General features: G+C 41.5%; 11 protein-coding genes across 18 annotated transcripts in view; 7 read left to right on the plus strand and 4 right to left on the minus strand.

Moving 5' to 3' along the window:
- Window positions 1–1775: 1775 nt before the first annotated feature.
- Window positions 1776–25383, plus strand: tinagl1 (tubulointerstitial nephritis antigen-like 1). The gene is made up of 12 exons (XM_069696258.1): window positions 1776–1908; window positions 4380–4690; window positions 6745–6811; window positions 12165–12257; window positions 12359–12473; window positions 16237–16363; window positions 16781–16931; window positions 17045–17231; window positions 18315–18360; window positions 19166–19289; window positions 22172–22217; window positions 22511–25383. Exons 2-12 carry the CDS (start codon window positions 4387–4389, stop codon window positions 22673–22675), a joined length of 1425 nt encoding a protein of 474 aa, XP_069552359.1. The 5' UTR covers window positions 1776–1908; window positions 4380–4386; the 3' UTR covers window positions 22676–25383.
- A 3061-nt stretch (window positions 25384–28444) lies between these two features.
- On the minus strand, window positions 28445–30718 carry LOC138621862 (lens fiber membrane intrinsic protein-like). The gene is made up of 5 exons (XM_069700189.1): window positions 30675–30718; window positions 29651–29859; window positions 29045–29194; window positions 28815–28949; window positions 28445–28506 (listed from the first exon to the last, which is right to left on the minus strand). The coding sequence occupies exons 2-5, from the start codon at window positions 29823–29825 to the stop codon at window positions 28445–28447; spliced, it is 522 nt and encodes a 173-aa protein (XP_069556290.1). The 5' UTR covers window positions 29826–29859; window positions 30675–30718.
- A 2357-nt stretch (window positions 30719–33075) lies between these two features.
- Window positions 33076–40933, plus strand: ubqln4 (ubiquilin 4). The gene is made up of 11 exons (XM_069696282.1): window positions 33076–33268; window positions 35819–35970; window positions 36167–36315; window positions 36416–36678; window positions 36829–36987; window positions 37157–37379; window positions 37509–37648; window positions 38116–38199; window positions 38418–38533; window positions 38628–38808; window positions 38908–40933. Exons 1-11 carry the CDS (start codon window positions 33125–33127, stop codon window positions 39058–39060), a joined length of 1764 nt encoding a protein of 587 aa, XP_069552383.1. The 5' UTR covers window positions 33076–33124; the 3' UTR covers window positions 39061–40933.
- A 515-nt stretch (window positions 40934–41448) lies between these two features.
- On the plus strand, window positions 41449–44763 carry LOC138619639 (ras-related protein Rab-25-like). Its single transcript, XM_069696269.1, has 5 exons — window positions 41449–42022; window positions 42532–42727; window positions 43130–43323; window positions 43534–43614; window positions 43738–44763. Exons 1-5 carry the CDS (start codon window positions 41707–41709, stop codon window positions 43863–43865), a joined length of 915 nt encoding a protein of 304 aa, XP_069552370.1. The 5' UTR covers window positions 41449–41706; the 3' UTR covers window positions 43866–44763.
- Window positions 44764–49216: 4453 nt separating this feature from the next.
- On the plus strand, window positions 49217–62469 carry LOC138619656 (zinc finger protein 385D-like). Its single transcript, XM_069696292.1, has 8 exons — window positions 49217–49381; window positions 51075–51190; window positions 56302–56409; window positions 57013–57181; window positions 58459–58704; window positions 58790–58971; window positions 60345–60446; window positions 60825–62469. Exons 1-8 carry the CDS (start codon window positions 49234–49236, stop codon window positions 61065–61067), a joined length of 1314 nt encoding a protein of 437 aa, XP_069552393.1. The 5' UTR covers window positions 49217–49233; the 3' UTR covers window positions 61068–62469.
- A 4324-nt stretch (window positions 62470–66793) lies between these two features.
- Window positions 66794–73135, plus strand: sgo1 (shugoshin 1). Its single transcript, XM_069696319.1, has 10 exons — window positions 66794–66829; window positions 67033–67189; window positions 67387–67598; window positions 67760–67812; window positions 69921–69985; window positions 70383–71249; window positions 71365–71496; window positions 71728–71886; window positions 72152–72341; window positions 72434–73135. The coding sequence occupies exons 2-10, from the start codon at window positions 67045–67047 to the stop codon at window positions 72579–72581; spliced, it is 1971 nt and encodes a 656-aa protein (XP_069552420.1). The 5' UTR covers window positions 66794–66829; window positions 67033–67044; the 3' UTR covers window positions 72582–73135.
- A 189-nt stretch (window positions 73136–73324) lies between these two features.
- Window positions 73325–83283, minus strand: kat2b (K(lysine) acetyltransferase 2B). Its single transcript, XM_069696304.1, has 18 exons — window positions 82933–83283; window positions 81946–82072; window positions 81693–81838; window positions 81511–81597; window positions 81241–81422; window positions 80956–81147; window positions 80660–80763; window positions 80384–80509; window positions 79771–79904; window positions 78861–79069; window positions 78641–78767; window positions 78430–78540; window positions 77177–77320; window positions 76965–77079; window positions 76805–76835; window positions 76472–76535; window positions 76292–76376; window positions 73325–74808 (listed from the first exon to the last, which is right to left on the minus strand). The coding sequence occupies exons 1-18, from the start codon at window positions 83131–83133 to the stop codon at window positions 74615–74617; spliced, it is 2379 nt and encodes a 792-aa protein (XP_069552405.1). The 5' UTR covers window positions 83134–83283; the 3' UTR covers window positions 73325–74614.
- Window positions 83284–83785: 502 nt separating this feature from the next.
- rab5aa (RAB5A, member RAS oncogene family, a) lies at window positions 83786–91356 on the minus strand. Of its 5 annotated transcripts, none has more exons than XM_069696366.1 (6): window positions 91143–91356; window positions 87629–87847; window positions 87336–87487; window positions 87073–87195; window positions 86747–86840; window positions 83786–86495 (listed from the first exon to the last, which is right to left on the minus strand). In XM_069696366.1, exons 2-6 carry the CDS (start codon window positions 87792–87794, stop codon window positions 86380–86382), a joined length of 651 nt encoding a protein of 216 aa, XP_069552467.1. In that variant the 5' UTR covers window positions 87795–87847; window positions 91143–91356; the 3' UTR covers window positions 83786–86379. The 5 variants fall into 5 exon arrangements, with proteins under 5 accessions (XP_069552467.1, XP_069552452.1, XP_069552460.1 ...); XM_069696351.1 differs by having other exon boundaries at window positions 87629–87850; XM_069696359.1 differs by having other exon boundaries at window positions 91104–91356.
- A 2938-nt stretch (window positions 91357–94294) lies between these two features.
- otud6b (OTU deubiquitinase 6B) lies at window positions 94295–98309 on the plus strand. The gene is made up of 8 exons (XM_069696388.1): window positions 94295–94548; window positions 95303–95451; window positions 95810–95908; window positions 96109–96309; window positions 96532–96652; window positions 96816–96877; window positions 97177–97283; window positions 97684–98309. The coding sequence occupies exons 1-8, from the start codon at window positions 94479–94481 to the stop codon at window positions 97766–97768; spliced, it is 894 nt and encodes a 297-aa protein (XP_069552489.1). The 5' UTR covers window positions 94295–94478; the 3' UTR covers window positions 97769–98309.
- Window positions 98310–99586: 1277 nt separating this feature from the next.
- Window positions 99587–107437, plus strand: lrrc69 (leucine rich repeat containing 69). Its single transcript, XM_069699724.1, has 8 exons — window positions 99587–99781; window positions 99911–100037; window positions 100114–100186; window positions 100381–100576; window positions 100921–100992; window positions 101096–101197; window positions 101333–101512; window positions 102248–107437. The coding sequence occupies exons 1-8, from the start codon at window positions 99587–99589 to the stop codon at window positions 102353–102355; spliced, it is 1053 nt and encodes a 350-aa protein (XP_069555825.1). The 3' UTR covers window positions 102356–107437.
- A 16379-nt stretch (window positions 107438–123816) lies between these two features.
- Window positions 123817–141435, minus strand: part of runx1t1 (RUNX1 partner transcriptional co-repressor 1) — a 61890-nt gene continuing 44271 nt past the window's right edge. The window contains exons 5-11 of one of the 4 annotated variants that reach the window (XM_069696572.1): window positions 138708–138889; window positions 134523–134785; window positions 133824–133912; window positions 132872–133067; window positions 132036–132104; window positions 129253–129443; window positions 123817–128236 (exon numbers count right to left, since the gene is read on the minus strand). In XM_069696572.1, the coding sequence (XP_069552673.1) occupies window positions 127901–128236; window positions 129253–129443; window positions 132036–132104; window positions 132872–133067; window positions 133824–133912; window positions 134523–134785; window positions 138708–138889 (1326 nt within the window). In that variant the 3' untranslated portion in view covers window positions 123817–127900. Of the gene's footprint in view, window positions 128237–129252; window positions 129486–132035; window positions 132105–132871; window positions 133068–133814; window positions 133913–134522; window positions 134786–138707; window positions 138890–141435 lie in introns of all 4 variants that reach the window. The other 3 variants (XM_069696556.1, XM_069696564.1, XM_069696548.1) reach the window with 3 other exon arrangements.

A 141435-nucleotide genomic window follows, 5' to 3' on the forward strand; every position in this document is an offset into this window, starting at 1 on the left:
GTTTTAAATGTGACTCACCAAAAGACTGCAGACAAAAATATCGACAAACATCAGATATTAATATATATTTTTAATATTGTACATGGCCATTTTAATTTAATTTAATTTAATTTAAAATATAGATCTAAATTTCACTGGCACTTCCTGTACTGCCAGAGGCTGACAATGGAAACATATATGACTGACGTGGATCATTTGGAAAGCAGTATTAGATGAGCAATATTACATGAAAAATCCTACCTGAGTAAAACTGCAAAAGCATTAGTGGCAAAATGTTGTTAAACTATTAAAGTAAGGGTAATGGTTTGGATCCTCTGACCCACGCATTAATATATGACATCATTAGATTATTGATAGCGAAGCATCAGTGTGTATGTTACGGTTGTAGCTTTTGGAGGTGGAGCTACTTAGAACTAGCCTGGTGTTTCCAGACCTAAAATCACTGTATGGGGTCTGGGTACGCTGCATTGGGAATTGTTTGCGGTTGTTGTATGCAGCTTGGCGTACACCGCGGGTTCATTTTGAAACTACTGGGGCAGCTTTAACCAATCGGCACTGAAACTGGATGAAACTCTACCACCGCTGCAACTACTTTCAGAAGAAAACCTTCAAGGTCATCGGACTTCACCATCGAAATTGGTCGCTGATTGGTTCTCCCTTCAGAGTGGCTGAGCGAACGTGAATGTGCGCAGGGTGTTCAGGCTATAATCACAGTGGAGAACTGTGATGCCAAAGTCTGCTGGGGTCTGCCTATGTTTTGAACTACTTCATCCAGTTTTATACACAGGGACATCAGATAAAGTTTAAAAAAAATGTTGTCAGATATTTGGATCATTTGAACATTTAGTGAAATGAAACAATGTGAGAAATTAAGAGGCAAAAATCACTTATTGGTGCAGCTACTAACAACTCAGACATATGAAATGTGACCCGGACTACACACTGATTTTAGTAAGACGTGAGAAGACAAACCACTGGTTTCATCTTTGACTTTATGTTGTAACTTAAAAAAAAAAAATGTTTTATCCATTATTTGAAATATTTATCTGAAAAGTTTAGGTCGGGTAGAAAGTACGATATTTACCTGTTGTAAAGTAGAAGTATAAAGTGGCATCAAATGGGAATACTCATGTATACCTCAAATTTCCAGAGTAAATGAACTTAGTTACTTTCCACCCCTGACAGCAAGAAAACAATGTTAAATTTTATACATTGAACGAATTTGGCCTCCCTGAAACTCCCTCAAAACTTCAGCTCCTGAAAGCTGTCTTTAAATTTCTAGAAGCTGCCAGGTCTGCCATAAGCTATTTCCTAGCTCACTAAGCTCACGTTATGCAACCTGTAACCAACCACTAGATGGTGGGCAGGCAGTTATTCGTACTCACCACTGTGGCCACTTCAAGCAGATTTGACCCTGAGTGGGAAAAGACAAAGATAGAGGAGGCGAAATGAAAATCATGGCAGTTAGTGAAAGTGACACCGGAAAGAAAGTAGAGGAGAATCAGCAGAGTGAATATAGATGTGTCTGAGTGCAAACCATTTCACTTAGGAGGGGCCTGTCTGATAAGGAAAGGAAAAGCAGCACGAAGAGATAGCCAACCTGTGGCTGTCACAGAACGAAGTATGTGTGAAGAGAGAGAGAGAGGGAGCAGGAGGCAGTGAAGCAGGGGACAGGGAGAGTGAAGGGAGGTCGGGGGAGTGGTTAGGCTTCCTGACTGCCTGTATATAGAGAAGACAAGAGTCTGACCGAGCAGATCCTGTGAGAGAAGTGAGGAACAGACAGGAAGGAGACACTGACCTTTTTACCCAAACTCTCTCTACCTGTGAATAACTTCCAGAGCAGCACATCAACAAAGCTCCACAGTTTTCTGTTGGATTACAAAACCAGGATATCTCTCTCAGCTCAAGGTAAAAATTAAATTCTGGTTTTATGGCAAATTCCAGGCAGGTGCAGTTTGAATGTCACAGCATAGTTTACACTATTCTCAAGTTACGTCACACATCTCTCTGAATTACAGGAAACTTTTAAGCTCTCTTTTTTTTTTTTCAAGTGTTTGCTGATCATCACTTTTCTTATATTCTCTTTCTCTGTATTGTCTGTCTTGCAGTGTAAAAGCATCTGCTGTGGGTGTGGGATTGTAGTGCACAATATTAAAGATGTTATTAATACGATCAAAAATATGAGTGGGAGACTGGGGAGATTTTTTTTCAGAGGTTATTGGGTCCAGTGAGTGTGTGGCGGCTCCTCTTCTGTAATTCACAATGACAATACACAGAGACCAGTAATCCCTTCACTCACCTGATGATGTGCGAGCCTCATGAGACACCTGCACGGTATTATAAATGTTCTGTATTGCCTTGATGTGTGTTGCAAATAGAGCCAAACAGCAGAAGATAGTCAAGCACTCTGACTTAGAGAGGAAGTGGAGCTGGAAGATCTTTTATACAGAGCCAAGAATGAATTATCTGGTGGGTGGTGAGGCAGCGATATCTCAAAGCTGAGCAGTGTGAAGAAAAAGTGCAAGAAGTGTAAACATTCCCTGTTTACACTTCTTGCACTTTTTCTTCACACTGATTTTTTTTTTTTAAACTAAAGTTTGTCAGTTAGTTGTGTCTAGCTGTGTAGATTGTTTTGTTCCTTCGGTTTCAAGGGTTGCGAGATTGCTGCTTTCACCCAAATACAATGGATGAGAATGAGTTTTATTATCTGGCATTGAAACATGACATTAAAAACATGAATATGCTGTTAAAAGCTTTCATTTACATCATGTTCTCGATACTGAGGTCTGTTTCTTAGAATAGGTGCCTGTTACATCTCGGAGGTAAACATCTTAAATCCTGGAAATACAGACAAAAATAAATGTCTGGTTGGTTACCACTGAATGGAGCTCAGTTTACTACAGTGGTCCTGAAGCTGTGATAAAAGTGACAAGAACTGTGCATGATGTGTGTATGTACATCTATGACTGTGTATGTGTGTTAGAGAGGGTTTATCTGTCCCGTGGCTGCTGTGTGGGATCAGTATCTTGGCTACAGCTGGCTGATTCACTGATGGGCCATATGGCAGCTTCTGTGACACTCTGTAAGAGCCAGCTCATATAAGATCATATGCAAGCCTTTTTTTTTTTCTTCTTCTTCTTCTTCTTGTTATCTTTGAAATATTGATCTTCATAGCATATTTGGCTTAACATTTGGACAAAAATTATGAATATTGTCTCACTTCACCTGAGAGCTATGCCAAACACAACCAAATACTCTCATATTTAAGCTAGCTGCAGAATGACACTGATTTGTGGTGACTTTACAAGAAGCTGCTCCATATCTGAAGCTAAAGATGAGACTGTGAGCAAGGCAGCATTATGGTCATCACTTGTCTTTTTTTTTTTTTTTTTTTAATCGACAGCTTGACCAGAAGGCTTCAGCAGCTCTGTGAGCAGACTGGCGGGTGTTTTATTGCACTGCTGCTCAGTCTGTCACAACAAAACACTTGTGTAAAGGAGGAGACCTGCCCATCCCATGCTGCCATATGCTTGTGTGTGTGTGTGTGTGTGTGTGTGTGTGTGTGTGTGTGTGTGTGTGTGTGTGTGTGTGTGTGTGTGTGTGTGTGTGTGTGTGTGTGTGTGTGTGTGTGTGTGCGCGCGCGCGGACGTGCATTTTAACTAAAGGCGCAGTCATGCAGAAAACAGCGCAGCGCTGATCTTTTCCGGAGCTCCGCTTTATGTCCAGACTGTCCATTGTGCCCAGAGATCTGATTGGATAATTAATGATGCTACATATGTAAGCAGCAGGCCAGCTCCTCCTCCTGGTCAAATAAACAGCAATGCATATGGATGATTGTTTAACCTTTGTTAAGCCTTAGAGTGAGAGTGGGGGCACACACACACACACACACACTATGCATATACAATATGATGAAGAACTATAGGAACTGGCCCTGGGACCTGAAACCTGAAACGACGCCTTCGTACACCTCTCAGTACGTTTAAAGCCCTCTGTGTTTCTGTGTTGAGTTGTTGTTTTCCATCACTTTCTTGCTGAGCGTATATTTAGCCGCTGTTTGTCTTGGCTGTTCGAAGGGAAAGTTGAGAAAATAAGTCTGATCTCGAAGGATCACATGGGTTTTCTATTTGGACCCTTGGCTGTTTTACCAAGCGTATGCACCAGTGTGTACTTGAACCACACAACAGGCGGTGGATCTTGTCTGTTGGCAGCAGTTATACCCCAATTAAGCTACTCCTACTGTAACCTCTGACCCTCTCTTGCTCTGAAATGTGAGGTATTCAGAGTGTGCCTTCTTTTGAAAAGCAAGGCCAAGAATAAGTCTTAAACCAAAGCACAGCTTGGATAAAATCTTCATCTGATCTCTCTTCCTTTCACAGATTCATCATGAGGCTCCTCCTTTCGACTGTGGCGGTGCTGCTCCTGGTGGCGGGAGAGAGCACTGCAGACAGAATCCTGTCTCGAAGGACCAAGAGGGAGCTCGCCAGTCCACTCCACGTTGGTGGCATCAAGGACCCATTTGGCTCGTACTGCCAGAGGAGAGGAGGCTGCTGCCCTGGCCGAGATGACCTGTGCACAGTGCCGTACCTGGACACAATCTGCTACTGTGACCTGTTCTGCAACCGCACTGTGTCTGACTGCTGCCCCGACTTCTGGAGCCGTTGTCTCGGCGTGGATCCGCCTTTCATCAGTAAGTAAGGTTACGAATGTGTTTGTGTGTGCATCAGTAACTTCTGCAGAAGTGTGTGTGTGTGTGTGGTGGAGAGGGGTGTTGTCGTAGTTAATTAAACTCAGTCAGAGAGCAACAGGGAACCCTGCTGAGAACCTCTGTGCCGGACCACAATGCAAAGCAGCAGGACACCTGGAAATGAATTATAATTACATACCTGCCTTTTTTTTTTTTGAGTCAGGGACTGTATGAAAATTACTGTAGAGGGGAGGGGGCCCTGCCCTCAATATCTCAAAATTAAATATTCATGGGAAACATCACAAATAACTTTTGGTCACACTTCGTAGCTCCACATGTATTGTGCTTCTCAAAACTGATATATCGATCCTACAAACTTGTTGTATCATTGGACAAAAAATTATATTAATGACAGAAAAACATACAGATACAGCACGCTTTTATGGACAGTGGTGTACACGAATATCCTCTTTAAGACATCTATTTGATCTCTTCTGTACATGATACATCTCAAAAGGGAAGACTAAAAAAGGATATGTGGTGAAATGTTGATAAAGGACCCTCCTGTCTTTCTTTCAGCATAGATAAAAACTGCATTTGTCTTCTGATCCTCTGTCCCCTCAGTAATCTCCACACAGTCTCTAAGTAGGTAAGATTGAACACATTTGTGCCCATCTTTGTTCGGTTAATTACGTTTGGACTCCCCTCCCGGTTCTAACACCAGTCTCTCAGTGCAGAGGTGTAAAATGTGCCAGCGAGAGCAAAGACCTATCTGAGAGCAGTGAACAGTAGGCTTCTTATTAACCCAGACTGAGTGAAGGAGGTGTGGATAGAGGGATGAATGGAGGTCAAGAGAAAGAATTTGGGCTATGTGGAGGGCTGGAGAGACAGACAATGGGTACAGGACAGGAGGTAGAAGGGGTTGGTGCAGGTATGTGTTCCCTGGCCGACAAGGTAGGGGACTCAGGTAGGTGGATACACACAAAGCGTGTGCACACATGCATAACTGACCACACGGTCAGCCTGGAGGAAAGTTGTGTCACTTCAAATAATACCTCTTTTCTGCCTTGTGGCAGATTGTTGCTGGCTTTCACTCAATATATTGTGTCATCGTGCTATAAAAAGGGTCACAGAAACATTTACATGACATTGCTTACTGTCAGCTCAAGGAGAGTTTACATTCCTTTTGCATTAATGTGTAATTTGTCAGACGCTGACGCACTGCAGTGCCTGAGTTATGACAGACTGGGTGAGACAGCTGTGAGGGGGAAGATGGGTGTCGTAGGGCCTCGATCGTAGATCGTAAATCACGCTATCAGCTCAGGGCCTCACACCAGAGGCCAGGAAACCTGGTCCCGCTGTAAATTCTCCGCCCGCTCATGCCTTAAATTCCACATGAAATTGACACTGACAGCACCTTCCACTGTAAATCAGGGTGGTGATAAACCTCACTGCAAGTCTGTCCCCAAGTCACCTTACACAATCTGTAAGTAAGCAGGGTTCAAACTTCAAGTGTAGGAGGTCTAATTAATTCAGAAGAAATGCTAAAGATGGATCATTTTTGTGCTTTTTGACAATGCTGAGTGGATTTTTACATCAGCATTGCAGCTCACAAATGTTTGTTTTCTTTTATGTTTAATTATTTATGTAATGGGGAGGGGCAAAGGGGGGGCTTTCCCTCTACCTCACTGGAGGTGGTGAAGTGGAGTGTAAGCTGTTTAAAGCATGACGGGAGCCCAGGAAGCCTGGGAAGGCAGGAAAGAACACATTCCTACACTGGATTACTGGAGCTCAGAGCTCCTTAGACCTCACGTATTCTGTGTGTGCATCTGCGTAAACACATGCACACGCACTCACACTAGCTACTGTTAACCTTTGTTATTGTGTTTGCAAGTGAAAGAATACGTCCTGTGTGTTTCTATAATATTAAGTGTGAGAACAGTGCATGCAAGTCTGTGTCTGTTTAAGGCTGTCCCGGAGATTAGTGGTTGGATCTTTTGTTGTTTAGCCCCATCAAACCCATGTATATTAAACTGCCCTTCTTTGTCTCTTCTCAGGCATCTGTGAAAGAAATGGCAACAGGTTCTTAACAGGGCAAACATATAAAGAGAACTGCAATTTATGGTATGTAGACCTCTCTCTCTCTTTCAACCTCTTTAATCTCTGGCTTTCCCTTCAAATGTCCCCTTTAAGAGCTTTAAGTTTGAATATTTTCCCTCACCATTCTCTTTTTTTTTTTGTCCATGTCCAATATATATATTTTTTTATATGCAGTGGAGGGAAAGCTATACAAATCGAATGGAGCTCATTACAACAGATGAAGAAATTGGAGATGTCTTGTGTATCACATTTCTCTGAATTCCTCACTGACATGCTGTACTTGGTATTATTAAAACCTGTGGGATTTGCACAATTTAGAATTAGATTGTTTGGGTTGCAAAATGTGTTTACAGCATGTGTTTCTCATCATAAAGACAGGGTTTTGATGTTGTAATATCCACTTTATATGTCCATGTTTTGACTAAAACATTTTCTATAGTCACTGAGACAGTGCAATGGAGGTGTTTTTTGCAGAAAAACTCTCTGGATGGCAATTTCTGTCATTAGTCAATTACTCAGTCAGCAGGTCCACCTCTTCGGACAGATTATGACCTGTATTCAAAATGTATGTTGTCTCCAGCTCTGAAAAGTGAAGCCAACGCAAAAGGGCCTTAAATTGCAATACCACTGAGGCCCACTACGTGCTGCCTCCAGAAAACCCTCTCCAATACGCTCTCATTCAAAAAGCATTAACTTCTATAATTAAATACAATGTCGATAAATGTTTCCCACAAGTTACTATGGCGTCATGAGCTAAGTTCTGATCTGATCAATGTTCTGGTGGTTGTTCTGGTGATAATAACATAATTAATCAGATATTTGGCCTCAAAGACATGTATGTTTGGGGGGGGGGGTGTCTGGTTTGATTGACAGGCCTGGGGTGCAGTCAGGTTTCCAGTGTAAATGGGCAGATACTGCTTCCTCAGGTTCTCAGTCAGATCTCCCTCCCTCCCCAGCTCATCAAAATGTGATCACTTCTGGCTTCAAAACATCACTTCACAAACCAATGTATGACGTAACGTTCGGTTGCCACTTGGTCCAAACTGAAATATCTAAAGAATTACAGGATGATTTGCCATGAAAGTTCCCACAGTAATATTAATATATCACTTAAGATTTCCTGTCATAACTGCAGTGATCCTCTGACCTTCCATTTAGCGCCATAATCAGGTCAAAATTTGCATGTTATTTTAGTTTATAACAATATAGCTGCAAGACGAATGACGCTCCCATCAGCCTCAGCTGTGCTTTGTGTTGAAGAGCGTGATTCCAAACGTACTTCTGTCTGCCTTAAACAGCTATAACTGTTAAAGTAATTTATTGTTTATACTGAAACGTTTTATGTAATGGTCAAATAAAGAGCAGTTTGTAGCCTGTCTCTGAAGCAGGAGAAACGTACGTGTATAATAGAGAATAAATCAAAACAGGACAATGATGTTTCTTCCCATATCTTCAAAAGTCTCTTTCATGTCTCCTACTCAGTGACCTGGCAAATTTAATCATAATCAAAGCAGTTTTCCTGTTGAGCTTCAGAGTCTACTTTGATGGATAAATCCACTTTCGCTCTGCGCACAAATGAGGCCAGATATTGCAAAACAAAGCTGCAGTGTTATTGTTTTGACTGCTGAAGTAAATCTCTTAGACAGTGTTTCACTATTTTTCTAGTTTAGTTCATGGACAGATTTTTAAGACCCTGACACGAAGTTAAGAGTTTCTAAAAACAGTATTTGTGACAGTCAAGTGTCTTTTATCTGAATGTCCATTTGCGCCCTGAGGGCAACGTAGTCCATGTGGCTAGTATCATTTTTCTGTTCGATATGGACAGCAGTCAAAGAGATATACAGCAGCTCTGTAGAGACTGGAGGGGGGAGCGAGGGATTGAGGAAGTGAAGTGAGAGATGGCAGAAAGAGGAGAAATTAAATTCCTCACTTGTCCGCCACCCTGGTTTCTCACGTGTCATTATGTTCCTCAAAAGTCTTAGTTTGTGTGTGTGTACAGTACGCGTGTAAACATGCACACTTGCAGACAAATATTCATTCATCACCCATTTGAATGTCTGCACCATATTTATTTTAATATAACAAGAACGCACCTGTGGCTGTTTGTCAAAACAGGTCTAATACAAACCACACTGACCCCACTCACTTACTCATCACCGGCTGATTAGCAGTAGCTGCACTGTGTCAATCTGAACAGCCTGAAGTATGCCTCTTATCAAGGCAGCTCAATTAGGATGAACTACAGGATCTTGTGGGTGCACAGGTAGGTAAACATGGAAGCTGATAAGTGTCATGGCGACCATTCCTCCTTGAGGAAACACTAGTGGAGGCCGAGCAAACACACTGCGTGGTAAAAATAGCCTCTCGTGTTACAGCTCACCAGAAAACAGCATTTATGTGCGAACTCCCCCTTTCACCTCCAAACAAAAGAGTCTTATGTACATACGCTCTCACACGTGCCTGTTAAGGCAATACACATGGGTGTTTGAAAAATTGCACCACAATCTTTGGCACAGAGGGACATGCACTCCCTTTTCCTCCTCCCACTCTCTCCACTTACTAATTTCCCAAATGTGTGTCCTCCCGGCTCTCTGAGAAAAGGGCTGCAGGCTGGAGAACTGGGCTTCTGCTTTGAGTCGACCTGGCAGCTCTCCCCCGTTTTCCCTCCAAAGTCTTTGATTAGCAGCGGACGAATACTCTTATCTGTACTTCCTCCTCACTTTATTAGTTACAAACCAAATATAACAACACTTTGACATCAGGGTCACAATCAATATAAACAATATCTATTCGGGGTGGGCTATATGGTCCTAATATAATATCACAATATTTCAGGGTATTGCAACAAAATAAAGTGTTAAAAGATTTATATGCCAGCATAAGCTGAACAATTTTCCCTTAAATATTTAGTAAAAACTGACATATTATGGTTTATTAAAGTTCTGATGTTTTGTAACCAAACTGACAAACTTCCACTTTACTGAAGTGGCTCCTCGTGTTGGAACTAACTCCTCCGTCGTGGAGATGCTTTCAGATGCTTTTAACTTAACAGTTACACAGTGTTGCCATATCACGTCATTACATCATCAAGTCAAAATATTGCCATTATCACAATTTGAATTGTTGTTTAATCATATTTTTCATGATTTTTTTAAATAATATTTTTACTGCTATTTTATTGCTTTTTGTTATTCTATTATTATCTTATTGCTTCCTGTATGCTGCTGTAGCGAAAAAATTTTCCCCTTGGGGATTAATAAAGTAACTACCTACCTACCTATTAAAAATTGTAAACATTTGGCACATTTCCCCCATCAAAACAGTACAGTTATAGCCTGACATAACTCCAGGGCAGACTGCTTCAGCACTAGACACAGCACGACCTGACTGAGCACGAAGTATTGGAGCAGTGCTTATCTTTATTGTCACGTGCCTGTGAAGGTATGCAGTAATGTGTGGCCACCTTTTGTTGTGGTGATGTGATTTCCAGCTGGGGCCTTTTCCTCCCTGATCTCGCAGCATCCTGATAACTCTCTATCTGCCTCAAATGATCTGAGACATTTGCTCACACCAGCAACCCTGACAGCCTGAAGGAGCGACTATCTCCGCTTCGATTTGGCAGCAGCTCAGCTCTGTCTGCTTGTGCTGTATACGTTGGATTGGACTAAAGCCAGTACCAGCTTGGACTGTTTGTTATAGTTTATACAGTTTCATAGTTTACTCCCACTGATTTGGCAGGATCAGTAATCGGACATGGTGACACACTCCACCTCACGCCATCCAGTTGTGTTCGCTAAGGTGAAGAGGTTGTCTGTGACGGGAAGTGTTAAATATGGCCTCCCACTGTCCTCAAAGACCCTCTTATTCTATTTTCAGTCACACTTTCCCCTCATCTCCATAAATCTGTCATTACATCTATCCCTGTGTGTCCACTACCTCTACTCTGTGAGTGCGCTGATGTTTGTGACTTACCTGCATGGTGCTGCATGCCTGCACTCCTGCTGGAGGGAGGCATGAGGCATCGACGCTTTGCTCTTATCCCTGCTGGATACTAAGCAGAGATAAACTTTGTATGATGTGTCTACCGAGCAGGAAAGAGCGCAGTTTGAGAGGTGATGCAGTCTGTAGGCTTCTGTGTGACCAAAGGGGAATCTTGCCTCTTCATCATTGTGTCTGTTTAACTGTGTAGATGTTTTTATGTGGCTGTGTGGGAAACTCTCCTCATTATTTTATAACTTTCAGACTTTTGCGATTCAAAACAACAAATTGTGCAAAAAAATGTATTCATATGAAGAGTACAAATAAAATTGGGCCTATTGTGGGAATGCTAGTGAGGGGAAGGCTATCCCAGCTCACTCGCAAAGGCACGGTACACCCCGGACAGGTTGCCTGTCCATCACAGGGCCAACACATAGAGACAGACGGAAACAAAGACCATTCATGCGCTCATTCACACCGAAGGGGAATTTGTAGAATCACCAATTAACCTGACATGCATGTCTTTGGATGGCGGGAGGAAGCCGGAGTACCTGAAGAGAACCAACGCAGGCACAGGGAGAACATGGAAACACCACACAGAAAGGCCCCAGAACACACTCGCTGTGAGGTGACAGTGCCAACCACTCAAAATGAAGTATCAAGTTTTAAAAAAAAAAATGTATTACATTTATTTGAAGACATTGGTCACATGCTGATTTTGTGGTTCACATACAAATTATAATACATTTTTCAAAATGTTGCAATATCCAAAAACTATGTAGTAAGGTGGCCCTGAAAGGGACCACTCTGCATAATGAGTACTAAAACCTTTGATGCTAAGGTATGTTTTGCTGAAAATACTTATTTAGAATATAATTTATAATTCTATTTTTATATGTTTGCTTATGAAAGACATCACGTTTTGGAACCAATTCAAACTAAAAAATTCTTAAGACTTTTTCCATGACTTGTCTGACCACATGTATACAGACACGCACAGGCAGACACACTATTCTTCAGTGACTCATCACAAAATAAAATTTTTAACGTCCCCAAAGTAAACATCTGTGTCATCAGTAATATCCTGCTCTCTTATCTTGATTTCTTGGGACTAAAAATGGATGTGCATTCTACAGCCTTAAAAGGCTGAATGTTCCCTTTAACCTTTTCTTCTTTTTCCTCACTGCCTTGTTTGTTTTTTTCTTATTTCAGTCTTCTCCAGTTATTTCCTTTGAATCCCACTGAGCCTCTGCATACTCATCTATGTCTACCACTGTCTTCCTATTTCAGCTGTTGACTTCGATGGCTTGAGCATAAATATGGAAATGGGATCTATTTTCATGCAGTTCCATCTGCTGACAGCTTTTAATGTCCCCTACTCTGTTTCTGTCTCTTTCAGTACATGTGGGACTTCAGGACGGTGGGAATGTGAGCAGAACGCCTGTCTGATGGAGCCTGACATTATCCACGCCGTCAACAGAGGAAAATATGGGTAAAAAAAAACCAACCCAAAAAAACATGTGGGTGGACTTTAGTGAGGGGTTTTCAATAAGATAGCCGTGGTAACAAACATGTTTTTTGTATGTCTTTCAGGTGGAAAGCAGCTAACTACAGTCAGCTCTACGGCATGACTTTGGATGAAGGCATCCGCTACCGCCTGGGCACGCAAAGACCCTCAAGAACTGTCATGAACATGAATGAGATTCAGGTAGAGCACTAACTTTATCCTTAAAGGTCATTTTCTGGGTTGGAAGGATCCCAGCTGGCTAAAGATATCAGTCAAATGAGAAGTACGTGGGATGTCATCTCCCTAAAGACTCGGGTACAAACTTCAGTGTTGATACTTACAGTGGGTACGGAAAGTATTCAGACCCCTTTAAATTTTTCACTCTTTGTTTCATTGCAGCCATTTGCTAAAATCAAAAAAGTTCATTTTATTTCTCATTAATGTACACTCAGCACCCCATCTTGACAGAAAAAAACAGAAATGTAGAAATTTGTACAAATTTATTAAAAAAGAAAAACTGAAATATCACATGGTCATAAGTATTCAGACCCTTTGCTCAGTATTGAGTAGAAGCACCCTTTTGAGCTAGTACAGCCATGAGTCTTCTTGGGAATGATGCAACAAGCTTTTCACACCTGGATTTGGGGATCCTCTGCCATTCTTCCTTGCAGATCCTCTCCAGTTCTGTCAGGTTGGATGGTAAACATTGGTGGACAGCCATTTTCAGGTCTCTCCAGAGATGCTCAATTGGGTTTCGGTCAAGGCTCTGGCTGGGCCAGTCAAGAATGGTCACAGAGTTGTTCCGAAGCCACTCCTTTGTTATTTTAGCTGTGTGCTTAGGGTCATTGTCTTGTTGGAAGGTGAACCTTCGGCCCAGTCTGAGGTCCAGAGCACTCTGGAAGAGGTTTTCTTCCAGGATATCTCTGTACTTGGCCGCATTCATCTTTCCTTCAATTGCAACCAGTCGTCCTGTCCCTGCAGCTGAAAAAAACAAACATAGCATGATGCTGTCACCACCATGTTTCACTGTTGGGATTGTATTGGGCAGGTGATGAGCAGTGCCTGGTTTTCTCCACACATACCGCTTAGAATTAACGCCAAAAAGTTCAATCTTGGTCTCATCAGACCAGAGAATCTTATTTCTCATAGTCGGGGAGTCCTTCATGTGTTTTTTGGCAAACTCTATGCGGGCTTTCATATGTCTTGCACTGAGGAGAGGCTTCCGTCGGGCCACTCTGCCATAAAGCCCCGACTGGTGGAGGGCTGCAGTGATAGTTGACTTTGTGGAACTTTCTCCCATCTCCCTACTGCATCTCTGGAGCTCAGCCACAGTGATCTTTGGGTTCTTCTTTACCTCTCTCACCAAGGCTCTTCTCCCACGATTGCTCAGTTTGGCTGGACGGCCAGGTCTAGGAAGAGTTCTGGTCGTCCCAAACTTCTTCCATTTAAGGATTATGGAGGCCACTGTGCTCTTAGGAACCTTGAGTGCTGCAGAAATTATTTTGTAACCTTGGCCAGATCTGTGCCTTGCCACAATTCTGTTTCTGAGCTCCTGGGACAGTTCCTTCGACCTCATGATTCTCATTTGCTCTGACAAATAAATAAATTTGCACAAATTTCTACATTTCTGTTTTTTTCTATCAATATGGGGTGCTGAGTGTACATTAATGAGAAATAAAATGAACTTTTTTGATTTTAGCAAATGGCTGCAATGAAACAAAGAGTGAAAAATTTAAAGGGTTCTGAATACTTTCCGTACCCACTGTATATGCTTAGCTAAAGTACCCTTGAGCAAGTCATGAAACAATTGCAATTCCCGGTGCTACTTTTTAGGAGCTGACCTTTGACCTTCTTGAAAAGCTGTGAAAGTTGGCAAGAATATCCAGCCAAAAGCTTTAAGACTATCACATTACTTGTTGCTCATGGGTGTATCCTCCGAGACTCTGGGTTTCCCCTTAAAATACTTCTTAATTTAGAACGAAAACCCAGACTGAAAACACATGATATGATCACATTGTCAAATACATGAGCTTTTACGTATCGGCTTTTCCTACTGTGGCTGTTTGATGCTTCTAAATCAAGATGTATTATACAGCTGCACTACTATAGCAAGAATATTTTCTGTAGATTTATGTTGATGAATAAGGTGTCTGTAAATGATTTCAACGCAAATAGAAGAGAAAGTTTAGTATGTTTTACAATCACACAAAAGTACATTTTTGATGCACTTATATTTGAGTGAAGCTGAAAACAAAACCAAAAGTTTTACTTTTTAATTTCCTACAATAATATCTCTTCACTCTTATTTGTCTATGAAAAGACAGCAGCTGTTTGATAAAGCTTCCTGCCAGCCAAAATTTCCAAAATGAAATATGCTGAATTACAATAGTTAATTTAAGTAGTTTGTCTTTTAGTTGAAGTGGACGGAGTAGAAATCCATCGGTTTCTATTTGTGTAAGTGTGACACAGGCAGGGCAGCAACATGGCTGTGAGCAGGAGAGTGTGGGCTGTTTAGTGGAGCACAATGTTTTAGCAACAGGTGAGAATGTAGAAAAAAAGATACATTATTTCAGTTTTATTATGACTTTTCAATTCTTCACAAGCTCCTGCATGCTTCCTGGGAATTCGTGATATGCCTGTTTGTAACCCGGTACAACAAGCGAGCGCTGATGAAAACCTATTTTTCCACTTAATTATGGTGGCTCGTTGGTATGTGATGGCGTCTCCGTCTGGAACCTCGAGGTACTCTGATCCACTCAGTCTCTGTTTACATTATGCCCAGACAGATTACATAAGACGGAACCAAAACATTAGACAGAGAAGATGGTGGCTGTGCGGAGAATAAAGAGCAGTCTCCTCTTCAGTCTACACCTCCCCACCTCCATCGCTCCATCCAGACCTCCCCTCCTTCCGCTGTCAGCATGTCCCTACCTGTGCTATGAACCATTCATAAATCTTTCCCCCTCTCTCCTTTCCTGTCGTTCTGTAGACTCCTATTCATTTATCACACACACTAAACTCGCAGCGTTTCGACTCTTTCCTCGTGCCTTGAGGTCAGGTGCTTCAGATGTCTGAGTTTTTTGGACTCTAACCTGCCACAGCTACAAATCTCTGACCAGCATTCCTTAGTTCTGTATCAGGTGGCCATCCATGCTCTGAATACCTCATTATTAATCAGTGGAATGCAGCGGAGGCAGCCAGGGTCTTAAAAAAGAGAGAGGGGAGGTCAGTCGTACAGAAGTGTGTGCTCTGTTATCACACATTACCAGGAGATTAGGAGAGCATCCAACCTTAAGTGGAGATTATAATAGGTGGAGTATGTTCGGCATCTGAGAGCTACCTGCAAGTGAACGTCGGGAAAACATCTGCACTCTATTCCAGATTTATCATGAGAGTTTAGATTTATGCCCCCGGTGATATTAATATTTTGAATAGAGATTAAATGCCTTTCCGAGTGCTGTGAGTCGAGGCCTCGTGTTTCACAGAGAGGATTGGGATCAAAGGTTCTTGTCTGTTCTTCAGCATCAGAGATTGACACTGGGCCAAATGGCCTGTAAAGAAGCCCCGTCCGACTGCGGGGATGATTAGCAGGCTTATGTAATCTGCCCATTATTCAAACTTGTCACAGAAAACCGTACACAAGTCACTTAATTGCAGCCTTTAGTTTGTGTTGTGTTGTGGCCAAACAAATTACACTGCGCTGCCCGACACCACTTTCAAACAAGTTGCATCACTGCAGCTTTATGTTGTTGTCTCCGACTACTGTTTCCTCTGTTTTACTCTCACTCACTTTTGACATCTTGTGCAGTTGTAATAATGGCTGTTTTTACTAAGAAATACAAATACAAATACAATAACAAAGCTGTTCTCCTCTGAGAGTTAATTAGCTTTATGGAAATAAACTGAACTTAAATACACTGAAGAAGTAATCAACGAACTGTCTCTCTCTTCCTCGTTATGTCAGATGAACATGGATCCTCAGAGTGACCGTCTGCCGCCCAACTTCAACTCAGCAGAGAAGTGGCCAGGAAAGATCCATGAACCACTGGATCAGGGCAACTGTGCTGCTTCCTGGGCTTTTTCTACTGCAGGTGGGTCCAAAAGAGGATTCACTGGGCTGAAACAATGCAGGGAAATATCCTGAAAATATATAGGATATTATTATGAGACGTGAAGGAACAATGCAATCACTGCTGTCTTGTTCTCAGGTCTTTTGTTCGGCATTGGCATTTCAGCCTCGAAAGTTCTTCTTCAGGCTTGAGGTAGATGCCGAGTAAAAATAAGAATTGGGATTGAGACAGCAGAGTACAGGGGATTTCTGTGAATTTACAGACGCGTGTTTCCTCCTGAGAACTAATTCCCATTATGCAGCTCGCAGAAGACTTTTGGTAACAAATATTTTAGAGGATTTGATCTGCTAAATAATAATAATAAACTGAGTAATGTCTTTCGAGTGTCTCTTGAGCTCTCTGGCATCTGTTCTCAATGTTGTCTCTTGCGTTCACCAGCTGTGGCATCAGACAGAATCTCCATCCAGTCAATGGGTCACATGACTCCTCAGCTGTCCCCCCAAAATCTTATTTCCTGTGACACGCGCAACCAGGGGGGCTGCGCTGGAGGTCACATAGATGGAGCCTGGTGGTATCTCCGGCGTAGAGGGTGAGCACTTCCCTTGTTACAGGCAAAATTAGCATTATTGTGTGCAAATAAGTTGCATTGATTACTTCGTGGCAGCATTCTTAGGATTTCCATCTGTCCATCCCCCCTGACAGTGTCGTGACAGAAGAGTGTTATCCATACCGACCTCCGCAGCAGTCACCGGCAGAGGTGGCTCGCTGCATGATGCAGAGTCGCTCGGTTGGTCGGGGGAAGAGACAAGCCACGCAGCGCTGCCCCAACACACACAACTACCAGAACGACATCTACCAGTCCACACCGCCCTACAGGCTCTCATCCAACGTAAGCACTGCACATCTGTAGGAAACACACCTCTCATACATTAGTTTAACATTCAACCAGCATAACTTGTTATTCAAACGTCCAGTTTACGTAAACGTTAAACCGTTTGCATCATTTCCTCGTGCTGCAACAGCCATAATCTATCTCTCGTGCTTCATGTGTTTTTGCACACTTTCCTCATATCATGCTTGACTCGCCTGTGAAAAAACATGGGAATGTTTGACAGGATTACGTGCGGAACAGAAAGAGGATGTCTTTTTTACCTGCATGTTTCCCTTCAGGAAATAGGTTTCAGGATTGACTATTTTTGCTTCAACTATAATACAAAATTATAAAATGATCTATTATGATGAGTTTGAATAGTTTACATACAGAGGATAAAGATTGCAGTGAGTGAATTATGCTAATATACAGACTGCACTTTGGTTGTCATCGTCCATAATCATTATCTGCCTTCATTTCAAGACTTAGAAGCGTATGTGGAATTAGATTTGTGTGTTTATGCTTTATCAAATGACTCCACTGTTTCCACATGTCATCTGTTCCTGCGCAGCCACAACGGTGGGTTTATTAAGCCAGTATCAGTCAGCTGACACGACAGTGAGAGTTTATCAGATAATAAAAGATGAGCAGTTATTCCCAGTGAATCAGAAGATTTACTCTCTCTAGTTGTTTTTCAAAGTTGCTTCCGTCCAGTCCAGTCGATGGACGAAGTGCCTCTGCCCTTTCTTCATACCACAAAGTATCACGTAATTTCAGCTAAATCTGCTTCCAGAAGTTGTCTCTGTGTGCATCTCCTCCAATTCAAAGTCAACCGACTGCAGCCAACATCCATCAGTGCTAAATGACAGCTTCTGCCTCTCGAAATAATTATGGCCCGTTGTTTCTGTCTCTGGATAGCCTGTGAAGTCAATAAGCCAGGCATTAAGAGCAGGGGGCCCCGCTGAACTCAATCTTGTTATCTGACTTTTAACATCCAGGGGGCCTGTTTTCATCCTCTCCATTTCACTGACATGTAATGTCTTTCTGTGTGTCTCTCTCTCTCTTTTGCCAATAAATCGTTCGCTCTGTCTTCTCTTTTAGGATAAGGAGATTATGAAGGAGATCATGGATAATGGCCCTGTGCAAGGTAAGCTGATGCCTTTGTGTGTGTGTTCTCTCTCATAAATATAATTTTTATGTCAACAGTGTGACTTTAAAAAACAAAACAAAAAAACAACACCCCTGCACTCCCGAGGGATGCACAAATGGAAACACATGCACCTTGAAGGTGCATGTTGGGTATCTGACCTGGGATGATGTAATGTTTGACCTTGTCATCATAATCGTTGTGTCCTGGGTTTCAACTCTGACCTCAGTCACCTGGTCAGAAATGATGGGCCTTCGTGTCAGTGGGGCTGAACTGACTTTCCTTCAACAGCCTGCCTCACTGTCTGGTACCCATCTGGACTATTGTCAAGTTCCCTTGAATAGAAGAGTGACACGTGTGTGTGTGTGTGTGTGTGTGTGTGTGTGTGTGTGTGTGTGTGTGTGTGTGTGTGTGTGTGTGTGTGTGTGTGTGTGTGTGTGTGTGTGTGTGTGTGTGTGTGTGTGTGCGTGCGTGCGTGTGTGTGCGTGTGTGTGTGTCATGGCAGAAAGACTTACTGGTTTCAAATGAAATTTTCTTTTTCCCTTTGAATATCTCTTTCTGATGTTTGGGTTTTTGTGACTCGGGGAAAATTGGAATTTGTTTGGTCAAATTACTTAATTACCTTCAGATTAATAAATGTTTGAATAAGATTTAGATCTCTCTCTTCCATAATAGATTAAGGAAAGGAAATTTGTATGGTTGTATGTGTGTGTGTGTGTGTGTGTGTGTGTGTGTGCGTGCGTGCGTGTGCGCGCGCGCAGGTTATATCCGCCCACTAATTCTCCCTGACTATTTGTTCTTACAGCTATTATGGAGGTTCACGAGGACTTCTTTGTCTATAAGAGTGGGATCTACAAACACACTGACGTCAGCTTCACCAAACCGTCACAATACCGCAAACATGGCACACACTCAGTCAGGATAACTGGGTAAGTTACAGTCTACAGTATCAAGCCTTTTTTGCCCTGTTCAGTGAACCAGCAGCCTCTAGTGTGACTTTAAGTAGAGGGTTGTACAAACCTGATTCAACTCAACATAAACAAACAGGGTTTTGGGTTTGGATTTTCTGTCTTTGTGTTTAACGATAAAATCTGTTGCAGTTATGAGCAGGAAAACAATGTGCCACGTTAAACAAACTGGTTGATGTCTGGACAAAAACATTCACCTTCTCCTTAACCAAAGTTTCATGTGTCTGGTTTCACTGTTGCTACATGTTTAATAGTGACCATATCGGCAGAAAAGGATGAATCAGGTTTTAAGTGAGTCACTGGTGGTATTGCGTTTGATTCAAAGCTTTATTTGCACGCGTGTTTGCACACAGCTGAGAGTATACATGTGAACAAAACACACCTTGGCTCCATCTGCCCCAGACAGCGTCCCCCTCCCCCACTAGCGACCACAAATATGCAGGCAGGTAGACGGCTGACACACCTGGATCGCCTGCCCCCACCCTCTGTCTCGTTATTCCCGTCTTCCCTGCTTTCCTGCCCCATGTCCTCTCTCTCTGTTGTGTCTCCATCATCACTCTTCATCTGGTCGTCTGATTGGCCGACTGTCCCGCGTCCTCTCTTTTCACTCGTCCTCACATCCAAGCCAAAATACTCTCGTTATCATCTAGACATCGAGACTATCGGACAAGTAGCTGTTTGATGCCGTTCTTGTGTTTTGTTTTTGAGGGCAGTAAGAGGCGGGAGAGACTCTGACCTGTAAAATGTCATAAACAACCGTTTCGCTTGTAAATGTTTGACAGGGCTCTCATCCGTGGTCCATCCAGCTGGTTTTGACGTGTCTCTGTCGTGGCAATGATACCTTGCTGCTCACGAGTCTCACTTTACCAATTATAAAAATGAGCAGCAAGCTCGCAATGGGTTTATTATGAAGGCTAAGGAACGTGTATTTGTGAACATTTGACTGGAGTACAATACCCTGATCCAGACCTGAACAACAGTTACAAAAAAACACTCCAGACAGACAAGCTCGGCGCTACGATAGAAGCAGCTTCTTTTATCTGATCAGCCATCGACGAAGACAAAACACAACGTACACTCAGGCAGCTTTCGCTCTTTTTTCGTGTGCATGTCTTGCATGTCTGTTTCATGGCATTTTATGACATCCTGTGTAGTCATGTGTATGATAAACACTCCAGCCTGTACGTAGCTGCTTTAAATCACACACTTAAAGAACACACTGTTCTGAATTGTCCTCTTAAAGAACTGTGGGTTCACGTCTCTTCAATGTGCTCATGGTAAGACCTTTGGGGTGTAGTTTCATCTCCGGTGGCTCAACATGTCAATAAAACGTGGAGGTATGCAGAGCGTTAGATGATGATGCTGTGGACGAGGACTCCCAGCTTTCCTGAAAGCCTCCTTCTACTGTGCTTCCTTACAGCTCTGCAGGGGCACAGGTTCAGGGATGGAGGGAGAGCGAGGGGGGGTGGGGGGGGGGGCTGGGGAGGGCACAGTGTTTGGAGCTCCAACCTGCCAGCCACAGGCATCAGTGTGTTTACATAGGCCAAATCCCATAGCTGTGCGTTCCTTTAAGCCCAGGGCCTGGGAAAGTTTGTGGAAAGAGCATTGAGGTCCACTGTGGTGGAAAGGGCATTGTCTGGGCCGCTGATCCTGACTTCACAGGACAGAGAGACGGGGATCAGTCCCCCGGAGAAGAGGTCAGGGGTGGGATGAGGGGCGTTGGGCAAGGGCGGGGTACATGGGCACAGCGGTATGCCCATCATTGTCCCCATGTGAGCAAGAGAGCTGATTGGAGGCCTTGATAAGAGATCAGCAGTGGTCCGATTCTGTCTGGCTCTGTCTATACCAATGAACATGCAGGAAGGCATGCATATGGGACGACACAAACATAAACAGGTGCGTATGTGCACCTACTCACAAACAGGAATCCTTTTTCTTTGGTCTATTTTGGATCCTTGTTGTTTACACAACTGTTTCTGTGTCTGCTCTTGGTTTAATGTGACGTTTGAGTCCGATCGGGGAAACACCCGGCTAATGCGGTCACTCGCTGATAGATGGTTGGCACTGTGTGCCAGAGTTGTGGTGGCAGGCTAGTGAGTTGGCAGTGTGCGAGACCATCCACTGTATTTCCCAGCATTCCTTTCCCCTATAAAAGATAACAAGCAAACGGGCACCGGGAGTGCAAAAACAGGATGGGAATTGGCTTTGGGAGACTGTTTTGATCACGATGAGGAAAAACGGCAGGACTGGCAGCAGCTAAGCTAAGACCAAAGTGCATGGCATGATGGGAATTCATGGGCTTGCCAAGGTTTCCTGAGAACAAAGCTGCTGGCAAGGGAGAAGGTTCAGACTGACACATGTGTGTTTGTGTGTTTAGAAATGTTTTGTCCCGTCCTGGTGTCTGCTGTTTGTGCATTGACAGGACTGAGGAGGTGTTCACTTACTCGTAACCTATCATCTCCTTCCTGTTACATGTCAGGAGGGCGGAAATGTCAGAGGAAGAGGGGAATTCCGTGTTCTTTGGTTTGGAATGATGTAGCAGCGCAACAAGGCGGCATCCAGCCATAAATACTCTGTATTCAGGATGTTATTAACAAGATGAAAGCTTCTTTTTTTTTTTAACACTTGAACTTATAACCCTCACTGCTTTTCTCTGTCGATAACACCAGGCCTACCTGAGGTAAACACATTCCTGATAGGTGTTTACATAAGACATGTTTCTTGGAAATAAATCGTACTTTAAAAATAGCTGTGCGACTCTGATACAACCAATTTGATGCTTATACTTGACAACATTGTGGCTGTTCACCTCCTTATACGAATGTATCTGCTTTGTGCACCAGGTGGGGTGAAGAGAGAAACTTTGATGGGACGTCAAGAAAATATTGGGTATGTTTTTTCTCACTATACAAAACACACATATGTCCTTCTTATCCAGCTACTGAGTTAAAATGAAAACCTGCGATGTTGATTTCTGCCTTGGTAGGACTCGCAAGTGAAATATTTGGAGCCCAAATTGGTTCTTAATTGGTGGTCAAATTTTGCATTGTGTTATAAAATGTAATTTTATTCTGAAGAGCATGAATATGGCCAGGTTTATGTGTTTGCAAATTAAAACCAGTATTGGCAATAGCTACTCTGACTGTATTTTACAATCTGTGTAATAACTTTTAAACTTCCAGATCGCTGCCAACTCCTGGGGAAAGAACTGGGGAGAGAACGGCTACTTCCGTATCGCTCGTGGGGACAATGAGTGTGAGATTGAAGCATTTGTGATTGGCGTGTGGGGAAGGATCACAATGGAGGACATGCACAACCATCATCACCATCGTCGCCGACACATTTGAAGACACTGCACACGTTAAGGCCCCACTGAGACCTTTGTTGTTGTTTTTTAAACAAAACTTAAAAGAAGAGAACCACAGCTACAGTCTCTGAATTTAATCACATCCATTTACCCACCAAGCTGGATGGGACAGCCACAAAAACCAACCCCCAAAAGCCTTCTCTTTTTATGCCTTATTTTATTCTGGGTATGAATACAACTTCTCTTCAGCCCTCGCCACTTCCCCTGTAACTCAAAGTTTATGGCACCAAAAAAAAAAAAGCAAAGAAAAAAACGGAGCAAAAGTTCTTTAACTTTTGCCTTTCAATCAGGCACCTCAGGTACCTACTGCTCCAAAGACCACACATTCCAGAATCCTCATAACACCTGGTGAAGCATGTTCATGTCAAAGATGGGTGTTGAGAGAAGGAAAAGCTCAATCTCGATCCTTTTATTCTTTTCTTTGTGTCAACCGGGACCTTTAGTCTTTTGTAGTTTTAAATCTATAATCCAGACGGACCCTATATCAGAGGTCACAGCTTGGAAAGGAGGAAATATGAGAGCCAGATAATCAGACATGAGACCCTCTCAGAAAGACACACCTTGCTGAACTGCGTAACATGAAAAAAAAAAAAAAAAATCATACAGGACCTTTTTGATATTCACCTGTCAGCTATACAGAGGCACAGTTTGACTCATTCTCTCTGTTTTAGAGAGGACACTTATAAAGACTTAGTCGCTGCAAGTCGTAGATTTTCTCTCACTCAAGTAAAGTAACAATGTAGAGTCAGAAAACTAGAAACACCGTCACATCTTGGAGAGCATCACAATTTAATAATAAAAAAAAACGTGGCCCTTCTTCTTCATGTTTGTACTATAACAAACAGATGTGATGATAATAATAAATGAAGATGTCTTATTTGTTTGGGCTGCAGGTGAACAAATAGCTGTGCTACATAAAGAAGTGAGCAATAATAAAGATCTAAATAAAAGCCATGCTGCCATTCCTAAAACCACCATTAAACAATGAAATACTGATTTAATTTTAAGAGGTTGAGAAGATTGTACTGCCTTAAAGAAACAGTTGTTTTGACCACTGCAAAAGAAAGTAAACGGTCTGTATATTAGTCTTAATTTACTCTGTTCTGTCTACACTGTTTCAAGCTAAAGATGCTATTTTTGTTTTGTTGCAGTTATATTTCAAAGTTTTATTTTGCTATTTGTTTTAAGATGTACTGTATGTAGTGCCTTTCATAACACACTCATCACTCTGTTGCTTTCTTGCTTAGTTGTAACTGTTTGAACACAGCGAGGAGGATGAAGGTGGGATATTGCTGCTAAAGTCCAGTCTGTGCTACACTATTTGTCTTTAGTTTTTTAGGCTTTTGATATGTAATAAACACTTGAAGCCACTTCTAACTAACACTGAAACACAGGTTCATGTCACAGTAGGCCAGTGAGCCGTAAAGCTTGTTTATGGTCACATTTTATTTTTTTTTTTTCTTGTTCTGCTGGGAATGTTCCTCAAACCCTGTGTTGATCTTTGCTCCAGTGTCATGGTGCTTTGAGATTCTTCATTTTTTTTTTTTTTTTTTTTAATTTTTGCATAGACATGAAAAGTAAAGCATATTGTATTATTACCACGTACCTTAAATTACATCCTGGTTGGTTTCAGTTATACCTTCTAAAGCATTTCTATATCACTATGTCTTTCATCTCTTTCAGGCATGAAAAGGCAGATGGATATAAAATCAAAAAAGGAAAAATGTCTGGATGGACAAGCAATGTGCGATGTGGCGGAGGGGCTACAGATTAGTAGCTGTTGCATGTTTCTCATGCAATGTACTGAATCGTTGCTTTTGTTTTAAAGTTAGCGAAGGCAGAGAAGGATCAAGAGCAGCCCGTGATCATAAGATGCACAAAAGGTTTACAATAGATAAGAATACACCAGCAACAAACTGAGCTTTTTTTTATCGTGAAGAGAAAGTGAATGTGTGAATCTTCTTGTAACAGAGAGATGAGATTCTTCACATTTTAATTTTCACCTGTGGACAATTTGGTATAAATCCTTTGCCAGAAAGAAAATGTTGCAGTCAGCACTACCAGTGCTACCAGTCTGTAACAGGTTGCCATGTATGAACTGGTGTGTATTCGTGTTCTAAGAAAAGCAGAAGGAAGCAGATTTGGCCAAAGCTGAGATTTGTTTTCTGTTGATCAGAGACCGCTGATTTTCAAAGCTCACGTTTTCCTGCAGTAGGTTGAATTAGCTTTGACCAAAATGCAATAGACACCAAGTATATAGCATCAGAGCTCTTGTTGCATTCTCAAAGAGATGTTCAAGGACAACACTTGCCACGTTACTTATAATTTTATTTACCTTAAGGTTCAGATGGGACCAATTAAACCTGGATTACTAAAGATTTGTCAAATCTGTTTAACAGAAACTGACTCACTTGCAACCAAAAACTTCACTCCGACTACACAACCTCTCCTCCAGAAACCTCTCGGGAGCTGCAACACACATCCACTCAGATGTTGCGTATTTAGTGTAAAATGAACCACATATTCACTGATGTGTAGACTTTATTTATGACGAGATGTTTAAATTATATACTTTTATTCTTTTTCGTTTTTTCTGTGCAATGTTTTCTTATCTCTCTGTCTCTTGTATTGTGTGCACTTAATGCAATAGAGTGTTCACTTACACAATAAAGTCTCTCCAAAACCACACTCAAGTCACCTGCACCTGAAATATTCCAGTTTGTAATGTAAAATCAATGCACCTAGAGAAATGAGGAAGAGGAAACTGCTGGCTGTGGTGTGCTGGTGTGTGAGCTGGTGGTGAAAGTATGTGGGTTTTTGGGAGCATTTGGGATCAGTGAGCAGTGGTGGGAGGGACGGGGTGCCGGGTTTTCAGGATGAGGATCCAACAGAATATGGCCGAGTGGGATGAGGACAGTTTTCATAAGGTCCTGCTGTGTCAGCGTACTCTTCCATCACTGAGAGCAATAACCTTGGCCATCAGTCAGTGGAAGACCAGGGCGAAGAGTTCTCTGGCCTTTAAGGTTGGCATATACAAAATAAAAAATATACAAAAGTTTGCTGGAACTGAATAATATGAGCTCAGTGGAAAATAATTACATTTTCATTTTGATCTAATTGTGTAATTTTTTTCATAATATGGATCAAGAAAATATTTCATCAAAAATATTTTCTGTGTGCAACACCTGGAATTCTTTTGAATGTAAATGAATGGATGAGAAGATCAGTCTGCACTCTAATTTGTCCATTATTACTCCCATTATTATATGGTAAAAACATTTATCAGTGAATTTGAAGTTTGATTATTGGATTGTGAAAGTTGTCAGAGTTACGATAATTTCAATTTAATTCACACATTCATAGGTAGAAATCAACAGAAAATCACAGACACAAACATAGGACAAGTTTTTAAGTAAAAAATAATTATGTTTCTGTTCAGCCAGACTTTTAAAACATGAGGAAATTAATGATTCTTTGATTATCAGTCACTAATTATATCTCTCTTTAAAAGAAGATTTTTATGTCCACTGTTCAGACAGTACTGTGAAAACTACAGAGTTCTGCTTCTGGCTGCTTGTTATGCACGTCTGTGCCACCACTTAAACTCTTGGCTGTCTCAGAGTTAATGCATTTCCCAGCACACATTTGTACTGGTCAGCCTCTGTTCAAAAAGGTTTAAATACGTGAGCAGATTTAAAAGAAATAGTATTTTAAGTTAGTTTTACAACTTTAAATATAAAGTAAAGCTTTCAAATTTAGATTTTCTTTCAGCTATCAAACTGCTGCTGAGATGGGGTCATTATACTTTTCAATGCAAACGAACCTGTTTCACTAAACACACTCAAACACTCTTGGTTTTGGTCCTGTAAATACAGTTTACTAAAAGGACGTGTGCACAGATGGATGAATGAAAATGTCAGTTAGTCTTTCTCAGTTCTTCAACCTATGCTATAAAACTCTGCAGTGAATAAATTCGAATCATTTTGTTGATTAGAGCTGAAATAAAACATGAGCATTTGCCAACTCCTGCCACAGGTTATTAGGCCTGACCTCAGTGAAAGCTTTAGAGCGGGTTATGAAAGAATCTGGACAATATTACAGAGCTTATCTCTTTACAGCAGCCACAGGGACCAAGTATGGAAACTTGGATCAAGAGATCTGTTGGTGACTGTTTACATTTCTTTCATTGTTTCTCCGTCACTGAGCAGCCAAAGCATTTTTTTAGCTCAGCAGCTACTGCTCCTTTCCTCCCAGCTGATGAGGAGAAATGGGCAAGTACCAAGAAAAAGGAGGAAGCACTTATTAAAGACAGAGGCAGGGGAACAATCAGTGGCTGGAGACCCCACCCTGGTCCCCCCCGGTCCAGGAACATGAGCCTTTTCTCAGGTTCAGCTCTGCTGTTTGTAGTGGTTGAATGTAACTAAGTACATGTATTCAAGTACTGCGCTGAAACACAAATTCAAAGTACTTGTACTTTACTTGAGTATTTCCATCTTATGAAACTTTATACTTTTACTTCAATGTATCTCGGAGGTAAATGTTGTACTTTATATTATATTGTATTTTTTTTCTCCTCCACATGTCTGACAGCTGTAGTTACCAGTTACTTTTAAGATTACCTTTCATGTCCAGTAAAAACCACGTATCTCCAAATTTTGTGACTTTGAATTAGAATTTTTCTGATAAGCTGAAGGATTAGATGTTTCTTTATGGGTTGAGAAAATTCTTCTCTTCTTAAGTTAAATGAACTCTTGGGTTGGCCTGCAAATGCATTGTTGCAAAGCTTAAAATGCGACTTTTACTTAAAGGATTTGAATACTTCTTCCACCACTTTGTAGCCTGTTCACACACATTAAACCTCTTTCTCTTTTCCATGAGCTGCTCTATCCTTGTACATACTCAGGGGATGTCAATACAAATGTTATAAAATCATACAGCCTGAGGGAAGCCCATATCCTATAAGCAACAAGACAATAAAGAAAAAACATTTTATGAATAGTTTTAGGAGATCCTAATCAGAAATACTGAAGCAGAGCGAAATCATATAGCTTCAGGGAAAATCCTGAGACGAACATACTGTATAGCTTTGATGTATCGTTCTGTGCTTTGTAGACTAATGTTTCCATATTACACGCCACACTGCAATATAATTTGTCTGCATCTGTAAAGTATTTCCTGAAATATGGTTTCATTTGTCTCTGATGCTGGATCTGCTCCAGTATAAAGAGGATATAAAGGATTATAGTTGTAGATAAATGACAAACAACCTCAAACCTTATTAGGTATTCGATCCCTGATTCGATGTGTATGGCAATGTCCACTTAAATCTTCTAAAGAGCTCTACTTTAGTACTATTGTGAAGATGTTTTAGTGCTGCCATCTTCTGGTGCACAAACAATCCACTCACACTGAGGACCAACTTCACTAAATATTTCAAATTTGAAAAAATTTAAATAGTCTGATAAAGAAATTGAAATGATACCAGCATTGCCTTGCCATTATTAGACACATGATTCCTTTTATTATTCCTCTGTTATTACCGCAACTCTTCCTACAAAAAAAAAAAAAAATCCATATTCCAGTGACTTTAAAAACAAATGTTAAGCAGACCAAAGACCTTCAGTATCGGCATCAGACCTCATCTCTTTAATAGATCAGTCAAGGCTGCCTTGATCCATTCTGCTCGACTTTATTTAAAGGGGCACTGTCCTCTTTTTTTGTTATTATGAAACAAGCTGTCTGTCTCCATCTAGCGTGGGCCTGGTCCTCTCCTGCAGTCACACATTCTGTAGGCACATATGTAGAAAATACCTGCAACAGACAGACACAAGTTTGGTTATATTAAGAAAAATACACAGAATAGTCGAACAATCTCGCTTTGAAAACTATTTAATTTGGCAATGTGGTTCTTAATATGAAAGTTTAGTTTAGTTTTTCAGCGTTAACACAAATGTATTTCATATTAATTATATGGTATGAAGAGAGCTCAAAATATCTTGCAAATATTGTCTCAAATATTTTTTTGGAACAGTTACTACCTATTCTGCATCCTCTGCAATGTTTGCACAGATTACATCTGCAAGAAGATGTCCTCCCCTCTGACCTTTGTCCTTTCTTACCTGCAAAGAAGGTCATGAGCATGGCCACCCAGCCCAGTATGTAGGACCAGGAGAATCGCCAGTCACCGTAGCGCCTTCCCAGGAAGTTGACCGTCACTCCAGTGTAGATGGCCATACCCAGCAGAACAAAGAAAGCTGAGACGGAGATGGGGAGGTACAGTATGTGTCAGTAATAATCATGAACGTGTGTCTGTTTGAGTGTTTGTCAAGTCAGGCGAAAGACAACTCACTGGAGACAAAAAACATGATTCCCGCAGCAAAGGAACGGTTGAACCTTTCAAAGGACGAGAAGTGCGCAAAAGACATGATGCCAGCTACGATGCCTGCAAAGCACGACATCCCTGACAGGATCATGAAGGCCCTGGTGGCGTTCCAGTAAGCTGCAAGAAAACAGGTAGATATCAACAAATATGGCATCATTACAAATATTGTTACAAACATACAATTTGACAGGATGGTTTTCATTGTTTACCAAAAGCACTCAAATTAATTGAGTGATTTTCACTTGCCAAGCTGTCCATTTATTTATCCATTTTCTACTTGTATTAGCGGATTTAATCGTATTTATGTGTTTATTGTATCGTATGTGTTTCACTGCACAAGCAAATAAACTGCTTATCCCTTTAAATATACTGTAACTAAGTGAGTACACTAAGGGAAATCATAAGCACAATTTTTCAGGTTTTGCTCCCAACAACATCCTTGACAGTCCTGAGCCTCTGCACTCACACAACAGCACAAATATCATAAAACTGAGACAGAGACACAAGTGTGCATGCTTCTATGATCTGCTACAACCACCTTGGCTGTCCCACAGAGCACCCTGGATGTCTTACCTATGCTGTCAGTCTGCATGTAGCACTTGTTGGACATGCAGTACCTCCAGAGGCCCTGGTGGGCATAGTTTCCAGAGAGGCGATACTGCATCCAGTAGTCGGTTGCAGTGGAGACCACTAACAGGATGTTACCCACGATAGCACAGAACAGACCCCCTCCCATGAAGCTGTACATCTTGAGCTGAGATAATGGGGCAGCTGCAGAGCGACTGTAAAAACAGTGGAAGATAGACATGCTACAAATATTGTAAAACAATGGTGATAGTTTCTTTGGCTATTTTCACTCAGTCCCAATGTATCAGGTCAAATTTAACACATTTGATACTACATTTTATTTCATGAATTGCAGTGAGGAGGTTAAATATTTAACAGCTTTATCAAACACATTCTATTTAATTCTTCCTTTTGATGTGTACAATAGCAGAACAAGAGCAGCTTTAAAAATGTATTTGTACTCAATATGTTCATACAAATTCTACGAGTACAACACGAAGGAGCTGGGTTGAGGTTGAGGTTTACATGCGACAGCAAGTTAATCGTAGCCCTGTTTGAAAACCACATATGATGCCGACCAATCACAGAGCCAATCCACAGCAAGGAAACTGGAGAAATATGAAGCAAACATCTAAACTGAAGCTATTAGTCCATACATGAACCTGTGAGATGCACATTTATAGCTGCTTCAGTATGTAAAATGCACATTTGATTAGTCTTTTACATAATCAAAAATTTAGGAAAGAAGAATTATGGATTTCCACACATTTTTCATAAAACATATTTACCTCTTATTTTGTGGAAACATCACTGTAGTTAAACAAATGTAAATCAAAACCTGAGCAAAAGCTATTTTTTTTAATGGTGATGGAGTTTGTTGTAGTTCCTCTTCTAAATCCTCCTGTCACATCGGTGCTCGTTCAGCAATAATCTTATTTTGCCAGCCCCGATCCAATCACAGGCATCGTGAGTGTAAATGTATCGCTGCAGGCTATACACTCAAAAACGTCAGTGAAATTTGGTCCCTTACCTTGTTTCTGGAAATGCACCCTCTCTACTGCCCACCTTCCAGAGGTAAAGATCGAAACGGGTGGAGGGGGAAAGAGAGAGAGGGCTGTTGCTCACCTGTGGAGGGGAAAGAGAGAGAGAGAGAGAGTCACGGACGATGCTACAACCAAAAAGGTATCCCCTCACTTTTTTGGCTGATGAAAGCAAAATCCTTTGCAGCCATCAGTCTCCCTGTGTGGGGATGCACTTGAATGTCACAACACAGGGGCAGCAGTGCATGTGACCCTGTACATTTGTGTGTGTGTGTGTGTGTGTGTGTGTGTGTGTGTGTGTGTGTGTGTGTGTGTGTGTGTGTGTGTGTGTGTGTGTGTGTGTGTGTGTGTGTGTGTGTGTGTGTGTGTGTGTGTGTGTGTGTGTCTGTGTGGGGTTTGTGAGGCCTTAGAGAAGGGGTGGAGGTCCATGTTTCTTTTTTGTTTGTTTGTAAATGGTGTGCTCTGGAACTGGGGATATGCATAGGTATGCAGGACTGTCTGTGTCAATGCAACATGCTGAACTCTACATTTTCTTTCAGCGATGTCCCACTGTAATGGCATGGAGGGACACATATAGAGGTAGCCCTCTGTACAGGCAGCATATATTTATGTCTGCGATAGGACTGTCTTAAATCTATGTTTTTATATCATGAGCTCTACCTTATAGCCCATATGGAAATAAGTATTTAGAAACTGGTGCATTTTCAGGCACAATTGGACAAAAGAAAAAAACAGAACACAGACAGGCATCTTTCTATCTTGGTGAGGACAATCATTGATACAAGACACTCCTCTTACCCTCATCTTCACCATCTACATACCTAACCCAGATCCTTATCTTAAACCTAATGATGACCTAATATTAACCCTCTAACTCTTTGTTGTTGTAGGAACCAGCCATAATGTCCTTACAACACAGAAAGTCCTTTAAAATGATGCTTGAAAATGTACATTTGTCCACATAAAGATAGAAATCCCAATTAACTCTCATTGTCTCTTGTGTAAGTGTTTTTTTTAATTTTTTTTAAATACTTACATATATCTGTATACCCAACTATTAATTTTAATACTCGGTCGGTAAGTATTGGTTTAATATAATTCACAGCACAAAGTGTCAGTCGTGTGCCAGTCAGAAGTGAGCATTGACATTTCAGGGCATCTCTTTACCTGATAAGATCCGTTATGTCATCATAAAGGCAGCAGCAGCTGATGGTCATGCAAATGACTGATGGTTTTAATTACAATGAATACGACATCTGAATAACGTGATGGCATGTGCCTTCCTGGGAAAAGCCCTACCACGTGGGACCTAAACGGTCTATAAGGCAGAGCTCAACAGTTTTACTTCAGATGCTCTCATTAGATCCCTCGATTTATTTAAACCTTTGATTTTCAATAAATCCACATTGCATCAGACTCCGAACACTCAATGTTTGATTTGTTATACTACGAGTGGTGTAAAGGTCACTCAGGCCCCGGTGAAGAATTTCCACGACACTCTCTTTCCAGAAGACAATGAATGATTTTATTGATCAAATCACTTGCATAGTGTCTAAATTTGTTGTATTTGTGGAAAAAAAAATAAATTACAAAGTAGAAGTTTAAAGGGTCATAAAATGATCTAAAAAGCAGCTTCAATCACAAACTTATATCTAGCAGACATTTTAGCATCAGAGGAGAAATGTAACTAAGTACAGTTCCTCAAGTACTGAGCTTAAGTGCAATTTTAAAATATTTGTTCCTTACTTTCCATTTTATGCAACTTTATACTTTTACTCCAATAAACCTCAGAGGCAAATATTGTACATTTTACAACACCACATTTGTCCGACAGCTTTAGTTACCTTTAGGATTACAGTTTTTCAAAACCCCTTAAACGATATATCTCCAAATTTGGTGATATTGAATTTGAATGTTTCTGTTAAACTGAAGGATGAAATGTTCCTCAATGGATTGAGAAAATACAAATATATGATGATTTTATGGAATATTTTTTAAACTAATGGCACAAGAACAGGACAAACACAAATAAAAAAGCACAACCTTAAACAACTACAGCACAAGAATACTCAGTATGTTAATCAGAAAACATCACATACAAAAGCAAAAAAACAAAACAGTGACAGTGAGTATTTGCCGCATAAAGTTGTACTTCAACCTTTGACAGCCTACTTGAAGCACATTTTTGCTGACAATGCAATATTTTTAAATGCAGGCCTTTTTTTTTACTTGCAGCGGAGTATTTTCCCAGCGTGGTATCAGTACTTTTACTTGAATACCTCCCACCACTGTGCAGTAGAGAAAAAACCCATCTCGCCGGCTCCGCTAATGAGCAACCAGACAGGAACTCCTGAGACTCGTTCTGGAAAGGAGGTTTGACCTGCTGTGACCCGGAAGCTGAACGCCAGAGACCAGAGCTCGTTCCATCGGCGGAGTAAAGATGGCTGACCAAGGCGCCGCAGATCCTGGTAATAACAACAATAATAAACCCGAAGCCTCGGAGGGAACTATTATCAAGGTCACAGTGAAAACGCCTAAGGACAAAGAAGAAATCGCCATCGCAGAAGATGCCTCCGTCACCCAGGTTTGTTGCTCCGGGGCGCGGGGAGCCCGGCGGAGTAACGTCATGCCCCCCCTTGCCCACCAACTTCAAGCGAGGGAAGCTAACTCGTTAGCCACCTTTTAGCATTTGTCGTCACTCTCACCGGCTTCCCGAGAGTGTGTGAAATTACGAAGGGCCGCGCGTCGGGGGAGCGTCCCTGCTCGGGGTTAACGATTGTTCGGCTGCGTTGAACGTCGCCGAGGTCCCGCGGAGAGACACGACCGCGCTTACGTTTGAAGTTGCTAACCGGCTAGCCGGGCTAACGGTTAACAGTTAGCTTCCTCGGCTCGCGAGCTTGAGCCCCAAACAAGTGTCAGCTGACGCTGCGCCTTTTTTTTTTCTTTTTTTTTTTTTTTTTTTGCAACACGAAATAACGAGCTGTAAGAGCCATTGAACCGATTTGACTTGTATCGCGTTTGTTCCCCCCCCCCCCCTCTCATTTCAGCCCAGCAGCTGTAAAAAAAAAAAAAAAAAAAAGCTTTAGCTTTAGCTTTCAGTCTCGAACCTTCTGCCACTGAGTCATTCAGCTTTCTTGGGAATACAACAGTATCCTCCGGTGCTGCTGTTACACAGAGGGACCATGAAACCGCAGTTTCTTAAAGCTTCTTATTTTACGCGTCTTAGTTAATTCACACAAATCGCAAAATACGGTGAGAAAGCTGTCTTTATCTCGTGTCGTGGACCCTCACGACAACTTGGGGAGATTTAAAAAAAAAAAAACAGGCCTGTTTAAACTTAAACCCACTACCAACCCCGAGGTGGGGGAGATTACTGATATCAATTTATGGCTGCAGATATCTCTACATATAGTAATGTGGACTGAACTTGACCGTGCACGTCCCTTTTTATGGTATCAGTCTCAAGACAGCCAAACACAAGATGAACGTAGTAACCTGTTTATAACGCAATCAAAAACTTAATTCCAAATGCAGACGTAAAGTTATTATTACAAGTCTGTATCCGTTTTTGTTAAATGTGAAAACAGTGACACAGTATAGGGACGGGCATCTTCTTGTGGGCCATAGAAAATCCCAAATGGGACTGTGTCAGGCCTGAGCATAAATAGCCCCAATTTAAATCATATAAGGTGGAAAATAGGAAGAAAAAGAAAAGCTGGCGTTACCGCTGTTTTTTCAGTAGATATTTTTTGATCAGTTGTGTCATGGCTCGGTATTTGCGTGTTTAATGTGTAAACACGGCGTTTTTACATGTCAAGACTTTTCAGCATGTTTTGTCTTTTTTTTTTTAGGACCATGTGGCTGTAATTTGATATGTATAATGAAAATGTTTTGCGTTCATATCGATTAAGGTTTAAAACGAACATGAATGACAAGAGTTCTTTGTTCTTATTCTTTATTTTGTTCCTCAGGTAGCTATTACAAAGTGGTACACACAACACAAAACAAGAATGATAAACTTCTATTAAAAATACTGCTTGGGGTTGTGATCAAAATCTAATAATCTGACCAAATACGCCAATAATGATATTGCAACAATATTGTAGGGACGCCTATTGTTACTTTCAAAAATATTCACACAGTGTGATTTTTGATCAATAGTCATCAGTAATGTGGATATATTGATTAAGTGGGGAAAAAGGTAATAACAGAAGAGCTAAAACAGTCTGGTTAAACTCAGAAAATTACATAATTTTACTGTAATGCAGCCTTTAAAACCAGTAAAAAAAAAAAAAAAAAAACACGTCTGACCTACCATGACATTTGGATATCCAAAATTGGAGACAACATCTGGTCTCATATCACGATATGATATATTAACGATATATTGCCCAGCCCTAATTCAAAATCACATGATATGGTTAGGACAATTAGGGCAGAACAAATCAAATGCTAACATCCAATAATAATTGAAAGAATGTGAAGATGAGTTTTTATAACAGCAACTGACTCAAACTCTGCTTTTGATCTGCCTTGTGTTGGCATGTTCCAGCCCAAAAACCTCCTTACTGTCCGTTCTTATGCAGCTTATTTGTTGTTGTGGGCGCAACAGATGATCTGTCAATAACACAAATAAGTTTGCATGACAGGCATCATTCCTGGTGCTCTGTCTCTTTTGTAATCTGTTATGAAAATGAACATGTTAAAAATTCTAATTGTATAATATGTCCTGACCCCAAGTGTCCATACCAACCCTACAAAATGTCTCTTGAAGCACAGTGTCTAGAAAAGTTAAACGTCTTATCTACAGTGAAAATGAAAGATGTAATCAGGATGAAAAAAAACAACTTTTTGAACAATTTTTCACAAATTAGTCAAAGGGTAATGGTAAATTGGCAGTTTTAGACTGGAGGATCATCGTTAATAGGATAAGTAAGGGGACTTTCATGGAAATGGGATCTTTAGGGTCTTATGGTTAGAACAAAACAATCAGATTAGAGCAGCACTACTGAGATGTAACCATCTCGCTCTTAATATTATCGTTTCTATTTCCAGTTTGGGCCTCCATTCGTTATCTTTTTCCTATTTTCGGTCTCATTTCTTGTTTTCATTATTATTTTTTTCTGTCTTATAGTTCAAAGAAGAGATCTCGAGGCGGTTCAAAGCCAAACAGGACCAGTTGGTTCTGATTTTTGCAGGGAAGATCTTGAAGGACGGCGACAGCCTCAGCCAACATGGCATCAAAGATGGCCTGACAGTTCATCTAGTCATAAAGACAGCCCACAAGTAAGACTACACTGTTATACAAAGCATGTTGGTTCATAAGAACTTTTTCTTTCAGTCCTTTAAGAAGGATTACTTAGTTTTACTGTATAATCTTGGTGTGCAGTGCACTGAGTTGCATTTACTGCCACGTTTATGTTTTAACCTCACACTGACAGTTTTACTAAGTTTCCCTTATGCCCACAAATCATCTCTGTAGGGCAGGAGATGGCGGTAGCACCTCAGCCTCAAGCTCAACCTCCACTCAAGCAGGCAGTACCTCCACCTCTAGTCCAAGCACCAACCCCTCCACCACAGCAGGATCTACTGGCACTGCCCCACCACCCACACAGACGCCTAACATACTGAGTGAGTCCACCTGTGTCTTAACTGTTCACATTCAAACACCTTTCACTGGTTGAGGAGTACAGTGTGTTTCAACCACCACGTATCCACCTGTCCTCCTCAGCTGGCTTTGGGGACCTGGCTGGTCTGGCTGGAATGGGCATGGGCTCGGCCAACTTCATGGAACTGCAGCAGCAGATGCAGAGGCAGCTCATGTCCAACCCAGAGATGCTGTCTCAGATTATGGAGAACCCGCTGGTGCAGAACATGATGTCCAACCCAGACCTGATGAGACAGATGATCATGGCGAATCCTCAAATGCAACAGCTGATGGAACGCAACCCTGAAATCTCTCACATGCTCAACAACCCGGAGCTCATGAGACAGGTGAAGGATTTTGAGTGGGACTAAATGGCTCGTAGTTAGCTAGCACAGGCACGATTACAACAGCTTCCTAGAGTCAGGTTATTCACGATTTGCATTTAAAATAAACCTTAACTAACATGACTCCTCTCCTCTTTTTATCATACCTCTCAGACCATGGAGTTAGCCAGGAACCCAGCCATGATGCAGGAAATGATGCGTAACCAGGATCGGGCTCTGAGCAACTTGGAGAGCATCCCAGGAGGTTATAATGCCTTGCGGAGGATGTACACAGACATCCAGGAACCCATGTTCAGTGCTGCCAGGGAACAGGTATCTACGAGGAATGTTTGCTCATCAAATCTTTGTTTGTTTGCAATGTTCGTTCGGATTTGCTCTCACTCTGTCACCTTTTTTCAAGCTTTATTTGTCAGTGTTGCATCGCTAATTATATTTTGACTGATTTTGTGTTTCCAAATGTGTCTAAACTCTTTCCCTGTAGTTTGGTAGCAACCCGTTCTCAGCTCTAGGTGGCAGCTCTGAGTCTGGTGCTCAGCCATCACGGACAGAGAACCGGGAGCCTCTTCCCAATCCATGGGGGCCACCAAACTCTACAAACCCCTCTGAGAGTGGAGGCAGCACCACAGGAAATACTAGCACCACTGGGGGAACCAACCCCAGCGTCTCCAACCCCCTGAACATCAATCCTGGCAGTCTGGGAAATGGTAAGATAGAGCTGGCGTTGATTCCTAATAGTCTAATACTATATGCGCATCCATTTGTTGTGTATTTGCAAGTTGTTCAGTCACAGTCTTAACTTGTACGCACATTTTCTTTGTGTCTTCGTGTTGTAGGCATGTTCAACAGCCCGGGCATGCAGAGTCTACTGCAGCAGATCTCAGAAAACCCTCAGCTGATGCAGAACATGCTGTCGGCTCCCTACATGCGCAGCATGATGCAGTCACTGGCTCAGAATCCAGAGTTGGCCTCCCAGGTAAGGAGCGGAGAGACGTAGGCGCAAACACACATTTACACGTGAATACACACCATCATAGAGAAAGCATTGAAACTCCTGTCCTGGGATGTGTAGTTCAGTTTGTGCGCCACACAGATAGAATATATTGAACTCTTCAGTTTATAATGTCTTGTCAAAGGCGGTGTGTCATTAGGCCTTGGCATTTGTAAGAAAGAGCAAACAACAACAGGTTTCTGACTTACTGCTTTAAAAAAACAAGGTTGACTTAATGCCAAACCAAATCAAGTTTACATTAAGGAACCGCTAAATGCCACAAAAGACGTGGATTCTTCAGATCATTTATTTCTGTTATTTAACATCGGCTTGAAATCTTTGATAAGAGGCTAAATCATATATAATTTAGATCTCCACTCTTGTGATTAAGCAGCGAAGCCTGCTGTGGATTGACAAATTACCTTGACTGTGTTTCTTTCTCTCTCTACCAGGTTTTGATGAATAACCCCTTGTTTGCTGGAAACCCACAGCTGCAGGATCAGTTCAGAGCTCAGCTTCCCATCTTCCTGCAGCAGGTACAGCACAAGCTTTAGTCCAATAACTTAGTTCTTGATTTGTATATTTTCTCTAAAAAGGCACAAAGACAGACTGTAACAAAGAATGGTGCCGATTGCCTTCCGTTGAACCGTGGTTGGCTTTTTCTATTTCACTTTTGGAAAAATCAGTGCACATGACATGGACTGCTGATTGTTTTACTAGTTAGGTCATTGTTACCTTTTCTGTTGGGCTGTAGATGCAGAACCCAGATGCCCTCTCAGTGATGACCAATCCCCGGGCCATGCAAGCTCTAATGCAGATCCAACAGGGCCTACAGACACTGCAGACAGAAGCACCAGGCCTCATGCCCAGGTATTTTTACACAGAATTACACACATTGCATTGTTTTTTTTTTTTAAATGAAAGACATTATTTCAACTCTTTTGCTTTTTTTTTCTTCGTCTAGTTTGATGACAGGTGGAATTCCAGGCATACCCACAGGAGGGGGCATTCCCGCAGAGAACCCGGCCTCCTCACCAAGCAGCGCTGGAACAAACACCGCCCAGCAGCAGCTGATGCAACAGATGCTTCAGATGTTTGCTGGAGGAGGCGGAGGAGGAGGCGGAGGAGGAGGAGGAGGAGGAGGAGTGCAACGGTACACACATATACTCGTATGCACAGAAATGACATCTTTCAAACTTGTATGATGCTTTTTTTTTTTAAGGTCCGTTAATTCTTTCCTCCAGACCCAAACCCCAGAGGTTCGGTTCCAGTCCCAGCTGGACCAGCTGAACGCCATGGGCTTCATCAACCGTGAGGCCAACCTGCAGGCCCTCATCGCTACTGGAGGAGACATCAACGCCGCTATCGAGAGACTGCTGGGCTCACAGCCCTCGTAAAGACATACAGTACATACTGACACACAGACACGCTCATTCACACATACCTAACTCACAAACACACCCAGCATCTGCAGAGAACCAAGAGAAATTAAAGTATATTGTCCCAAACTTTACAGAAGAAACTTGGGCAGGATCTGTAAGACCCTCATTCTACATCTGTTCTCAGATCATTCCCTTGTCCCCAAACGTTCACTTTTCGGCATCATCCAACCACATCTCCCAGAGTGCTGCTGTAGAGTCGGACCGAACCGCTCTCACCTCAAAGGGTGTTCTGGTGCAGAGAGAAGGAGCGAAAAACCTCTCCTGAAAAGGGATTCCCAACTATTCTCTTCATTCGTTGTTGTTTTTTTTTTTTCCACATAAAACTGGAGTCGAGTGTTGCAGGTAGACATTTACATGATATAGATTAAACCCATGTGATGTGATTGACAGTTGGCTCTGTTCCATACTCAGCCACTGTGAGGCCGTCTGTTCTTATTTAACAAGCAAATTAATACCGAGAAGTCCTCCAACCCATACGACCGTGTAGGTCGTTTGTTCCCACCCTCAGGAGTGTTTCCCAAATCAGGTCAGGTTTAGGCACAAACTCCACTTGGTTTGGGCTAAGGTGATCACTTATTGTGCTTTAAAGCTACTCCTTCCTTAAAGTTATGCAACCTTCGTTGTCATGACAACGTGGTTCTAAAAGACCGTCAGGACCTGTGGTGGGAAATGGGACGGGAATACCGGTCTCCTGCATCCAAGTCCACTGTTGTATCAAAATATCCACCCAACCTGTCTCCTCCTAACAAGGAAAAAGTCTCATTACATAAACGTCACCTGAACTGCGTCACTTCCCCGAGACACCAGATTGTCGTTATTTGTACGACCGCTGGAGGTAGCTTAACTTTAAAAACGCATCTGTGGGTCGTAATAAGTTTCTTGGACAAAAGACCTGTGGGGTCATTTTGTGGCGGAGGACAGTCTCATTGAAACATGAAGGTTTTCCGGTATACAGGCAGTAATCCTGAACATGAACAGGAAGGTATCTTGTCAAGAGTCTCATTCCCTTTTTTCTTTACCCGACCTTGAGATTCTACATAAACAGCTGTTTTTGCCCGACAGCTTTGACTATTTATTGCAATTGCTTAAGAAAGTGACGCCCTCCACACTTCCCTAAAGTTGTAATTTGTCATTCCAGATAAAAGTGCCCACCCGCAGGTGCACAGTGTCTTTTCCTTTGAAGGCACCATTGCTGTGCCTGCTGTTGTCCACTGCCCTTTAAAGAGCATTGTCAGCAAATGATAGCCTCACTCATTGGGTTAATGAGAAACCCTGCTCAATAAATTTCACACAAAGTCATCCAGAACTTAAACAATAGTCAAATATCAAATTGCAGCAGCTCTGAAGCAGAGGGTGCTGTTAGAATGAATATGAATGATAAACAAGCTTTCCTTTCATTTTAATCTGATTCTTTATTTTATTTTTTCTGTTTTGTTTTTGTTTTTGTTTTTGTTTTTTTTGAGGTGCAGTTAGTACCTAGATATAATAATGATTTGTCACACATAAAATAAATGTGGAAATCAAGTGAGTAAAAAAAAATAAAAAATAAAATAATGGAAAGGCTTTACAAACAATTTTGGTATGGTGGCACCATACATTTCTCAAATCAAATCTAGGTTGTCTTATGTTTTTTTTTTTTTTTCCTTTTGAAAATCTCAGCATTGTAGTTGTGGTAACCTTGGCAACTGCTTCTATAGCTTTGCTTTGTCTGTTGACCTCAGCTGAAAAAAAATTAAAAAAAAAAAAAATCCATCTCCCAATTGAACATGTTGGAACTAACTTTTAACAGTACTGTACTAAAAAAATAAATAAAACATGGTCAAAAACAGTCCACACCTGTGTCGGTTGATTACAGCCATGTGGATGGTGTTACATGGGTGCAACATGGCACATTTTGGGACCTTAAAGTTTACATAAAGTCATTAAGTTTCATGTTCTGCTTCTGTTATGGTCATAATTGGGCGTATGTTAAGTACAATTTGATTGGTGCTATTGATTTACAAAGTACAAACTGCTATTTAAACATAAATTATATTATATATATGTAAAAGTGAAGATAATTTGCTTCAATTAATATTTTCCTGACTGACTAATTTCACGACAACAATACCAGTCTGTACAACATTTACTGTGTAATCAGGAAATGAATCCGAAATTTTTAGGTAATTATGCATCTGTAAAATGCATAAAACAAGGATAATAATTACAGGATAGAATGTCAATATAACCATCTGACGGCCTTAAAATCCTTTAATTTTACCGTGTAAGTTTGCTGATTGTATCTGTATTGATAGAGCATCATTTTTTTTAGGATAAAAATGACAAAGTCTCCTATGAACTTCAGACCATTAGGTCACAATGGACTCTCGACTACAACCCTGTCAGCGTCAGACCGGTGCTGAATTGTCGACGTGTACTGGCACACAGCCACCTGTTAGGTGAGGCCTATTGTCATACAAATGATCCGGATCCCTTTGTAAAAAAAGGCGTAGCTGAGGGTGGAGTCTGTCCCTGACGATTACCTGTGAGTGGTTCTACCTGTTCCACCTGCTCTCCTCCTTCCCCCGCCCCCCTCCCCTGCCCTCCTGTGGGTGTCAGCTGATGAGCGTTCAGGACTCCAGCCTGCCTGCCTGCCCGTCTGGCTGTCCACAGATAAAGAAGGAAGCAGCTCAACCCGTTCTCTTTTCCACCCGTTTTCACTTTTACACTCTCTCTCTCTCTCTCTCTCTCTCTCTCTGTGTCCACACTGGAGAGGGAGACAGAAGGTTTCCGGCCGTATTTGCTCTCCGTCCATTTTCTCTACTTCGGGAACTAATATTTGAAAGTGGCTTCAGGGTACTTAACGGAGGGAAACGGGAACCCTTCGCCTCTGAACGCAGAATGGGGTCTGATGAGTCGTACAACTTTGTCTTTAAAGGTGAGTCGTGTTTACGCAAGCTGTGATTGTGTAGAAAGAGATAAATCCTTTCGTGTTTTCTGCGGAGAGGTTGCAGACGTTGAAGCAGTCAGGTGCAGCTCCTGTTTGTAGCTACAAGAGAGGGGAGCAGGGAAAGGAGGAAGTGATTGCTTTCTGCTTGGCTGTAAACAATTTGACCTTTGACCTATTAAGAGGAACATGATCTTACATTTCCTGCTTCCATAAGAGACTGCTATGCCGTGCGTATGCTTATTTTCCTTATTGAAAAGAACACCCAATGATTTTCCATTCTATTCATTCCAAAGTAAAGTCAGCCACGAGGGAGAACTGCCACATTTACATGATGTCATCTGTCTGGTGTCCACTGTGGGTGACAGAAAGTCTACACGTGTTAAAAGGCGTAATAAGAAATCTCATTCATTATATATTTGTCCTTAATGTTTCCCGAAATTGATTTAATCTGAATCTAATTTGGGAATCAAGAGTGTTGATGATTATTTTGTCTCCAGTGGTTTTGATCGGGGAGTCTGGTGTCGGAAAGAGCAACCTCCTGTCTCGCTTCACCAAGAACGAATTCAGCAATGACAGCCGCACCACCATCGGTGTCGAGTTCAGCACGCGGACTGTACAGTTGGACAACTTCACCATCAAAGCTCAAATCTGGGACACAGCGGGGCTGGAGCGCTACAGGGCTATCACCTCAGCGTGGGTACACACATATTACATTCCTAACCCGAAAAACAAGTCTTCGTCCTCAAAAAGGAGACTTTACCTGTGGGGAACTCATTTTTTTGATGTCACATGAGTTAAGAGTGCATTCAGGGTGAAGTCCCCGCCTTGACAAAAAAAACAAAAAAACCAACAAGCTCACTCGCGCACACACACACACACACACACACACACACACACACACAACAACAACTAGACACACAATAAAGAGGTGAGAATGATCTCATGAGTGTTGACTCACGTGCCAGTTGAAGTAAAACAGATTTCAGTGCGTGCAGCTAGCAGTCACGCCTCTTTCATGCACATATTTGATCAACTGCTCACAGTTTGAACAGAAGATCTGCCTGATGTTTGGTCTCTCTCACCTGGTGGATTCAGGTATTACAGGGGAGCAGTTGGCGCAATGTTGGTCTACGACATCAGCAAGCACCTGACCTACGAAAGTGCAGAGCGATGGCTGAAAGAGCTGTACGACCATGCAGACCCTCACATGGTGGTGATGCTGGTGGGAAACAAAAAAGACCTGGAGACCCTCAGGGCCGTCCCAACAGAGGAGGCCAGAGACTTCGCAGGTGGATTAGTAGTATTGTCTTTGTTTTGAAAGTTGTTTTTTTTCTTTTTTTCCCTCGATTTTATGATATTTCCACTTCATATGACAAATTCTGCTACTTTATCTTGCGACTATTCAGTAATTCGTACTTTGTTCCTCGCATACGTCGGTGTTTTCTCGATCGTGACTGACCTTCGCTTTACTTGCTCTCAACCCCTCCGGACCAATCCAGAGAAGAAAGGTCTCATGTTTATGGAGACATCAGCGTTGGACTCCACCAACGTCGAGGCTGCTTTCAATGATGTTCTCACAGGTACGAGTGTTCGGAGAGAGCGACCGAACAAAAATCCTCAGTTTCACTCGTGTTTTTTTTTTTTTTTTTTAATTTTAACTGCCGTACAATTTGCAAACCCTGCTTTGCCTCCGTTCTCTCCAGCGATCCATAAGAAGGTGGCCAGCAGAGAAGTGACCCGTGGCTCCATCAGTGCCGTGACCCTGTCCGGCCTCATCGGACCGACCGGTGAAGCGCAGGAGGAGCGTAGAAGCTGCTGCAAGAGCGCCTAACGCGCTGCTGCACCCCCCCCCCCCTCACCCCCACCCCCGTAACAAATACGCTCTGTCCACGTTCAACCAACAACACGCTTGAATGTCGTTCAGACTTCAGCGAGAGTTCATTCACACACAGTTTGAAGAGTGAGGTACCTTCTCGACACTTGAGCGATGGTTAAACCGGTTTAAGTATAAATGCTATAAAGCACCAAAAATACAACAAAGTGTTGCAAATATTGAGCAAATTCATATTTCATACACAAAACCTTTCGTGGTGGCTGATGGACACGTTCTACTAAAGCAGTGCATTTTTTTTTTTTTAATTCTCTTCATCTTCATCGTTTGAGAGCAACATTGTAAAGTTTTATTGGTTTTATAAAAGAATGCACAAGGACGAACTTGGAATAAATTATTTATGATGTTCTGTTTGCATGTAATTACAACACGGAGACATGAACTTACCGTTATCTGCGCGAGACACAAACTAAAGCAGATGAAGGAACAGGGCAGACGAGGGAGGACCGGTTTGAAATAAAGACAGGTGTAAAACTTTACCCAAGTAAAAGTATCTATGTCCGATTGTATAAGAATCCTGCACAAGAAAAATTCCTGCATTCAGTGTAACATATACTTAATTTTTTGGATTTTTTAATTTTTTTAATTGTAAGTCCTATTTATCACTGCAGCTGGTTTAGACGGGGGGTAAATTTGAGCTCATTTATAGTTCGAGATACTTTTGATGTTCATTTGATGAATAGATGTTGGGAACCACCCGGTCACGAGTTGGAGGTGTCCTGTTTCTCCTCCGCCTGTAGATGGCAGTGCTGCTGTTGTTGTTGTTGTTGTTGTTGTAGTATGTTGAGAACGAAACCTGAGAGCGCCGCAGTGAAATACATTTGTTCCCTCGCTCGCATCCTCATGAACTCTTACTTTCGTCTCGCGCTACTATCACATTCCTCGCTGTTCCATTTGACGATCAACGACGTCAGGCTCGTGTGCGGTGTTTAGTCTCCACGGACAACCTCCGACGCCCTCTTGACGGGCTAATCAGCGATGCCTATGAAGTAGAACATTTAATTGACGCTTTCCCCACAAATAGTAAATTCATTCACCGACTTGATGGTTTTTACGTCTGCGTGCGTGCGTGCGTGTGTGTGTGTGTGTGTGCGCGCGCGCGCGCGTACGTACGATCTCCACACTGGATGTAATTGCACAGGCTCATACGGCACACGTGAGAGAGTATAAATCTACAGCAGCGGTAGTAAATGACATGCTGGACAGATAGCGCTCTATCTCTGGCGCACAGATACGCACGAGGAGGCTTTACTATGGTGCGAGTGTGCGGCGCGTGCCGCGTCTCCCCCCCATCTCCCTCCCCCATCCGGAGATGATTTTTGCCACGGTGAAATGACCGCAAATGCGTTTATTAAGCAGCTCTTATGAAAGTACGATAGGGAAGCGCTGCACTGGGCAGTAAATGTTTAATTATATCCCGTGAATGAGGATATATTTTTTTTATGGGCTGGGGAAGAAAAGGCATCTGGTGTAATAATCCACGCGGGCTGCTGCAGGTTGAAATCTGTAAATCTTCCCCTGGTCCCGGGCCCGGAGCTGAGGGCTAATGTTTGCAAAGAAAAAAAAAAAAGAAAAAAAAAAGGTAATATTCAACACTTACAAGCTCTCTCTTCTTTGTGTCAGAGCAAGAGAATAGAACCAGCGAAGCATTGTTTTTTTTTTTTTTTTTTTTCCTCTCCCACTTTAAAGGTCCTCGCAAATTCCTCCACGTCTGTCCATCTTGTCTTTGACCTCACCTTAAAGGTAAAGCCCTCACAGGGGCTGGGAAGAATTGGATTTAGCACGTGGTGGCTATTAGCCACACGCTACCAGACAGGTGTAGCTGGTAAAACGTGTGTTTAACACCGGCAGCCGTACATGCTAAAGTGAGGAGTTGTTATAGGACCTCTGACCCCAACGTTGATCCTTTTATCTCCCGTCTGCGATTCCTTCCCCCGCGGTGCTTTGTCTCTGTGGGGAACCCTGTCTTCGAAAGAACTTTTCAGCATCACATCCGTTTGGGTTTCGTTTGGATCGGTGTATTCCTTGTGACCTTTGACCCCATGGAGGTTTCTTTTCTCCTCCCTGATTCCTGATTCCAAAATCGTTTTCCGACTCCTGGCTTTACAGAGTTCATTTTCTGTTGCTTATATCTGCTTATTGCATTTGTTTGTTTGTTTGTCTGATTGTTTATATGTGGGATTACCAGCGATATTAGTCCTCAAATCAAACCAAACCCCTATTAACATACACGTATTGTCTTAAAAACAACTGTCTTGCCATCTATCCATCTGTTTCTCAAGTTCTTACAACCAAAGTATTCTTTACACACACACACACACACACACACACACACACACACACACACACACACACACACACACACACACACACACACACACACACACAGGTATTTGCTGTGTTTTTGCATATCATCGGTCAACTTATCTCCTTCTAATGAGTTAAGAAAAACAGCTCTATTTGACCGTATGGTCGAGAAGTGGTTTATTTATCTTGTGTAAAAGGGAATTTTTCAACTCATTAAAGACCAGTTATGAAAAAAAGAGCGGTCAGAGCAGATCCCAAATTGCCTTTCTTGGTAGTTCACAGCCGCTCACAGGAGTGCGTGTGAATAGGTGAATCAGAGGAGGTAAAGTGCTTCGAATGAATGCATTCGATAATAATAACATGTACGTGCACTAAAAGCATGCGTTAAAATACAGAGGTCTTCAACCTGCACCTGCCATCCACAGTTAGACTTGTGTCTAATTGTGTGTGCCTGCGACACACATTCCATCAACACCTGTCAAAGACCACAAATTTGATATTGCTACATCAGCATTTCACATTTACACCGCAAATAGAATCAAAGTCGGTGCGCGCTGATTACCATGGCGGGGTTGTTATGGCGACCAATCAAAGGGAGAGGTGAGCCGAAGGGTGGCTGTGCGTTTCAGACTCCCTCGTCCCCAAAATGCACAGAGGAAAGCAAGTTGAAAAGGAGCTGAGAGGTGGATTATTATTATTACAGTGGTTGCAGAGAACATTTGAAGAGTGTGGTTTTTAAAAAAAATTTTTTATCACTCTTGCTTGAAGACCAGAGCTGTGTCGTCTCAGCTCAGCTTCTTATGAAATGAATATGTGCCGAAAAATCCATTTCCCTAACATTTGTCTGCCACCTTGCATTTTGGCTGTATCACCACCTGGTACACCGAAGTCAATTAAGTCCTTTAAAAGCCTCTACTTTCATAATTAAACAGGTAGCTAACGACAAGCAGAGCCGGAATCGGTCCACTTATCATAATATTACATACCTCGGTCGCCACGACAGCCCCCGTGTTTGTCTGTAAGTCTGTGATGCTAAACGGCTGCAGGTGTGAAGCGATGCGTTGAACTATTATTTGAGGGTGCCGCTATTAGGCGAAACCTGAGCCTAGAAACACAGTGTACTATACGAATGTCATTAGCATATTAACTCCAGTGTAACAGGTGAGCTTTCTGCTCCCTGCCGAGTTTACATTTGTGACATCTGGGGAGTGGGAGGCAGATCATGTTTCAGACAATGAACAATGGGAAAAAAATTAATAAATAAATTTAAAAAAAATGTTCAGTTACATTAGCATAATAAAGTCTCTTAGCTGTAGTTAATGACGTTTGACTTTCGCCTGGTTTTGTTACCACAAATCCATTAACTCAGACATATTTGACAGCCGGCTCCACATTTGACCTATCAGAACAAAGTTTCACACCCACAATTCAACGGTGATTTCTCACCCCTGGCACCACTCCTACACTTGAGGAACGAGGACACTTGGCTGAAACTAGAAAATGAAAGCCTTCCAAATGTGTGAATCTGAGACAAAACCTTCTTCCACGGCAAGAGAAACCTTTCAGCTACGCCTTCCAAAGGAAGAAAAAAAAAAAAAAAAAAAAAAGGCAATAATACCACACAGCCCCTAAAAGTGCTCTGCTCTTTCTCAGAGGAACACAAAATGCCTGGCAATACAGTAAGTGACAAAAGGGGCGTGAAATTGAGTTTATGAGTAGATATTTCCATGTCTGTGTTTTTCTTCTCCTCAGCTTTTGTTCCATGAATAGAGGTACAGTCCAGACAAAATGCCCTGGGCCTGAAGATGCCACGTTTGTTTGTGTAAATGCACGTCACATGCCATTTGGTTCCACTGAAACTCTTATATTGCACGATCACGGGATGACCCTGAGTGAGGTCCAGGTGCACGGCACACTTTTGTATTATTTCCGCTCACCTCATGGTTTCTTTGTGCACAGTCTTGTCACGATGGCTGCCCTTTAAAATCATATTATATATTGTGCATCACCATCTGAAATGTTTGTTGGTGAGAAAGGCCACTGAAGAGAATGTGTGTGTGTGTGTGTGTGTGTGTGTGTGTGTGTGTGTGTGTGTGTGTGTGTGTGTGTGTGTGTGTGTGTGTGTGTGTGTGTGTGTGTGTGTGTGTGTGTGTGTGTGTGTGTGTGTGTGTGTTTTTCAGGGACAGCAGCTGTTGAATTGACAGCCGTCCTGAGATAAACCTCCCTGCAGTTGTAGGTTGTGGGAAAACACATGTTGTTTTCCACTTCCACTTTTGACAAGGAGGGGAAACATGTTTGGGCTTGAGGACGAAGAAAGTTGAGCCGAGGTCACCAAATGATACGCTACATGTTAACCCTCTGGATGTGTGCGTCTCGGTCAGAGAAAGACCGACAGGAGCGCGTTCTCCTTAAAGCTGAGTGATTGCATGCATATCTGTGAATAAAGTATGTGGCAGCCCGTCATGTTTTTGGCTGGACTGTGTGTTACTGTACCGTTTCCTGTGCATGCAGTGAAAGCTCCAGGATGCATCTAAAAAATACAGTGGGCCCGAGAGGAAGAGGAGCGAAGATGGGAAACCAGCTACATCAGCAACACAGAGCTCCTTCCTGAAGACAGACGCCTCGGGGGAAGCCTTAAAAACAAGGTGAAGGACCCCGCTTTCTTTCAATGGTGCAGGTTTATTTTTGATAAAAGCTGCAGTTATGAGTTACTATGATTAAAATGATATGCCATCTCCTACCTACACTGACTTTCTCACTGTATCAAATCCAAAAATACCCATTTGGTCTTGTCTGTGCTGGCATTTGAAACCCAGGGTGGTATTGCACAATCATTAAGGTAATTTCTGCCCGTCTGAATTAAAACCAGATTTCGGGGAGATGTAGATCAGGGCAGATTTGTACAGGACTGGTGAAGAGATGAGGAGGAGGAAGAAGAGGAGGTGGAGGAGGAGGAGGAGGAGGAGGGGTGGCGGGTAGTTAAGAGGAGGAGGGAATCCAGATGGGAAGGAGCAGCATCGGCGCCGCAGGAGAGAGAAAAACCGACAAGAGTGGAGGAGAAGACGCGAAGCCTCCTCTGCCCGGAGATGAGAGACACTTTTATCAGACACTGAACCGTCGGATTTCACTCGGTGCCGCCATGTATTTCGGTACGTAAACGGGGCGCGATGCCTTTCATCTCAGAAGAGTTTCTTTTCACTGATGCATAACGCGGTGGAGTCACTTGTTGCTCTGTTGTAAAGGATGTGAGCTTTGTGAAGTCAAGTCACCTGCACAACAGACGGAGGCAGGTACAATGCCGTTATTTAAACCTATAGATTATGGATGATCTCTTAGTTAATAAGACAAATCAAGAGTATGCAGGTCTTGTTTCTTCAATACCGAGAGTGTTGATGTTGAAATGCAACAGCAGTCACGAGAAAGAAAATGTAGCCTACTTTGCGGTGCTCGTAGCCTGCTGTTGAATAGTCGACCTATTTCTGACGGGATTGACAGGTCATTTAACGCGTGTGTGTCTATTCTACAATTCTCATCTCGTCCACGAGTTTGCAGTATCTCGTAAGTTCTTCAAAGTAATTTATCCTAAAATCAGAGTCCCTGTTCCCTCTCTCTCTCTCTCTCTCTCTCACGCACGCACGCACGCACGCACACACACACACACACAAGACTTCAGCTTGTTGAAGGCAATCAGCGTAATGGCAGAGCGCCGGATGGGTGTGTTGTGATTTCGATTATGATGATTACACATGCGTGCTGGTCCTGAATCAAACTGTAATCAAGCTCAGAGAACATGCAAACTGTGGCGAACAAGGCTCCACAATCAGGCCTCTGCAACACAAACAAGACGCTTAACGCACGGTGCGGCGAGTGACGGCTCTCGCGCACAGGTGTGTGCCAGATTGCGGTGGTTTCGTAGTTCGAGCCTTTTTCGTGTTTCGTGAAATGACTTATTTAAGTAAGTCTTTATAAAGCAAAAATGCCAAAAGCTCGTGGGGAAAATAAAAAAAAAAAAAAAAAAAAATCCACGTTCTTTAAAAATAAAATGCAGTTATCAGTTGTGGGAGAAGTATGCAGAGCCTTAACTTAGTTTAGTTTATGCACAGGAGTGATACAAGTACAGTTTAACACAAATAATTCCTGTATAAGTAGCGTTTCATTATGTAGTGTAACAATGAATCATGTATTTGATCACCATATGTAGCCTACCTAAAATCTTAAACTGCAAACTATATTTTACACTTAAATACACCAGAGGAAGTGAAATACTGTAAACAAGTCACACCTCTGCTGTCATGCAAGTTCCTAATTGGATGTCACTGGATGAGTGGGTGCCTTTGTATGAGATAAAGTTATGTTTGATCTGACAGAACTTATTTCAATAACTTTTAGTATGAATGAGTGACAGAAAACCACTCAGATCAACTTGCGTCTCATTTTTTCCAGGTTTTCTGATGGGCTACAAAATGTTAATTTATGACAGCAAATTTATTTATTTTTAGGGGACAGCGCTCATTATTCAACTTTGCTATTTAACAATATTAATATAGATGTGACTGGGTTTGCTCAACAGCTAATTTGCATCCGTAAAACAAACTGATAAATGGACAAAATGGTCACACGTCAAGGTGCAATGAAGATAAGAGAGGAAAAAAACCCGAAACAATGCAATCAGACAAGATTTTGAGCATAAATACTTGAGCACAAAATGTCTTCATCTTTCTGGTCCACTAACTTTTATCGTCATCATCATCATCATCATGATCTAAAAGGAGCTACCTCATCTCCTCTGAGTCATTACTCCATATGTTTACCTCTGCCTGTCTCCTCCCTGCTGTTTCTCAGGTAACGTCTGTCACAGCGCTCTGCCTCCGCTGGCTCGTGCCACGCTGGGCAGGACTCAGCCCTCCCCCGACCCGAAAACCCTCCTCCCCTTCCACCTGCTGCCTGCATTCACTGACGTGAGTACTGTCTGTCATCGGTGCCGTCACGGCAACCGCGCTGTCAAGAACTGTACTCCTATTTATCAAAACCCAAATTGTTCACTTGCTCCCAGCGGAGGAGTTAATTTCATGGAATAGTATGCCTGCATGGAGTTAAATCTTCAATCTACAGATGTACGAGCACACTGCCTACACCTTTCCAAATATATCACTTCTGATGCAGAGAGCTGTGACATTTTCCCACAACCTGGGGGGTGGAGCTGAATCCTTGGTGTTCCTTACGCAGAGCTTTTCTTAGAGCTGTCTGCCCTGGTGTTTGTGAAGGGTGAAGGGGGTGGGGGGAGAGAGAGAACTGAAGCTGGCCAAGTCCAAGCCCCCGAGGAGAGTTGATGTGTCAGGCCGGGCTGTGGGCTGACGTACGGTTTGCACAGGAATCATGTTATATGTCTTAATATAATCCTGGCTTTATAATGCATGAAATCATTCCTCCGACCTGAATTAGTGCAGGGGAGGTAATGTCTCTAGTGGTAGTGTGTGCATCTGTTTCGAGTCAACAAAACATGATGTGTTTTTGTGTCCTCACACATACAGAAGCTAGACTTGGAATGAAGAAATAGGCCAAAAGCCTCTTATAAGCCCATTGTTGAGTCAGACCAAATACCCACTTTGAAGACAAATTGACAATTTTCCTTTTTGTTTTTACTTTCATCATTTCTAAACTGTGATGTGCTGCTTGATGCTTCGAAGAGAGATGCAGTGAGACAAATTAAGGGTTTGAGTGCTGCGTGTATGTCTGCATTTTGCGGCCTGTCAGCTTGCAGTATACTTTTTTTTTTTTGCATGTGTGTGTGGGCTGTATGTGTGTGTGTGTTTGTGTAAGCCTCCTTCTCTTTTTTGTCAAATAGCCCATCTGCCACCTGAGGAGCAATCAGACCTTGGACTGGGCCTCAGCTCCCTTACCTTCCATTTCACCCCGCTCCCCTCTTCTCTCCTGCTGTCTCACCCACCACTTCCACTTTCTGTGCTACTCTTGCTCCATTGCCCCCTTTCACTTCAGCTCTCTTCATATGTATTTTCCACTTTGTCTCCTACTGTCATCTTTCCCATCCGTCCTTCCTCTCATACCCTTTTTTTTTTTCTTGCTTTCAGAGTTTTCGGCTCCTCTCCACTCCACCACTCTTTCCACCGATCCGCCTTTCTTTCTCTTTTTTATTTACTCGAAATAATCCAACTATTACCACTATCGTCAAGGATTTTTTTTTTAAATCAAAATGTTGGCATGTTTCAGCTTTTCATGGCTTTGTCGTCCTGGATGACCTTAACGTGGACTAAAAAACTCACATCACCCTCTCTCTGCTGAGTCACATCATTTCCCACCTTTCTATAACTGCTGTCTCTCTCCCCTCTTTAATTTTATTCCATCTTCAAAACCTCTCCCACTGTAGCCACTGGATTATTGTCAGACCTGTGAAAAGTCCCTGAACTTTACACTGTTTGGTACTGGGTGGGTGTAATTTTGGAGATTTACAATGAAGCTGAAAAAGGAGCTCCTGATTGCTGACTGCCTGAAACATAACTCAGTAGGCACTTTGAAAACCACCTCTGCCATGTCTCGAGACAATGAGGCTGCAATTGACTGCTGATTTATTGATCTTGATTAATTAATTTTGACTCTTGAGATTTCACTAAATAGTGACGCAGTCCAAACCCCCCAAATATTCAGTTTTCTGCCATAAATGACAAGGAAACGCAGTAGATATAGCCACTGAAATAAAACAATTGTCTGTTAAGTGACTCATCGATTTAAGCAACAATGTTTCAGCTTTATTGTGTTGTGGCATCCCTGAGATCAGATGTTCCTGGGTTACTTTTCAGTTGTTTTTTTTCATCTCAATATCGTTTGGACAGCTTCTGAAAAAAAAAAAAAAAAAAAAAAAGATACAGAAAGAAAAATAAAATGTTGTCTCAAGGATATTTTGTAAGGGAATGTTCTCCCTCCGCTGAATTGGATCTGTGGGTGTGAAGTAAGTGGGCACACAGCTGAACTCTGGCTGCCTCGAACGTGTGTCTTTATGTGTGGGTTTTTGTGTGTGTTTATGTGTGTCTGCCTTCTCTTGTGACTGGAGATACAATGTGCGTTGGCATCCATAAAGTCCTGCACAGGAGTTTGTTTGGTGCCCACATGTGCGTTGTCATGGTTACAGGGTTGCACGTTTGTGTGGATGTTTGTCGTGAGTCAGGGATCCAGCTCGTCAGACTTCACTAATTTGGCTTTTAGTTTGACACAGCTTTTTGTGTTTTCTTTTTTTTAAATGGGAACAAGAATGTGACATTGTTTCCAAGAAAACAATAACTTAAATGACAAAGGACCGAAAGCAGCAGCTCATTCATCATAACTGACTCCTTATAGGCTCCAGACATCAGGTGTTCATTCGCAGCATTCACACTGCAATACAGTAAAAATCCAAGGGCATTCATCGTTATAAATGTTGAAGCTCTTGACTGTGATCCAGGTAAAAGTCTGCTTTTCTTCACTCAACCATATGTTACAGCCATAACTCACCATGTGCAGCTGAGCATGTGTGACAGCTCTGTGCACTTCTAGAGAGAAGGAGCTTTTTATAACTGATGACGTGTCATGTCTTTATTTACTGTATAATCCACTGAATGTGCTGTTTTTATTGATTTTAATGAGGGCAGGGCATAGAGGCAGATTTGTTTCAGCAGGTATCTGTGCGTAGAGACAAAAGAAATCATTAGAAGGGAACGCTGACTTCACCACGGGTGCTCGTTCACCGCAGAGTGCCGAGTGGGAGTGGAGGGTAAAAGTGTGAATCAATGGGGAGGCAGGAAGGTGACTTTGATCAGGCGTGGAGACGGAGGGTGAGGCAGAGAGTTCAAAGGTAAGCAGATGGAGGGTTGAAGTGAGGAATGGAGGGTCAGACGGTGATACGGGAGCCTCGGGGCTGAAGAGGGAGGAGTGAAGGAGGCAAGTTAAATTGTTCCCTCTCATTTAAAGAGGCATAAAAGTCATGTTTTCATAAATGTTTTAACATAATGTCATTATTGAGGTGTTAGATTAAACACTTCCATGGTGTTTTTCTTAAATTCTATACGACTTCATGGTTTGTATTTTTCACTTGATACACAATGGAACCTGTTTTTATATGGGTTTATTTGACTTCCATATACACAAACAGCTGCAGGGAAACAAAGAGATAAGAGACCAGTGACTGCACAGATTCATTCCAGTGCAGCTGCCTCGAGTGATGATCAAAGAAACTGAGAAAACACACACACGCACGCACGCACGCACACACACACACACACACACACACACACACACACACACACACACACACACACACACACACACACACACACACACACACACACACACACACACACACACACACACACGCACATTCATAGATTCTGCGTTTTTGACGTTTGAAGATCGTGGGATTCAGTGTTTGCCCTAAAGAAACATGCAAGTGCTATATGTTCCCATGGGCTTATAGAACTAGCTGGCTGATCCATTACAATGCATACATTTTCACGTTACCGCTAGCTAGATTTCCATAAAGCCTCCTTGCTTTTGGCTGCTTATATGGCCCCCTACATTTCATCTCAGGTAATAGGTTTGTTTTGCTCCACAAAGGGCAGTTGGGTTTTATTACACTGGATATATTTGCTCATTACAGTTTCCAGTCATGTCCAGAGGTGCACAGCCTTGTGTGGTTAGACACACACACACACACACACACACACACACACACACACACACACACACACACACACACACACACACACACACACACACACACACACACACACACACACACACACACACACACACACACACACACACACACACGCATACACACACATCTATGTCAAAGCAATGGGAGAAGTTTACTACCTGTTTCTTACATTCATAAAAAAAAAGCCAGTCTGGGGAAGAAAGGTCTGTAACTTAAAGTCAAAGTCAACTTTTTTGTCAATTCACCACATGTACAAGACATACAGAGATATCGAAATATTGTTTCTCACAGTCCCACGGTGTGCAAAAATAAAATAAAAAGATAAAACAAGAAAAGTATAAATATGTAACAAATATGTAATAATCAATAATCAGTTCATTTTCACAAACTCTACTCAACACATTTTAAACTAACTGTTTTCTAACTGTTTGAATGGAAAGACCATCCGCACGGTCAGTGTCATGGAGTCTTCCTGGAATAGTTGTGGGCAAGGAAACACACCCTTGCAGGTTTTAACAGTGGCTGTAAAAACTTTGTAGTTGGTGTGTTATGGATAACAGAAGCTGTGGTCAATACGACTTCATGGTGGTCCATATGGACTCCAATAATGACATGCAGGAAAAAGTATTAGAGCATCTTTACACGATTTCGAAATGACTTCTGCTGTATGACTTACAACTTCTCTGCAGCCTCAGGCCAGCTGGATAAAAACAGGAGGCTTTAACCAGTGAACAAAGAATAGTTGTGAACTTGACAGACTACTGAGATGGAGGCTTGATATATTTTGTTCACAATATAAGAGTATTTGGAACATATCAAGCACAATGGTGGGCAGAGGAGACGTGGGTATGCTGCAGAGTGGTTTGACAGCTTTTATGTAAACATTTTGATGCTTGTCATTGTGAGAATAAATGAATCTGCTATGAATCTGAGCCATGCTCTCCGTTCTGCATGATCAAACAAACGACATGTTCAGACAGACACTTTCCTGGCGTATGAGTTACGAGGTTTTCGTAGGTGGAGTGTCCCTTTAAATCTATTGGCATTATCAAGGCCTAACCTCTCTGCAGCAGAGAGCATGCCATTTACGCACTTTGTTTGCTATTGTCTTGTCAATAGTGATGTGTGTGTGTGTACAGTGTGTGTTACATGTGATTGAGTACCAAACCACTCCGCCACTCAGCTCTATCTTCTAACTCCCACCGCTAACCTGAGATGTTATACATTTCTGTGTCTCGAAAGGCGCGTGTTCGCTTGCTGACAGCGTGTCATTTACACCTTAGGTGTTCGCTTTCACAACCTAACTCTGCTTTGTCTTTTACTGTCCGAAACCAGTCACGGCATTGCACTTCTGCTTTGTTGCAGATGGATCACATCCATAAAGCTCTGATTGGCCCAAGCTTTGGACTAACCTCACCCCTGAAGAGGAAGCCCAGTTCCTGCGGAGTCTGTCGACTGAGGTTCAACTCTGAGGTGGGTGTTGTCGTGTGGGAAAATCACACTTTGAATTGTTTTTCTTCCACGATGCTTTCGTTTTTCACACACACACCCTTACATGACAGTTGAGCGGCAGAGGAGACCTGCCTTTGTATTTGGCCGTCTTTCTGGTTCTGACAGGGTAGAGTTGTCTAATAACTGGGTGAAATGTAACCACATCTAATATTTATAACATTTTTAATTATAAGTATAAAAGAGTGATTCATAGGACAGCTCCATTATAGCTGGAACTGCCCTGCAGTGCCACCAATTTCTGAATCATTGTCAGAAAAAACACATGCAAAACAGAAAGAACATTTAAATGTAAAATAAAGATTTACATGTGCAACTGATGTAAATAAAGATTTACATGTGCAACTGATGTAAATAAGAATTTATATGTGGATTATAACATACTTTGGTTTACTTTTTGCCTGATGTCTGTATAGTAAATAATCAATGAGAATGATAGCAGCCTCTAAAAATTTGTGCTGGTGCTACATTTTTATTTACATTCAAATCATGAATTCTAGAAAAACAAAAACAGTGTGAGTTTTGCAGAACTTGTTCGTACTTTTTTGTTCGCCGTCGGGCCCACAGGCGCAGGCTTCGTCCCATTATAGTGGCACGAAGCACGCGAAAAGGCTGAAAGCTCTGGATGCCCCCGATTCAAAGATCAGGACCTCTGAACCAGTCGCCAAGGAAACAGCATCTCAAATCCTCTCGTCACCCTGCTCACTGCCCTCCAGCTCTGACACAACATCAGGAGGTGTGTATCTCTGCAGGCACACATGCTTCCCCTGCGCATGCATGTGTGCGTGTGTGTGTGTGTGTGCATGTGTGTGTGTATGTGTGTATGTGTGTGTATATGAGTGTGTGCGTGCGGGTATGGATATGAAATGCATGATAGCCTCAGATATATGTATGTACAGCTCAAACCCTCTTTTTTCCCAGTCATGCCTTTAACTCTTTGATGTGATAAACCCTCCTGCTGCTTTGGGTTGCACAGTGATGAGATTAAAGGAGCATTATCCTCTGCTCCTTCTTCATGTCTACATTTTCTGACCCCATTCAGTGCCCTCCTGAGATCAAAAGCACACTGAAAATGCTTTGAATATGAGCTGTGGGTAGCTGTACAGTGTGTGTGTGTGTGTGTGTGTGTGTGTGTGTGTGTGTGTGTGTGTGTGTGTGTGTGTGTGTGTGTGTGTGTGTGTGTGTGTGTGTGTGTGTGTGTGTGTGTGTGTGTGTGTGTGTGTGTGTGTGTGTGTGTGCGTTTGATGTAGCGCCTACAGCGAATGTGTGTCTGGAGGCATTTCAGCATCAGTGTGGAGGGGTGTCAAAGCACCGACTGCTCTGCAACATGTGTGTACATACAGTATATTTGTGCCAATGCTGATGTGCTACTTTTCCATGCATGTGGGCGTTAGAAATAATAATAATACATTTCTGCACTGCTAACAAAAAAAAAAGAAAAAAAGAATTAAGCTTGATGTCACCGACGTGAGTCAGTAATAGTTTGTGAGAGAGGAAGAGTGAATGATCATTTTGTTTAGAGTTAGTTTCAGGAAAGTGCATGAGACGGCAGGAGGGCTCTCTGAAAATTACTTCAGTGAGAGAGTGGGGAATCAGTGGCAACAAACAGACACCCACTCAGCTTGGCAGAGCCAATCATTGTTATTAGCAAAGAACAAATCCTTAAATCAGCGTTTGCTTTTCCAGGAGCGAGTCAGTCTCACAAAAGATAAGAGCCAAATCATCTCTGTACAAAACTGTCCATTTAAGTGCTGGGAGGCATCTCTCAGGGGAAATCATTGATTATTAGTGCAATTCGAGGGGTTGATAGAACTCATAATCACCTGTAGCGTTCTGAGTTTTTATCTTTCTCTCTGAAAAAAGTCATGAAACTGATGCTTCTGTAGCTGTAACAGTCAGGAATTTCAGAGAAGGGAAAATGTTCACGTTTTTCTCCCTATTATGTGACTTTCTCAGCACCCATGTCTCCTTATTAATGTCATCTCTTTTTACTTCATTCTGCCTTAATTTTAGAACCCTCATTCCCAAACCCTACCTCAGAGACGGCACCATCGACCAGTGGCCCCACTGAAACTGTGAAAGCACCTTCTGACCCCTCCCTGTCACCCGGCCTGACAACAGAGAAAGAGACACAAAAAGATGGAGAGTCAGAAGCTCCAGAGGAGGAGACGGAGGAAGAGAAAGCTATACGGCTTCTTTACTGCTCGCTCTGTAAGGTGGCTGTTAACTCAGCCTCCCAGCTCCAGGCCCACAACAGTGGTGAGGAACAGTCACTGCTGCAGTCACACTTAGATTACATGTACTGTGTTTTATTCTCTGCTAACGTGACTTTATATCTGCTCAGGCACTAAGCACAAGACAATGCTCGAGGCCAGAAGTGGCGATGGAGCCATCAAGTCCTTCCCGAGGTTGGGGGTCAAAGCCAAGATGGCTGCGCCGTCCGAGTTGTCCACCGGACTCCAGAACAAAACTTTCCGCTGTGAGGTCTGCGATGTGCACGTCAACTCCGAGACTCAGCTCAAACAGGTGAGTGGTGGAATATGATCGATAAATTTAAAAAGAAAATTGACGGCTGGTCAACAACACAGACGCATTTCACACTTTGTAACAAAGGCCGATACAGTGCCAATCTCTCAATTCTGTGAGTTTACGCTAAGTTTTGGTATCATGTGATGTCAGATGCAGATCTCCAAATCTGAGACATAAATATGAGTTCTTCTGGCTGACCAGCGACTCACCAGAAAGTTTGTTAAATCTGAAATTCCACATTGACATACGTGGATTAGTGCAGTGACATATTTATGTTTTTTGTGTGACTCAGAACCTAAAACTTTTTTATGTGTCACGAAAGATGTTTTATTGATGTTAAATGTACTATTACCTCTTAAAAGGCAGTTTTAATGGCCTTCTTGAACAGAAAATGCTTTGTTTGTTGCTTGAAGTATAATTGAAGTTCATTTTGAGTGAGATTTCTCATTATATAATTTTGCTTTACAGTAAAATGTCCTTTCTGTTGTCCTTCATTTTAGGAACTTTTATTTGCAGCATATTTTATTTAAAGAATAAATAAAATAAAAACATTTTTTGTTTCTTTGTATTGTTATTATTTTATTCAGAAATGTATCTTCCTGTCTAACAAATATTTCACCACCGCAGTACAGTACTCTTCGAGAATTGTTTTGTGTATTTTTTGGTTAGAGTCAAATTGATGTGTGCACTTGCAGATGCATGACACAGTCAGCAACACCCACTGACACCAACTATAGTTGCCAGATTTGCCATTCACACAGTTCAGCAAGTTAACAGCATCATCACTTCATCCATCATGCATTACAGACAAGAAATTCAGGATCATGCATATTTTATTCCAAATCGCAGTGCGAAAATCTCACACCTGTCGCTGCAGGTGAATTAAAATCACAGATCCCTCCAGTTAATGAGCACAAAGCTACTAAGCCTCTTCTATTTCAGCGAGCTTTTGAATATGATGTTAGCGTCTCTGTTCGTGATATGAATGCATTGCCCTGGTCTCCATATCTGACTGTATAAAAGTTAACTTTGGCCAGGTGCTCATGAATATTGAGCAGTTCGTCGCTGATTGTGTGCCACACTGGCCGAAGCCATCTGTTTGTGCTTGTCAATCAAATCAAAAAGATTTCCAAACCCGCCCCCCATGAATATTTTGAATCTCAAAGTCAAAGCCAACGAAATATAATCGCACTGCCTGAATCGTCAAACTAAGAACTTTGATTAAGCTTCCTTTAATTTCCTCTTCACAGATTATTCAAATTTCTGGGCAAAGAAAGTCGTTGCTTTATATCTTTGTCCATGCTATCTTTATGCTTCTGCCTGGGTTTATTTTCCTTTGTGTTTCTATGTGTGTCTCTCCTCCGCTCCAGCACATCAGCAGCCGGAGACACAAAGACAGAGCGGCAGGTAAACCGGGCAAGCCGAAATTCAGCCCCTACACTCCCCCCCAGCGTCCCCAGAGTTTCCATGCAGTGAGTACTCTGCTGTTGCTTGATTTACTTTCACCCTTCATCATTGCGTTTGTGTACACGAGTTGATTCTCAAGGGCCTTTTCCAGGAAACTTCACTCCCTTCTGCCAGTGAGACAAATTGTCAGTGATACAGGCTGAGGAATATTTTCAGCGTTTTACTCCTAAAATGGTGTGAGGCGGCAAAAAGGCAGATTACGTTAGAAAGAAGAGTGGATCATTAATAAGACTGGCAATAAATGGGACTGCTTGGATCTCTGTTTGCAAGGCACCAACTTCTGTTAACTCATTATTCTCTGGTTTCCTACTTAAACTACTCTGTTTCCTTATAAGAAAATAAAAGCCTTGATAGCCGTTTCTTTGTCTGTGTTTCATCCCCAGATTAGGCTGACTCTACAAAAGAACCAGGAACTGACCAAACCTCTGGCCTCGTGTCTCCTCCAGCGTCAGCTCTCTGTTGCGGCCGCTGCTGCCATGGCATCGTTGCCCCCCTTCTCTCTTCAGCCCACCACAAACTCGAGCCCCGCTCTGTTTCACAGTCAGCCGCTCCACCAAGCGCTGCTTCATCCGGCCCCTGGACCCATCTGCTCAACACACACATCGGTTCTGTTTTCCCCATACTGACGCCGGCGATGTCTCACTCAGCTCTGAAACACGGCTAAATGCAGACCCGAGACCTGAACAAAGATGTGATATAAGACAGTGCTCCTTGTGCTCCACATACCAATAGATAACAGTGTTACAGACCAGGACTGAGGACTGTCTGCTGGGGTTGAACCCATATGACAGGTTAACTGAGGGAAGTACAAAGCAGCAAATGAGCGAAAACAGAGTCATTTCAGATGTGAGAGAGATTGTGTGACTGTGTACGTTTGCATGCACAGATGCAGCCATCATAGAAGTGCAACATTTTGCAGCATTTTGCTTTAAAATTTAAGGCGCTCCTTATCTGTATAACATTCAAGAAAGTCCCTTCTAAAATGGACTTTACAGTTTATTTTAGTTTAAATATAAGAGGCAGAATGGGGACTTCTCTGATGACTATAACTGTGTGTTTGTATGTGCAGTTATGCAGATATGAATGCCACTCAGAGCATGCTTGATTATTATTTTCCAATAAACAATTGCTGTAGATACTCAAACTGATTGCAGAAGGCTGTTATTTATCTTTCTGCAGCTAAATGCATCCTCATGGGGTCATTAACGAAAATGACTTCAAAACCAATTTTATGTTTTAAAATGTGCAGTTTATTAGATACATGAGGGCAATATCTTATCAATGTAATATGTTTTCTTATGTGGTTGTCGGATGGAAATTTGTTCCACATACTTATTTAATCAGAGAATATGCTGGAAGAAAACATTTATCTTTGTCTTTTTCCCTCCTTGTGTACGTGTCCATCTGGGCTGCCAGAAATGTAGACGCATCAAGATGCAATCAGACATTCACCTCCTCCCAAACCCATAAATCTCTGTATTCCGGCTCTGACTTAAACCTTATTTATCCCTCTTTGCTACTTAGCAGCACGTAAAAATAATTGTTCCTTGGTCTGTGTTCAGGTATTTCCTTGAAAAGCTCAAATGGAAAGGACACGTCCATCGCTGGGAGACTTTGAAGGCCCCGTCCCCACGTACCCTCCAGCTTAATTCTCCGAGATAAATCAAAGCAGGAATGTTCTGTCTGATGTTATTGTCTGTCTTTTGATGAGGTTTACTGCTCTGCAGCCCCAAGCAACGTGGTCAATTTGGTGCACTTTTGTTTTAAAGGAAGGTCATTTTAAAGAGCTCAGAGGTATGAAGAAAGTGTGTGCTGCTCCTTTAGTACAAGCACTGACCTGACAAAATGTGTGTGTGTAACTGCTGATGACCGTCCATGCTTATCTAAATGGTGGTTTTCTCAGAGGTCGGAGTCGGTTTAGAGACTGCGTGATTACTGCTTTTTCAACTTTTGATGACCCCTCTGACATGTTTTAATCTTGCGTCAGTCAGCTGACAACAAACTGGATTAAAAAGCTTGATATTTCTACTTCTGTGTCCCGCAGCCACGCCAAAGTAAATAACTCCACTGGCCAATTCAGAGAATTATCAACCAATCAATCACTGCCTCCGAATTCTCCCAGTTGTCACAGCAGTCATTATTATTATCATTATTAATTGTCTAGGGGTCATGATTGTGAACATCTGTGTGTGGGATGCTCAGTTCTCCACAGGCTGTCAGAATTCAGACCTCCAGTGGCCCCTTAACTCCCTCACTCACTCGCTGGCCTGCCTTCACTGCCTTTTCTCCTGCACCTTTTGTCATCTTTCTTTGGTTATCTCACAATACCTTCATGGCTACCTTCTCCACCAGCTTTCTGTCTTTCTCGCACATGCACACATAAACACATGTCAGCAATACAAAAAAGTCTGACTTGGCATCCAGGGAATTTTTTATTCTCTGCTACCTGGAGGGACTACAAAGGTACAACACAGAGCTGCATATGCCATGTGAGGGCAGCTTTGCTCGCTGCTCACAAAGAAAAAGACTATAATTAGCTTTTGGCAGGAGGAGGCACCATTTTGACTTCTGCACATTGCACTTCAAATCACAAAACAAAGGTGGTCATACTGAGACGATATGACTAACAGAAAAGAAGGGTGGAAACAAGAATTTAATGAAAGAAATGGAAAATAATACTTTAAAAAAAACAACAGCAATACTTTCTTTACGAGGTGCTTTTTTTTTATTAAAGTCTGCATTTAAATAAGTGCAGTATTAGGACGAATGAAAATGTGTCCTGAAACCACATCAAGTTAGCTGAAAGGATAAAGGAATGTTTTGGGAAATACACTTTTTTCGATTTACTTTGTCGCTAGTCTGTATGCTAATATGAAACTGGTGTTGATGGCCTTGTTTTACCACCAAGACTGGAAACATGGGGGAAACAAGTAGCTTGGCTCTGTTCAACGATAACCGAAAAATCGGGCCCCTTTCACCTTTAAAGCTTGAAGTGTGAAACTGAAAATTCACTGTTTTGTGAAGGATTATCATGTATATATCTGTTTGTGTTCATTAGTGAACCCTTAATATAGCATGTATTTACAGAGATCTGACCCCAAAAAATAATTTACCTATGTTTCCTTAAAGAAACATTACAACAGATCCACTCGCAGACCTCATTGTATTTGACCAGGTGTTTAACAGCAACCCCTGCCAATTCAACCTGGTCAAAATGTTATACTTCTAAATGTTGGCACTCTTACACCACAAGACCTGTGCAGCTGCTCTATGGGAGCAGACAGTGTTTCTCTTGCTCTAGTGGGCACAAAAAAAGTGAGTAGGCAGAGGGGAGCTGTGGCAGTCAGGGTAAGCGCACTTCCTCTGCAACACAGGGAGCAAAAAGTTGAAAGTTCAGACACAGTCGTCAGTTCCACTTCTTGCCTAAGTAGTATTTGTTGCACTTGCAGCACCAGACAGGATTCTTTAAGTCCTTGTGAGGCTTTCCGGTCCTGCGGAGGCAGTGCAGCGGTATGGCATGGAGCAACAAATCAGTAAACAGAGGGGAGGTTGGCTGTGAAGTAAATGGCTCAGCAGGGTGTTCAAGAGCAGGCTGTAAGCATAATGGCCAAGCAGCAACCCACAGAGAACTGATTGTGTGTCTGGGGCTCAGTGCTGCTGCTATCTGGGTTCAAAGGGATGTGATGGTTAAAGGAGGGCTCCTTCAGTTATGTTAGCAATGCAGTCAGACTCAGAGAAGGAAAATAATAGAATCCTTCTGCAATATTATAATGCATACTGTACATACTATTTCTAACAAAAAATAGAAGGAATATAAGATGATCTGAGAAGATATTTTTCCTGGAGTTTTTTCCATTATCCCTCCCTATTGTAGATGTGATTTTATGTCCTTCTACTTGTAGTGTAAACTAAACAAAAATACACCCATATTAAGAATGTATGTGGCCATGCACCTACTCATCTGCCCTGCAGTTTCCAATCAATGCTATAGTCTGATTTTCTGAGCTGTTTCTGTCTGGGAGTTTTGTTTTGGAGTTGATTACACAAGCTGTGTTATGATTTAATTACCATAAATTGTGAGTATGGCACTATATGCACATTTTCCATATTAAAAAGGAGGGCTGCGTGTTTTTGGCCCCAGTAGAGGCGAGCGCACAGATTAGAGTTAATACTTTTCATCTGGTAGAAAGGCAGATGATCAGTTCATTGGACAGTCAAGCTGTCTGGACAGGGATGTATCAGCTGCAGGTCTGTGAGGACAGAGATGAATTCATGATCTCTTAATAGTGATATCATTGCATCACATCAGTGGCTAAACAGAGGTGTGCTGCTACTATTATACTAAATAAGGCAATGCATTCCCATGTGCTGATGTTTATAATCATCTCGTCTTTTTATTTTCATTGCGCCCTCATTTCTCAGGTTCCCCAGCACTCACTCTATTTTTTATTTTAATCAGTCCCCCCTATCCTTTTTCTCTACCTGATAATAAGTTTCTCCTCAGGCAGCTAACATATGGACAGTAAGGGGTGTCATAAAATGACTGTGATGGATTTGTCCATTAAATCAAGCTGAGCTAGAACTTGTCCTTCTGGCTGTCTATCTGACTTTATGTGTTTCTCCCTCCTTCTCTGTCTTTTTATTTTGCTCTTTACACACACACACACACACACACACACACACACACACACACACACACACACACACACACACACACACACACACACACACACACACACACACACACACACAAAGGCACCGCTCAGTATTTCCCTGCTGTGAGGGAACAGCTTTAACATTTGCTTACTTTTAGTAAGAATAATACACCTTTTAAGCAAACAGGAGTGATGTTATTATTCAAACAGTGAGTCATTACAGGTTTGTATGGTTCACTTTGTAACAGAGCACGCATACCCACATTTTAAGGCCAGTTTCAGCCACCTAACCCATACTAAAAAGGCACACCTGTTACAATTTTTTTTAAATTTATTTTAGCAACAGTTAATGTGGCTTTTTAATCTGTAATAAAACTTTTATTTATTTTGATCATATTAAGCTTAACTGCGATATCTCATGCAAGCAATGTGGAAATAAACCCTGAGAACATACAAAGCACCAAATATTTGGAAGAAAAGTCAATGAAATCAAAAGCTGCTTAACTCCAGGGTCTTGCCTAAAAGTTGCTACAGTCCTGTTTCACAGGCCCCTGGGTGAAGTCATTTGTGGGCGACAATGACAACACCCAAGCTTTACCCAAACCCTTTCTGTAGCCTAAATATGCCATTCAGCTGGTTGGCATGGACACTCTCTTGGATCCTCACTGACAGAAGGACCAAATGTATGTTATGAGCTGCAGTGGCACGCAGGAGAGGTGCGAGTTTCTTCCCCGTGCCCTGCCAAGCCAGACATGCCCTGTTTGACTTTGACTTGGCAAAGTAAATGAGACTATGACTGGCTATGTAATACTAACTAATCCCATATTTAAGGAGCATTTATTGAGCAAAACCTGAGAAGGGTAGGAATGGATACTTATGAATGCAGAGTGAAGTTAAGAAGGACAGTTGCATGCATGCAGGTAGGCGCATGTGTGCAGATACGAGTGTGGACATTGGAGTAGAGTGTCAAAAGACTTTCTCGCTCAATTTAAATTTTCCATTCATCTAATAATTGACTGTCTTTCTGAGCTACTGTGTAATCTCAGTTTGAACAAACCACAAAACTTTCAGAAAAACCTCAAGGAATATGACTCAAACACTGCCGTCAGAAGGGTTTCAGATTAATATTATTATCAGCTCCATCCACATGCAGTGGAGCACTTTCTAGAGCTCTGCTCCAGCTTTTATCTTCAGCAGTCAATTATAAATTCTCATTTCGGAGGTGCTGAATGGACCTGCCCCTTGATGAGTCTTAATCTAATTTCCTTTTTTGAAGAAGTTTACCATGCCTCCATTTTTTTTCCAGAGGTGCAGTCTCAACTTTGTTTGTTTCCAATTGACGGACAGCAAAATAAGGAAAAGGGACGGATTCAAACGCCCAAGAATTATAATTCGATAACTGCAGTGTGTCGGGGTCTACCGTTTTGCCTCATAGGATGTGCAAGATGAACAATGAGCACCAAACAGATTGCACCCTCTCGGTTAAGGAGATGCGGTTTCCATTCAGCTATACATCAGCGCCATCTACCGAACAGTTAATTCTCTTAGAGGAAATGACGTTCTCTCACGTATCAACCAATCAGCAGTCGCGGCTCTCAATTCGAACGTCAGCCCTCGGTGGACGGACGAGCTGCGTTAAAATGGATTATTTTGGTGCCTAATTTAAACCTCAAAACGTGTTTTGTGGAAGACATACCATCCAAACCAAATTGCCTGTCGAGAAACACATCCTGGTAGGTTTCATTTTTACGTTTTTTTTTTTTTTTTAAATACACGGTCTTGACTGCAGTTACTGAAAGTTGCCCTTTGTTAACGTTAACGTTTACTAGCGTGCTGACTTTAGCTTGTTAGCTCGAACCTTAGCTTCGTCGTTAGTTTTTGCAAAGAGGCATCTTCTCGAGCACATGGATAAAACACCGCACATTGTGCTGAACAGAGATCCGGAGCCATGGTGAAAGAACGGGTCCAGAAGAAGTCCTTCCAGCAGAGTCTGGAGGACATCAAGGAGAAGATGAAGGAAAAGAGGAATAAACGGCTGGCCAGTGCTTCAGCTCCCAGCAGGGGACGGTCCAGGATAATAAACAAAAGCAGTGGTAAGGAAAATAGAGCCTGTCTTCCACAGTTACTATCACCGTTTGATTTGCATTTAGAACGTTTTCACATCAAGTTTTATTTATAATCTACATGTAAGGGGGTATTAGTAATCGGTAAATAGTACCACGATGGATGCAGAAGTGTATGGATTGGTAATATTCAGATGGATTTAGCCCTTTTATGTTTTTCTCCACAGGGGTGAACAATTCCATACACACCATCCTTACGGGCGTTCAGCAGAACAACAAGATGCTGGCTGTGGCTCTGCAAGCTGAAAAGGAGAAAGTGAGGCAGGCCAATTCAGTGATCCTGCAGCTGAAAAGGGAGCAACAGGCCCTGTTTCTTCACTTGCTGCTGCTGAAGAGGAAGCTGAAAGAGCAGGAGGCTCTGGCAGCCAGTGCTTCACAGGTACACTCTGGAGACCTGTCGGCTCTTCTTATCCACGTCAAATGTTTCTTCAATTAGAGAATTTAAGTCACCCAGATAACTTGGTAAACAATGGAAATCATTTTCAAATTCTGCATGCCCTCCTACAGGAAAATATTTAATTTATTTGTTTGCTCATCTAGACTGAACCTACAAACATCCTCATTGAACCTCAACATCATCTGGATCCAGCAAGGTAAGAGGTTTTTTTTGTTGTTTTTTTTTTTTTTAAATTTTCTTTAATTTAGAGTCTCTGCCAGCTAACATATAAACCACTCTTGCATCTTAAATAACCTCAGCTAAGAAGTTTTTTGCAAGCTTTAACACAAGCGCGGTGTTGTCTTCTCATGCTGATGTTGCTGGTCTGATCCACTCTTTTATCACACGTTGCTATGCAATCTTTGATAAAAAATTACCCCTGGAAAAATTGGATTGATTTTATTTATTTTTTTGGTGTGTTTGGCATAAATGTCAGAGGATAGAGCGACTGTGGAAATTCACCGAAGCTTATGTTCATCATCTCTATTACAAAGACCTTATTAATGAGTATAACAACAGGTTAAACAACAGGTCAGTCAGGTTAAAGATGCACGGGCTTCTTATTTTGCAAATCCAATCACCTCCATTAAATGCAACCCTGAAATCCTGATTGATACCATTAGCAACATTGCCTGCTCTTGCACCCCCTGATGTGCCTGTTTTCTCAAACATGGATTGCAGTCATTTTATATCTTTTGTGGATAAAATCAGTTATGTCAGGGCTGGGATTATTCCCTCTTCTACTACGCCTCCTGCCTATTAAACTCGACTTTCAATTCTATATTGTTTCTCTGCTATTCTCGTGCAAGACCTTTTTTTATTTGGTCGGCATCATGCATCTTTCCTCGTGCCCTGCGGCTTTCTTTCCAACGTTCATGGTTTTAAATATACTTTAGTCTAATGGTCCATGACTGGTCACTATTATAATAAAACTCCCTGCAATCTAGTTGTGTCCCATCTTATTTTAAACATCCAGTTGTTCAGCCCTCTCTGAAAACACGTAACCTTCATCCATCCCTTCCCAGAAACCACAGCCCTTTATCTAAGCAGCCTTCTATTAAAAAAAAAATTATAGACAAAGTTGTTAGAAAATAGATCATGCAAAAGTTCAGACAAATTCCAATCAGTTTTTGTCAAAAGTGTTCCACTGAAACAGCTCCCTGCACAGTCACCGAAGACATAATGATGGCTTATGATGTAGGTGAATGCTCTGTTTTCGTGCCGCTGGATCTTGCTGCTGAATTTGATACTGTCGATCATGACATCTTGACTGAAAGGCTTCGGCAGTGGGTTGATGTCTCTGGGAGTTTTTCTGTGTCATTAAATATCCAAGTGGACTTCTCTATATTGTGGTGCACCCCAGGCTTCTGTCTTGGGTCCTACATTATTTGCATTGTATATGCCACCCTTACCTCAGGTCATATTAATAGCAAATTTAAAAGTAATTTCTATCACTGTTATGCTGATGACATTCAACTGAATGTCTCCTTCAAAAATAGTACTGACAAAATGGTATATTTCCACAATATTTAAGGACTAGATAGCTATCAACTTTCTTCTTAGGTTCTTAGTGTTGCTTCACACAGTATGCTTAGTGTCTGAAGGTCATCACCATCATTACAGTCTTATCTTTGAAATCTTGATGTCAGAATTGCTTAGGCAATGTATTTCGATCAACTGCAAAATCTTTGTCTTGTACATGTTTCTTTCAGTCAAGAAAAACTGAAAACTCAGGTGTGTTGTATCTCAACTCGAGTTAGAGATGATCATCCACGTTTTAATCAGGGCTGGACTGCTGCAATTCCCTTTTCACCAGCTTCAGCAAATTAAACCTCGACCGTCTGCAAATGATCCGAATGCAGCTGCCAAGCTTTTAACTAGATCCAGAAAACAACTCGTATTAAAACCATTTTTATCTTCTTTACATGGGATTTCCATCACGTTCAGGATTCAGTTTAAGGTCCTCACATATAGAGCCCTTTCCGAACCAAGTGCTGTCTAATATTGTTAACTTTTGTGTGCTTTTATGGTCTTCTGTTGCTTTTGTTTTTATTGTGCTCTTTTATTGTTTTTTTTTATTACTAATGTTTTCTGTTTTGATCCACTTTTATTCTTGAAAAGCGCTTTGTTGCATTTGCTCTGTGAAAGTGCTATAATAAAAAATATACTGACTTCCTTTTTAAAATCATAAATTCATCACATAAAAATTTGTTACAACCTTCTTGCTGAGTTGATTCTCGGGATTTGTTGCTTTTCAATGTGCAGAAGAAAGCGGACCAGCCAGAAACTTGATGAGCCTATTTTGTGCGAAGCCTCGCCAACCTGTGCAGGTATACATACACATAATCTGGTATTCCAAGTCAATATTGGGTATTACATACACAATTTTATTTTGTAATGTAAATATATCCTGTTTACACAGCTAAGAATCAGCATGAATAAAAGTAACATTTGGTGATTCAGGTTGATTTTGTTTGTTAATTTAGGGAGTAACTGATTAGCATTCTTTCCAGGTCGTAAGTTATTTTTCCATTAAGGAATGATTCATAACCAATTTTAAATATAGTTGTTTTTCAGACTCTAGCCTGTCCTTCAGATCTTTACATTATTCCATCACAGCCGTTGTGTACAGTTTGAAGTATTTTGATACACTTTTGCATTTATCCTAATCCTGAAATTAAGTCATTATAGTTTATAATGTTTATTTTTTTGTCTATTTCTTCATAGACCCTCCCCCCTCCAAAAGGAATGGACAACTTCAATGTGACAGACAGGTTACCCTGCCATCCACAGTGGGTGTGAGGCGTCGGCGCACAGACAGAGGGAGCAGGAGGAGGTCTGGGCGAGTGCAAGAACAGAAGTTGTTAAGTAAGGGAGACCCATTCGCCGGCTTTGGGGCTTTGATACCAAGTCCTATTCACAGTGACGGTACAAATCCGAATCAAATGCAACAAGAAGCAGAACCAGAGATAGTAGACCCCACTGACACTGAGGAGTTCCAGTACTCAACTCCTGAACCTGCCCCACCCAAAAAAAGTCAGCAGCAGCCCGGCAGGAAACAAGCCCAGCAGCAGCCCAGCTCCAATCCAGAACAGGCTTCACGGAAACCTGAGAGAGGCCGCAAACCAGAGCGTGCCCCATTGAAGAAACCATGGGAGAACCCCAAATCAAGAGCCCGCTCAAAGAGTCGGGACAGGTCAGCCACACGGGCCAAAACAGCACCTCCACCACAGGGCAATAAGCTCAACACCTCACTGGGATTTAATGATACATTTGACTTTGACTGCGAAGAGGCAGTCCACGTCACACCGTTCAGGGCCAAGGCAGAGGACAATCAGCCGGCCACAGACGTTTGTGAAGAGACTACACAAAAAGATAAGGGCCAAACTAAAGGTTCACCTGTGGTGTCCAAACAGAGTGACTCCAGCTCGTCATCACCATCTTCTGAGTCAGAGGACAGCCTTTATGTCCCTCGGAAGACCAGACGGAGACAAACCTCTCCTGACAAAATCAAGGTCATCACCACTCGTAGAGGTCGGCCCTCTAAGGTAGTCAAGCAGAAAGAAAACGTCCCTCCAAAACAAGCGATAGCCGGTGAGCATTCAGAATATCACTGTCATCTTCAGTTTTATATTTAATTTGTTGATATTCTCTCTATTTTTCTTGGCTATAAATAACAGTTTCTTTGATTATTTTTTTTATTTTGTAGTCTTGAGAGATGAACAGTCAAGTTCCAAGGCTGTAGAGTCTGAAAAGGGAAAGGGTCATCCCCATCAGTCACCTGATTCTACTTTCTTGAACAGCCCCGACCCTCTAAGGTTGGAACAGGAAAATCATCAAGGTCAGTACTTGCTTAGTAACTGTGGAACAGGTTTTAATGCCACTAGCAAGGCTGTTAAAGGAACAGTGTTTCGCATCATATCTGTGAATATTTATGCACTATTTAATATTAATATTTGATAAGCAGCTCCAGACAAGGTAACAAATTTAGCCTCATCTCTTTTGTATATCAGTATCCATGATACAGTGTCCATCCCTGTAAAATTTAAACGGTCTCCCCTTGCTCTTCCAGATCCTCTTGGGGAGGACTGTTTGCCTCCTGTCAGCCCTTTGGTTGAAGCCGAGATGATGAGAATAGACAACGTCCTGTCCAATTTTGGAGATTCCTCCTGTGAAGCTCCGCCTCTTTTACCCCACCAAACGCCACAGAGGATCAAAACATGCAAGAAACGTGAGTCATTTTTTGATTCTGTCCAAAACTGCATGTTAGAATGAAATATCACTGTCACTGTGATGTATTAATTCGCTGACAAAAGCCTTTTGTCACCAGCATCATCGAGCACATGGGTTGTGCAGATCACATTTTCATTGCATTATCACGTGTCTTTAATGCTGTCTGTGTTCTAGCTGTCCACTGGTGTATGCACAGGAATACACTCATCTCCTGTTTCCTTCTTTCTTTCTTGTGGATCACACCTTGCTTCACGTTTCTGCAGGTGGGCTTGGTTTAAGGACAGCAGGGCGGGGCTTGAGTTTGAGTGATGTGACCAATCTGTCCCCCGCAGCCTATCGCAAGTTCTACGTCGGCGGCTCACGCCCTTCTGATCCCCAATGCTCCACCCCAGTTCCTGCGCGCAAGCGGCGCAGCAGCATGACGGTCAACTATAAGGAGCCATCACTAAACGCGTGGGTTTACATACTAATGCCGCTCTTGCTGTATATGGTTCACTGTTTTTTTACTGTAAGAATTGTTAATAATTCTATTCACACCTCGACAGGAAACTGCGGCGTGGAGACAAGTTCACAGACTTGCAATTCCTCCGCTCTCCTATTTTCAAGCAAAAGTCGGTTCAGAAATCGAGGATTTCAATGAGCAACCAGCAGCCGTTGGAGGTGTACAACGAGTCTTTTGTTGGGTGTCGCTGAAAGCTGCCACCTTTTTTTTTTTGCCCTGTCTGAACTCTGTGTTGTCTGGCATTGGCAGCTCTGAAGTTATTTCTTAGTTGGACAGGTGATCTTATTTGTCACTCTAAAGCTTGTGTTTCTTTGTTACGAAGAGAATGTGATCACTTTTAGATTTGTTTTAATGAGTTTCTTCTCTTCATATTTTGTAAAGCTCTACTCTCATCCACATCTCCTATGTCTTAGTAAATATACTAATGACTGTTTCCTGAAGACTACTACATTCGTTACTTTTAAATGTCATCTTAAATTTTCAATGTATTTTATTATGCGATCCTGAATATGAGTACATATTTGCATTTAGTAAATTCTGATTTATATGCGTCCTGTTTGTTCTCCCGTATGGCGACAACAAAGCAGTCTTCATTTACTCAGCTGCTTTAATGTTTTACTCTTAACTGTGAAGCACTTTGTACTGTTTTGAAAAGTGCTATGAAAATAAAGAACACATCAAAGATTAGTTCAATATCAGTTGGTGTCAGGGTATAAACTTCAGTTTTACATTGTTGCTAATAAACTTTGGCCAATGCAAGTAATAATATACCATGATTTCAATTTACAATGGCTTAGCGGTTCCCTTTATTGAACCTGAATAGCACCAAAGCGGCACACAAGGTGTGTTCAGTCATGTTTGCAACTAAAAACAATGTATTAGGTGGGATTAATTGTTATTCCTTGGATGAAAAACTGCAGACACAAAATTAGCCTCACTTCTGTTTTATTCAGTCTATAAAATAGGCTAATACTATCTCATTAAAACCAATTGTACAAAGAGCATGAGATAATTTTTCCAGACATTTTACAAAAGGTATTTTTTTTCCTAAATTTTGAAAAGTACAAACACCCTTTTACAAAACAGCAAAACTACATATTATTGCACAATCGTTTTCATTTATCTCCAAAGTATAAAGTTATCAATCTCCATCTGCAGGACAAAAATAAGAAATAATAAATTAAGACGTTGTCTTAAGCGTAATTCTTCTAAATTACAGCACATAAATAAGAATAAACTCTAAATAATTAAATTAGACCGTAGTCGACAGTGTAATTTATGTGTAAAACAAATTCTGAGGAAAAGAAAATGCTCTTATTTATGTTAACTAATACTTGGAAAAATAAAAGTGCATTTCGATAGTCAAACGGCCCTATGTGGCTTGGTGGGAAAAAAAAAGATAATTTATTTAGTTCTGAAAAAGAAAATATATGTTATGTACACATTTAAAATATACAGTGGGTATGAGTGCTTCAAAATAATTCAAATTTGTACAAATTTAAAGTATGTATTCCTCTTTTGGCAGGATGAACTCATAACAGACAAACTTTGACCTCATTAACGCCGCACATGCTCACAAGAATAGAGTTATACAGACAGGAAAACTTGAACTCTGCCACTTTCCTCACAGGTAACACTTTTGTAATGACTTTGTACTGCAGATGTGGTTACTTCTCATGACATCTCTACCTGAGTCAACTGAGAGGAGGAGGCAGACACTAAAAAGGCAATATGAAAACAACAGAGATAGAGAGACAAAGTCAGATTGGTGGTAAAGCTCCAATCAGCTGTCATTCTGTGATGCCTTCCAGCATCTTAACACACGTTACCAAAACCTTTCTGCCCTGTTTAATATGTATTACTGTTCCACCTTCTGCTGTCCTTTCTCTCCATGGGCCTCTGGGACACGTGATGAAATACAAAGACACAATGCTTATGTTTGAAATCCAAAACAGTCTCAAGAGTTCTTCAATGAGGCCTTCCCTCGTGGCCTATCTTTCAGAGTAAATATCAGCTACCGATTCAGGATCTGGGCCAGTGTGCATCAAACAATCTAAGAGTACTGATCTGAGACCTGTTTGCACCTTTTGCATTCAGATGTGTTTCTGAATCAGTAGTCCTTTTCTTTTCTTGTCTTTTGCATTACCTCTAACTTAACTTGAACCATTTCATGGTCTGAGGACTCTCATCCTTGTCAAGGGAAGCAGAAACTTCTTCCTGTCATTTACTTCTCGATGAGGCCTGCCTCTTTGATCTTGGTGTAGAAGAATTTCTCCAGTAAGTTGGCGCACTTGTAGTATTCGCTCTCTGGAGGGTTGTACTCCCGGCAGTTGGTGAAGATGCGCTGCATGTCAGCCATGAACAACTTGCGTGTTGTGTAGTACCTGCTCTTTAGACGCTCGCTCATTGTCTTGAGGTCTGTGAAGGTGATACATTAATTGTTTATTAAAGTTAAACATCTTTTTGAATCATGATACACTCTCAGTGGTTGAACTACACCATTGAATCCAGAGCTCTTTACTTTTTAAAACAAAAAAACACATTTGGTTCTTGTTTTTATTACACTTGAACAGTAAAAAAAAAAAAACACCACTGGAATGTGCTAAATGTGATGTTGAGAGGTTTTTTTCCCAACTGATCTGCACTTGTGCTGCGATATGGGCATTTATAAAAGTTCCTTTTAAATGGATTGAGACATACAGTAGAGCATTGGCTCTCAACTGGTGGGTCATGATCAAAAAGTGGGTTGCAAGGCCATCTTGACTTGTTCATGGATGTGCATAGAAAAAAAGTAGAGGGGAAAAAAATGGTTAAACATTATTTTTGAAGTTACAGAACTTCTCCTGCTACAGTAATTTTGTAGGCCATACATTTCCCATGATGTAGTACACAAGAAGTCACTCTTTGCTGCAGCATTGTGATGACAATAATGACCAAAAGTTCATCACGTCAGTAGCAAGCTTTATTCAGCCATTAGTTACCAATTTCAGATTAGTTTGATAAGTTTCGTTCCTTTTTGTATTATTGTTTTTTTTGTTTTTTTAATGAAAATAATTTTAAGTGGGTCATAAATTTCAGAATTTGGGGTTAAAAAAACGTAGTGACTAGGAAAAAATGGGGGTCTCGAGGCCGGACCATACACTATAAAAGTGGACGTAGCTTCCAGGTCTCAAAAATGAGGCCAGTGCTTAAGTGCCTTAAACTTGAGGGCCACTAAGGGTTGGCTCCATAAAGGCTTTGGTTCCATAGACTCCCATTCAACTTCTCTAATGAAATACAAAGCAAGACAAAAATTTCAATCAGTCATTATTATGTCATGTGCTAAAGTCACTCCTTCTTATTAGTTTTCTGGTGGTCCATCTAAAAATAATTCCATTAATAATCAGATATCAGGGATCAAAAAAGCGGTATTTTGAGGCGTGTGTCTTTTTGATAGACAGGCCTGTGGTGCAGGCAGGTTTCTGCTATCAGTGGGTGGGGCATAGTGTCCTTAGGATCTTTATCAGATCTACCACTCGCTCGTCCCCCAACTCGCCCAAATACGGTCACTTCTGGCGCCAAAATAGCAAGATGCCGACGGCCAACATTAGAACTTCAGGATTCAGAGCGGCAGTTCACAAACTAATGGGGGATGTCATTGTTGATTGCTGCTTGGGCGAGACCAGTTGAGAACCACTGCAGTAGAAAATAGTAAACATGGAGGGCAGCCCTTCGGTTCCTTGCTTTGAGCCCCATGTCTCCTTGAGCCCCCTTGAACCTCATCTCATCTTCTTTACCTTTCAGAGTCGCTCTGTCTTTTATTATTTGGTGTTGTTAATTCGCAGGCCTGCCTATTGCGGAGTGTGCACCACTTGAACTTGTCTCCTCCCCTTCAGATAACTGTGGTCAGTGGTGTACTTACCCATGGGGAAGCGAATGACTTGGTAGTACCCGGGTGCTTCCGTTTTCTTCACAGGCTCCATGAAAGGCCAGGCATTCTGGTGACTCTAGGATAAAAAAAAAAAGAAAAGAAGACCAGTATGATAAGAAAGAAAACCCGTGTTAGATGTAGAGTGTCCGTGTATATGTGTCTGGCCCTCACCTTCACATGTTGGAGGATGGTTTTCAGAGTGCTGTATAATTGATCCGGGTCCTTCAGTTCCTTCCTAAAGAAGCAAAAGTGACAGAAAAAAAGAACATTTTGAGCCTGATGGTGATGAAAAACGAATGTCCATGTCCGGTGTGAGTTGTATTCAAGACATCAATGAGGGGTTTTCCAGTCCTGTTAATGCAAATTGTTATTATAAATGAAGAACAGAAACAATGACAAACTCTCAGGTTGTATCATTGCCAGTATAAGAGAGCTAAGTTATGTTCATACCAGAAGTCCTTGATTAGAAGCCCTGCTTCTTGCTAGTGTGGGGAAAACACTTACCCTTTGCCTACAGGCTTCCAGCCAGTTTCACCTGTTGACATAATGAAATTAAAATTACAGTCACATTTCACCGAAATCATCCATAAAAGATAAATATAAATGTGACATTGTTGTTAAAGAAACATACTGTAAGCTGTGCGATTAATAGTGAATAACATACGTATGCCAGGAATGCTCTCAATGGGAATCTGCCGGACTCCATCCTTAAAACAGGACAGCCCTGGATAAACTTTTCTGATCTGAGCCTGCTTTCTCTCGATCAGCTTCTTGATGATCTGAGGGAGACAGATGGGGATGGATTAAAAGATGAGTGAGTGCAGCCAGGGACAAGAAGAAGCATGTAAAGATTTAATTCACATTTCACCCACGTACTTCCTTCTGCTTCTTGATGATAACAGAGAACTCTGTGTAGGGGATGCTGGGGTTCAGTTCACAGCCCATGAGCGTGGCTCCCTCATAATCCTTGATGTAGCCCACATACTTGGCCTTGGGAACTTTGATGTCTTTTGAGAAACCCTGAAAGGGAGGAGATGTGTTTTCTTGCCATCAAAACGTTTTGAGGAAGTTTTGGTCCTGTTGTGAACGAACAAAGTTTAGCACAGTAATGTGCAGGGAGCCGGAGACAGCGATTACTTTCTTAAGTATTCGGCGTTACGTCGCTTGATTGGCATCAGCACCTACGTTGCCCGTGTTTTTGTGGTTGCAATTTCGCCATGGACATGACCGGAGAGCACTCATCAAATTTTGTGTCAAACCTGAGAATCGGCAAAAGAGACCCTTGGAATGCTTCAGAAAATCTATAGCGATGAGGCAGTGAGCTGGGTAAGGGGTTTTAAGTGGCATTCATTTCAAGAGAAGCAAAACGTTACTGTCCAAGACTGAAGGACGCGCACTATGTCAAAGGCGCAACCATAAGACATCGATGGGGTTGTGTACCATGAGTTTGTCCCCCAGGGTCAGACTGACAACACACAAGTTCTACTTTGATGTTGTGATGCGTCGGAGGGAAAACATTCGGTAAAAACAACCTGAACTGTGGCGCGGTGGCAATTGAGTTACCAAACATGACAACGCTCCCGTTAACGTGCATTGAAATTTTGTGGGCTGCAACAACACAATCGTAGCTCCTCATCAACTCCTACTCAGCGGATTTGGCTGCCAGCGACTTCTTTGTGTTCCCCAAAGATTTGACACAAGTTTTGACGTTCACTCTCTCCTCAAGTTTCATGTCCGTGGTGAAATTACAATTGCACATGTACCGATGCTCGCAAAAACATGTGTAACTCAGGTGCTGATGTTGATCAAGCGACGTAACTTGGAATTCACAGGCTGTAGTTTCTCTGTGCTATGTGCCAGAAACGCACCCATCTAACATTTTATGTAATTTCATTAAGAAACTTTCAATACCATCTGAAAACGTAGTGTAGTTTGTCAAAAAGTTTGAAGTATTCAGTATTAAAAATAGCACAACCCAAGACATCAAGAACAAATGCAATCGTCGTATTTTTTTTACGACATATTTTGAAATGTTCTTTTTGCAGATAATGTATAGTATCTTTACAGAGTAAAGGGTCAGGAGAGATGTAGTAGATGGTTTTGGGTCATCTAACATTTTCATACGTTACCTGCTTCTTGAAGTAACCGATGGCGTACTCATCAGCATAAGTGAGGAAGTTGAGGATTTCATGCTTTATATGATACTCCTTAAGGTGATTCATCAAATGGGTTCCATAACCCTGAAACCACATAGCCACAACAAGAAAGGGTTAAAACTGGCCATGCAAATATAACTAAACACACAAAAAAACTGATAAGTAAAGCAGGGAGTCCTCTCACCTTGACCTGTTCGTTGGAAGTGACAGCACAAAAGACAATCTCTGTAAAACCTTGTGATGGAAACATCCGGAAACAGATCCCCCCGATCACACGACCGTCCTTGATTAGCGACAGCGTCTTGTGCTTCCTGCCAGAAAAAAAAAAGATTCATTTGAGTCAGAATGAGGCTGTGCGACATTTCTGGACATGATGAGCGACAATAAAGGAGAGTCACACTCACGGATCAAAGACCAGCCGTGTGATGTACTCCTTGGGCATGCGAGGAAGCTGGTGGGAGAACACATTCTGAAGGCCGACAAGCCACATCAGGATCCTCTTATTGGGCTTCTGGTTTAGGGAGTTCCCAATGACGTGGAATTCGATCACCCCCCTGCGCTCCTCCAGGCGGGCAGCTTCGTCACGTGCAGAATGAGCTGACAGCAGGCTGGTCTGCACAGGAAGGGAGGTAGAAAATCAGGATGATCGTGTTGTTCTCATCATCGCTGTCCCCGTTGTCATAAAACAGAGCACTAGACACCACAACACTTTCGTATGATGCCATATGTTGGTTGACAAACCTGCCTTTAATGCACTGTGTGTAAATCCAAGAAAGGCTTGAATGGTATTTGTGGACTTACAAAGCATAATTGTGTAAAGCAGCCGCGCAGTGTCTTTCGAAATCTTTTCGAAATCTTAGATAATTCAAATCATATTCCCAACATATGGAAATTATCACACTTGGTACCAGGTCCACAATAAGTAACTCACACTAACTTAATTAGAGTCAGGTAGAGGCCAGGTTAAATTTGTCACATCAACTTGTTTTTGGTATTTTATATTTTTTGACTGGTAGACAGCAGAGGGTTCTGGAGAACAGCTGCGTATCTGAAGCTGTAGTGACATGCACTGGCTGAGTCGTACCCACTTCACATTGTATCATTTATAGCAACAGCTAGAGAATTTAATTGGATATTACATACTCTGGGTGTACTAGCTAAAAAAAAAAAAAAATGTTCTCTTCCAATTGTAAGTTGGTGGGACGAAGTTTATCTTATTTCTTAGACTGTTTCTGCCCAAACTGTCTAAATTTACCAATGGCAGGTTGTTTCATTTTAGGCTGACGGGGATCCACATGAAGAATAACTGGTTACCTCTGGAATGGCGGCAGGGTCAGTGATGGTTGCCATTACTTCATTTATGAGGTCCATGGGGATGTCACCCACCACCCTGGGTCTCTTGTTTTCCTCATGGTGAAGGGGCTCAGAGGGTTTACGCTTTTCTCCGACTATGAGAGTGTACGGACACAGAGGAAGGTGCTCATCATCATCATCATCATCATCGACTGTCTGTTTTACATCTTGTCACCAGCAGAGAAGTTGACCAGCATTTAAGGGCAGCTTACTACGGCCTCAGCTTCAGTTACTGCCTATGCATGATGGCACAACTGTTGATTTTCAGTACGTTAGGAGCAGCTCTGAGGTGTACTTAGCTTCTGTTTGATGATAAAGCTTTGAAGCCAGCATTCAAATAAGTTTAGAGAAGTTGCAGATTACTGAGATTCCATTTCAAAAATAAGGACTATTTTGAGACCAGTGTATGTTTTTTTTTAGGTCAGATGGAGAGAGGCAGATTAACCTGCCTGCCACTGTAATGTATAAAGATGGTTTAAATGTGAAACACAAGTCTGGCTTTAGCTGGGTGCTGGTACATAACAAGTTGGCATCATTGTAACCTTACGAGTAATTACAGGTTTCTCTGTAATACCTGGGTTTGACTCCAGCACCGAAGCTGTTTTCCTGGCAGGACTGACACTGCCGCAGGTGGATGTGTCCACTGACACAGGACTGGTGCTGTAGTACAGCGGCCGGGCAACTGGAGGAGCACTGATCACTACAGAGCAAGAGGAATAAAATGTTCTTAAGTGGCATTTTTTACATGGTCTAAAATAGGTTAAGCAATTTAGGAGTCTGTTTTAAAAGGTGTGACCATAAATAAGGGTGTGTGTTTTTGTGAAGTCTGTGAGGGTGTATGTGGATCCACCTGTGTGGATTGGAATTTTCCCTCCTGCTGATCCTGCCAAGAAGTCTTGGTTCCAGATCGGAGAGCTGTGACTGTAAACCTCTTCCTCCAGCATGGACAAGAACCTGAGCAAAGAAAGCACAACAGCTACTTCACTGCATTGAAAAAGCTGGTCAAATATGTGGCCACTGTGTGGTGTGATACTGAGGATCTGCAGGCATGCGTAGTATATTAGTATACATGAAGATTTGTCTAGTTAGTCTCAAGTTTGTTGCATATTTTCCAAAATCTTTGGATTTCTTTTTTGTATCTCTTACTTGGGAAAGTGTGTGAGGATGAGCGTGCGTTTTTCTGGAGGAAGCTTGTCCTTCTCCTGTCTGGCCTGCTCCAGCAGTTGTTTCCTCATCACAGTGAACACAGAGCGCAGCAGCGTCCGGCCGAAGATCTGAGTGGTCTCGTACCGGGGTAGACTGTCACAGAACTGAGGCACATTGCAGTAGCAGAGCCACCTACAACGAGGATGCCACAGAAATATCTCAGAAACAGTTGTGCTGTAGACGCTTCAAAAGCAGGTGAACAGGAGGTCTGCGTAGAGCTGCTACCTGGTGTAGTTGGCTTTGTATCCAGCTGCATCATCATTGAGCACCCTCTGGCGTCTCTGGGAGGGCGTTTCTAGCTGCCAGTAGTTAATCTGGTTGAGAAACATCTTAGCCAGCTCCATGATGGTTTGACGTTCCTTAGATGGTAGGTGGCTGAATTTGTACTGGACAAAATTGTTCACCCCCTGATTAGAAAACACATGAAAAAAAACAAGTTGGAGTGGAGGCTTGTTTTCGTATTGCAGTTGACGCCAATATAGACGTGTACTTTACCTGTTCGATGCTCGGTTTTTCAAACGGAGGACTCTCCTGTGCTTCTAACATCGGTTTACCCATCTGTAGGATGGATTTCCTCAACAGCTGTAAGGTAAACAGAAACAGTATGTTCACTTGAAATCAAAGCAGGTTTGAAAATCCTGTTTTTAGATATATTGATAGTAAAAGCAGGAAATTACTTTGAAAAGTGAAAAGTAGACTTGTTTAGTGTCGGCATCCTCCTCTTTGTGAACGCATGTGTACAGATACTCCACATCCAGGACGATACCTAGAAGTCTGTTCATTTCCTCTTCTGAAACATTTTCAAGATGGGTCACATGATCACCTGTGAGGGGGGGGAAAAAAAAGATACCTGCCCTTCAAATACCTCTAACTCAATTCTATTTGGTACTACTCTCCTCTGTAGCTGCTTTTGTAGACATGCTGACGTACCCAAAGTGTGAGAGCAGCTCCGACAGGGCTCCTGCAGGTTGACCGTGTTGGATTGCTGGTCAGTTTGAGGCGGTGTAGGAGGGGGGTTCTGACTTTTCCAGCCATTACACTTACAAGCTCCTTCAGCCTGTAAAATATATAGCTGAAATTAGTGCAAGTTGGAACAAACACTGGAAGTCAAATTCCACTTAATTTTGAATTAACAACCTTTTTAATCTGTGCAATATATATATATACACACACACATATACTTACTGGTACTAAACATTGTGATAGTAATCTATTATTTTATATTAAATGGGCCACAGCAGCAGATATACGACGTGAAACTTAAGATTGGTCATGACAGAAGTTGGGGAGAGAAGGCTGGTCACCGTCAGCTAGAGGTGCAGCACTGAGCATGCGCGTTGAAACAACAACAAACTCCGCCTCCCCAGCAGCTGTCACCCTGTCAAAACAAAGACCCCGTCCCTCTCTGCGGATCATACGCTGCATAAGCCCAATAAACTCCTCTTTATTTACCACCGTGCTCTGACGGACGGTGCGGGGACACTGTGAAATTTCCTGTGGAAAGCCCGAGACGGCGCACGAACGCGCACACAGCGGGAGCAATCCAGCCCCTTTTGCGCACACAGCCAGCTACTCCCAAAAGCCAGCGTCAAGCCAATGTTTACGTTCACCAACCCCCCACCTTGACAGAAACAGAGTAACATTGTAAAACCACTGGACAGCTTGCAGCTGGAAAGGCACCCGCTGAAGAGTTATAATGTAATAATAACACTGAAATCCTCTAGATTTTCAGTATCGCCCCTTCAGTAATTGGTTCGTGCATGCAAAATGAAAAAATTGATGTGCGGCAATGGCTTCCTTTGCTGCGCTTGCATTTTTGGAAACTATTGCAACCAAGCCCAGGAAATACCCTTAATTAATCATAAGACCTCAAAACTGCCGTGTTTCAAAAGTATGCAATGTGCGAATGGGGCATACTTTGCAGGATGAATACACTCCTAGTTTTTCCAGTTTCTTCGGCCGCGGTGAGGAGCGGAGTTGCGCCTTCTTTACGGCGATACGTGCGGAACCTCCAGCGGCGCCGGAGCCCTCCGTCCCCCCAGCTCCAGGAGCGGCCGGAACCAGGCCCGCAGCTCCGATGGCCGGCGAACCTTGCTGAATCCCAGCGCTGTCGCCCATGATTCACCTCCGAAACCCGAAGGGACCGCCGGCCCGGGAGATATTCGCGCTACCGTCCGCTCTATTCCTCAAGCGGAGGATCAGACATGGCGCTCATCCTTATTTTCAATTTCTCACTGTAGGCCCATTTTCCTCCGCTAGGGGACTCAAATGGGGTAGGCCAACTCCACCACAATTCAGAGAGGAGAGGTCACAAAATGCAACCATTTGTAGCAAAAATTCAAGGTCAAATGAAACGGGAAAAAAAATGTAATGCGGTGCCATATCTGAGCACACAGTGACTGCTGGATCACAGTCACGTCATGTCACATAGAATAATGACTGAAATAACACCAACAATAATTTATAGAAAATTATTTTCATCTTACCATGAAACATATGGACATATTTAGTCCATTAAAATGTTTTTTGTTCACAGGAGAATTTTCTTCCAGGAATTTTCTCCTGTACAGAATAAGTTAACATATCAGAGGTGATGGGGGTAATAAAAAAAAATAAAAAAGAGAAGAAAAGCTTTAATCACTGTGGAGATGAGAGGTTGTGGTGTGGGGCTGTAAAACTCAGGGTCATAAGAGGTCAAAGAGGACTAGAGATTGAAATAGATGAAGAATAAAAAAAAATGCCACTAAGTCCACGCACACATACACACGGCCTGATTACAATAATAAATGATCAAATTTATTTCAGTATTTATTTGGTCATTACATAACAGTATTGTAAAATGCTTGCATTTAAATGTTTTCGGCTGCAATTAAGTGTCCACGGCAAAAAAAAAAAACCTCATACAATTTACATCCCTATAATGTGTTAATTTTTTTTAAATTCATGAATCACCTTCGTGCCAGCTGATAAGTTTTATACTGTTCCTGCAATATAGTCACAACGTTACTGAGATGTTATGGGGATGGGGAGGGGGGGCAGACAGATGGATGCTTAAACTGTTTCGTATTGTGACTGACTCCTCTGGAGCTTTTCCAACCAGGGCCTCTGAAAGTTCAGGTTTACTATTTGGGAGGAGTACTGGACAAAGGCATCATAGCCTGATACCACAAAACAAAATGCAAAAAAGAGAAATTGTTCAAAAATAGAAACCAAAATATTTGGATATATTTTTGTCTTTTGAGAAAAAGGTACAAGACGGACGACTAAATAAATGCAATTTCATTTTTTTTGTTTTGTTAATAACACTACATACATTTATAAAGACCACCACTGATTATAATTTAACCATTCGTGTGAAAAAAGGAACAGCAAACAAAACTTCAAACCCAGATTGTAGCTGTTTTTTTCCCTGCTAACTGTACAGTTTTTTGTTTTTTTTTATGATTATCTAGACAACTCCCTAGCAAGCATTAGTCCTGTCACTGATAAATTGAAAAAAGGTAGACTACACTGCAACACCCTATTTACAGTATATTATTTATATATTTATATATATTTATATATATATTTATATCACACTGGCTGAAATTATGACAAGATAAATTCATGAGCATCATTAGTGCAAGGCATGAGTAAGACAGACCTGTGAAAAGAGTTACTGACTAGAAGTATTCTCTCTATATATGTATGTGTGTGTGTGCGTGTGTGTCTCTGTATGTAACAATGTGTAGTGGGGCAGGAGGTGGAAAAATAAACAGAAGTGTGTGCTCGACATATGCGTGGATGAGGTGTAACAGACTCTGTGAGTGTGTGCTGATGTACAATGATGTCTAGGTCTGTCAGTGGGTGGGGGAGTAAATGGCATGTGTGTGTTACTGTGCAAATGTGTGTTCAAACAAACACACACATAAATGTGCATGTGAATAAGTCTATGAATGAAATCGGTCACCAGCCAGCCAGCCAGCCCAGGCCCAGTTTGTACATACTGACACACGACTGTGTCTAAAGCACTTCCTAATCAAGAGAGGATGTCAAACAATTATGATTCCAATACAATTATGAAGCAACCTTACATATTGCAACTCCCCACTCACTACCATCACCTCCGCGTTTCACCCAGTGCAAACCCAGCAGCGGTCCAGCAACATTGACACAATGGAAAAAGTAATCGTATTAACGAAATTATCCGAAAGGCAGAAACCCAAGAGACCCCAGTATGACCACAAGGAGATGGTCTGCACAAGATTTATGAAAGGACACTTGGCATGAGGAGACACTGATGTCTACCTCAGAGGCCTCCGTGCCTTGTTGTAGAGAAAGCTGGGGTTTTGTTGTGCTGCATTGGTCCTTGCAGACACTCAAATCACAGAGTAAATACTGTGAAACATTGCACAATGCCACTACGGACAGCTACAAGCAGGCGTGGCCCCAGAATGGAGCCTACAGGTGGTAGAAGAGAATGTACACTAGTGCTACTTTGGGTTTAACGGGGGTAAAGGATATGGATAGCAGTGGGCAGGCAGAGGGAATCATAGAGAGAGAGAGAGAGAGGAACTTTAAAAGGACTATAGTCCACAACTTCTTTCTTTTTTACTTTTAGATAAAAGGGTCTCAGTGAGGAGAGCGAAATAGCTCCTCTCTCTCTCTCTCTCTCTCTCGCTCCACCCTCTGCCTTTCCTCTTTCTCAGATTCACAAAAACACACTCCTCTTCTCTAACAGACTTTTTCTCCGTGCTACTGCAGACGAACAGTTAAAACACAGTTTTTGTTTTTCTATTTCAGGCCATGTAAATATACAGGTATGTGCATCCATAATTCTTACAAAATTATGGTAAATAATAGTTAACACAGTTATCAAAAAAATGAACAAAAACAGAAGACTGGTATTAGAAATGCAGTAGTAAAGTCTTAAGCTATCCCGGAAAAGGGAAGTAATTACTTCCTCTAACTGGGACTCTGAACATTGGAGGGAGGATGATGGAAGGCATGGTGCAATAACGTTTCTAATATCTGCTATCACAGATCTATCAATAATAACTGATAGACGTAACAAGCTGGATAGCAGAAAGTAAGACAGAGTGGTTAGGAGGCTTCACCAGGTAGCAGCAGAACCATAATGGAGGGAAAGAGGTGGGGCCACGAAGAAAGATCAGTGTGATGGTATTGACTTCCCTACTGCAAAAAAAGGGAAAAAAAAAAAAAAAAAAAAAACCGGGGGGGTGAGGGGGCACGGGGCATCTTTTCTTGTTTCAGAGAATGGGTGACACATTGCATTAGTAACTGCAGTTGCATTTGGGGCATTGGCCACATTAGTTACTGCTATACAGGTTGTTTGGGGGGGGGGGGGGGAGGGTGTTCTTCATGTTAGTTACTGCAGCATGGAGCCTTGGCTGGCTGGGCAGCTTCTGTCAGGTCCACTCCCCGGTTCCGCCCACTGTTGGCTCCCGCAGCCTGAGGCTCACTTTTTGGCAATCTCTTTGCTGGAGGGAAAAACAAATAAACCAAAGTAAACAACAATAAAAGAAACTGAAGCTTTTTATGTTCACCACAACATAACGTAGCAGAAGCTACCAATGAAAAAAAGGTCATAACCCAAGTTTGCCCATCGCCATCCAGTTTATCAGATGAAATAGCTCATACAAATATTAATATGATCAATTAATATGACTCTTATTACCAATCCATAAATGCAAAAGCAAAATCTATGAATTTAGTGTTAAAAGTTACCCACCAATAGCCATAAATATCTCATTCACATTCATAGATGTCTTGGCTGACGTCTCCATGAAAAGTAAGCTGTTGTCATCTGCATAGGACTGGGCATCCTGTTAACACAATGTAAACATCACGAGTCATCATTACGCCCCTCGCGCATGTTTGCATTCAGGCACAGGAGAAGCACAATTAGAGTTTATACCAAGTCATGACTGTAAAGATTAATGACGTCATTATTTGTAATGTCTTCTTCTGGCTGTAATCACATTCAACAAAAGCACATTTCTGTTAGAAATCAAACACGATTGACTGACTATTAAGATGCAGTTTGTTTTGTCCGACCTGGAAATCGACAGCCCTCTTGCTGGCTAGGTCAGCCTTGTTGCCCGACAGAGCGATGACTATATTAGGGCTAGCTTGTCTTTGCAGCTCCTTCACCCAGTTCTTTGCCCTTGCAAAGGACTCCTGCAAAGAGAAGAAATTGTGCCACTTGTCAATACACTTACACTTTAACTTCTCGCACGAGTACTCTGACCGCAGACCTGAATACATGCCAGTATCATAAGTACAACTTTCTGGCTATAATGATTGTCTGATAAACATGCCTCGTTTGTGATGTCGTAGACCACAATGGCGGCTTGTGCTCCTCTGTAATACATTGGTGCCAAACTGTGGTAACGCTCCTGACCTGCAGTGTCCCAGATCTCAAACTTCACTGTTGTGTCATCTAGACACACCGTCTGGGTGAGAAAGGCCGCTGCAGGGATACAGGAAGACACGAGGGGTGAGTCAGCACTACATGATCAATATCCACACTAACATCATAGTCTTTACAGTGCCACGTCGAGACGTATGTCAGCTCGTAAGAAGCAGCCCGGTCTGATCAGATGACGCTCACCTCCTATTGTGCTTTCCTGGAATTCATGGAACTGGCCCTTGACGAAGCGAAGCACTAAGCTGGACTTCCCAACAGCTGATTCCCCCAGCAGCACCAGCTTAAACTGACAAATCTTGTTCCCTGCGTTGGGTCCATTGGGCCTTGTAGCTCCTCCTCGATTGGCCATGACCTAATCAGATCCCCTGGTAGCCTGCGTGCTAAACCTCACTATCAGGATTTCTGCTGCAAGAAACAAAACGAGAAATATGACAATCACAGAGTAATAAACACATATTCAATTCTAAAAAGCTTCACAGCTTAGAATAAATGTAACAAAACATATCTGCTTATAAAGAGTTAACACTACAATATAACCACAAAAAAAAAATGCAGGTATTATACCAAACAATAATGTCACACAACGATGTCTACAGCAGCCATTTTGTTTTAAAGCTGTGAGGATTTATTCAAACAAGCTCATTTTTGGTCTCTGTTTTGATACGATAAAGGACTTTACAGGGCTCAAAATAGAACGAAAGATATGACACACGTCTGTGAGACATACAGTATTACTGTGCCAAACGAAGTGGGGGAAAAAATGAAACCTACTGACTGTAATCATGTTGTGTAGGCAGTTAACGTTTTTTTTTTTTTTAAAGCAGATATTGTTTAAAGGCCGTTAGAGATGTAGGACTCGGTCTGCTAACTGTATAAATATCATAAGAACTGGACAAAAGTATCAACACCGATCTACCTTACTTCAATTGAGCAAAATGCAGGTCTGAGCAGTTGAACTTTGTCTTAATGAACACGTTTAGAATTCTGAAAAATAAATGGCGGACAGAAAGAAAAAGCTGCCCTTCTGATGCAGTTTAACAAAACTAGACAAGAGTACAATAGCTATTTATGTCATTTGAAATGTAATGAAGTTATGTATTGATCTTCTATTAAGAATAAAATCATGCAACAAATTGAAAGAACTTTCCAAATTCAAGAACAGTGGCGTAAAACGCCATTAAAGAATTAAATATGAGTAAAATCACAAAGGGAGCTAGACCGATAAACGAGCTAATAGAGCTAAAGAAGGAAAGTAAATGTGGCTCCATTCTCTGTAAGTTATACATTTTGACTTTTGAAATTTGGACCCACCTGTCATAACTGACAACACCAGTCAAGTGCATACTGTATAAAAAAAGTAATGCATCTCTCACTCATATTTCACATGTCAAAGTCAAGCATCAGTAACATCACTTCTGCATGTTGTGCGTTTCACAAGTTTTCTGGAGGCCATTTAAAATAAACAGCGTGTTTCTGCAGCACTTCCACTACAACACTACAGTTTTTGTTACATCCTTATAGTTACTTTTCGCTATTGCAAATCTGAAGAATTTTCCCATTGGAAGCAATAAATTCGTTTTTGAAGTATCATTTCAATTATACATTTAAAATGAACATGTTTAATAAATACTTACAATGTAAACAATCATTTCATTTTGTCTTTAAATTATGACTATAAAAGTCAATTAATTTAGCCAAATGTCTCATTTTTATTTTCAAGTCATTCAAATACAACCAGCTATCATCTCCATATTAAAAGCACAACAAACACACAGAACCTTCCTTTAAATATAATTGTCCACATGTGCCTTTGATTACACTGTTTTTCTTGGATAATAACCTGCAATGAGAGAATTATACCAGTTAACAGTAACAATGTCTTACCAATAGTTTCTTTATGGATGTCACCACCAAAAGAAGCAAAGACAGACCACCACAATCACAGTGACAGAAAGCATAGGTAGGCCTTGTCATGAATCACTGATGTGGTGAAAGATGCGCCCACATTTCTCAAGACTGTCATCACTGCGAGAACCGCTGCATGGATACATACCATGCGTTGCTTACCAACTTATTTAGGAATGAATTGTTCACCAATTTATATAAAACAGATGTTGTTTTGTTGGGAGAGAATCACTGTTTACGTCCAACTTTTAAGGGACAAGTTGTCCTGAGCTTGATTTGTGGAATCTTCTCCCTGAACACAAACATGACTTTCACCCCCCACCACCACCACCACCACCACCACCAAACTCCCTATCGGACTCGCATCAGCTGTCTAATGCATTAAAGTATGATTTATTTATATTTTAACCACACTAGTCCTGTTTTGCTGATATTTGTTCTTAGAAAGGTGTTGCTCTACGGCCGCTATTGCAAACTGCGAGACCCCAGTTTAAAAAGATATTGTTAGGCATTATATGATATAATGAGACGCACAACACCATTCAACATCGGCATCATACTCTCCACCTATTTATTATTTTTTTTTGCAAGTCTGCGGTATAAAATTACGTTAGAATCGAGTGGTGCGGTGCTTATTACATTATGTTCAATAACTACACAATGTGAGCGGATACAGCTGCAATTATATTTCAAACAAGACTGCAGAGACAGACGCGATCGCAGGACGTAAAGGGTTTGGCTTCATTAAAGGTACATCGGTTTTCAATGCATCACGACGTCAATAAAAAATAAAATAAAAAAAAGCTGTTGATTAAATATTAAGACAACAACTAGTGCACAGCTTACTTTTTTTTTTTTTTTTTTCTATGTTTACAAATGAGACAGCTGAAGCAAATATCTGCCAAGCTTACATCCGTGTCCAAATGCATCCAGGAACGGAAATCAAAACTACACTTCAGGTGTTGCAGTGAGGGTGATTACTGAGGTAGGAAGGTCATTTTAAACAACGGAGTCAGACGGGGAAACCTTCAAAAAAAAAAAAAAAAAAAACGAGCAAGAAGAACGAAACTAAACACGAGGAAGTGCAACAAAAACCAGCGTTGACTCGAGGACTCAGGACTGTCAACAAAACACTGCGCACTGCGCGACTGCGACGCTCGCAGCGTTGTTTGGATTTAACTGTCGTTAGTTGACTGTAAACACACCGACTCGTGTTGGCTTCTCTTGTTTTGATATTACAGAGGGACGCCATTTTTAAAATTGTTTTTTTTGTTTTCTCGCTAGTTAGCTTCCAAGCTAACCTTAAGGTAGGCTGGACGTAGAAACGACAGAGGGGGGCGATTAACGACATAAAACACGAGCCGCGGTTTCTGAAACAACGGTATCAAATTAAAAATGCCGGTTTGCGGGTGCTGGCTTTTGCTCGCGTTTCTTTAACAGGGAGTTTCCAGACCCCCTTCAATTAACAAACATTAGCTTGCTAGCATTGTTAGCATTCCACCCACTGACTGGGGATTTTTTTTTTTTCTTTTCTTCAATTTAGCTGGCAGCTAAAGCGCCTTGTCCAAGCTACTTTGACATCACGAGTCACTTTCTACTGGCACCGGATGTTCGCTGAAGAGGGTTTCTATTTAAAAAAAAAAAAAAAAACGCCGAACCGACGGCGTCAGCTTAACGAAGTCGGCGGCGGCGACGACCGAGCTGGCGTCGGTCCGCAAATCACAACGAGTCGAGTCACGTCGAGCACATTTACCTGAAGAGCAGGACGACGTTTGGGACTTTAAATACCAACCGTGGTCGTAGGACGCTTTGGTGAGGTGGTGCTGAGGAAGGAGAGGAGGGGGGGGGGGAGGCCCAAGGGAGGAAAAAAAAAATGAATTTCAACAATCCCGTCACGTCTCCTCCTTTCTTTATTCTCGCTACTTCCCCTCAGAAACCAAAACACAAAACGAGCACTTCCGCTCCTCGCGCGCCACGTCACAACCGCGACGTCTGCGCCCTCGAGACCCGGAGCCGTCCGTCTTGCGTGGCTCCGCTCGAGACGAGCCTCTCGGCTCTTCAAAATACACATGCACAAAAAAAAAAAAAAAGCCCGTTTTGTATCAGAGAATATTTATTTAAAAAAAAAAAAAATAAATACAAATTATAAATGAAATGCGACAATGCAGGCTAACTATCCAGCACTCTACAAACCTCCCACCAAACCGCACACTGAACTGCTCTAGTTCGATGCAGGCTATATATTTATATAATTGATGTACTCCCAGCAGTGTACCACTGTCTTGCTCAGATTTGCAACGAAATGTTTCTCAGCTCACTACAGTACCTTTCATACCTGAATTTGATTACGCTACTTTTAAGTGTAACAATAATCTACCTAATAATGAAATCCGTAAAACATCGACACCCTGTGAACTTGCTTTGTTTAAAAGGGTTTATTATCATGTATAATAACTGTGGTTTGAATATGTTGAAAGCTTTATACGGTGATGATATTGTATTGTTTAATGAGTAGTATATAGCTAATTTCATAAATAAGTAGGCTATAGTCTTAGTATTGCTGGATCTCAGTGCTGCATTCGGCACGGTCGACCATGACATACTACTAGACAGACTAAAAATCTGGGTGGGACTCTCTGGCACAGCACTAAACTGGTTTGAATCCTACTTGAAGAACCAAGAATACTTTGTGTCTGTAGCTAATTACACATCAGAGTGGACTAAAATGACGTGGTGTTCCCCAAGGTTCAATTCTGGGGCCTCTTCTGTTCAACATCTACATGCTTCCACTGGCTCAGATTATAGAAAGAAACAAAGTGTGTTATCATAATTATGCAGACGACACACACATCTACATAACTATATCGCAAGGGGACTATAATACCATACAAGGTTTGGGTAAATGCATTGAACAAATCAACAACTGGATGTGCCAAAATTTTCTTCAATTAAACAAAGATAAAACAGAAGTAATTGTTTTTGGGACAAAGGAAGAACGATTAAAAGTCAGCGCTCAGCTTCAATCACTGATGTTAAAAACCACAAACCAAGCCAGAAATCTATGTGTACTTATGGATTCAGACCTCAATCTGAACAGCCATATCAAGACAATTACAAAATCAGCCTACTATCACCTGAAGAATATATCAAGGATTAGAGGACTTACGTCTCAACCGGATTTGGAAAAACTTGTCCATGCATTCATCTTCAGTAGACTCGACTATTGTAACGGTGTGTTCACAGGTCTCTGTAAAAAGTCAATCAGACAGCTGCAGCTGATTCAGAACGCTGCAGCTCGAGTCCTCACTAAGACCAGGAAAGTGGAAAATCCTGCTGCTGGTTTATAAAGCACTGAATGGTTTTGGGCCAAAATACATTTGTGATTTGCTGCAACCTTATGAACCATCCAGACCCCTCAGGTTGTCAGAGACGAGTCTCCTTTCTGTTCCCAAAGTCAGAACTGAACATGGAGAAGCAGCATTCAGTTTTTCTGCTCCACATATCTGGAACAAACTCCCAGAAAGCTGCAGGTCTGCTGAGACTCTCAGCTGCTTCAAATCAAGATTGAAGACTTTTCTGTTTGCTGCTTCCATTAATTGAACTAGATTCAAGGATGTTGATACATTTCCTGCATTTCTGCATTTTATTATTATATTTTATTTCTTAAACTGCACTGCAACTTCAATTCTATTTTTTAGCTTGTTTAATGTTTTAATGACTGTTTTTAATGTTTCGATCAATGTTCTTAATTGTTTTTAAATTTGCTTTTCCTTTGCCTGATGTTTTGATGCTTTTAATAGTTTTATGTGAAGCACTTTGAATTACCTTGTTGTTGAACTGTGCTATACAAATAAACTCGCCTGCCTATATCTGCCACACTATATATAAAAACATATTTTTATATTTTGTTTTGTATTAAAAGGTACTAAGCAGTTGGGAGACTTTGGGAGACCACTCTGTGATATGTCCTTAAATAGAAATCAATATTTGTGTCTTGACAAGTTGCTGTTGCTGTTTTGTTGGTGTTATTGAAAATAACCAGGCAATTCATGTTTAAAGGGTACATTTTTAACTAATTTCTTGGCTTGTGCCCCATTAAAAGACAAAGACCATAGATTTATTAAAAACAGACCGTTTTATCTGGAAGTGGTTAAGTTATTATGATTTAACAGGAAAAAAAGTTAAAACAAATATTTTTGTAAAAAAAAAAAAAAAAAAAAAAAAGATTTAACAATTTTGTGTCACAGAAATATATTTGTTATCTTTCTCATATCTTCTTATGAACCTTTCATTTTTCTTGCTACTCCTTGGGGTGTCTGTTACAATGGAAACCAAAATAAAAGAGTGATGTAGACTAAGAAAAGAAGAAAGCAAAAAGTTAAACATGGCTTTAGTCTGGAAGTTGAGAAGCAGGACTTGAGGGTCATTGGTTCAATTCAAGATAAGGTAAAAGGTAAAACATCCATGGTTGAAGTGCCTTTGAGAAAAGCACCTATAACTGCCTGGGGCAGCCCTTGGCGTTGTGGCTGTCCGCTGTTCTTGATAGGTTACATCCAGAGGTCAAATTTGTCTGTGTTCCTGTGTGTAAAAAGAAAAAAAAAATAACAACAAAAACATAGTGTGTGTGTACAATAATGGCAAAATAAAATGATTCTTGTACTTCTGTGTATCAAGTCTTCTCATATTCTTAGATTAAATAAATAAGAAAAAAAAGAGATTAGATAACCAAATACAGGTCCTCTGTATGTAGAAGCTAGATGTGTTCTCTCACTGGCCTATTCATCACATGGGTTGAGGAAATATTTATGCAAACGGTAGAGGAGAAAGTAAACTTTACTAAAAATGTAGAACCATAGTACACCACCAGGCCAACAGGGGGCGGTATAGTGAAACTCAGAGTTTAGTCCAGTGAAAAAGAACTAAGCTCCACCACACATCCTCAGCTCTGCCGGATAAGGCCATACCAGCGTGTTTTTTTATTTATTGTGGATTGTGTAGGTTTTTTTTTTTTTTATCTTGTGGCAGCGATGTGCCATATTTTATCACAGTGAAATAATAACACATCCAGCTGTTAGTTTCATGTAGCTTGCAAAGACTCAGTGAACAAAGTGAAGAACCGAATCCAGCCATGGAGGAGGTGGAGACACCAGAGGAGCTACTGGCAAAGCAGCACCGCAAGGAGAAGAAGGACCTGCAGGGTAGCTGGCTTTAAATGTTCACATTTGTGATGTACCACTTAACCTTTGCTCTCAGTTAGTCTGCATGTTCAGGAGTTGTTTTTATTTCGTGGAGTTTATATTTATATTTACATTATTATTCACTATAGCATCTAGCAAATGTCCTACAGGTAGCGAGATACTGTTATTTTACAGGAGACAGCTCTGAGAAAACCATCCTGAGGTGACTGCTGGTCCAAATCAGCTGTGCGTTTTCCACTAAAAGCTCACAGTAATTGCAGGCTTAGAGTAAAGTTTACCCAAAATTACAGAGGCTCAGTTTCATAGATCACTACTGTACTCTGATCAGTCATGTCAAAAATAATCCATCAGCTGTTAAATACAAAATGCTATATTATGTGCTAAAGGAGACGGGTTCGGACCAGGAGAGAAATAGGGTTTAAAACCCTTATTCATGCACTGTGATGCGATGCAAAGAATGGTATAATGCTGTAACTAATGAAGAGGAGTGCAGCAGCCCGTTTCTGCCACACGAGATTTGTGTTTTAAATAAAGGATGTTTATTTAAATCTCTTCTCATCAAAAAGCGACTTTTGAGATATTACTAATGCTGTCTTTGAGTTCATTTGTATTCATATTGGCACTTTCTTTCCCTTCTCATTTCTTCTTATGTGTAACTTTTTCTAACCAATATCAGCACCACCTGAGAGCTGTATTCTGTTTGTAAGTATTTTGTTTTTGTCAGACGATCAGATTTTTGTGCTTTCCGTTTCAGCTAAAATCCAAAGCCTGAAAAATGCCGTCCCCAAAAATGACAAGAAAAGGAGGAAACAGCTGACAGAGGAGATCGCCAAACTAGAAGCAGATCTTAGTCAGAAACACGAGGATGAACTCGGGCAGCTTGAATCCACAAGTGACACAAAGGTAACTGCATTCAGATGATGATGATAAACATTTCTAAAACATGCTTTCATTTTGTCATTATGGGTTATTGAGTTTAGATTGATGGTAAAAATGCCAATTTAACTGATTTGAAATTTAATCTACAACACGATAAAGTGTGAAGGGATCTGAATACTTCATAAAGCAACAGTATTATTAGGATTTCACTTTATCACGACCTCCTTTCAATATCTTCACTCGTCTAATTTGCAACAGTAGCGTGCTGCTATTTTTAAACACGGGCAAGAAGATAGAGTCACATACAGGAACTCCAGTCTCTGTATTATATCACCTTCAGTTTGCAACATCAACATTGCTACTACTTACTCAATGTTACAAGGTGGAGGAGGTGATAGATGGAGTGGAGACCATGAAGGTGGAAGGTGGAGAAGAAGAAGAGGTCAAACAGCCTCGAGTAACCAAGGCCCAGAAGAGAAGGGTGAGAGACTGCTGTGTAACCGTCACATGTTTACATAGCCAACGTACAATGGAAGAAGCACACGTCAAGAGTCTAGCGCCCTTATTTACTTCAATTCTTATTCACTAAATATAACATTTTAAATAATATACAGCCGGCATACATTGAATATAATCATTAGTTATGCTGATTAGGTATGTTTTATTAAAATGATCCTCCAGGAAAAGAAGGCTGCCGAGGAGAGGGAGAGGGAGAACAGGATAGCAGAGGCGGAGGTGCTGAACCTGGAGGGCGTGAGGCACCAGGAGGGTCTGAAGCTGGCTCAGAAACTCGCCCAGAAAAAGCTTCAGATCAAGGAGATCTCCTCCGATGGCCACTGCATGTACCGCGCCATCGAAGATCAGCTGGCACAGCGATCAACGGTACATATTGTTATAGGAGTATGATAGCTGTAGCTATAGTTTTAATACCTAATCAAATAAATGTACACATTGGAACCTGCGCTGTTTGGACGACCAACCGTCGCTCCTGGAGAAAATGACACAATGCTGCTCTGACAAATTTTAAATCAAGTTTAAACATGTTTTATTCGTAAAGTTTACACAAAGAGATCACATATTGTCCTGTGTTCTGCTCTGTTTTAGCCCGGGTCAACCACGAGTGTGAAGGAACTCCGGTCACGCACTGCTGAGCACATGAGAAACCACGCGGATGACTTCCTGCCTTTTCTTACCAACCCCAGCACTGGTGACATGTACACGACAGGTAAGGCTGCCTTTGTTTTGGTTGTTTTGTTGTCATAGGTGTTATTGAAGGGTGAACAGGTAACTAAATTGTCATACCCTATGTCATATGTTATTGGAGTTGGGCTTTACTTATCATATAGATTTTTGTGTGTGTATTTTTTTGTTTTGTTTTTTGCTTCCAGATGAGTTTGAGAAGTACTGCAGTGATGTGGAGCGCACAGCTGCCTGGGGTGGGCAACTGGAAGTGAGTCCCTGTTAAATTCTTGTCATCATGCATTGTGATGTACAACCATGTTTCTGAAAAAGTTGGGATGCTGTTTAAAATGGAAATAAAAACAGAATGCAATGTTTTGCAAATCCTGTAAACCCATGTTTAATTGCAAATAGACAAGATATCAAATGTTGAAACAAAGAAATTTTATTGTTTTATAAAAAATAAAAAAAATATATGCTTATTTTGAATTTCATGCCAGCAACAGATTTGGGGTTGTATTTTAATGTACTCTTCAAGAATTATATTTTTTTCCTTTTTCAATTTTACAGCTTCGAGCTTTGACTCAAGTTCTTCATTTACCAATAGAAGTTATTCAGGCTGACTCTGCTGCGATAAAAATTGGGGAGGAATATGACAGTGAACCCATCACTCTTGTGTAAGAACATTTTTACATATTTTTATATTTGTTTTTGTTTCAAGTATCAATGGCATGCTTGTTAAAACATAAAATCTATCAGTGAAAATGTACAAGATCCATAAATATTGTTGTAAACGTTTTACATTCTTATTAGACTGTGTGATTGCATTTAGACACACTCAAGCCAGGCCATTAATGGCAGCTTTTGACTTTGTTTAAATGTTAAACGTAAGAATGTAAAATAAGCATTTATGAAAATCTCAACAAAAAGACTTTTCTCTTAGAGCATACTGTTGCTGTTCAACATTTAATTGTCAACTTAAGGATTTGACATTTCAAACATATACTATAGTTACTCACATTACCTCATCTAACTGCAGGTTAATGCAAAACATTTTTTTTTTCTCGTTGCTTGCAGCTACATGCGTCATGCCTTTGGTCTCGGAGAGCACTACAATACTGTGGAGCGCCTAAAGGACCCAGTCAGTGCAGAGGACAGCTGAGAGACAGCTCTTGGTGTGACATAAACCAGTGTGAGAGTGTTCAAGCCTCTTAACACAAAGGACCCTTAAATACCAACATATTTGGAGGGCGAGCCCGTCTCTGAAACATTGCTCAGCCAAGTGTAACAGTGAATGCTGCTGTTTTCCGAATGGGTGAAACGTGGAGTTGTTGCTGTTTTGAAGTCAAAAGAAAAGATCCGGTTAAGTGTAATCGAACAGAATTCCTCTCTTCTGAAAACAGTATCATGATGAAAAATAGCATAGGAAGGAAATTGATGTGTTCGTGATTTTACATTGGATACCCTTGGGCTAACCTGATGACCCCTGGGGTTCTCTGTAGCCTATTTTGAGGAGTAGGGGTGTAAGACCTACTTTTTAAACAACACTTGGGCAGCAGAGGAAGTAAGAGCTGTTGATCGTGGATGTCACCCAATCAAAGTTCGACAGAGTCACTCAGTGGTTGTTGAGCTTTTGCAGTATTCTTGGAATAAATTGAACTGTTCAACTTGTAAATTATATCAATGTCACATAAATGCATCAATATCAATAAGGTGTGTCACGGCTTTATTACCGCCGCCAAGGGGCTTAAGTTTGTTTTGCTTGTTTGTATGTTTTTCAGCAGGATTACAGAAAAACTACCGTTTCATGAAACTTGGTGAAGCGTGGGCTAAGGAAGAACTTCTTAAATTTTGAGGTGGATCCGAAGGTTCCACAAATTATCCATCCATCCATTATCTATACCGGCTTTATCCTGAACAGGGTCACGGGGGAAGGAGGAGGGGGGGCTGGAGCCTATCCCAGCTCACTTTGGGCAAAGGCAGGGTACACCCTGGACAGGTCAACACATAGACATGGATGGAAACCGAGACCATTGACCCCTAAGGGCAATTTATTGAATCACCAATTAACCTGAGATGCATGTTTTTGGATGGTGGGAGGAAGCCGGAGTACCTGGAGAGAACCCACACAGGCACAGGGAGAACATGGAAACTCCACACAGAAAGGCCCCGGGCCTGCAATCGAACCGGGAACCTTTTTTCGCTGTCAGGCGACAGTGCTGACCACGGTGGCGGCGAAAAAAGTACATCGTACACACAAATAGTGTATTTGCCATAATGATGAATAGTGACAAAACATGGGCTAGATATGATAAGTCTGTTTTACAATGCACATTCACGGGTACTAGTAATCCTCTGGGATACACGCCTACATGCTCGAGCTTAATACAGCAAGCAGTTGTTAAAGAGCACTCGGCGACAATGGTTTCGTAGAGCAGAACCAGAACAACAGCTGAGGCTTCAGAGAGGCACAGCGCATTTTCACATCATTCTAATAGCTTTAGAAATATATCCAGACATAGAGGGTGCAGATTTGCAGAAGAGTGGACAATTGGCATTGGCTGGAGGTTCTGCGCTCTACAAGTGCCCTATTGGTTTTGAATATGTCTGATTAAACTAATAGTGTTCATATACATTTTATACATTTAATTCAAATCGACCATCAGGAGGAACAAAACATCTCTTCAACTTTGCAGGCATGGCAGCGTTTCTACCACAAGGTTTTTATTCCTCAGGTTTAATTTAAGGTGACTATGTCGTGGAGTAAAATAGTTAAAACATCTGTGTCATGTTTACCTACATCTATCCAAGCAAATGCTCAATGGCAGCAATTTTGCCATTAAATGGTATTAGAAATAGATGGTCAAATTAAAGTGGACAGTAACTACAACCTGCTGTTCTCAGCTTTGACCAGTAGAGGTCGCACTTGACTTTGACTCGTCAAACGGCGGGTTGTCGCCATGGAAACTTAGTTTAGGAAATGGCTAAGCCAGAGGCAGTGGTCAGGAAGGCAGTGGTTAGAGCTCTATATGGCAGATCAACCTCTCTAAATTTAACTACGAAGAAAATAAACGACGTTCCCGAGTGTATTTCCAGACTGACAAACCTGTCCGTCCTCCTGTTGAACAATAACTTCATCTCCGACCTCCCTGCCGAGCTGCTCTCTCTACGTCAAGTGAGTCCCATCCGTTTGTTTGCTCAGGGCTCATCTATTTGCTGGAAAGTCGCCAAGATAACACTTGAAATGTTTTACTCATCACGCAGATTTGTGATTAAATACGTTTCCTTCTGTAATGCCGTCAAGCTGGAAGAACTGAATCTGGGAAATAATGCCTTGAAGGAGGTTCCTGCTGTTTTGGGCCATCTGGAGTCCTTGAAAAAACTCTATCTGTTCAGCAACCAAATTACTGTAGTGCCACCTGAGGTGATAGGTAGGCTCTTACTGTTTTTGCATGATTAACACAAAGCACAAGTCATCTCTGTTATTGTAATATCCATGTTTTGCAGGTGGTTTACCAAACCTTGTTGTTCTCAATCTGAACCACAACCAGATTCAAAGACTTCCACCAGACATTAAAAGGTACATTAATACCACCATGGTGTCCAAAACCAATGTAATGTTTGCACATATGAAGCTTTTTAAAGTCTTTTAATCACTGACGTAATTGTTCACATGTCTGCTTGGTGATGTGACTGAAATAAAGGGCACAAATGGGATAAGAATAATGGATTTCTGTTTCAAAGACTCAAAAGCATGCCTGTTTTCTTCGGCAGATTGGAGAAGCTTCAACACCTCAGTGTGCTGGACAATAAGCTGGAGGAAGTTCCTGTAGAAATTGGTTATCTCACCAGTTTGGTTGAGATAAACTTGACTTACAACAACCTCACTTTGCTACCTCAGCAGCTGTACCAGTGCAAAGAACTGACAAAGCTGCATGCAGCTCGAAACAAGTTGACCACCCTACCAGAGGTGGGTATTTACACGAGTATGTGGCTTTTAGCTCCTCTGGAAATGCATTTGTCTTCAGCTTACAGCAACAGTTTAGTCTTTTGTGTTTCCCTGATTTCTCTGTATGTTTTTAATCAGCAATGCAGAATTTGAGGAAAATCATAAATTTTGATTGTCCATTTTAAATTAAATCAATTCCATTTCTTTGAAAAATAAATATGAACATGCAGGGTTAGTTTCAGGCTTACATAAATCACCTTTTAAGATGCCAAGTGACAGCTGTAATTTCCAAGCAATAACCTCATCTCTACTTTTGCAGTGTAACATAATTTGGCTAAACACTTGTCGCCTGTCATTTCACCCAGGGAATCACAGCGCTGGCAAAACTTCAAGTTTTGGATGTGGCTGGGAACAACTTGTCCATGTTCCCTGTTCAGGTATAGTATACACTCTTATCTAACTGAACTCTACAGTGATGGAGTTATAGCTACAAATCATGGAAATGCCACCTCACTGTGTGTCCTGGGTTCCACTGTGTAGTTCCACCTGCTGCCCTTGAAGGAGCTCTACTGTGAAGGCAACAGGTTTGTGCAACATGAGCTGATGCAATCGGAGCAGCAAGCTGAGGTACTTCCATTAAAGGTAAGAGCAACTGAAGTAAAACAGACAAAACAACACATGACATGTAACATTATGAAATACATGTTTTCTTCCCCAAACCATTGCAGTGATGTATTTCTACTTCAACATCCATGCGGCTTCCTTGTGTCCCTACAGGAACTGGTTGCCAGATTTGTTTTGCAGCAGGACAGGAACAGGTTCTCCCTGGTTCACATGATGCTTCCCCACTACCCATGCCTGATGACCTTGTTGGGCAACGGCAGCCGCTGTGTGGTCTGCCGGGGCCCCTTCCTCACCACCTGGCTGGAGTGTGTGCATTTTATAAATCTGAAAAAGGTCAGGTGAATGTTTCTGTTTTGCGTCGAAGATTTTATTTTTAAGTTTGTCATTTGAACAACATTGCTGTGTTCCAAATGACGTACTTCCCGTAGCACCCAAACAAATAGTGCTCGTCCATGTCCGGACTCTCGCTTGTGTAGAGCAGTCATTTTGACAGGGTAGTGCTGTTTCAATCCGCACACTGCTGTTCTGCACTGACTGGAAATGACCTCAGCATGTGAACACATCACCTGCTAAGATATCTACAGCTTTAATTATTTCACCTAGAAATGAACGTGTTTTGGTTCCCTCTGTGTAACACACTCAATAAACACACTGATTATTCTGTCCAGCAGCAGTAGTGAAAAAGAAACACTTTTGTTCAGTGTTCAGGGACAGCAGCAATTTCCTCAGAGCCTTAATTTGAAAATTCTTCACACCTGTGGCCCCGCCCCTTCCTCTACGTAGCAAAGATGGCGACCATTTAGGGTAGAAAGTGTCCAGGTGTTTTTGACCATTTTGAATGCATCATCCTGGTACTTGCAGTGCACTGCATGTTTCTGTACTTGACAGTGTGAATGTATTTATGCACTCGAAATACAGAGTGTTAGTGCACATGTCCGCCATTTGGAACACAGCACATGACTATGACACTTGGGAAAGCAAAATGACTGTGTTAGTATCTAATACTGCACTGAAACAGGATAAACGTGTAGCAACTAATGTGCTTTGTCATGCTTATGTGTGTTACAGGACATGAAAATGAGGTGTTTCCTGACTATTCCTGTCCGTGCTCTTCTCTGTTCATACAAGTGCTTTAATGCAGAAGAACACAACTATTATGGCGTTGCTACAATGTAAATACAAGTTCACTTGAAGGTACTATCTCTGATCTTAATAACTATCCCATCTCATACTTCTTTAGCTAAAACTGTGGGCACGATTCTGTTCACACTTTAAATTTTACAGTAAATCTCACAAAGACAGGACATCTCGGGCAGTAGTTGGCTTTGTGCATTATTCAGTGTTTATGTGACATTTTGAAGTTTTTACCCCTATAACCTTTTATGAATGACATTTCACTCTATAGTCACTGGGTGGCAGCAAATGAACATTGTAATCTGCACATTTGTCAGGACTATGTAGGAGTGCTTAACTCAGGCCTGAACAGATGGAATATATTGAAAATGTATGCTTTGAGCCAACTAACGCTTCAATGATATTTCTGATAATAGAACAAACAGTGCTACAGCTGGATACATAGTGGCTTTGCAATAATACATTGTTTACATATGCCTGTGAGTAGCTGCCTATGTTTACTACCTGTTTTTTCTCATTGCTTGGTCAGTGCAGGAATGTCATATACAGCTGCTAACCCTGTAGAGAATTTCACTTTATTCAACACAAAGCCAAAATGAAGACTCAATAATGTTTTACAACCTGAATGTTAAAAACATCATCTCCATATATATATATTCTGACTGTATAAATCCACGCTGATCCTCTTCTCTTGTCAGTGCTGATCAAACTGCACTAAGACGCCATAGCTGCCCCTTCTCTATCTCCATCTCCAGTCGGTGGCATCTGTTCCAACCTGCCAGACAAGGGGAAGATAGAGAGAGGGAGGGATATAGAGAACTTCATTTCTTGCAAATTAATTTCCCATCCACGCCTCCAGAGCTTACTAGCTCGTTCACTTGCTGCCGCGGCTGCTGCTGCTGCGTGTGTCTGCTGAGTCGGAGCCTCATGCATAATGCAGCAGGTTTAATTGCAAACCCAGAAACTAATGACTTTGGACTGGTTAACAGCAGGGGAGCCATACATCTCGAGCAAACTGAATGAAAAATCAGCTTAGAGGAGAGAAAAAAAAGGAGCCTAGCCCCTAATTGATGAATAATTGAAGCGGCGAGCTACAGGGCATAATTGTGACATTTTGTTTCAATCAATTTCCAAGTGGTGTGGGCGAAAGTGCACTTAAAGGGAAAAGGCAGTAACAATGAATGAGAAAGAAGGAGAGAGCGGATGATGATGGAAATGGAAGTTGTGTCTTCAGTCATTGCAATGACATTTGCCGGGGCGAATGACTGGACAGGACAAAATGACTTTTCTCTCTATCTCCCTCTTACTTTGGAAGTCTGTCAAACTCTTGTTATACCACTCTTGGGTCACTTTATCATCCCAGCCAATACAGCCATATTCTTTTAAAGCAATTTCTTTGGTTCACGTATTCATTTAAAAAAATAAATCAAATAAATGTGGGGCTGTTTGTGTTTTTGGCAAAGAACTAAACTCCACATCAGTCTACAAAGGCAGAGCCGGGGACAGAGGAAAGAGTAGCTGTCAGGGCCACTGAGACAGAGCACCATCTTAGCTGATGCATTTGCTCTTAATCACACTGGATACCATCATATTGCCCATTAAGGCCAAGTCTGGTTCAGTATAAATACACAGGACTTCACAGGGAAATTGTGCATGGTTACATCGCAACTGACTTTGCTCTCCTCCCTGCGGCACATAAAGAGAGCTAGCTGCGTGTTCACAAATCTGCATTCAAACTTTTTAAAACCTTAATTACCATGACTAAGATTACACACGTACCATTTTGTTCACGGGTGAGTTTTACTATAAATCGTACACAGCTTCCCAAACTGTTCTCTGAATTTACATGGCAACCTCGCAATGGAAATTAAAAAAGGACTGTAAACATGGCCGATAAATAGGTCATTCCATTCTGCTGGCACCATGCTACTGGGTGAAAGGCCAACAGAACGTGCGTTCTTGCGGGCAGCAGATGTCCCCCAGCAGTGGAGCAGCAGCAGCAGCAGCAGCACTGGCTCAGTGGCCTCAGGACTTGTCCGTTAGACGGTCTGGTGTCTGGTGTTAAGCTTTATGCATGTATTCATGCATACACCTCTTTAACACACTGCATTAAAACAAACACAATCACCTCACCTACTCTCCATCGATGACACATTATCACAATAGTTTTATCACAATTCATTTGTTTTCAATGTTGTTGTTTCACAAAACACATAGTCACACCCTCCATATCACTGAGCTGTACCTCCCGATAGGCACATTCAGAGAGCCCTGTCTTTTTTTGTGCAGTGTATTTCTTAAAACCACGCACAGGGTGATTGACGTGTATGGAAATTAGGAGGTTGCATCCTCAAAGGAGACACCATACGGATGGGAGCAGCGCACTGACGAGAGGCAGCTACAAAAGGCGCTTGTAAATTCCTGACATGCCTAACATATGTTAATGAGCCATTCTCTCACTGATATAATTACTGCGAGGGGATATTGCCTTTGGTGAAAATATCTGTCTCGCATGGCATGGCTACCTCATGGGGGTGAAAAAAGTAAAGAATGATAAAGTAGCGGGTGCATAAATTCTCATTTACAATGCTTGGAGGTAAAGACTGATGTTGGCAAATTCACTCAGGATGATATATTGGGGAGAAGACACCTTGGGTTCATTACATTCCTCCTTTGTTAGAGCGCTTTCTGCAGTCTTGTATCGTTTGTTAGCTGGTATTTAGTCTGTCTTGTCATTCGGAGCATTTACTTAGGATGTCTTTAAAGGAGCCTGTGGCTGCTTGAGCTCACATTGCACCTTGTGGCTGGAAAGTCAAGTGACGTATAAACTATGAGCAGAAGATGGGATGCTGGTTGAAAACTTTTATTGTAATGGTTATGATGGCAATTTGTATGGTGACTGCTGAATGTATTATCTGTACACTTTTAACTGTTTTTTCTTTGATTTTATCTTCTCTCTATCGAGTCTCTTTTTTTATATTTTTTTTATATTGAGGCTTCAGGCACCATTTCCATTATCCACGTTGTAGGTGAAGCCAAGCTTTAGAATATTGTTCTAAAACAAATATTTGCCACTAACAAACACTGTCAAGTGTGATACGTCTCCTGCAGCACAGTCAGTCGTTTTCAGAGACCCATCAAAGTCATGATTGCGGTCTTCACCCCAGAAGAACGATTTGACTCCGCTCACCCTGATTCCTCCTCTTCTCTCCTTGGGGCAACAGCAGCGGTTCTATTAAAATGAGCAGCATTGATTGCTGAAGTAGGGGCCTTGTGACTGAAGAGAGAGAAAAACAGCCATTCGATAGCGAGCGGTAGACCAGTGTCATAGCCAGGAGTGTGCACCACTCCAATCAGTAGAATCTATTGTTGCGCATTGCTGCCCATGACAGATCTTGGTATCGAGCCACTGGCAGAGTACCAAAGTAATGTCTGGTTGATGGCTGCACAATCAATTCTGTTGTGTTGCTAATGACGGTGGACACTAGAGGGCAGTGTGATTCTCTGCTGGCTCTCGAGCAGATGGGCGAGAGATGCACTGATGCACAGAGCTCACTGAGATATGCCGGATGAATATAAGAGATAGAGCAGCTAATAAAAGCAGGAACAATGCGCTGTTATTGTAATTCAAAGCTTAATTGAAATCTAAGCATCAGATCAAATCATTCTCAGACAGGTTTGACTATTAAATCTAATAGATGCGACCAAAGATTCCTTGGTGGAAAAGGTGAAAGTTTCCTTGCACTCACTGTTGCATATCAGTAGAAAATAAAATGGCAAAGACACCAGCTGTACACGACAATAACTGTACAATCTCTTTATCAAAACCAGCACAATGTAACAAAAGAACTTCCTTGATATAGATTAGAGAGTAAGAAGAAATCATCCAGACAAGCAAGACTTGAAGTGCACCAGACTATGAAAAGATGTTGCAAAACAAAGCCACAGATGTACCAGTGTAATAACCTATCTTCCTCTTTGTCTTTTTTCTTCTTTTTCACATCACAATATAGTGTATAAATAACAGTCTGAATTCAAGCAAGTAAACTGTCTGTCCTTTGAGGTTACAAGGAAGAGATGCCATTACTGAACTACTCCTCATTAGGGGAGCTTTGAGACAGGAGCCCGGCCGTCAGGCCAGCTCCCGTCTCTGGCAGTTCTGGGTCACCACCAACCACCCTGCAAAAACACCATTACCAGACTGCATTTATGGCAGAAATAAGACAAAAACACTGCTGCAACTTCAAAAGAACAAATAAATCTTTAATCTTGAGTGTCTTTGAATCTCTTCGAAAGTTTCCTCGGGTTTGGTAATAACAAGGACCGTGGAGAGGCATAGAGAATGTGTGTTTTTGTTTGTTTGGGAGAGAGCGACTGTTTATTTATTTGGGGAACAAAACTGGAGGGAAAATAAGGCTGAAAGAGATGTAGAGGCTGCATTACATCTTTTGATGTTACTTCAGATAGTTCACTCAGTGAGATGCCATGTGATATGTTTTGATGTGTGTTTTGATGCTGTCATTTTCCAAAAATAGCTATTTTGTACGCTCATATATATTGTCCTTATTTGATTCATTATTCAAAACAATTTTGGAAATAAATTCAGCCTGTCAGATACGCAGCGATGAACACGCTGGTTCGACCCTAGGAAGTCTTTCAGCTCCAGCTCCGCTCTACTCTATCATCAATATGATTGGCAGCACACAATCTGAAAGCCCAGTTTTGAGGTCATGTGATGGCCACTGGAGCATGCCCGCTATAGCTGAGCGGCAGGCGGGTGGGACACCAGGTAGAAGCATCTGGTCTCTGGGTTTTTCTAGAACACACACTGCCTGTGGCACTGCAGGCTTGGCTGGCTGAACATCTGTCCGCAGTGTGCAGGCCGGCTGGATGAGCAGACCCACAACCCAACCAACCAGCCAAATGAGCGTCCTGCACACATGGATGTCCTTCAGGAATATGCGGGTTAATGTCTCTGTTATAACAGGAATATAAAGTCAAACTGAGCTATATTCCTGTCGGTAATATCCTTTTTTTTTTTTTTTTTTTTTTTTTCAAAGCTACTGTTGTCTTTCACCCTTGTTTTTCAGTAATCTCTGAAGATAAACACCTCCTAAAGTTGAATGTTTTTTAACACTTCATTTTTTATGACACTAATAATATTCCTCCAACATCACAGAGCTCATAAAGTAACAGTTGCCTCCAGTGAACTAGAATATATATTTTGTGCATATTTGATCCACATTTACCTTTTTTTTACAGTAAGATACAGTGTACTGTATATTCTTATCGTTGAATCATTTCACTTAGTTGTGAAAATAAAAAGGTATTTTTGTTGTTCAGCAGCATTTTCTAACCCCCTGGACAATATGTCTTCCGTTTCCAGCACTCTTGGTGTTGTAAGCAGAGACATTATATGAATTAATTTCCTGAGCACAATGAATATGGACACTGCATGCATACATTTAAAAAAATATTCAGCACTGTGCTAAAATGTTAGGCAAGTGAGGATTCTTTCAAAACTAATACCATGAATAGTTTTTATTTGCCAATTAACTCCATACAACATATATAGTAGACACAAAAAGCTGATTCCAGGTTGTTGCGGTCAGGACTCCTTGTTTCATTTTTGTGTGTGCTGACGATAGTTCTTTATGATTCTGCCTTTGTGTTTGGGGTCGTTATCATGCTGCAGAGTGAATACAGTGAAGGTCCAAAGATGCTGACCTGACGGTATTGTGTCAGGCTCAACGCTAACATTTTTCTGAAGGATTGTATCTTCTCCTAAATAAAAAAAAATAAAAAAATGAAGGTGCATACAAATAAATTTAGACGCAGGCTGATGAATTTTCAAGTAACTCAGAGTTTATTAACAAACAATAACTAACAAGGCTTTTTAAAACATTGAAACATATTTTCAATATCTGGCTCTTTGAAAACAGCTTTAAAAACAATGACAGCTTTTTAAATAAAATATGACTGTATGATATTTGAAAGTTTTTTTTATTTTTTTTTTATTTTTTAAATTATAGCTCTGAAACAACTTTTTGAACTTAAACATTTGTAGAAAATATTGACACTGCAGGTTAACAAATGTTAAGGTTCAGCAGTAGGCTACAAGTTTCTTTCCGACTCTGCATTTGTGTGAGAGATTGTGCGTCATAAGAGACACACATCCGCACAATAGCACATACCACTAACATCACATATTTGTCCATGCCAACTAGATGCGATTGCAATTCATATTACAAGACTAGGTCAAAAAGAAGTACCCATGGCTTTTTTAATTTAAAAGATGGCCAACAACTTGAAAGAATAGCAACGGAAAGTCACGGTAATCATTCAGCTGACCGGTGGTGTTTTATCAGTCAGTGACAGGCATTGTGCTAATAGGATTGGTCACGCTGCTGCAATCCACTCATAAAGCATTTCATCAGCAAACCAGCGGGGAGGCTTTTATTGTGAAACATCGACAGGAAACGCATGCGTAAGAGCACGTTGTCTGGCCTTTCTGTAAACTGGAGGCGGTCGGAGTTGCTGCTGCCCCAAACACCGTCAACACTTCAGGTATACTAATCACAGTTATCTTGTAACATCCCTGCAGACTCCTCACCTTTCAGTGAGATTTCCTGTTTTTAGTCGAAACCAAGTTATTCACGTGAATCATGTAGATTGGAGAGTTTAAAAAAAAAAAAAAAGCAGCTAACAGCTAGATATGAATGCAGAGCTAATGGACGGACAAGCACCGATGAAACAGCCGGGAATGAAGTCAGATTGCCCGGCCGATGTGTTACAGAGGGTCCGAGAGGTAACGACTCACTCTCGGCCACACGCACTGAAGCTAATATGCTGACAGGATCAGACTTGTGGCCGTTTTTGGCGCATCTTGTTTTTTTAAAAAAATTTTTATTTTTTTATCCAACATATAGCAAACGTTGCTGACTGGTTTGCAAACATTAGTGAGGAATTAACCTACGGTAAGGTCACACACAGATTGAATGAAGATAATCTACAATCTTACAATTAATTTCCATTTGTTTCAATAGAGTCTTGGTTGTTTAATGTCTTACAGAGTAAATTTTCAATACTTCTCTGATATTTGCCTCCATTGTAAGACCGAATACCTTATTGGAATTTCATTAATTTGATGTTATAAATACAATTTATTTAATAAAGTTTATTGATAAATATCTCTGCTTGTGCAAAGATGGTCAATTAAATGTGATCACTTGATGTTCAACTTTGTGATTTTATTTCATTACCGTGGTTTTAAGAAACTTCTATTTAATTATATGCCATTTGTATTTAGTTATTGTTGAGTTATTTGTTTTCTTATATCTCAATGAAGGAGAATTCAGAACATTTTAAATTTGTTTTTGATGAAGTAGATGTTTATATAAGTAAATATGAAAATATTTTTTGAGAAAAATTCTTGGAGTTCAACAAAACGTGTTTAACAAAACAAGATGTTGTTTTCTTGTTGTAATCCTAATCTCAGAAAGCTTCATTTGCATATTAACAGTACAAAGAATTTCTTATTTGGGTGATTGTCCCTCAAAACATATCACATGTCCCTGCATGAGTTCTGTTTTTGTCTTGTCACTTTTTTTTTTACTGCTCTACAGTCTGCAGGTCTGCTTGTATTTTGCAGATATATTGCTTTTGTGACGAAACATTACATGGCAGCCTTGATGTCCACAATGTGCTTGTAAATCACTTTTCCAGTTTGCACAGATCTATAATTCGGAGCAAATGTGAATTAAATACACTGTGGAGCCCTGATAGATATGGATCTCAACTTCGAAAGTGGCTACAACGTTTTCACAATATTGAATACTCTAACTTTGAGTTTACAGTTTGCAGCTTTGTGAAGTTCTTCTCAGTCACAGTGCTGCTATCTAGTTAAATACTACTGCCAGCAAGCTGCCTTGTTCCCACTAATAACTGCTGACGTTTAGCAGGTAATGTTTTCTGTGGTAACCTTCACTGTTTAACATACTAACAGTTCCTTTTAGCACTGAACACAAATGACAGCTGAGGCTGATGGCTATGCCATTTTAGTTTTGCAAGTATTTATCATTAAAAGTATGAAAAAAAATGACTTTTTTGACCTCATGAAGGAACTAAATCAGGAATTAAGTGATCGTCTTAGTAGGAAAACATTTCTGGGCACCATGAATGTCTGTAAATGTCATCGAAGTCAATCCAGTAGTTGTTGAAATGCTTTATTACGGACTCCTGTGTCCTCACTTATCCGCAACTGACTGGTTCCAACTCCGTGTTTGTCTTTTGTATACAAAGTCAACAAACTTAAAATTCAAAGGTTACAGTAAAGCGTGGGTAGCGAAAAGAGTTTAGTATTTCTGTGCTCAGAATGACAAGGACCTGCTGTGAGACAAGAGGCAGCCATCGTAACCTTGCCAGGATAATTGAAGAAACTTTGCAGTCACCATCATGTCAATCAAGCATTCATGTGCTGTCTCCCTGTGAAGAGGGGTAAACATTTCCAAGATAATTAGGTGCGAGTTCAATTTGACAAAAAGCAACCATTTATGTGCGGTTTAAAAGAATCCAAAACATTCCTTGCAGGACATTGCTTTTGTGTAATTAGCACACATGTTGAATGCGCTGACAAAACCTAGTGATGTCCTCAAGAGAAGCTATAATTGCTTTTAACGATGTAGCAACAACTATGCAGGTATTTTCTTGCCGATTTAATGCAAAATTTAGTTCACCTTTTTCCTGTTGCTCTATTGTTTTAGCTTAGTAACACCAAGAGGAGTGAAAACAACAAAAACACCATAACGGCACAACACTTCACACAGCTCAGACCAACAGAAAAGAGCAGCATGATGCATCGCGCCCGCTCGCCCCCTTCTAATTCAGCCTCGCCGACAACAGATGGCCGTCTCTCCCACAATGCCATGCGGTCGCAGATGTCAACAGAAGAGGTGACAAACACTCTGCAGGTGTCTGTCCCTCTGCGTCCGCGGTGTGTGCGCGCGCCCGTTTGTTTGTGTGTGTACAGCAGGGGACAAAGAGCATCTTTCTTGCAGGGAGAGGAGGATGTAATTGATAGCAGAGGACAACCCGCAGGAAGGAAGTGCCATCGTATGCTAAATGGATGGGTTGGCACAGTCTGGCACAAACTGTTGGGACAGATGCGATAGAAGTCAGCTTTACTCATTATGAAATCTTATGTTGAGCTTCTCTTTTCCCAAGAAATGATAAATAAAGCATTGTTTCTGAAAGCCTCGAGATTTCTGTATGGTTATTCATATTTAAAAATCAACAGTGTGGTAATGCTGTCTCTGACTCACAGGTCACATTTTGCTGGTGAATCAAATTCTTTATAAGGTCTGCATCACTGTACAGCAGCAAATATATTCTCTATCATTGCATTATCTCATTCGTCAGTGTTGGACCCTTTCTAACTGCACTGTGCAATCTGTTCCCTCTCCCTGCGTGCAGGCCAGGCCAGGTGTGGTGGTTGGCAGGGGCTAGCGGAGCCAGGTGAGCAAGCTGCTGGCCAGGTGCCCTCCAGAGGCTTGCTAGACTGACCAGATACCAGATGGCTTCAGAGCACCAGCAGGCAGGCAAGTACACACACACACACACACACACACACACACACACACACACACACACACACACACACACACACACACACACACACACACACACACACACACGCACACGCACACGCACACGAACACACACAAGAAAACACCGAATTAATCCTGCAAGTGGACCTTCTCGCACATGCTTCTTGTCCGTGTGCGTGCAGACACTCCAATGTGTGCAATAAAAAGGAGAGCATTAGAAAACGTAGCAGCCCTCCAGTGAGTTTGGAAGTGAAATGCTTAATGTGCTTTTACTGTACTTGTCTCCCAGCGGCCGAGGTATAACTTGTGCACTACACAGCGATATACAACTCTCTGCACCTCAGCGCTCTCATAAATGTCACTCACAAAGTCCAAAACTGGACTAAATATTCGAGTTTATGGGTTTCTAGTTTTTGATGCTTAACAAATATTTGGCATGTGAGTGGAGCTACCAATGGAAACTTGTGTTACAGTTGAAGCAGATATTGCACACATGGGATTTATGCTTTTTTAAATATGATTCTGTTAGCAATTGAGATGTTTGTGTACAATTCCATTCTGTGTAAAACATGATTTAATGTGGATTGAGGTTTTCTTTGTTTTTAATGTTCTGTACCCAAAGATTTCAATGCAGTGAGTATTTCTGAACTGATTTACATTGTGCATTCACTTACAGTCCCCGAGTCCAAAGTGGCTTAAGAGCAACCATGCGTTTAGTCAGCCGTTAGCCACGAGGCATGCCTTTTTCGTCACATGAAAGTTCTTTAAGCACACTGTATGTAGAGGCATAGTACTGTATTTCCATACCGGTACCTCACCATAACCAGCATAGCTGCTCCTCCATTTCCACATAGCCGCCCACGCCAGTAATAGACTGCTTTGGATTCAGGGGTTGATAATCTGCAGCTTTGAATCTCAGCCCAAACCTGATTCGACTGACTCTGGGTTTGGCTTGAATTGGGATCTAATTCCCTCCGGCTCAAATTAGGCCGTGTTTAATTTTTTTTTTCGTTTTATCATTTCCCCTCATAAACTGGACTTCTATTTTTTTGTTTGTATAAATTTTATATTAATGGTAGTATATTTTGAACACCCCTGAACTGATGTGATTTTTTTACGTTAAAGATTGTTGTTAACACGCAGCTCTTTCCTCTTGCCAGCCTATTGACGAACAGTCTAGAATCCACAGTGAACAAATAGCTCTTACTTCTGTAACAAAGATAATTTTACATTCATTTAAACAGTAAACGGGGTCAAAGCAACATTTTAAAGGAGTAAGGTTCAGTTCAGGTTAAAACAGAATCCCCACCAGGTCAGTCGAGTTATTTCTGTGTGGAGTTTTAAAACTTGAATATATTCTATTTAATGTTCTACCTTGCCGATAGATCCGCCATATCTGACAAGACCTGACAGCTTTTGAAGCTAATAACACGGCAATGCCTCTATAGTTTAATATAGTCACAAGAAACTAATAAAACTCTCAGCATATTCCGTCCATGATGTACCCCAGTGTCTGAGACCTGAATACTGTTAGTTTTAATGCATACATGTAGTGTATAATATTCAGCTTCCATTCAGAAACAATGACAACCATTTCCTCTACTTTTAACCGATGGTACATAAATCACACTCGTGGGCTTGGCCTGGAGAAGACGGATCGGCCATCTGTAAATATTTATTCAGCATCTCTATAATTAAACAGAGCCAATGCATCATGTCAGACATACATGTCTGATGATACCAGCTCACACACAGCGCTGAATAATACAGTGGGGAACAGCTTGGTCAAACATTTGTTGTAGATCTGAGAGACAGAGAGACGCAGAGCGAGAGAGAGAGAGAGAGAGAGAGAGAGAGAGAGAGCAATGAAGTGACAAGGGATGGCTGGGTCCAACATGTTAGACTAGTAAATGGTGGATTGATAGATGCAAGATGTCATCTGACAGATTGATAGCGGAAAAGAAATCAACAGATGAAATGATAAATACAAGATGTTACAGGAGAGAGAAGAGCAGCCGAGAAAGATGAGCAACGAGAGAAGATGAATCCAGGATGTCAGAGGAAAGGAGGAGAGTCAGGCAGAGTGGGAAGGTCTGATGGAGGAAATACTTTCATGTTGGTCTACCAGTTGCTAGTTTGGAAAGTTACAAGTTGTATAAAGTCTGAGAACAGTGTACTGTGTGGGTGTGTAACAGTGGGAGAGAGAGGAGGAAACGTTTTTTGACTCTGCAGGGATGTTTTGCAAATCTCTTTTAAAGGAATTTGAAGCACAAACTAACAAACGTTTTAACAATTTATAGTTGGTATAGTATTATATTAGAGGTACAACAAGAAGCAACAAGTAATGGAGCCTAAACAATTTATCGATCATCTGAGGAAATCAGCCGATAAAGTTTTTTGGACAGAACATAATGCAGATAATGAAGCTTGTGGTACTTTTTGTTCTTTATTCATAGTTTTCTTTTTCTTTTTTTTCTTTTTTTTTATAATTATTACTCTCCCAGTAAAGTTCACCAAATCGGTGCACTGATGTCATTTTAAACAAATAAACTATAAAATATCCCTTGCATATCATGACACAACTGTTTGATAATCACATTTTAGTCAATGTATTGTAGATCTTTTATTTTTTTTTTTTTTACTTCCTCTCAATATTGGTCCCAAAAATCCAGCATCTGTCAGGCTCTAATAGAGTTGTACAGCAAGGCAAACCCAGCTGATTTGAACCATAGTTCATATGTTTGTGTCTTTAATTGTTCCAAGCAGAGGCTCAGGAACTCTCTGGCAAAAGAGGAAACCTGACTCTAACTCTCCTCTTCGTCTCTTTGTTAGGTTAGATTTGGACTTTTATGGAAACTCAATCAACTCACATAGCAAACATGTAATTAGTCACTCACTATATTTGTAAATTGACACTGTGATGAAAATACATTTCAGGTTTATCTCAAACATTCTGCTACACTGTAGTCTGACTTAGTTTGGCCTCCTAATGCTAACAGCACTGTTGACTTACTGGTCTGAAAGTTCAGTACTCACACAGCCACTGCTACAGACAACTTTGGGCAGCAACAAAGAAAAGAGTAGACGATAATTGATCCACCACTTTACTTGTCTCTACAGAGAATTGTCAGTGTTTTCCATACCATAAAACACACAGTACATAACTTGGCACACATGCAGTCCATGCAGCAAAGTAATTGTTTCTCACCTCAACTAGATTTCCTATTGAGCTAAGCATAAAAACACTCGATCCCTTACATGGGCTCAATTAGCTGCAAACACCTCATTCAGTGAAACATGGTCATACAAGCCACAAGAGTCCTTTTTTCATTTTTTTTTTCCCATTCTATTAAAAGCAAGTCCAATACTGGTGTATCCCCGGTTTGTTTTCATCTCCTGAGGAAATTAGCAGATTAAGTTGCTTTGGGTCACTTAGGAATGTGATCTTTTTTTTTTTTTTTTTTTTTTACCATCGCTGATGTTTTTCTTGAGCAGCAACTCGACCACACAGACTGGCAAACTAAAGCAATGTGGAGTGTGTCTTACTAGAATATAGTTGGAGGAGCTGATGTAGTACTGTGCAGTATCATTTCAAATACTTTACTTCTGTATTTCTTATTCGATTAAAACTGATACATCGAAATTGGCCTGTAAAACCCCACATTGGTCAAGACTTTGACTCAAGGCACAGACTTAACGCAACAGATGTTATTGTTTTATTTGTTTCAAACTATCCAAGAGGAGGCTGACTGTGATTCACCTCCATTTGTTTCCATAAGTGTAAATGTCTGTTGTTGCTCTCCATGTGCGTGCCTTTCATGCATGTCGATGTCTGTGTGCAGTTTCTTTATTAGTATGCTGCTTGTGTCTGGATTGGAATCCATATGGGAGCTGCCATTTCCAATCTGAGACATTTCACGCAGATATAGAACAACGTAGCAACCTCTCCTGGTCCCCTGACAACAAACCACGGACAATCTTCATCCATCTTCCTTCCCCCTCACACCAATCAAATCTGTGTGCCACGGGAGAGCAAAGAAATCCCATGTATATTTCAACAAAATATCTCAGCCAATCTGCATTGCAAAACTCAGAGGATTGTGACATTTAGAATGAAAAATTTATTCCACAAACAAACCGTTCACTTTTAATCAATGTGTTAGTTTGACGTGCTTGTGGTGCCTCTATCACATTTTAATGTTTTTATTAATAAATTCATTTTATTTTGTCCATGGGGACTACCTCATTAAGTATTCCACGATAAATATTCAGTTGGCCCCATCATGCTATTTTCAACTTTTGTCAACTTTGAAACATTTGTTATGACAATCAGGACAAACATAAATATAATAGCACACTTGAGATTAGAGCTGAGTGATGTAGGTACTCTTCATTTATCTTCAGGGAGCTTCAGGAATTTAAAAATAATGACAGGTAAACTTTGATGAATACCTATTTTGACTGCAACATATATTAGTGCATGTTTGTCTTGTGCTGTATAGTTTATTATTTAAAAATAAACCAGGTCTTTTTGAGGCAAAATAACAAGACCTTCAGTTTCAGCAGTGTAAACAAATCTACCTTTGAAAGGTGAGAAAAAAGTAGGAGTTATTTATTTTAATAAGTTTCCCCCCAAAAATAATGGTCAGACTTTAAAAAGCCTAATCACAGTGCCGTTTTGTTAATCTTCTTTATTTAAATCACTGAAAAAAATGTGCAGTGATTCAGAAAACTGGAATTGGACTAGCAGGGAAAATAAAAGCAGGTGAATCTTCTCCCAAACCAACAAGGATTGGATCACCATATAGTGACATTTTTGGGAGAGGACCCCTGCTGGTTTGATGGAAGATTTTCAAATAAACATCTTTCTTTGCCTTGCTCAGGAGGTCTTTCCGCTTCTTCCTCACATCTTGTTCTTTCCCAAGGCTGCCTGAGTTGGAACGCTCATTTATGGCTTCTCTTATTTCTGTCCAAGTCCATTGCTTCTTCCTTTTCGTTATGAGGTAGGACAGCTTAGCAGTTTGTGTGTTCCTGGGCTCTAACCTGAATGTTATAATGTTAGAGAAAACCCTTTTCTTAGATTTTAATGTCTTGTGCAGTTCATTAGACAAATATTTTCTGACTGTGGTATCTGATATGTTTGCCAAACCACTCAAACACCTTCTGGACTTTGTTTACATCATCCCTCCCGCTCCCAGACTGGAGGTTAATACTGACTTATTTTCGTGCATTAGCCTTCGGTCTTGGCTTACCTGTGATCGGGACTGTCCCCTAGTCGTGACATTTATTTAGAAATAGGAAGACTGTCATTAAATGCAGCATCAAACTGAAGCTCTGTCATTTAGTTTTATCCACAACCCAACTCTCACCACGTCCTTTTGTCTCCTGGAAGCTTCAGCAACCCCACTGCACGCACACACACACGCACGCACGCACGCACGCACGCACCCACACACACACACACACACACACACACACACACACACACACACACACACACACACACACACACACACACACACACACACACACACACACACACACACACACGTGCCCCCTCAGAGAGATTGATGGTATGCGTCCCCGTCTCGCTCCTATAGGCCAGCATCCAGGTGCATAACAGCTGGGGAAAGGGTGCTGGGCAAGGAGGGATGGGGAGACGGAGGACTAGGGACGGTTTGGATGGAAGTGGGGCCAGTGGATGTAAAGGATGCTCATGAATAAGCTATAAATTTCCTCAGGCGTGCTCAGGGTACCTACCGTATGCCTTCCTCTCTGTCCAGGCAGCAGTACTAATCTTCGATGTTGCTGTGGTGGTGAGGCCAGTTTCATCACATGCACTTGGTCACAGTCACTTTTTTTCCCCTCTCTGAGCAGAAACTCGTTCGACTGTCTGTCTTGATGGACATGAGTTGGAACGAGAATGGCAATCGGAAGAAGAGACACAATAAGAAAGAAGAGGTAGACCTCGAATGTTGTGCTCTGTGTGAATGAAAAAAGTTTCTTCTGATTTACATGCTTGCTCTGGTGCTATATTTAGGATTGAGAAACATGCATCACAGACGCTCAATAGCCACACACTTTCTTAATGTTTAATACTGCCAGCAGTCAATTTCACAGTCTAATATATGGCTCATGATTTAGCCCAAAATATGCATGTTTTATCAGAAAGACGATGTGCCTACAGTGCCAGGCAAAAAGTCATCGGCGCGATCAGCCTTTATTGCACTTTCAGGGAAACACTGTTGTCACATTATTGAGTTAGTTTATGTATTGCTTTTTAGAGTACAGGTCGAAAATTTTAATATGCCGAATAATGTCAAGACTTCGAGAAGAAAACACCCCATGACTGACCTTTCCTATTCCTAATTATGACACTGGTTATATTTTCGACACTCCTGATAAGTGTTACCCATTTGCATTTATGTAAGGCGTCGATATAGTGATAAATCTCCTCAGGTTTGTGTTGTTCTGTGGGAACAATGTATTTGAATGTCAAAATGTTGAGTTTGCAATGTTTGTGTATTCTGTCATGTTGCACAACTAGAGCTAAAAAAAAGTCCTTCAGTGGAAAATTAGCAGTTTTGACAATCAACTATTAATGTTATGTTATATTATTTCAAGCTAATATCTTTGGATTTTGAGGCCACCTTGGACTTTGTGAAATTGTGACAAGCATTGTAGATTCAACTATTCATCAATAGTGGCTGACCGAAACAATTGTATGCTTGTTTTTTTTGAATGCATGGATGTCGCCGTCAAGGTTAGGCTCCACACAGACCAATTCATCACTGATCACACTAACCCGGAGGATAATACGTGATTTCCAAACTATCCATATGTTGCAGGGTTTAGATGAGGCTTCATGCCGCGTCTATAGGTGAAGCCTGCGTGATGTTTGAATGGCACTGGATGGATCCACTGAGTTGGAAACAGTGGGGTTCAAGATGACTGATGGACTGTGATGTCCCACTGCGTCATGGTAAACTGTTTTTGGATGTGATCTGGCTGAGTGAGTTTAGAGCAGATCAGAATTGGTTGAAACACAAAATACTGCATGATGCAAGTGCTCCTGGGTCACCACAAGGATTATAAAGATCTGAAGGAATCAGCTCATGCCAAAGTAAAGTTTTCCCTCGACAATGTCTGGAGAAAACTGTATTCAGTCCCTTCAGGAAATTGCAACTTTGCAATCCCAATAAAATAATGCTAATTCAAGTAATATCTTCAGTATTTGCGGGAGCTTCCAATTTTGCAATATTTCCGTGATTGTTCCACGAATAATTTACTCAGTGCAAGCTCTGCATTGCAGAAATAAAGTCAGCCTTTCCAAACAAAATTTGCTCTATCAAGAAAATTACCTCCTCATTTACATTCAGAAGGCGCTCCTCTCCTCATCATAATTATGTCACTATTATGTCACAATTTTGGAGAAAACCTACCCCAAAAATCAAGCTTTCTTAGTCGCAGCACTCACAAAAAGCTCCATGCAATACTGTAGTGAGTGTGTAATGTGTTTTGTATCATATTGCATTTTTATGGATATATTTGATAATGGCATAAAAACTGCGCATGTGACATTTAGTTTTAACTTCCAGCTGTGTTCTTAATTTGGGGCTCCATTCAAGGTGTACACACATTGACATACGCATAATGCTGAAACAGCGAAACTTGCAAATTCACCTTTACATACCAAAATGCCTGTCTTACATCGACACTTCCATTTGAGACCACACAAGAAAGCATATCCACATCCACTTTGAACAGGATCGTACTGTATCTCGGCGTGCCATCCATCATGTGGTAAAGCCCCAGTAGACACTATACTGTGTGTTTGGCCTCGGCTCCTCATTCAGCCCTCATTAGCCATCAATCACCTCCTCTCCACTGGCTGCCTGCATGCGAAGAGACCTCCTGACTTCACATCCTAGCAAGATGTTCACTTTGGCACTTAAACACCCCCTCCCCCCCTCCTCTCACACACACACACACACACACACACACACACACACACACACACACACACACACACACACACACACACACACACACACACACACACACACACACACACACACACACACACACACACACACACATATAAAGGAGTTGAAACATATACTTGCTCACCCCATGAAGTCAATGTCAAATATGGAGGTTCAGAGAAATGCGTACTTCCTGAGAGGTTAATCGCTGTGAGAATGCAGAGATGGTGGAGATGCCCGCCAGTTCTTGAAGTTAAATAGCTTGTTTATCCTGCACACTTCAATGAGGATTTGAAAATGTCAAGAGGAGTCCTTAGTCACCGCTAGAAGCACTGCAAAAGGGCAGCATTTTACATGGTAACATAATTTTCATTTTATGTTTTCAATAATGTTAACTCTGGATTGTCATTTGACACAAGGAAAGTTTTCCTATCTCGGAGAAAACATCTGTATACATGTGCAGTGTGTGAGAACAGGATGAAAGCGGCTGCATGCAGCGTGTTGAAAATCCAAATAGGATCTTAATTCGCTGCTCCTTTCAAGCTGTATTCCTCCTCAGTGAACAAGTGTGTGTGTGTTTGTGTGTGTGTGTGTGTGTGTGTGACTGCGAATACTTGAATGTGCATTTCCTTTTGTGGAAAACAACTGTGGCTGTTTCAATTAGAACAAGTGCACGGTGAATTACGGGAATGCGCCACGGTTAAGGGTGAGATCGGAGGAGGTCGGATGGAGTGTAAAGAAAAGCAGAAAAAGTTTTTTTGCTGAGTTTTTACCGTCCCTCAGGGGCATAACAAAGTTTTGTGTATAATTTTTCTCCACTTCACCTTCTGTGCAGTGTGTGGAGGCCATTACTTGTCATTGATAGCTGCATGGGCTTTTGTTGTTTTGTTGAGGAGACATAAGGCTAAGGCGTTCCCGTGTGCAGAAAGATACAGGCGTAATTGTAAGCTCGTGTTTGAATTTGTCCGTTGCTGCGTGGGATCTCTCCATCCCATTCTGTTGGACACTCTCATGCAGCTTTGATGCAGGGTAATCAAAGTGGTTTGTGAGTCACACTTCCCAACACTCAGGGTTTTAGTTATTTGCTTTCACGGAGTCATAAATCATTTTGAACTTTGATATTTGCGGGGTATTTTTTTTTTTTTTTTTAACAAATGCCACTGATAAAAAAGAGAGCATTTCAGCCTCATATCCTTTACCCCTTACTTCCTCGCTCTTCCTCTCAGTCTGGTTTCTCAACTCCTATCTCTTATTGCGCCAGCTCTGCTCATCCATCTCTGCCCCTTGTCTCGTTTGCTATTTTTCTTTTTCCTTTCCACTGTTTTGCTGTGTGTGTCTGCGAGAGAGGGAGACCGATAGAGAGAGAGACAGAGCAGGGCCTGACACATGGGCCCAGTTCCTTAATAATGTCATTCGTTGTGAACGCTATTAGCAGATTACCCTTGGCCCAGGGCAGCCTAGCCATGTGCAGGAACTAGATAACCTTGTGTTCGGTAATTTAATATCAACACTTCCCCTCTTTTCTTACCACGCTTTACAACACACAAATACCCTGCTTGTCCCCTCCAGTCCTATTTCTTGAAGAGAGAGAAAGAGAGAAGAGAGAGAGAGAGAGAGAGAGAGAGAGAGAGAGAGAGAGAGAGGGAGAGGATTACAAGATAGTGACTTCTTGAAGATTCCTTTCCTCCGCTGAGAAGTGTGGAAAATCGCCCCTTGTCCATGGATGTGAGAAAATACATAAACAGGCTTATAGTGAAAATTCCATCAGATTTAATGCAGTGAATTTAGCTCAGTGCAACATCAAAGGAGCCGCCCATCTTTTAAAAAGGGCTAGATGGGGTAATGTCATTTTCCCCCTCCTTCTAGTTTTTTTTCCTCGCGGGCTATCATAGACCCAACATTTACCACATATCAGGCCAATATGAAAAGCACAGAGGAAATTTCCTGTCACACAGTTTGATTTTGTAAGAGTGGGTGAGCGAGGCAGGGACAGACTGGAAGGGAGAAAGCGAGAGAGATCTACCACTTAAAGGAGCGAGCCGTTATAGAATCAAATCCCACGCTCTATCCCCCACAAGCTGAATCACAATCCTGCATTAGCGGCTATATCGTGCTCCGTCCTGCTGCTACTCCCTTTTTTTTTTTTTTTTTTTTTTTTTATGCCGCCGGTGAGCCAAGCAAGAGCGAGAGGGCCAGACGCCGCAGCCCTATCACTCACCGGCACTCTCTCACACCGGCATTACCACGCCTTTATCTCATCTCCTGCAGCCCACCACGGCCGGCCGCCTCTCGGTCCTCCAGGCTACTTTACTAATAACCTACTCCTTATCAGTCACTGTGCACCTCTGCCTGTGATCAAAGAGCCAATTAATGGAGCGGGGAAAGGTGAAGCATTCAAATAATGGAGACAGCTGTTTTTCTCTGTTTGAGAAAATCCATTTTGTATTGTTATCGGCTCCAAGCAGCCCCCCCCCCCCCCCACCCGACGCTTAATTCAAGTCGCTGTCTGCTTCTGCCTGGCTTGATAAGAGAGAGTGAGAAAAGACAGGGGAAGAGCGAGAGGAAGATGAGGAGGGAGAAGAAAAGAGCCCTGGTCACAATGAACTTTATGTAGAAGAATGTGGCAGGAATATCACAGCAGTCCAACTCATCCCCGAGCTTTATCAACTCCAAAGTGGCTCAACACAGAGATAAGGATAGGGAACGGGGTTAGAAAAAGGCTGAGCTTCCACGGCCGACGAGCTGTTTTATAGACTTCACTGTCATTCGTTTTGAATGGGAGCAGCTGATTCCAGCTCTTGGACAATCTTGCCAGGCAAAAACGGTTAGTTAGGAGGGTTAATTGTACTGGTGTCGGAGCGGCACATATAGCACCATGAAAGGCTCATATCTTAACAGCTTTGTCGTCATGTGTATCACTGGCCTTAATTTCAACAGTTCATTTAGCCCTGTCAATGTGTTTGGGCACATTTGAATGATTCATTGTTGTGCCGGATGTTTATTCAGTCTTTGAAGAGTCTGAGATGCTGGTGTCGGTATGATAAACAGGCTGATTTGTTTCTTTTATCCCATACTTAATATTTACATACTTCCATAAAACCAAATATAACTTCTGACATCAGTTTGGCCAATAAAGCTGATGGGATTAAACACATAAACACACAGATTTAGCCATAACAGTAGACAATGCTTCAAATGTGGATGTTGCACTCAGATCTGTTCACGTTTTTCCTTGTCGGACATGCGATGGACAGATACGCACTGACAGGTGTATTCTTTTTAGACTTCCACATTGTACTGTTACATTTGCAAATTCAACACACATCTAGAGATGTAGTTACCTGTCTATGGACTTTAGATACAGTGTTTTATTTGCAGTTGGTATGGCACTTTTTTTCTACATCTACTTTTTAAGTTTTGGGATGCCGCTCTTCGGGCCGTGATGATGCCTCATCGTCGTAAAGAAATGTCAAGGGTACTTTTCCTTGACATTTGCAGTGATTAAGTGTTGGATTACCATGATGTTTGGGGACACAGAATAATCCAAATCTAAAATAGGAGTGGCAGAGATAGCCTAACTTTTAGTTTCTATTGTGGGTGAAGCTCCAAAAATGCATGACCCTGGAGTTCACAGTACATTTCCCACACTGCAACTCAACAGCATCTTCTTTGTGTTCCTAAATGCTGAACTCATTTTAACCAAAGACATCGAGCCTGTAATCCAAGCTTTGTAAAGAAAATGTGAGGTCTTAAATGGACTAACTGCTTTCACTGAGTAGTGGTCCATGTACATGTAAATGTAACATTACCTGTGAAATAAGTGGAGTTTAGTTTTGTGCTGTGGTAATGCTTGTCGGTACTAGTCTTGGATACTGCTGGTGTACTGAAAGAACATAAGTCTTGATTCTCTGGGCAGGAATTAACATATTTATTACACCGTGAAGAGAACAACAATACCAGAATTATACTGCAAAGTTTCACAGACTGACAGACCATAGTTTACAGCCCAAAAAAGAATTAAAATTAAGAAAACAAAAAGAAAAAAAAAGAAAAACAAGAAACCACAGTTCTGACATAGTAGACTGGAAAGCTCTCTAGAGGACACTGACCCTAAGCGATGGACAGACCGCTTAGTGTCAGCCTACCACTAACCTGTGGTTTTCATGTCTCAATTAAGTATTGCACAACAACTTCAAATCATTTGAGCTCCTTTTTTTCCACAATAAATTTTCTCAAGAGAACGGAAAAACCCTCCCACCCCTAAAGTTCAACTCATTCCCCCGGATTAATGCTACGGCCTTCGCTGTTCACTGCTGGCCCCTACATTTCCCCGATGCTTCTTGATATGTAGGAAATTCAAATAACATTTCCCGCTATTGTGAAAAATAGGCATGCCTAAATTCATAGCCTTAATTTTTTTTTTGTTATTTCCTTTTTTTTTATTTTTTTTTTTACAAGCTTTGTTTTTGTTTATCCTCCCCCCAGCTGACAAGTCGACAAGCACTTCAGCATGTCTTCACAACAGAGAAGAAAAGGGTGGAGGGGAAAGAGGGAAGAAAAATTGCAAGAGAAACATTTCTTATCTGTTACCTTAGCTTGTGTCATCGAAATAGGAATCAACAACACTTTTCTTTAAAATCAGCACAATTTTTAAAACCTGTTCAAACAATTCAAACTCTTGATGTACTCTAGAAACGCCACAGGCATAAAGGAACATAACAAAAGTTTTTTTCAGTTTTTTTTTTTCTCATTTCTCTTCATTTATGTTTCATCTATTTATGAGGTCTGCATTGTTACCAAGTAGTGATATGGTTTTGCAGCTGTATGAGCTTCGACTTTGGGTTTTTTATTTTCCTGTTCTCTTGTGCCCATTTGGTTTCGACTAGACCAGTATCAGCGCCGCGACTGATGCTCTTATCGTGCTGTAAGAGGTAGAGTGAGACTTGTTTGCCACCGAGGAATTTGTAGCAAAACACACATAGAGGAGGGAAGAAAGAAAAAAAAAAAAAGAAGAAAAAAATAGAGCTTCTCAAAGAATTATTGAGTGGTAATGTTTGTCTTAGTTGTTTTTTTTTAACCCAGATTTTGCCCTGATAACAATGAAAACATATGTTATTTGTGGTATACCTTTAAATACACTAGTGTTAAAACAGCTTGGCTGTTTCTTTACAGCTTCTGAGAAGTCGCTAGTAGGGTGTCAGACACCTTTTTGGATTGTTTAACCCTTTGAAGTCAAGAATGCAGGTGTGTATTTTAGTTAGACAAGAAGGGAGAGATGAGGAAGTACAGAGGGAGCGAACTGCCCCGAACCTTTGTGGGCCTCCACTTGTTCCTTGAGGTCAGAATTTGTAACGCGCTTCTGTGTAGCACCAAGGTGTTTTAGGGTGAAGAGCCTTTTTGTGTGTGTCGGGGTAAGTGCTCTCTTACTGCGAATGAGAGGTTTGTTTGATTTACACTGAATATTTATAACAAAGCTGCAACTGATTATCCCAAATATGACATGATTTGATATAAATAAGTACAAAACAAACTGCGAAATGGAATTGTTGTGAAAGCCCAGTCTCACATTCACCTCTGTGAATCAAAAACTTTACTGCTTAAAGATGAAATGGGCACTTAACTCAATCTGACATTTGTGTAATGAGAAAATGTACAAAGATAATCAAAAGGTATCTCAAAACGTTCTTCAAAAATGGTTACGGAAGTTATCCGTATTTGTGTTACATTAGTTATTATTGCTCCAGTTTAAATGTAACACTGCTGTGCATGTTCATGATGTTTAATTCACACCTTCTCATTTCACAATGCAAGATGAGTGCTGCTGATCTCCAGAAAGGATTGAAAATAAATTAATGTGATACTGAAGTTGGTTTTGTTCATCAACAAAAACCGGCAGAAATAAATAACCTACATGTCGGAGTGGACAAACCTCTTTTCAAAAATCGTTTAAATCAGGATTTTGGTCCTTGGTGTCAGTCTTTGGCTGTTTTTGGTGTTTTTATGTTTAACTCTTGTGTTAATACTGTGTTACCTGGTGCTTTGCAGTGTTAAAGCTGTCAATCGGAGTCTACACCTCTGCATTTGGAAAGTTAGTTTGTTAGAATAGTTTTTTTTTTTTAACGTATTTTGTACTTTTTTTTTTGGTTGTTTTTCACTTTTTCTAAAAAATAACAAATATTTAACAAACGTTCAGTAATGTGCATGCACTGTCTGTAACTATTAAAACAAAAACAAAAAAAAGACCTTATGGCTGCTTTTCTTAGCATGTCGAGTAGAAAAGGAAATAATTGGGTTTGGTGATTTTACATTTTTCCAACTCCCCCCCCATCCATAGTATGTAAAACCAGATAATGCTAATACTACATACAAAATGGTTGATGAATTATGGCTCTATACCGACAACACAAGTATGCTGAAAAGAAGCATGCCGAAATAACCTCTGTGACAGTGCAAATACATTTATGTATGTCCCTTGTACAAAACATTTAGGTTAGCATTCTGCGCAACATGCTAGTTCTCAGAAAAGATCTGGGTCGGACTCAAGTAGCAGCTCTGAGATATAGCCTGTGTCTTTTCTTGAGGACGAAGGGAAGTGAAACTTATAGAACTACGAGGAATCTACCACTTACACACAGAATAGAAAAGCAGCTTGGAAAAAAGATAACACTTTTTTTTTTTTTTTTTTTTACCTCTTTTTGCACCAGCTAGAGAGAGAGAGAGAGAGAGAGAGAGAGAGAGAGAGAGAGAGAGAGAGAGTTATGAAGGACTCAAGAGTTGTGACCGGTTGAAGTAATATGCATTGTCACAATTGTCCAACACATATACAATAAATAACCATTGGTGACACCACAGGACAGAAGTCATAAACACCATGACATCTACAGAAAACAAAGAAGAACATGAAGAAAGATGAAAATGTTTTTCAAAGTTGAGACGAGGAGGGGAGCGTTTGGGGCGAGTCTCCACACTGTGGGTTTCCAGCTCTTGTGTGGCCCAGCGGCTGCTGTCCAAGTGATTAGACAGTCCTGCCGGTGGGATGATGACTTCACTTCCTGTGTGACGGCTTTTGTGACCCACCGAGCGTGCGTGTGCGAATTGTATTCAGTCCATCCTCCACATGTGCAGTGGGCAAAGTTTTGTACCTTGTCCAAGAATGCTTCCTTTTACATCCTTCGGGGAGACGGGTTAGTATTTCCCAACCCACTGACCTGGATATCATTACAAGTGAGAGGGAAATAACATTGGTTGAACAGCTGGCTCTGCTTGCAATCTGCTGCACATCTGCCCATTTCATGGCGGTCTGTGGGCCAGAGATTCAGTCCATCCCTCTTCCCTTTCCAGGCGGCAAACTTGTTTATTCATCCGTACGTGGGTCTTTCAGGGTATTTAACTCTAATATCTTTCTTTACAAGGAGTATTGATGACGTCAGTCGTTCGGCTAGCTAGTTATGTTCCCTTGGTATGTTGTTTGGTAAAATGTCTGAGGTTGGCTAGTCTCATGTCCCAGGTACAGGAAGGAAATAAGCCTAAATTCAAGGATGAAAAATTAAAAAAAAAAAAAAAAACATTTAAAAAGGGGAGGTCAGATATACTTGTCTTGAGTTCACGGCTATTTCTGATCAGTCTCTTTATATTTACAGGAGAAAATAAGATAAGCTACAATGACAACAACATTAACAACAACAGGTACAACGACAAACACACAACGAGAATAGCAAGTGTAACAATAAAAGTATGTCAATATTTAAATTCATTCATTCAAAACAAAGAATATCTTTGTGTTTCTTTAAAGTCATAGCAAGTCAATATGACCTGATTATGGACCTCCTCCTCCTCTTCCTCCTCTTCCTCCTCCTTCTCCTTCTATGACTACGCTGCAGGATAGACAGAAGCATTGCCATCTCTCTCTGTCAGCCAGGTTATCTTAGCAAGGCAATGCAGACAGTCATGCTGTTTGTAGTGTTGCGGGCTGGCTGCTACAACCTCCGTGGGAGTCTTTAGCGGGGTGTGCCATCAAGGGCAGAGGAGGACGGGGTGCTGGGGGTGGATGAGCGCGGGGTAGCAGCAGGCGGGGTAGCAGCCGGACTCCCGGTCCCGCTGCTCGGGGTGCAGGCGGAGGAGCTGATGGGAGCAGGGGTGTCCGACCCCGGAACGCCTCCCTGCTGCTGGCTGGCCTGCTGCTGCTGCTGCTGCTGCTGCTGGGCCTGGAGGGTCTGACCGCAGACGTGGTGGTGCTTCTCCCAGTCCTTGTGCTGGCAGAAGGAGCCGCAGTACCGCGCCGTGTTGCAGCCGCTGCACGTCTCGCTGGCTTTGCGGCCACAGTTCCAGCAGCTCTGACGGACAGAAAGTGACGACGTCAAACTAACACCAAAAAAATCTCAAAGGCAGCAGGAGTCACAATCAGACACACGGTAGTCCGGTTGAGGTGATGAACGCTAAAACTGTAATTAGGAGCCCCTGCTTATTTGACTTTATGTTTTTCTTCACAACAGAAAGATAATTCTATGTTTATGACAACAAAATGACCCATCAAACAGAGAACTAGCAAATACAATGAGAAGATTAGCAGCAGAAATTGATGCATCAGTCTGCGCGTCGTTAAAACAAGCCTCTGCTTTTACACTTGGCACCTAAACTTAAAACAAAGCCCCAGACAGATCAAAAACCCATCTCTCTATTACACGCAGGGCCTCTGATATATCTTGGAAACCGCAGTGAGAGCATGTCAAGGTGGCTGCATATCCACAGGAAACGGGAGAACAAAGTTATAAACAACCTTTGAAGGTTCTCCTCTCGGGCGCTTCTCTGTCACAAACATCGCCTCTGCAATTAATGTCAGATGTGAGACATATTTCCCTTTCACGTAACAGGTGAAACGCCAAAGTCTCCAATAGTGATTAGATAATGAAAACCCTTTATTTCTTCTCAGCTGAATTGGTAGCACCCATAGAAACATTTTAGCTACCCTTTTGGAAAAAAGAGGACGCAGGCTAGCGAGGGTAATAGGCGCTTGATTGTCCTTGTTTTGCTTTATTTTGCTCTCCCTCACAGTTTCTCATGACTAGAAAATGCCAAATTTAAATCTTTCACTAATCAGCAATATTTTACTTTAAAGAAGAGGCATGATTATTTGCTTTTACTAATATGATGATAAAATACAACAGAACTGTAATTGGAAAAAAAAAAAAAAAAAAGGGTTATTTAGGAGTCACTTGAACAGGTGGCTTCAAAAGCATAGTCAAAGTTATAACAAAGGAAGATGCAGTACCATAGCTACCAAACAAGAAGATCCTAACGACCGCGTTGATGATGTGTTTGAAAGGCTGAGGAGGTCTGTGTTCGTTCCTACCTCGCTCGAGTCCTCCTGTTGGTTGATTATGGAGAGCGCATCCTCGGCCGCTTGGCGCTTGGCCTCGGCTACCGTGCGCTCCATCTTGGCCCGCTCGCTGCTGATCATCTCGTGAGCTTTACGCTCGGCCTCTGACACGGCTTTCTGCAGCTCTGACATTGCCTGCCGCTTCACCTCATTCACCGCCTCTTCTGGAAAGAGTGTGGAGACAGAGGAATTCAAGCCTCCCGCACCTGCAACATAGCGTGCATCATATCACTCTATCGTTGGGGCGCTTTATTCAATGAGTAAACAGTATGTCTATATTTGCATTTTGTTAGGAATACCACAGTTAATATATCTGAATATAAACATCTCTCATACAAAGATGAGGTAAATTAGCAATACAAGTTTGATTCATTATGGTTCGACCATGCCAGCACAGGTAAAGTGGCGTCTCTCTTTGTATTTCCATTGGAATAACAATGTGAGATGAAGATTCTTTGGCACCCATGAATAATAACTGGATCATCTTAAAGTGTGTCTGCCATTGTAAATAACATTTTTCTGACATAAACTGAGAAGTTTAATTCAACAGTAATGCTGTCTAAGTTTGAGCCTTCCGCAGTCCTCAGTGCTAAAGGTGCTTCAGCTGCTAAATCTTTAACACATCTGAAAGATATAAATCATATCTGTTTAAACAAAATCTGGCATAGCTGATAATAATTATGTCATGGCTAAGGAAACTACTGAAGCCATTGTAGTGAGCTCTTAATTTCAGAGAATAACTTTCCTTCGTTTCTGGTTTTACTCTACCAAATTAATTTGAAAATCAAACCAAAATTTTGTAAATCTTGTAGAATATTAGGCACAAGACTCTTCAGTTACTTTCATTAAATTATTCAGGCTGTCAGCAATTCCTATTTATCAACCAGTCACTATAGTGTACCTGCTTCTGGTTACAATCATATGCCTTAAATGTGGCATATTTAATCAGTTAGGTCCTGGAGGGCCAGTTTGTGATGTTTTAATGGACAGCTGAAATGATCGTATTTGAAGATGAGCAAACAAAAACATTTTTTTTTCCAATTGGAAAAAAACAAATATTCTCAACGCAACAGCATGAGCCAATTAATCCCAGGTAACCACTCTTAAAATGTGCTTTTGATCTGGAGCAATGTGTTATTTTATACTTGTTTTGTAGAATGAATAACCTTGCCGTGTGGGTGTTAAGCAGTGGAATTCCAACTGAACGTCAAAGCAAAAGGAGGGCTTTTTGTTTGCTCCCATCAAGCCTGTAACTTGACTAATTGTGTATGCAAATCAGGCAATTTATATTTAAATTATGCATTTCCATTGTGATCCCAGAGGCCCATGCGGTGAGGGGAAGTGGGAAACCGGTAGGGCACCGTGCAAGGTGCTTGAATATTTATCACCAACTGTAAACATTTTGCCCATTTCAAACAGATGTATTCACGGCTGCACTCCATTGTGTTAAAAATCCTATTTTGCCATCCTCCCTGGGTCACATTTAAATCAGTCTCTCCTCAGCCAGAATATAAGTGACTGGAGTGAAAAGGAAAACAGAAATACTGAGAAGAATGCCGATACAAAGTAAAATAGCGAGTCCCATTTATCCTACAGACAAAAGATAAATACAGCTTTATGTCTGACAAATATGCTTCACTTTACTTTGTTTCCTTTGTACACATTACACTTGTATTCCAAACATAAAATCTGTTGTCAATATCAGACCGAATGTGTGCTTTTATGAAGACAGAGACATTTTCTCTCCATTGTGATTAAGCTAAATTTTTAAACCAGGGTGGTTTTGTCTTTAACCTGACTGAAGTCATGGAAATTGCCCTAGTGCCTTGTGATATATGCCTGGTGCATGGAATTGTGATTACACACCAAATGCCTTAGATGGAAGATCGATCAAGGCTGGGGAGGGGAGGGAGAGTGCTGGAGAGCAGGCAGAGTCCCGATGGTGATACTCAATTCAATTTAAATGCATATTACTTGTTCTGAGTATCTCACACATCATGCTTGGTCAAGCAAGGGGACAATTTCTTTTCTCCAAGGGGTTTAAAAGGCAGACATACTGTATCACTGATGGTGAATACGAAGTGGATTCCTCAAGCACTAAACCCTCAGTGAAAAATTTTCTCAGTTTTAGAGGACAGCGATAATGGTGATTGCAGCTGCGCTCATGACTTTGATGTTTGTGTGTTCTAAAAATGTTCTAAAAACTGCTGTTTTTTTGTTTTTAAAACAATAAATTAGTTTTAATACTTGATCTAATCTGGCTCTAAAATTTTCCCTCTCCAATTTTGTTAAGTAGAATAGCCGCTTGTCTGTCGTTATGGGAATAACAAAAGTGCCAAAAGCAAGTAGATACCAAATCTTGCTACTGTAGTTTTAACAGCAAAACCATTGGACCAGCTGTAAAAGCTACTTATGTCCCTATTTGACAGGTGCAATAAAATTGTTATAAGGCCTGACATCATATTTGGAGTGTGATGGTGAAGCTCTTATTTTTCAGCATCCTACTGCATCAGATATACATACATATAAGAGATGCCCGACTCTTCAATGCAAGTATAGAGGTTCCAGAAAGTAGACTACATTGATATGACGGGGCAGACATTGGTTTGAAGGAGCACTACATATCAGCTACCATCTATATGAAAGAGATGGCCTTGTTTTCTTCAAAGCTAAGAGTCTTAAAAACTGCAGAGAGATGAACTAAAAATGGGAGAATGTGTGCGTTTGTGTTATGATCAGAGGCACCACAAGCTCACCAGCTTTCTTCCAGACCTCTTCTGGTACGTAGCCAGACACAGGCCGGTGCAGCAGCTCCCTGTGAATTTCTGTGGAGACGCAAACACAGACATGGTAACCAGAGATCAACCAATGTTTGGACTTTGCGAAAGATTGTCGAACATATCAGCATGTGTAGAACCTGTTGGTTTCTCCTAATGGGACCTCTAAATGGTTGAAAATAAAGATAACCATCCCTTAAAAAAAAAATAAAAAAAAAAAAATGACTGAGATGTAAATTAACTCAGGATTTAATGTGATGGGAATATCCAAGGCTGACTGCCATCACTATAATTATGATAACATTAATTTCTTATGATATGGCCTGGTGTTACCACATACAAATGTAAACATGGTGGGCCAAGAATTGAACCCTGGGGAACTCCATTTTCAACATTAGCCCTTTTTGACATAAAACTGCTTTAAAAATGAAGTAACACCATCACTTTCATATATTGTAATATGGAAACCAACCAAATACAAATATGATAATAATACATTATAAGGCCTTCCAGAACTTCAGATTTAAGACAGCTGAATAAAAAGGACAGATTGCAAGGCAGTTTATATTAGTTAACATCTTAAACTGTGGAGGCAAGTGGATTAAGAAAACAGTTGGAATGAATGTTTCAAACAATTAAACACTATCAATGTTGTCTATATATATATAAACTCATAAAGGAAGAATAAATCAGAGATTCCACTCGAGAACTGAAGATCAGTTGTCTTAAGGATTTAGACTTAAACATACAGATACTAATTTCTTTGCGGCTATGATTTCTAATAATACCTCTGACACATGTATGTGATTCGTTACCTGATGTCGCATTTTCCTGTGATGCGGGGCTCTGTTGCCTTGATTGGCCACTAGCGGCACCCTTCTTCAGCTCTTCAGCATCGCTGTATCGTCGGATCCAGTAGTTGAGCTCCTCGCGGTCGGCCTCTTGGCACCGTCGCAGTACCGTCAGCGAGCGCCTTGTTTTCTCCACCATGTCCATGATACAGTTTAGCAGCTGGGGGTGACAGGGAAGAGACACGGCGCTGAGTTTACACATAGACGGGACGCACGGGTTGATTTAAATTCAGCAAGGCTGTTGTTGTGGAGGTTGAGTTTCTAAATTAAAACTTAACATCTGTCATATTATTTTAGTGCGACATTATTAGTTTCATCTGTGAGGTGGAATGTGGCTGTGGGATAATAGGTGTATGTTTCAAAGACACACTTTCACTGTTATAATGTTGATGAGGTTTGTCAAATCACACCTCTCCAGAAGGCTTTATTTCCTCACGTATATTGGTGGGATTAGTTGATAAACGTTTGACTGCATACCAACAACAATAAGGTGAAACAGCACATGCAGGAAGTAACAGATTGCAGCTTTATATAAATTAACAACACTATCTTCATTGTATTCTTGTTACATTGCAGGGTAACACATTTACATGCAAGCATGCACATACACATCTTATTCAATATAAAACACACTGGCTATTAGTCTTAATATGCATGTAATAATAGCGTTTTCTTTTGATTGAACTTGTAACATTTTTAAATAGTCCAAAACAGACAAACACAAAGTAAAAGTGACTCTTCTTTTGTATACAGTAGTAAATAAAGTTCTCTTACAGGATGCTAAAGTATCTGCATTGTAACAAAGAAATGTAATGGATCATCATTTAATATGAAATGGTAAGATTGATTGTCTCCGTTACTTAAAGAGACAGAACTGGAGAGTATAGTAATAAAAAAATGTTATTACTTTTCTTACATGGTCAAGGTGCTTCCACTCCTCAGCCCATTCTCTGTCTGTCAGCCTGTGGTCAATCACTTCCTCCTGCCTGGTCCCTGCATGCATACCTGCGAGACAAACAGAAAGATAAACAAAGAGCAAGTCAGTATGACACAGAGGATCGATCGGTGTATTACTACTCCATCATTCCCTTGCACTCCCTTTCATTTATCCTTCATTTGGTCCCTGTGTGACACTCTCTCTCTCTCTCTCCTCCTCCTCCCCCACTCATGCTTTTCTTTGCTGTCTTGATATCTCTCTCCGTCCCCGAGGGCAGGACTCAAATGACTGAGCTTCCAGTCCAGTAAACATCCATCACAAGGCGAGACATGGTAAATGTCTCTCCTATTTTTAGTAAAGAGCCAAAGTCATCATTACAGCCTCATCGGCTCTCGCTCTATGCAGAAAAATGCATTTACAACTAAACTGTGCCTAAAAGTCCCGCTACAGAGTGCTCATACATCTCAGTGTCAAACTTGTATCAGCCATTAGCTTCCCGTGGTCTCCGCTTTATGTATTTTCTCTCTGAGGCTGTGGTATGATCTTGTGGTCAGAGAGACTGTTTGTCATTATTGTTTTAGAGCTATATAAGGAACTGAAAAGCCTGATAAATTATGTGAAATAATATAACTGTTGTGATTACTTTTGGAGATAAAATCTCCTTTAGTGTGTCCTTACCAATAGGCCGGGGTCTCTCCCGAACCTCCCGATGATTGGAGGCGGGGTGTCTGTAGGTGTCACGGTAGTGATGGGCGATGGCCATGTCGTCTAGCCTGAAGTGCTGTGGAGGGAGCGGGCCGGGGTGAGGCAGGCCGTTGGGTTGGTATGAGAGCCCATTGGATGGGCTGAAACGCTGGGCGGGGCTTATGGTGCAGGGCCGTTTGCTCGGGTGAACATCTGGGTGCAGGGTGCCATCGCGCTCGAAGCCGTTCTCTTTGGTTCTGGGTGGTGACAGAGACAGATGAGGTGTGAGTCTGTATTGAATTTTCATTGAATCTAGCACGGCACTGTGAGCTGAAACAATGTTTCTTGCAGCAAGGTGAATTACTAGTAATTTCATTTTTTCTTGATAGAAATCATCTCCTTTTATAAGACACCTTAAACCAGTGACACTGCTTTGGGTAAAAGTAGATAATTATTTCCCTCTACTGGCATATTTTTTATTTGCTGCAAGTAAAATACGATTTCAAGACAGAATATGAGACACCGTATGACTGAAGTTTTACTGTTGTTACCACTCTTGAATGTTCTTTCTACCGTGACAGCCAGGCAGAAACCAAAAGACCTCTAAAGGGCACAATAGATCAGCAGAAAAGGAAATAAAAGGGGATGGAAGGAGCACACAGGTATAAATTGGTGTGATGATTATATATCACACCTGTTTTGTAAAAATGAGTGATTGTGTTTGTTAAAGTTATTTCATACTAGAACCATATCAGCACAAGAAGTGGTCCTCCCTCTCGAGCTATTGTAAAGGTATTCATCTAACCCCCTACCAGATAAAGTAATTGCCACAAAGCTGCTTTTTCTGGACTCACCTTGGAGTTCTTCCATTGAAGACACGTCCATTCATTGCTACACATGCACACAACTAAAGCTCGAACGCATGTGTTCACACAAATTACACACACACATGCATACATACTCACACAAGTAGTTTCCAGGGGATCAGTTGGATTTTTGTAAGCCTGCTTCTAAAGATTAATGTGGCCAGGTGTGATTGTGTGTGTGAAAATCCTTGCACATGTGTCTCTATATCCCTTTGTGTGTGTGTGTGTGTGTGTGTGTGTGTGTGTGTGTGTGTGTGTGTGTGTGTGTGTGTCTGCAATCCCCCAGTTTCCTCTCTTGCTCTCTCTCTCTCTCTCTCTCTCTCTCTCTCTCTCTCTCTCTCTCTCTCTCTCTCTCTCTCTCTCCCTCTCTCTCTCTCTCTCTCTCTCTCTCTCTCTCTCTCCATTTCTCTCTCTCCCCATCTCTCTCTCTCTCTCTCTCCCCATCTCTCTCTCCGATGAACAGATTGAACTTCTTAATGAGCTTTTTTTATGGGCTGCTAATGCTCATCCACAGCTCTCCATATGCTCTTTCCTTCCATCCGTCCATCTCTCCTTGTCCCTCGACTCATCCCCCCCCCACACACACACACACACACACACACACACACTCTTCTCCCCAGTCTTCCTGCTGCAACACTGTTTATATCTACAGGAACTACAGTGTACACATGCACACACGTTCACATGCCAATTCCTGGACCTGTTTTTTCTCATGACAAACAAACAATATGTCAATAATAGAGAGATTGGATTCACATTGTCTCTATACTAATGTGGTTAAAAAGCAAGACTTTCATACAAATACGCAAAATACTGATGGAGAATATTTAGCTCAGCTGTCTTCTACTCCTTGTTGTTTTACAGATTTAACATGGGCTCTAGGTCACATTAAAATGTTTCAAGAGTTGTTGCTCCTTCGCTGGTCTGGAAGACTTGCACTTATCAAAACAAGGCAAACGGATCTGAATTAACCAATTACAGAGTGAGAACAGTAGTTGTTTTTTTTTAAAGAGAAGCTCAGAGGAATAATGCAACAGTGTAATTATGTTGCATGCTGTTGAGGGAATGAATATTCTGAAAATATGCTGAATTGAAATGAATTTACAATGCAAGCCGTTACCAGTGTAGGTACCAGCAATGTTGCACTCTCAGCCATTATTTAAATGGTGGCTTGTGTTAGAGACTTTACGGTATACACTATAAAATATGTCTTATGTTTCTCATATGCATAATGTGCTATGATATTCCTGGTCTGGTTTCTGCAGGCCATGGTATTAATCAGGATGCATTGATAGTGCATTGTTGTCTGTAATTAAGGATTCCCATTCAAATTCCAATATTCTGACACTGGCTCCAGTGTGTGGGAATGCAGAGCAGAGGTAAGCAGAAAGCAGAGGTGCTTAGCCAGCCATATTGGTGCTAGAGCCTCATCTGTATGTGTTATCAGCCCATCTCCCTAGGTACACACACACACACACACACACACACACACACACACACACACACACACACACACACACACACACACACACACACACACACACACACACACACACACACACACACACACACACACACACACACTCAGGCCCAAACACTTACAGAAATGCACATACATGAAGCATACTTTCACACTGGATAGAGAATCATGCGCACACACATTCACACACAGAGACAGCGTTTTCTCACTGAATACAGATTCATACTTACTTTTTTTTTTCTCTCTCCATATATTCCCTTTTACATTTACATGCACACCTTTTCCCCAAAGCCCACTCCCCTATGCACCAGACGGCCTGCAAATATGCAGGTATTACAGAAAAAGTATGCCTATCCGACTGTTGGGGGAAAGAGAGGTGAGAATTATTAATATCACATTCAGCATTTTTGTCCCTCAGCAAATATAAAATGTACATTTTCCTTTCCCTGCCCGTGTTAAAAATGTTATACCCCCAGGGCTCTTTTTTTTGTTGTATTCTTTGAAAAGACAATGCATACATTGTGCTTGAAGCACTGGCACAAACAAACAACAAAACACGAATGTTCACAAGCTTGTCTTCAATCTAGACATACAGGAGATTCTGATGTTATTTTTTATTCATATTGCACCTCTATTACATAAAATTTCATTTGCTGGGGAATGAGCTCGAGTCTTAAACATACACACACACACACACACACACACACACACACACACACACACACACACACACACACACACACACACACACACACACACACACACACACACACACACACACACACACACACACACACACACACACACACACACACACACACACCATCAGTCTGGACGGATTTTGTGCTTGTTTCTGTTTCCTGCTTTGGGGGGAGATTGTTGGATTGGGGGAGATACACTGTGTGTTCCTGGAAGGAACGTCTGGATGCTTGTCCATTAGAGCAGGAAACAGGGAGTCATTACCAAAGTCTGTGACAATAAATGGATATAGTGATTTGGCTCAGGTTGAATTGATGCTGAGAGAGACACGCTCACACTCACACATACTCTTTACTTGTGCACCCAAGCAAGCATGGAAGTAAATGGTATTAAAATTATACAAAGTGGAAGGATTTCATACATTCACTGACACATCTGCACTTTTCTGTCCTCATGATGTATGTGTGTGTGTGTGTGTGTGTGTGTGTGTGTGTGTGTGTGTGTGTGTGTGTGTGTGTGTGTGTGTGTGTGTGTGTGTGTGTGTGTGTGTGTGTGTGTGAAGCTAGGTCTACTTTCCCCATCTCTTCCTCTTCCTCAGTTCTGGCCCATTAAGAGCAGAAGCCAGGAGCTGAGATGTCCAACAGAGCACATCATGAGGCCCAGTGGTGCACTGACAGACACTTCCCATACATACATTTACACATCACACTATTTCCTAGCATTGGCTCAGCCTGTGTATGTGTTGTAATGTAAGGGCTTGTGGGGATGGGGGCAGCCCCCCCCCCCCCCCCCCCCCCCCCCCCCCCCCCCCCCCCCCCCCCCCCCCCCCCCCCCCCCCCCCCCCCCCCCCCCCCCCCCCCCCCCCCCCCCCCCCCCCCCCCCCCCCCCCCCCCCCCCCCCCCCCCCCCCCCCCCCCCCCCCCCCCCCCCCCCCCCCTCAAAGGGATTTATGCATGAGATCAAATAATAGAGAGAAAAAATAAGCCTGAGCTGTTTTTTTTTTTTTTTTTTTAATGTATTCATAAACTCTTCATTCTGACTGATTCTTTTAATTGTATTAACAATTCTAACCCAATTAAAGAGTCACTAAATACAAAATTCCCAGAGTAATGTTAGGATTTTCTGATGGACCCACCTGTCTGGGGTCCTTCTCTTGCCGTTTTCATTGACGTCCAGCAGGAGTTCGGAGGAGTCCACAGGGGAGGTGGTGCTGGTGTCCAGGAGTAGCTGCTCATGCTGGGCCAGGTACTGAGCTGGGTTCTGCTTGGCCAGCCGGGCACAGTGCAGCAGCTCCCTCTGAAGTAGCGGCAGGTTGGCCTGCAGAAAGAAACATCACTGAATTATGAGAGGAAATACTCGGCAACACTGACAACCGTTTGTTGTTTGTTGGGTGCTGGTAGTGATGGGCATTTCAAGCAGAAATACTGATCAATATTTGCTGGGAACTAGCCGTCTATTATTTGAAGAAGCCACCGCAAACGTATAGAAAGAGAGAGAGACGGACTCACTGACGCTGTAAACTCGGGTTCAACAAATGCCATCGAACTATGAAAAACCTTGACTTTGGACTCAGGACAAAGCTGATGAGAAGGAGGTTTTTATCTGTCATCTTTGAGTTGAGGCCCCTGCACATCCAACTTTAAACTTACTTTGCCTGGTGACAAAGCTCACAGCTATTGATTATTGATTAGTGAATGGACTGTCTGCTTGGTGCTTGGCTTTCAAATGATTATGCATAGTGTGGTAGAATTATGATACTCTAGCTTTACCTGGCAGAGTTTGCGGTACACCTTGTTTGCATTTAGTTTTTTTGAAGGAGGTTCACTTAGAAGCTTTTGACGGCTGTAGTTGTCTTTGCATGTTCCTGCTGTTTGTAGCATCTAATCTCACTGCGCCACACACGTTCTGCTGCAGCCATCTTCTCCTTACATGATACCAAAAAAACATAATAGAATGCAAATCTGCCTGGTTATTAAAGTCACCTTAAAAGTAATCTGAAAAGAGGAAATATTTAGTTGAAATATTCAAGTTGTATTCACTGCTTTGAGCAAACTTATCACAGGTTATTGATGTTTTATGTTGTTAAAAAGGGATAAATTGAATCAAATTTAACTTTTCACAATGTTAAACTCTATCAAATTAAATTGGCACAGAGACATAATACGTTAACATCAATAAAATGTTAGTAACTTACGGAAAGAACAGAAAGCCCAAAAAACTGATGTAATAAGTTTCTGAGCTGCCTTTCCATTCCCAAAACACAGATAACAAGAGATCCATTTCTTCCATATCATCAAACCCCTCTCTGCTCATTACTACTGAACCACCGCTGTTTTCTGTGACCCAGGGTGCATTAACACCCATAAAGTCTCTCTGTGGCGTATACATTTTTAAAAGAACAGGAGATATTTTCAATCTCTTTAATATACTCTAACAAGGGGGCCTGCTTTTTTGTGTGGACTTATAGGGCCATGCAGGTATGTGAGCATCCACTTCAAAGACACCTGATGGGGTGCATTTTGAAGCAAGAAGATGAAAGTGTTGCGTCAGACAGGCTCAGAATGAGAGTTGGATCTATTTTGGCGAGGTACATCACAAGAGTCATTGGAGGGGCCATCGTTGCAAATTTTAGCCCTGTTAATCTTTGTTTTGTCTCAAAGTCTGCTGCGTATTTTTTTCCCCTTTCATTTTTTAAAAAATAATTTTCTCAATGCTACAGACTTTTATTCACACCTTCGTTGTTTTTCCCCTCCTTGTCCTACACTAAGTTACAGATTTATTTCCACTTTTTTGAACATTTGATCTTCGCAAACTTCATACATAAATAATACAGGATATGGAGCCAAGCCATGATTTGTTTAGTAGTATTAATGTTATAATCCAATGAAAATCTCCCTTCAGTAATTGGCTGTAGTAAAAGAAATGCCAAGCGCTGGCCTTCGCTTTACCTGCTCGAGTTAATGGTCCGTTAATAGTTTATGATCGTAATTACCCTCTGAAAAAAAAAAAAAAAAAAGCATAAAATAGATTGCTTTGGCCCTGGTGAACTCATCTTATATTAATTAGAGGTCATCCTAATTGCCAGAGAGATGTGGGGATGCATTAACAAAAAGACTGAGTCAAGAAACACAGACCACTGAAGGAGACTGGATCATTTTTCATGTGATAAAGCATGGCCATTTGCTCCTAACCAACATCTGCACTCTCTCAAAAAAAGGGGGAAGAATTCAAGTAGTGTTCAGCAGCCACAGCTAAAATCTGCTCAGAATGATTTATTGTTCAAATGCTGGATTCGTCATTTTGTCAAATGGTGGCAAAAAAAAACGATTCAGAATATGCAGCGTTCAGGATATGTTTCACTTCATCAACCCTCCGTTTCTGTGTAATTTGCCATCAGAGGAGAATAGTGACTTAGTTTTTGCATGTCTGAATTGCCGTGGTTCAGTTACTTCCCATCACGACTCTCTCTCTGTCTCTAAATGTGTTTTTTTTCCTTCATCTCACAGCACTGCTCTCACTTAAGTATGACACAAGAAAAACAAAACCGTTGACAGCAAAGACAAGAGCAAACTTTTTTTTTTTTTAAAGCACAACTTTAAGTTGGAAACAGAGACACGCTAGCTTGTACAGTAGGTCTCGTGTTGTGGGCGTCCAGCCAACACATCACGTCACAACCATTGTGTGGTTTATGATTGCCTCCTTCCAGTAAAGAGTCCCTACCAATTTGTGGTTTAGTATTAAGAAAAGGGGAAAGGAGTTGAGTGGGTTTGAGAGGCGGTGGTGGTGGGGAGGTTGACTCGGTATAACATTAGCGTAATGAAAACCCCGAGCCCTGACGTGCATTGTTGCAGCTGTGCTTCGAC

The sequence above is a fragment of the Brachyistius frenatus genome, unplaced genomic scaffold, assembly GCF_029030835.1.
Source record: "Brachyistius frenatus isolate BFR_SWC_R1_liver_20210118 unplaced genomic scaffold, ASM2903083v1 Contig_2, whole genome shotgun sequence".
Taxonomy (NCBI): domain Eukaryota; kingdom Metazoa; phylum Chordata; class Actinopteri; family Embiotocidae; genus Brachyistius; species Brachyistius frenatus.

Bases quoted from the DNA above. Each gene is read 5' to 3' on its own strand.
- tinagl1 (XM_069696258.1), top strand. From the start codon at position 4,387: ATGAGGCTCCTCCTTTCGACTGTGGCGGTGCTGCTCCTGGTGGCGGGA. The intron at 16,932-17,044 runs GTGAGCACTTCC...CCCCCCTGACAG, and splicing joins TGGTATCTCCGGCGTAGAGG to TGTCGTGACAGAAGAGTGTT. The intron at 18,361-19,165 runs GTAAGCTGATGC...TTGTTCTTACAG, and splicing joins GGATAATGGCCCTGTGCAAG to CTATTATGGAGGTTCACGAG.
- LOC138621862 (XM_069700189.1), bottom strand. From the start codon at position 29,825: ATGTACAGCTTCATGGGAGGGGGTCTGTTCTGTGCTATCGTGGGTAAC. The intron at 28,950-29,044 runs GTGAGTTGTCTT...TCTCCGTCTCAG, and splicing joins AATCATGTTTTTTGTCTCCA to CTTTCTTTGTTCTGCTGGGT. The intron at 28,507-28,814 runs GTAAGAAAGGAC...TGTCTGTTGCAG, and splicing joins GCTCATGACCTTCTTTGCAG to GTATTTTCTACATATGTGCC.
- ubqln4 (XM_069696282.1), top strand. From the start codon at position 33,125: ATGGCTGACCAAGGCGCCGCAGATCCTGGTAATAACAACAATAATAAA. The intron at 36,988-37,156 runs GTATCTACGAGG...CTTTCCCTGTAG, and splicing joins TCAGTGCTGCCAGGGAACAG to TTTGGTAGCAACCCGTTCTC. The intron at 37,649-38,115 runs GTAAGGAGCGGA...TCTCTCTACCAG, and splicing joins ATCCAGAGTTGGCCTCCCAG to GTTTTGATGAATAACCCCTT.
- LOC138619639 (XM_069696269.1), top strand. From the start codon at position 41,707: ATGAGCGTTCAGGACTCCAGCCTGCCTGCCTGCCCGTCTGGCTGTCCA. The intron at 42,728-43,129 runs GTGGGTACACAC...TGGTGGATTCAG, and splicing joins TACAGGGCTATCACCTCAGC to GTATTACAGGGGAGCAGTTG. The intron at 43,615-43,737 runs GTACGAGTGTTC...CGTTCTCTCCAG, and splicing joins TTTCAATGATGTTCTCACAG to CGATCCATAAGAAGGTGGCC.
- LOC138619656 (XM_069696292.1), top strand. From the start codon at position 49,234: ATGGGAAGGAGCAGCATCGGCGCCGCAGGAGAGAGAAAAACCGACAAG. The intron at 56,410-57,012 runs GTGGGTGTTGTC...TCGGGCCCACAG, and splicing joins GACTGAGGTTCAACTCTGAG to GCGCAGGCTTCGTCCCATTA. The intron at 57,182-58,458 runs GTGTGTATCTCT...CCTTAATTTTAG, and splicing joins CTCTGACACAACATCAGGAG to AACCCTCATTCCCAAACCCT.
- sgo1 (XM_069696319.1), top strand. From the start codon at position 67,045: ATGGTGAAAGAACGGGTCCAGAAGAAGTCCTTCCAGCAGAGTCTGGAG. The intron at 67,599-67,759 runs GTACACTCTGGA...TTGCTCATCTAG, and splicing joins TGGCAGCCAGTGCTTCACAG to ACTGAACCTACAAACATCCT. The intron at 71,887-72,151 runs GTGAGTCATTTT...ACGTTTCTGCAG, and splicing joins GATCAAAACATGCAAGAAAC to GTGGGCTTGGTTTAAGGACA.
- kat2b (XM_069696304.1), bottom strand. From the start codon at position 83,133: ATGGGCGACAGCGCTGGGATTCAGCAAGGTTCGCCGGCCATCGGAGCT. The intron at 81,423-81,510 runs GTAAAGTACACG...TTTTCTAATCAG, and splicing joins AAAAACCGAGCATCGAACAG to GGGGTGAACAATTTTGTCCA. The intron at 77,080-77,176 runs GTACGTGGGTGA...TGTCTCCCTCAG, and splicing joins TCATCAAGAAGCAGAAGGAA to ATCATCAAGAAGCTGATCGA.
- rab5aa (XM_069696366.1), bottom strand. From the start codon at position 87,794: ATGGCCAATCGAGGAGGAGCTACAAGGCCCAATGGACCCAACGCAGGG. The intron at 87,488-87,628 runs GTGAGCGTCATC...GTATCCCTGCAG, and splicing joins CCAGGAAAGCACAATAGGAG to CGGCCTTTCTCACCCAGACG. The intron at 86,496-86,746 runs GTGGGTAACTTT...TTTTCCCTCCAG, and splicing joins TGAGATATTTATGGCTATTG to CAAAGAGATTGCCAAAAAGT.
- otud6b (XM_069696388.1), top strand. From the start codon at position 94,479: ATGGAGGAGGTGGAGACACCAGAGGAGCTACTGGCAAAGCAGCACCGC. The intron at 95,452-95,809 runs GTAACTGCATTC...CAATGTTACAAG, and splicing joins AATCCACAAGTGACACAAAG to GTGGAGGAGGTGATAGATGG. The intron at 95,909-96,108 runs GTGAGAGACTGC...ATGATCCTCCAG, and splicing joins CCAAGGCCCAGAAGAGAAGG to GAAAAGAAGGCTGCCGAGGA.
- lrrc69 (XM_069699724.1), top strand. From the start codon at position 99,587: ATGGCTAAGCCAGAGGCAGTGGTCAGGAAGGCAGTGGTTAGAGCTCTA. The intron at 100,577-100,920 runs GTGGGTATTTAC...CATTTCACCCAG, and splicing joins AGTTGACCACCCTACCAGAG to GGAATCACAGCGCTGGCAAA. The intron at 101,198-101,332 runs GTAAGAGCAACT...GTGTCCCTACAG, and splicing joins CTGAGGTACTTCCATTAAAG to GAACTGGTTGCCAGATTTGT.